This window comes from Apodemus sylvaticus, chromosome 15 (assembly GCF_947179515.1).
Source record: "Apodemus sylvaticus chromosome 15, mApoSyl1.1, whole genome shotgun sequence".
NCBI lineage: Eukaryota > Metazoa > Chordata > Mammalia > Rodentia > Muridae > Apodemus > Apodemus sylvaticus.
In genome coordinates this window covers 50,079,444-50,223,622 of record NC_067486.1, presented here as the reverse complement: position 1 = coordinate 50,223,622, position 144,179 = coordinate 50,079,444, and the positions used below count along the sequence as shown (strand labels likewise).

Genomic DNA, 144,179 nt, shown 5'->3' with positions numbered 1-144,179 from the left:
TCTCCCTGCCCGCAAAGACAAAAAAAAAAAAAAAAAAAAAAAAAAAAAAAAAAAAAAAAAAAAAAAAAAAAAGTACCTTTTCCCTCTTATTTTCAAAAAAAAAGCCAATGTCTCTGTGAACCAGAAACAGGGAATGACATTCTGACCAGCCGATTTTTCTCCCTGAAGCTTTTACAAAATGAAATTTTCTCTGCTTCCTATTTTTATGCTGTCTTCTAGTGTTGCTGGCACGGGTAACCATCATACTTGGCGCTTCTGTCTTGCTTGTCATCCAACGATTTCAAAGTGCTCGGCAGCAGGATTTCATCCTCACAGTGGGACTGGGAGAAAGGTCAGCTCTGTTGTGCCTGATGAGCAGGTAGGACGCAGAGAGGTGACTGGACTTCGATGCATGCTCGGCGGAGCGTCAGGGTCGGCTGCAGGTTAGAACCGACAGCTTCCTCGGTTCTACTCAGTCCTGCTGTTTAGTCATCCATCTATCGCTGTGACCTCGGCTTCCTGGGGCTGAACCCCGAGGCTCAGCACAACAGATTATAAACAGTTTGCTAAGTGTCTGACCCTATAGAGAAACTGAAAACCCAAATAAGAGAGGCTCGGTTTGTTTTTGAGATTTCACTTTCTGAGCGTTAAGTACTTGGACAAACAAGCCTCAAACGTTGATGCAGATCCACTGGGTGAAAATGGCAACCAGATTTCAGTACTTGAAAATATCAAAGTATTGGCAAGGAAGCTCAGCAATATGATCTTAAAGTCTGCAGTTGGGGAGGTAATTAGTACAACCACTGGAAAAAAACACGTAGCCTTGTCTTCTAAAACAGACCTTGCACATCTGACTCAATACAGTAATGTAACTCCTACGTGTAGCCTGGAGAGAGATTCCCCACCCATAGCTCCAAAGAATATGCACACAGATATGTATAAAATGAAATATTATCCACAGATGAAAATGAATGGGCTACGTCTTCCCATAAAATATGGATTAAACTCTGTATCCAAGGGGGCAAGTAAGCCAGAGGTAAAAGATGAATTTTTGTGAAGCTTTTTTTTTAAGCTCAAAAATAGAAAAAGAACATGATTAAAGAAACATACATATCATAAAACATACATATCAAAAAAAAGGGGGGGTGCAGGTGGCTAGAAGCAAAGGAAGCAAAACAACACAAGAGGCCTGATAACCCCACCTTGGAAATGTCAAGGCTCTAAGAGAGGAACAACACGGTTCAGCAGATTCGAGACATTTTTAAAAATCGTTGTATTTACATTCCAAATGTTGCCTGTTCACCCTTCTAGAGTCCTTCACCCCCTCTCCCCTCCCCTTTGCCACTAGGAGGGTGCTCCCTCACCCTACCCCTACCAACCCCTTCCCCCACCCACTCCCTACCTTATCCTCCCCAATCCTCCTTCCCTGGGGCATCAAGTCTCTACAGAATTAGGTGCATCCTCTTGAGACCTGATCAAGCAGTCTTTTGCTACATACGTGCCGTGGGGGGGGGGGGGTGTCTGAGGGGAAGCACAGACCAGCAACCATTGGACTGAGGTCAGGGACCCCTATGGAAGAGTTAGGAGAAGGATTGAAGGCACTGAAGGGCATGACAATCCCATAGGAAGACCAACAGGGTCAACTAACCTGGACCCTGGGAGCTCCCAGGCACTAAGTCACCAACCAAAGAGCATACATGGGTTGGCATGTGGTATCTTTTAAAGCATTATAAAATAATTTAAGCCAATGCTAATGAGCTAACAGTAGAGGAAAGAGTCTTCAACGAAGGTATGTGTGCAGGGTTTAACTTGTTCACAGACTATAATCAGTTAACTTTTTTGAAGGATAGCATTTTTTTAAAATGTCTGCCAAACTTAAGTCAAGAAAGTGTTCAAAATAGGATGTCATGGAAAGACTTATTATAGTAAGTTTGTAACTCGTTTACGTAAATGAGGAGCAAGATCTTAAAACTCAACCAAAGTTCTGGGGAAGTGTATGAACAAACAATTTTAGGAAAATTCAGTTAGGAAGGGATGAAATATGTCTGAACTGTGCTAGTAAACAAAGAAATAATGTGTGGGAACGTTTTTTTTTTCTTAACTCTAAAGCTGCTGAAGATGGAAAACCCAGGTATTAGCAGTAGTCAAGTGGGTGTTGACCTGTGAGGTACAACCTTCCAAGAGGCACTTTAGAGAGAAGAATACAGTGACTTTTAATTATGCCTCCAGGGCTTTGTTCAAGAAGGTTCCAGAAGCTTCTCTGAAAGAAATCATTAAGAGTCCTAAAAATATTCACAGTGACATTACCTTTAGTAACAAAAATTAGCCTAAACATTGAACAATTGGAAAGTGGTTAAAGTATTAAGCAGCCTCAGTAGAGGTGACACAACCATTAAAATGGGATGTGTGTGTGTGTGTGTGTGTGTGTGTGTGTGTGTGTGAGAGAGAGAGAGAGAGAGAGAGAGAGAGAGAGAGAGAACATTATGTGGAAGCCATGAAGGTTTAAGTTGAGCTGTATCATAAGCTCTGATACCGTTTTGTGTTTCTCCTGTTTCACTGTCACAGTTTCAATAGTCCATTTCCTATACTAACAACATCATATGAATGTCTTCTAAAAGGGTAGAAAGTATCTTCCATACAGGGGAAGACACTCTGTAGTTAACAGGGCTGAACCATAAAACGTCCCTTGTTGAATGACCAACTCTCCCGGCATGTCAGGGAGTCTCTCTGTTTCAGCAAAATCTTCCAGAAAGTGAGGCCGGGTGCCCATCATCCTGCCTTTGGATTGGGAACTTCGTTCTAATGAAAACATTTCCTCTCTGAACTTCAACCTTCATCTTAGTAATCCCTTCAGTCTTGGCACAGATATGGCTACTGTGAGCTTGCAGACTTCTGTGTAAGTTACATCTGAAGGCACGTGTTGATAATGATCAGAGTACATAGACACCATGCACCCGGAATGGATACATCACTCAGGCTTAGTGTGTACTGAAAAAAAAAACCCACTCTAGTGTGGAGGAAGAGGAGCCTGTGAGTATACACTTTCCTTTTGTAGAGGTAAGTGGCACTCGTATGGGGGTGTGGAGGTGGGGTGACTGAGCTGAGCCCTGAAAAATGCAGTTAAATGGGAAAAGCAAGTCCCTCCCATCCCCCTACCCCCCCCACCTCCCACCCCCCACCCTCCACCCCCAAGGCTCCACGAAGAGGGAAGAGTCAGGAAGACCCTCACACAGCTGCAGCAAATCCTCTCCCACAGCAGATCTTCGGGAAGCTCTCCTAGAGCTCTGTGTGATAGAACCAATGGGAATCTGCCTCACTGTGAAGCACAGTGAGTGGCCTGTGAAAGGCACAGGGAACCCAAATGGCAGCCTCTGTAGTGCCAGGGACATGTTAGTGACAACCCCCCCACCCCCAAAACACAGACAGGAGCCAGTCTGATGCAACTCACAGAGTCTATTCTAGCTAGCTCTGGGGAGGGAAGGGGGAGGGCAACGCACCGCCCTCATGCAGGACGGTTTTGTTGGTGGGGGAGGCCCGAATGTTTATCTGGACAAGGCTTTATAGTAAGCAGCAACTAGAAGGTAAGTGTGTTAGCATCTAATTGAAAAGCTACTGTGGCCTTTAACTGTGGCTGGTGCTAGGAGTCATATCATAAACTTAATTTCTACTCCCCTCTGCATTGGTGGTCATTAGGCGGGGTGTGGACTTGTCACCTGGGGGTTCAGGTTTGTTGGGGGAATAACATGGAGACAATGGTCTTGTTGAGGCTGTAACCTGGAGACAATGATCTTGTTGGGGATTAGCCTAGAGACTGGAGCTAGGCTCTGGGGCCAACTTGGAAACTAACGCTAGGTACCAGCCTGTTAGTTTACCTGAGTTTAAACTTAGGTCAGGTTCTCTAAAATGCAGAATTGGCCCCGCTCCTCCTCTTCCGCTGTCTAGGGGTGGGAGCACCTCAGAACCGGAACCGCTACTTAAGCTCTCTCTAGCCTGTTTCCTCAAAAATAAATTGGATGGAGGGTGCTGTTGGCGTGTACACCAGAAAGTTATAAAGACTGGATGTGCACCAAGAGTTCAGAGCAGTGCCTGAAGGTGGGTTCGCAGAAGGGTGCTCTGAAATGCAGGTGCACCAAAGCACCAAGGGCCCAGGAGACTAGAAGGCAGTTGGAGAAAAGTACCTCCAGGCCTGTCTCAAGTTGGGGTGGGGGGGTGGAGGGTGGAGGGTGGAGGGTGGGGACAGGGACTTTCATATCTCTTCAGGAAATAAGAAAACAGCCACCCAGAGAATAAAATGAGGGCTTGGTGTCATAGTTGAGAGAGTCACTGTTAAGATTCTGTCTAAGCTCCACCCCACGGCTACCTGGCAACAGCCAGTTATGCTCCGCCCCACCGCTACCTGGCAACAGTCAGGTAGGTCTGGCCCACTATAAAAGGGACTGCTTGCTCCTCCTCCTCCCTCTTTTGGCTCTCTTAGCCTCTCTCTTGCCCCCTCTGGGGCTCTTCCCTTCCACCCTCTCCTCCCCCTCTCTCCTCCCCCCCCCCTCTCCTCCCCCTTCTCTCCTCGTGGTCAAGGCTGGCCTCTACTTCTATACTGGAGAGAATAGACCTTTCTCTGCCTCTACTACCCCTTTAACTCCCCTCCCCATGCCCTGAATAAACTCTATTCTATGCTATACCGTCGTCGCCTGTGTCTGGTCCCTCAGGGGGAAGGGGTGCCTCAGCATGGGCTGAGGAGAAGCCCTTTATTGTTTTACTATCTCCTTAGCTTCCTCAGTGGCCTAGCTCCTTCCTTTCAGCCTTCTTTCCTTCTCTCAGAATCAGCCCTCTCCAGCCTCCTTCATGCTGAATGTGAAGAGTTAAGTATAACCCTTATCTCCCATCAGGAACAGTGCTTAGCTGTGGCTTTTGTGAATTATCTTTGATTTTACTTCTTGAATATACAAGATCTAAAAAAGAAAACTGAAAAAAAGTAAGCAAACAAATAAAATGAAGAAGTGTACTCTGAGAGCTCGAGCTCCTCCCCGTCTGGAGAGGAGGGGAGCAGTGGAGGAGTTGTTCTGTGAAAGGAGACTGAACAACAATCCATTGGGTCAGGAAAAAAAATAAACCTGGCAAATGGAAAAATGCACACAAGCATTAATCTGGGTTAAGAGTGCTCTGTAATGTCTGAGTTTTTCTGGTGATTCTTAAATTTCTTTAAAGACATATTTAGGGAAAAATTAAAAAGTACAGACTGGTCAACTTACTTGGTCCTTGGATTCTTATTATTTGGAAAAAGCATCAAGGAACAAGGAGAACCAGATGGCTCCTTGATAAAGATGCCTTCATGTTTATCAAGAGATGGCTTCATTGATAAAGTCTTTGCCTTGCAGCATAAATATCTTAGTTTGGTCACCAGAACCCAGGTAAAATCCAGGCATTGTGGTGAGTATGTGTAATCCAGCATGGAGGAGGCAGGGCTGGGCATGTCTCTAGGGCTTGCTGATTTGTTTGACAAGTTCAGACCTGTTAGAAACTCAGTCTTAAGGGAGACATGAGATGCCTGAGGAACAATAGCCAAGATTATCCTCTAGCCCAGTGGTTCTCCACCTGTGGGTCATAACCCCTTTGGGGACTGCATATCAGCTAGCCTGTATATCAGATTTTATATTACGATTTGTAATAGTAGCAAAATTACAGTTATGAAAGAATAACAAAATAATTTGTTATTGTAGTGGCTGGAGGTCACTACAACACGAGAGGGTCCTGGCATTAGGAAGGTTAAGAACTACTGCTCTAGCTTCTAGAAGCACAAGCACATACACACACACACACACACACACACACAATGACATACGCACTTGAGCTTGGAAAGACAGACAGACAGACAATGCCACCTAAGCCTACTCTAATTTTTTACAAGTGAAGCTGAAAATGGTGAAGGGAGACTCTGTGGTGTTAGTTAATACAAGACACTGCTTGATTCTCAGTGCAGGCAGATGAAGTAAGTACGTGATTCTTGAGCACTTGGAAAGGGATGTAGTGATCACTAAGAGACAACATATGTTCATTAAGCAAGGGTCATGCAAAACATCCCCTTTTATTTTTCTCCCAGTGGGGAACATCAAAGGTATCAATTCATCTAATTACCCAGAGTATTTGAAAAGGCTGCTCATATTGGCTTTGTAATTAAGCTGGAAAATATAGCTGAATTATGAATCGAGTGTCATTCCTCCTTCCGGTCCTTCCTTTGTTCACACCTTCATTCAGTCAGCATTCATTCTATATTCTACACAGAGCCAGGAAGCCCAAGCATCCTGCGAAAACTAAGCACGTTGTCAATTTCAACCTAAAGAAACTTTCTGAAGATGCTTCTAAAATGTGGCCTAAGACCAAAACCATCAGAATAGCATATGGTGCTTGTTAAAAATGCACATTCCTGGAGTCACGTCTCAGACTTGCTGAATCCAAATTTCAGGAAATGAGACGCGGGGACCAAGCACATTGAGCGCATGTCCTGAGTAATTCCTTAACACAAGTTTGAGAGCCACGGTGGAGTCGTTCTCCACCCTCCTAAAATCATCCACAGTTTAATCAGCTTTGAATTTTAATATACACCTGTGCTGGCCAGGTGTGCAACACACACCTTTAATCCCAGCACCCAGGAGTTAGAAACAGAGAATCTCTGTAAATTGAAGGGTAACCTGGTCTACACAGTGAGTCCCCAGGCAAGTCAGTGTGATATGGTGAAGTCCTGTCCCATAAAAACAAAAATAACAAAAGCAAAACAAAAGACTTGGACCATCAAATTTACACAGGACCGAAAGTTGATAAAAAGTAAAGCTGATAGAACAGATTAAAAAAAAAATAATCAAAAGTCAAAAGTCCTTGAAAAGAAGAGGGATGGAATAAAATTAACAATACACACTTAATAGGGTTAAATGTTAAGTTTTGCGTCTGAGTTCAAAGAATCAACTGCTTAAATACAAGGTAGGAAAGCTTCAGATTGACAGCAGTTCACTTGATAAAGATTTAGAGTTCAACGAGAGTCAAAAGGGGCTATTATTTTTAACAGGAAACTCTTACAGATTTTAGAAGGCATTAGTAGAAATTAAACTTAAGTGGAGGAGGGACAAAACTGTGCCGTCACTTCACGGACAGCTGCTTTGGAATGTTTAAAAATGTAAAGAGCTTAAAGTACTTTGCTATAGTTTGGATGTTGGCTGTCTTCCACAGGCCAGGTACATAGTGAAGGCTTGCTCCCCAGGGTGGTACTGACCGAAGTGGTAGAAGCATCAGGCGGTGGAGCCTCTGAGAGGTTAGTAGGTCATGGGATATGAGCCCTTGAAATGATAGGTCCATACTATGTCTGTTTCCTCCTGTTTACTGAAGCATGGGATGAAAGCTGTACTTTGCCCTGCATTCCTGACATGAAGGATGTCAGAAATGACCCCTAAGCTATAGCTGGGCACTTCATTTTGTGCTGGAATCACCAAAACCATGAGTAAATCTTTTCTTTGTATAAATTAGCTGCTTCAAGTACTGTTATGGTGATGAAGAACTAAGTAATACAACCTATTTATTATTATTATTATTATTATTATTATTTTATTATTGTTAATTACTTTTTATTGCTTTTAATTTTTGTACACTTTGAGTTAAAACAGAATTATATTACTTCTCTCTTTCCCTTCCCTTCCTCCAGCCCTACTCAGGTATCATCTCTTCAAACCCTTCCATACCCTCCAACTCTCAAATTAATCTTTTTTTCTTTATTATTATTTGTAATAATAACATATATGCAATATTATATATTATTATATGTAAGATATACAAATTATTTATACACACACACACATATATGCACATAAATACAACTTCCTGAGTTTGTTTTAGGTGTTTCTATACATATGGTTTCAGGGCTGATCATTTTTTATTGCTAACCACTAAGGGGACTCTACCCTGAAAGAAGCTAATTCTCCCTTCTTGAATAGCCAGGAGTTATCTAGCTTTTTGTCTAGGAGTAAGAGTCCATGAAACTTTCCTTCTTTCCCTTTAACATGTTTATTGATATTACCATTGTTCTGGTCTTGTTTATGCAAATATTTCTCAGAGAGACTGTTCTACGGCTAACCTCCCGATACTCAGGCTCTTAAAATTTCTCTGTCCCCTCTTCAGTGAACCCTGGGCCATAGAAGCAGGAGCTGTGATGTAGATTTATCTACTAGGGTTGGGATTCCCATGATCTGTTGATCTCCATATTGTGTGCAGTTAGTTGTGGTTTTCTATGATGATGATCTCCATTCACTGTAAAGAGATGCTTCTTTGTTGAGGAAGGGCAGCTACACTTCTCTGTGGGTATAGGATATAATTTGGAATGTAGTTAGAACATTTTTCTGGTCTAGGAGAGTGGTAGTCGAAGATTCTTTTCTGAAGTCCGTGACCTCACTAGCCCCAGGTTATTGGCCAGCTTTCCAGTGGCAGGCATGATTTCTCTCCCGTTGAGTGCTCTTAATTCCAATTTAATAGCTGTTGGTTCCCACCAATGTATGAGTGCCATTTATGGACCTTTGGGAATATATTACCACATTGGTCATTGTTGTGGTTCCCAGGTGTCACTGCTGTGTAGAATTATTAATTGCTTCCCTCCCTTGGTAGCTGGTATAGGATTTTACTATGGAAGCTAAGTTGTCAGGAAGGGGGCTTTCAGGATAGATCCAGCTCAAATGTGTCCTAATTGCGCAGTCTTGTCTTAGTTAGGGTTTCCATTGATATGAAGAGACACCTTGGCCAAGGCACTCTTAGAAAAGACATTTTTTATAGCACTAGAGTTATAAATGCCTGGCACTACGACTGACTTTGTTTCTTTAGGTTCTAGGGATTCAAATTTAGGTGCTCGAGGGTACACAGCAGGCACCTTATCTACTGAGCCTTGGCCCAGTATCCAGTGGTACTTCTTGGAGTATCCTTTTTCTTTCTTTAAAGATGCTGTAGATTCTATCATGTTTACATAGCAACACAAGCATGATCAAAACCTAAAAGACTAAATTTTAAACTGAAGAATGAGCTTATCTGTTATTTTCCAAGCATGTTCCCCTTCATTGTTCATGCAAGTGTGGCAAACCCTCAATTCTGGACATCTCTCAGGAAGAGTTGTAATGTAGGAGAATATGTTAAGACTTGGCCAGTGGAGCGTGAGACTCCTAAAGGCTATAAGAAATCCTGACGTAAATAAAGGTTTCCTTTCTCTTAAAAAAAAAAATACAACATTTAATTGTGGCTAACTGGTTCTGAGGTTCAGGCCATTATCATCAAGGCCGGAACATGGCAGCATCCAGGCAGATACAGTGCTGGAGGAGCTGAACCTTCTATAACTCCATCTAAAGGAAGCCAGGAATAGAATGACATCCAGAAAGCTAGGAAGACCATCCTCCCACACAGTGACACACTTATTCAAAGAAAGGCACACCTGCTCCAACAAAGCCACACCTCCTAATAGTGCCACTCCCTGGGACAAGCATATTCAAACCACTACAAGTCTCATCAGCATACTTGACCAACCATTGGAAAGGAAGTTTCTCCTGACTGGTAGTGGGGCTTTTGTTAGTCTGTTTTTTGGGGGGAGCATTATCAGCCCAAGTAGCATTACTTCCCAGAAGATACATATATAGTATAATTTCAGGTACATTTTAAAGAATTGATTTCTTGAGGTTTTATCAAACAATGCAGGTATTATTTGCCCCCTATCTCTCCTCCTCCTCCTGTGTTGACTGACTAATAAATCCTACAATTTAAGAATTTATGTTAGTGTGTGTGTAAGAGAAGATATCTTAATCAGGATTTTAATTACTGCAACAAAACACCATGACCCAAAAGCAAGTTGGGGAAGAAAGGGTTTATTCGGCTTACACTTTTAGATCCGTCCTTCCAGACAGTCCATCACTGGAGGAAGTCACAACAGGAACTCATCCTGGGGGTAGGAGCTGATGCAGAGGCCATGGAGGAATGCTGCTTACTGGCCTGCTTCCCCTGGCTGCCCAGGCTCCTTCCTTATGGAACCCAGGGCCACCAGCCTAGGGATGGCACTACCCATGATGACCTGGGCCCTCCTGCATTGACCACTAATTGAGAAAATGCTATAGCTGGATCCCATGGAGGCATTTCCTCAGTTGAGGCTCTCGTCTCTGTGATGATTCTAGCTTGTGTCAAGTTCACACACACACACACACACACACACACAACACACCAGTACAGAAAGCAACTGGGCAATGAGGTATATTAGTCCCACATTATACTAAGGATTAGTAAGGAAACAGACTGTTTCATGTGGGAAAGTGAAACCCAGGTTTCATAGTAGCCGAACTGATGGAGTTGAAATTCTATTTTTTTTTTTTTTTTGATTTGGTTTTTTTGAGACAGGGTTTCTCTGTATAGCTCTGGCTGTCCTGGAACTCACTATGCAGACCAGGCTGGCTTCAAACTCAGAAATCTGCCTGAGTCTGCTTCCCAGAGTGCTGGGATTACAGGCATGCACCACTACTGCCCTGCTCGAGATTTTGTTTTGAAAAGGGAAGAAAAAGACTTCTCCTAAATGGTTCCACAAGAAAGACCCAAGATCCGAAAAGATATTTTGGCTTGATGCTAGAAATAATTTTCTAAAAATTAGAGCGGTCTCTGTGTGAAGTAAGATAATGTCCTTATGAAATAGTGATTTGTAGGAGTCAGTTAAAATACCCGTGATGCATCTTGTGATCATTTTGTCAATCAATCCATCCATCAATCAAAGAAAATGCTATAGTTGGAATGTTTTTGTCCCTGTCCAAAATTCAGTTGAAGATTAACCTCTGTGTCAAGACAAAGATAACGGTCTGTTTTCCCTCTCTCACAGTCAATACGAAATTTCTGTGACCTCAAAACATGAATTTTTCCCAACCAGAAGGCAGTTCTGCAGCAGTGGACAGCATCTGCTCTGCTCTCATCCAGATCCTCCCCTCTAATCCAATTTAATTCTGACACCATCTTTCTTGAAATAACACCAGGGCTTACAGGTTGGGGCTCAGTTCCCAAAACTGCTTTGGATTCCGGTCACACAGCCAAGATCATTCCTGTACTTTGAGCAACAGGCAGAGGGCTCCCATGCCTCTTCCTGGAATTTGATTAATTCACCTGAGTCAGTCACAGAATTTGGGGAAGCATTGATATTTGAAGGTGTGTTATTCTAAAGGATACAAATGAATATACGCACAGTGAGAGTTTAGGAGATAGGGACCCTAGCTTCCAAGCCCTGTCCAGCCACTATCTTCGAAAGTCTATGTGTTCACATAACAGGAAGCTCTCCCAACTTTGTCTTTGGAGATTTTATGAAAGTTCCTTACACAGGCATGCTGGTTCACAGGCTGGGAAAGGAAGCCCAGTCTGGAGAATTAAAACAAACTCTTCTAGAATAAGAAGGGCATTATCTATTGCATTGAGACAGCTTGGAGATTTTCTTTATGGCTAACTGAAGGCAGGGGAAGATTAGAACTTTAAAGATCAGCCACTGTTAGGAATTTATAATCTGGGAAACTTTTCCTTGGGAAATATAATCTAGGAAAGCCGCTTCCCCAGTATAAACATTCTCTCTTGGAGACAGGAGGGAGGCACCTAAGATCCATGAAATAAAAAAATAAAAAATAAATAAAAATAAAAATATATATATAAGACTCAGCAAGTTTTAAAACTTACAAGATTTGAAAAACCACCAGTGTTGTAGTTTGCTTTCTTGTTATGTGATAAACAAGAGGACCTGGGAAGGAAACTTTATTTCTTGCTCAGACGACTTTCTTAAGTAGCCCAGGACCACCTGACAGGGTGGTATTACAGAGGGCTGGACCCTACCACATCTGTTAGCAATTAAGAAAATGCCCTACAGACATGTTCACAGGCCAATCTGATGGAGACAACTCATCAATGGAGGTTCTCTCTTAAGAATATTAAATTGACAACCAGGATTAGCTATCATAAATCTACTGCTTGTCAGCTTGGCACACAAACACATCACTGTTAAACTATAACCTTTACTTTTTTTTTTTAACCAAGATTGCATGTTAACATAACAATATAAAACACATCACAACAGCCTCTAAAGTCCCCCGGTCTTTACACATTTCAACACATAAAAGTTCAGTGTCTTGGGCTGGTGAGATGGCTCAGTGGTTAAGAGCACTGACTGTTCTTCTGAAGATCCTGAGTTCAAATCCCCGCAACCACATGGTGGCTCACAACCATCTGTAATGAGATCTGACACCTCTTCTGATGTCTGAAGACAGCTACAGTGTACTTACACGTATAAATAAATAAAATCTTTTAAAAAAAAAAGTTCAGTGTCTCTTTAAAAGTCCAAAGCTTCTTATTTGTGGGTATTTATAAAATCAAAACTGAATTCTGATTCCAAAAGGGAAGAACCAGGGAGAGTTCTAATCAGAATTAAGTAAAACAAAATTCCAACAGTATAGTTAGTTAGCTCAGTATCTGACATCTGGGGCTTTCTTGTGATCTGACTTTAAAGGGCTTAAGCGGCTCTATTTCTCTGGCTCTGCCTCCTGAAGCGCACACATGTAGGCTCAGGACGGCTCCATTCTGTATCGACCACGGATCATGACAGTTATTCCACAGTCCTGGCATCTATAGTATGTTGGGGTCTCTATCACATGAGACTTTGCTTTCACCAATGGGAAATCTCCTGGCTTCTCCCGGGACTCTAATCCTGCCACATGCCTCAGCCTCTTTCCCTGACCCCTTCAGCCTTGTAGTTTCTATGCAGAAGCCGTCATCACAGGAGGGACTCTCAGACATTGTCAAATTAGCTGCCAGTTTGAGATACATCCTTGCTTCTGTTGCACCACAGCTTCAGTGTGCTGACTCTGCAAAAATGCTTCCCCCCCTCCCCATCCCCCACCCTCCGCCCCAGCTCATCAAGAAGACGTTGACTCCATGATGCTGGTCTCTTATTAATCATAACTGGCTCTTCAGCCCCAGCTGACTGGCATCCATTATCCCAGGGGAGCACAGACCTCCCTCGCACCGTCTTACGATAAAATATCACACAGGCAAACAGCTGTGGTAGAGGTTTTGCTTCCATTAGAAATGTCACAACCCTACCTCCATTGTATTTTGCTCAGTGCTATGTTGTTCTTTTTTTTTTTTTAATTTTTCCTCTTCTTCTTCACCCCCCTTCTCCTGTAGCTCCTTCCTACCTTCTCTTCTGCCCAGATCCTCCCCTTTCTGAAAACAAACAGGCTTCCGAGGGATAAAAATAAAACAAAATGCAGAACAAAAGACAAAACAAAAACCAATACATGGGAATAAAACTAAATAAACCGTAGAAAAGGAGCTTACGAGAAAGCACAAGAAAGACATAGACACAGAAGTGTGCATTCGGAAACCCCATAAAAACATTAAACTAGAAGGTTATAATATGTATGCAAAGGACATTTAGGTTGAAAAGAGAAAAAAATTAAGAAATATTAAATGAAATAAAATATACAAATAAGATTAAAAAAACAAAAACAAAGCAAAAAACAAAAACAAAAACAAACAAACAAAAAAAAAAACCCATAAAATGACATTACAAGCATTACAAGACAAGGAACCTCCAAAGATGCAATTGAGTTCTTTTTGTGTTGGCCATCGACTGCTGGGCATGGCACCTGCCCTTAAGAATAGTTTGTTTCCTCAGTGAGACTGCCGTGTAGAAAACTAAAATTTTATTTGCAAGTGGTTATCAACTGGAGATTGCTTCTGGGCTACGGGTAGAGTATTGGCTCACTTCTTTCAGCTCTACGACCCCATTTGGTAAAGACCCTGCAGGCCCCGAGCATGCTGCCTCAGTCTTTGAGAGTTCATAGGTGTGTTCATGAGGTTGATTCTTCATGTTCCCTAGGCCCATTGACTCTTGCACATTTTCTGCCTCGTCTTCTGCAGAATCCCCTGAGCGCTGACTGATGGGAAGGCTGTGCTGGAGAGATCCCATTCAGGGCTAAATGTGGCTCTCTACACGTGTCACCTTTGCTTCAGGTGGAAGTGTCTCTGATGATGTCTGAGTAAGGCACAGATCTATGAGTGTAGTAGATTGTCATTAGGAGTCATTTTACTGCTAAATTCTTTTAGTAGAACAGTATTTGGTTTTATCCTAGGTCCTCTGGTTATATAGTCTTGACTCTTGGTCAACCAAAGTTTTGATTTGTGCTTAGGATCCCTGACAACAGTTGTTATTTGGGGGTGGGGGTGGAGGCTGGTAAATAAAGAGCCAGCAGCCAATGGCTGGGCAGGAGGACAGGGGCGGGACTTTGAAGATTCCCAGGAAGGAAATGCAGGACAGGGCAGAAGAAAGAGGACACAAACAGGAGAGCTGTGGAAGACAGAGAACCAGCCATGTAAGAATCAGGAAAAAGGGACCCAGGGACTACTCCCCTGATTGGATCTGGGGTAGTAGCGATACAATATAGATCTTCGAAAGTAATAACTCAAGAATATCGGAGAGGAGAGTGTGTTAGCCATGGGGAGGTTTGGAAGTAGCCCAGCCATTGAGCTAACTAAGGCATATTAAAATATAAAGGTTTTGTGTGTGTGTGTGTGTGTGTGTCTTTCATTCTTGAATCCAGAGCTCTTGGGAGGGTACAGAGACACATGTGCACCCACTGGGAGCATGGAGGGGACTTCAAATATTTACTGCTACAGTCAGATATGGCTTTCATCTCCTGGAGTGGGCCTTTAATTAAATTAGATATTCCTTGGTTATTCCACAGGCTTTGAGCCACCATTGCACTAGCATATCTTGCTGGCAGGACATCACTGTAGACAAAGGGTTTGTAGCTGAGTTGGTGTTTGTGTTTCTTCTTCCGTAGCATGCAAAGTGCCTCTTATACTAAAGACTCTCACCCTTAGGAGTGAAGACTGTATGGAGGGACCAACTTGACTTCTCCACATTCTAAGAGAATACCAGGAGTAGTCTTCACCAGTGGAGCCTTGCCATCAGTTCATAGAGAGCAACCTATAGTTTTTGCAACAGCCTGGGTTGTTTGTAGGCCCCTGAGATACCCCTTTGTCCAACAAATCAACTACATGTAGCCCATTAATAATATTGGAAGATTCATTTGGTCATAAGGGATGGCCAGTTGGGGGTCTTTATTTCCCATTATTTGGTGATTTAATTTAGATTGTCAACTTCTACTATATTCAATTTTCATGTTGCCCTTCAAGTGACCCTTTATTTCAGTCCTCTTTCCTTGAATTTTTTCCTCGTACTTGATGGAGTCCCCACCATCCATCCATAACTATTTATTCTATTTCTCTTTCTTAGGGAGATTTGTCTGTCCCCTAGTCTATATCTAACCTCTGTCATTCTATGAATTAAAGATTGGTTATCATTGACTTAACAGCTAATATGCACATGTGGTTGAATATAAAACATATTTGTCTTTCTGTTTGGACTACCTCACTCAGGATGAATATTTCCCCCTCTAGGTCCATCTATTTACCTGCAAATTTCATAATGTCTTCTTTTTTGATGGCTGAGCAATGGTACAATGTGTAAATAAACCTCATTTTCTTTAGCCATTCTTTTGTTGAGTGAAATCTATGTTCTTTCCAGTTTCTGGCTATCATGAATAAAGCCTCAATGAATATTACTGTGAATTGTCTCTGTGATAAGATGAAGCATCTTTTTGGTATATGCCCAAGAGTGGTATAGCTGGATCTTGAAATACATCTACTCCCACCTTCCTGAGGAGTCACCACACTGATTTCCATAATGGCTGCACAACTTTGCACTCCCAACAACAATGGATGAGAATTCCCCTTACTTTACAAACTTACAAGCATGAGCTATCTCTTGTTTCATTGATCTTAGCCATTCTGACAGGTGTAAGATGGAATTGCAAAGTAGTTTTGATTTGCATGTCCCTGATGGCTAAGGATGCTGAACATTTCTTTATGTGTTTCTAGCCATTTGGGGCTCCTTTTCTGGGAAGTCTCTGTTTAGATCCGTACCCTGTTTTAAAGTCAGGTTATTTGTATTCTTGATGTCCAGTTTTGCTGTTGTTGTTGCTTTGGTTTGTTTTTGTTTTTTTTTGTTCTTTGTGTATTTTGGATAGTAGCTCTTTCTTGGGTATAGTTGGTAAAAAAATCTCCCACTCTGAAGGTTTGTTTTAATGACAATGTCATTTGCAGTTCTGAAAATTCTAGGTGTCCTGAAGTCCCTTTATTAACTGTTGATCTTAGTTCTTGTACTAACAGTGTTCTGTTCAGGAAGCCTTCTCCTGAGCTGATAAGTTTACAGCTAGCTATTCCCCACTTTCTTTTCTATCAGATTCAGTGCATCTGGTTTTATGTCGAAATTCTTGATCCATTTGGAGTTGAGTTTTGTTAGGGTGTTAGGTGTGAATCTATTTGAATTCTTCTACATATTCCCATTCAGTTTACTATTTGTTGAAGAGTCTAGCTTTAAAAAATGAGGCGTCAATAGGTGTGTGACTTTATGTCCAGCTCTTCAATTCAATTTCATTGATCGACGTGTCTGGTTTTGTGCCAATACTACACTGTTTTTATTAATTTAGCTCTGTAGTACAACTTAAAATCAGGAATAATAGTACTTCCTGCAGTTCTTTTATTATTTGGGATTATTGTAACTATTCTGGTCTGTGTGTGTGTGTGTGTGTGTGTGTTTCCCTATGAACCTGAAAATTGTCTTTTCAAGATCTGTGAAGAATTGTGTTAGAATATTGATGTGGGTTGAATTGAATCTAGATTGCTTTGGTAGGACAGTCATTTTTACTATATTAATTCCAGCAGTTCATGAGCTTGAGAACTTTCTATCTTCTGATACCTTTTGTCAATTTCTTTCTTCAGTATCTTAAAGATTTTAGCATACAAGTCTTTAACTTGCTTCATTAGAGTTATCCCAACATATTTTTATATTATTTGAGACTACTGTGAAAGGTGATGTTCTTACCCTGATTTCTTTCTCAGTTTACTTATCAATTGTATATAGGAAGGGTATTGATTTTTTTGGCTAATTTTGTATTCAGCTATTTTGCTGAAAGTATTTCAGGAATCCCCCGTAGAATTTTAAAGGACACACACGCACACGCGTGCACACGGCACGTACACAGGTACGGACACACATGCAATCATATCATCTGCAAATAAAGGTAATTTTACTTCTTCTTTCCCAGTTTGTATCCCCTTAATTTCCTTCAGTTGTCTTATTTCTCTAGCTAAGATTTCAAGCATTATATTGAACATATATGGAGAGAGGAGACAACATTTTCTTGTTCCTGATTTTAGTGGAAATGTTTTTTTCTACATTTATGTTAATGTTGGCTATGAGCTTGCTGTATATGCCTATATTATATTGAGGCATGTCCCTTATTTCTCTAATCTCTCCAGAACTTTTATCAGGAAGGGGTATTGGATTTTGTCAAAAATAAAAACATTTTTGCATCTGATAAGGCAGTCATGTGGGTTTTTTCTTTCTTTCTGTATGCTTATCTAGTGGATTACATGTATTCATGTATGTATTGTGCGTCATCCCTGCATATTTGGAATCAAGCCTACTCGAACATGGTGGGTGATTTTTTCCATGTGCTCTTGCATTTGTTTTGCAAGTGTTTCATTGAGTATTTTCTTAAGGGAAACTGGTCTGTAATTCTCTTTGATCTTTGTGTAGTTTGGGAATCAGGATAACCTCGTAAAATGAATTGGGCACTGTTCCTTCCATTTCTATTTTGTAAAATAATTTGATGAGTATTGGAATTAACTATCCTTTGAAAGTATGGTAGAATTCTTCACTAAAAACAATTTGGCCCTGGGCTTTTTGATTTGCTTTGTTTTTTGTTTTTGTTTGTTTGAGAGACTTTTAATGACTGTTTCTATTTCCTTAGGAGTTATAGTCCATTTAAATTTTTTATCTGCTCTTGATTTAACTTTGGTAAATGAGAGAAAATTTTTTTGCCTATAGAGAAAATTATCCATTTATTTAGATTTTTTTTTCAATTTGGTAAAGTACAGGTTTTTAAAGTATGTCCTTTTGATTTTCTAGATTTTTTTCAGTATCTGTTCTTATGTCTCCCTTTTCATTTCTTTTGTTAATTTGGAAATTCTTTCTCTAGCTTTTAGTTAATTTAAATAAGGCCTTTTCAATCTTATTGATTTTCTCAGAGAACCAACTCTTCCTTTCATTAATTATTTGTGTTTCTATTTGGTTATTTATTTGTTTGTTTTGATTTTATTGATTTTAGCCCTAAGTTCCATGATTCTTTGATGTCTACTCCTTTTGAGTATGACTTCTTCCTTTTTGTATTAGAACTTTCAGGTGTGCTGTTAGTTAGTATATGAGATAATTCCAATTCTTTTTTTTTTCCTTCTTCTTGTTTAAATGTAGACTATATGAACTTGTCTTTTAGAATTGCCATTATTTTGTTTCCATATGTTTGGGTATGTTATGTATTCATTTTTATTCAGTTTAGGAAGTCTTATATCTTTTTCTTAATTTCTGTCTTGACATATTTTTCATTCAGTGAGTAGTTTCATTTCCCTGAGTTTGTAAATTTTCAGATAAATGTACAGTGTTATTCAAGGGTTTTTGTATCTGTTGAGACTTGTTTTGAGTTTGAGTGTGTGTTCAACTTTGGAGGAAGTTCCACGAGGTGCTAAGAGGAAGGTATATATATATTCTTTTGTGATTGGGTCAAATCTGTAAATATCGTTTAGGTCCATTTGACTTATAATGTTAATTTCCACATTTCTCTATTTAGTTTTTGTCTACATTATCTGTCCATTGGTGAGAGTGGGATATTAAAGGCACCCACTCAGTATGTGAGGGTCAATATGTGATTTAAGCTATAGTAGTGTTTCTTTTACACTTTGGGGTGCCCTTATGTTTGATGCACAGATATTAAGAATTGCAATGTCCTCTTGATGAGTTTTTCTTCTTCTGAGAAGTATGTAGCATCCTTCTATATCTCTTTGGATTAGATTTGGTTTGAAGCCTATTTTTTCAGATGGTAAAATAGCTACTCCAGCTTGCCTCTTAGGTCCATTAGCTTGGTATATCTTTTTCTATTCTTTTTAACCCAGAGATAATGTCTGTCCTTGATGTTGATGTTCTTGGATACAGCAAAAGCTTGGATCCTGTTTTCCCATCAATTCTGTCAGTCTCATCCAGCCCACAGAGCATTAAGCACTGAGCCCTCAATGGCTTTTCCAGCTCAAAATTTCAAACATTTCCACAATACCTCCATCTCAAACCAACATAGTTCAATTCATCAAAGCGACAACTCCATGTTGCAGGTACCAATGTCACTTCTTGCTGTGATAAACAGTATGACAAAAAGAAACTTGGGTGGGAAAGGGTTTATTTTAGATTACAAATTATAGTCCATTATTGAAGGAAGCCAGAGCAGGAGCTCAAGGCTGGAGACTAAAGCAGAAGCCACAGAGGAATGCTATGTAATGGCTTGCTCCCAGGTTCATGATCAGCTCTCTTCCTTGTACAACCTAGGCCCACTTGCTGGGGAATAGCACCTCCCACAGTGTGCTAGCTAGGCCTTGTCACATCCATCACCAATCAAGAAAATGCTCCAGGAGATGTGCTCATAGGCATATCTAACGGGAGGAAATTCTCTTAAGAGTTCCTCTTCCTCTATGTGTCAAGTTGACAATCAAAATAAGCCATCACTACTCAAGACTATAAAAGCAGTAAAGCTATTTATGGGGAGAAGAAACTCTCTGACATATAGACCTGTGTGCATGGGAGGCAAGGAGCTCCAGGGATATAGTGACCCTAAATTGTCACTCAAGCTGGGGTAGGGGTGTAGGTGACATAGCTACCTTTGAATCATCTATGTTTCTGTAAGTAACCCCTCACCTACAGTCCTATAACTCACTCTAATAAACCACTGCTCTACTAAAGCCATATTTTGGGGGGAGTCATTGCCTTGGTCTGTGACCTACCTGTAACTGGTTCCCTACCTGTAACTGGTTCCATTCCTCAAGGAAAAGTTGCACAACACATGGCTCAAAGTAAACCATGTATTTATGTCAGTCTCCAATGTGGTCCACAGGAGGAAACTTGAGAGCTCTAACCTTGATGACTAGAATTAGCTTTCTTATGATAAGTGAAAGAAAGAATCTCCTTTTTCTCTTCATACACTTGAAGTTACAATGCCTTCCCTTCCAGAGAATTTTACAAAGCAACATGATGGATGCATAGACTTGACTTTTAGCAGACACTAAAGCTGCCGGGTCTTGATTTTGAACTCATAGCACTCAGAACTCTGACAAGTACATTTTTTTCTTTTAAAATATTTTACTAGAAGGTATGTTATCCTAGCAGCACTAATATTCTGAAGCAGAGAATTCTATTAGCACATAGTGATGGTGGGCTAGGAACTAAGGACTGTATTTAACTTCACACTGTAACAGAAATTAAAAACAAAAAACAGAAAACTACACTTGATCTTAGCCAAAAGGCAGAGAAGCGATAGAAATTAAAAAAAAAAATCTTTAAAAGAAGACATATAAAAGAGGACATCCACAACATGCAGGAGTCTTCATTCAGCTAGAGAGTCCACTCTTCAAATGGGATATAATTTCGGTTTCAATGCTAAGCCTTTGGCTCTTTATCTTTCTCTGTCACTAATTCACTAGTATCTGACATCTTTCAGAGTGAGTCAGGATTCCCATAGCGTATTCCCAGTGCAGAGGAAACATGACGAAAGGGGATCCAAAAACTGCATGACCATCATCCTTAAACCGTGGCATCCCCGCCTGCACACCAACCCTTTCCAAAAGCAGACAGTTGGCTCAAGGGCAAACAGCATGTAGTGAACAAATGCCCTCTCTGCCAACATGGCACCAAATCTATATGAAAATGGGAATAATTGTGCTTAAATAAAGGGATCATTTTCTCTCTTTTGTGGCGTTAGACATTTGACATACAAATTTATTTAGACATTTGGGATATGAAATAGGAGCAAAAGACCCACAGAGAAAACTGGTTCCCAAAGTTACAGAAAGATATTAATAGAAAGGTGACTATATAGGAAAAGGAGAGGGACCAGTTGCAGGGAAAAGGGGACAAAGGACATGAATGGGATTGTGACTATGATTCAGTTACATTGTGTACATATGAGAAAAAATGTCCTACTGAAACCCATCTTGTACAATGAATGTATACTAACAAGAAGACCTTGTATATACTAAAATTAGAGGACAAAGCTATAAGAAGCCCAACCCAAAAGAAATGCAGTGTGGAAAGACAGTCAGCTGGTGGCCATAGGAACTGTTGATGCTGATCTAGAGAGCCTTATCAGAATTCCCTGAGGGTAAAGGCGTGAGGCTCTCTGCTGCTGATGGGGTGTCATGATAATTCTGTCACCAGAACCAGTCAGAGACTGAGCTAACTCAGTTCCTCCAGCAGGATGTCAGTGTCCACCTTGGCTTCTGTGGGGCGGTAGCTGCTGTGTTTGTTTCTGTGTGAATCCTGTGCAAGGGTGCCTGACTTTCCCTCTTAAACAAAGAAACAAACAGAACCTGTGTAACCGGCAGTCTGGGACAGAACCCTAGCAGCTTATCACAAGCTCAGTATTTCTTTGCAGTCTCAGGTTGCCACAATCTTTAAATTTTCATGGGAAATTTGCATTCTCCTCCTTCGAGAATCGGTACTAGTTTTTTTTTTATATATATATAAAAATGATGTTTAATTCATTGGCTAAAATAAACAATTTAGGGGATCAGCTACATTGTTTGCTCCAGTTGCTTCCTATGATTCTAAGCTTGAGATAAGGGCTACCCCGGTTTGAGAAACATGGTCTCATAATAGATTTTGTTCTCCTCAAGTTTTTCCTTATGAGCCAGACAAATGTGGTAGCTTTCCGGAAATGTGTGTGTGAATGCATGTGTGTGTGTGAGAGAGGACATGTGTGGGTGTGAGTGCTGTGTGCACATGAATGTCGTTACTGTATTACAGAACATCATTTGATTACAAAGTCGGAAGGCAGGTGCTTGACATATTTTAACCACTAATATTTGTCATTTTGTGATAAAATTTAACACTTGTTGCAAAAAGATGGAATCTAATATCCAAACCCAAATATGCTAATTTGTAGACATTTTAAATTTTCTCTTACAATAATAGGAGCTATGCTTTTCTTAAGCCAGTGGCAGGTCCCCTAGTTAATTGCAGGCCTGAAGGAAGCCCATTTCCTTCCACACAAACCTCACTAAGGAACTAATAGAGAGACAGAAAACAGAAGATACAGACAGGACAAAGACAAACAAGGACAGAAATTAGAATTAAAATTTAACTAAGGAGTAGGTTTTGTGTAAAGGACTTATTTTATTTAAAATTTAATTATGTGAAGAATTAAGTGTTTTATATTCTAATTTGTTCTTGATAGTTATTTAATGTTATTATTTATTAAAATCTGAAATAGAAATTAGATTTTTAAATTAAGTATTGACTCCCAATAAATCAAATCTAAATAATTAAGCATAATATTAATGGTGAGAGCATTCAGAGGGAGGAGGGAACCCAGCATGAAAGCCATTCTTGGTGAAAAAGTTGTATGTGTAAATGTTATGACTTTCTGAGCTAGCAATGATGGAAGAGACACACCCCTGCCCTTCAGGAGTCCACAGGGGTGGAAACAGCAAGCCCAGCTGACGGTGCTGTATGAACCAGGCAAGAGGTGGCTGTGAGCAGGGCAGGTAGGCAGGAGGTTGAGAAGAGTCTTCACAGGCAGGGCACCCCTAGAAGGGTTTTGAAAAAATGCTAGGTAATACTATGATGTGGACTTTTGTTCAGGACGATTCCAGACTGAAGCAGCTGTAGAGCTTCTATACAAGTTTCTGCCTGTAGAGCTATAAAGCAGCAGCAGCAGCAGCGTGTGTGTGTGTGTGTGTGTGTGTGTGCGCGCGCACGCGCATGCATGTGTAATATGTGTGTCTGTGTATAAGTGTGTGTCTGTATGTATGTGAGTGAATATGTCTATGTGTAGGTATATGTATGTATATGTGTGTCTGTCTGCGTGTGGTATGCATATGTGTGTATATGTGTGGTGTGTGTCTATATCTCTCTGTGCAGTGTATGTGTGTGCTTGTATGTCTGTGAGTGTGTATGCCTGTATGTGTTCATGTGTGTCTATGTGTGTGTGTGTGTCTGTAGGTATTTGTGTGTGGTATATGTGTATATATCTGTATGTGTATATATGTGTCTGTGGTGTATCTGTATGTGTATGTATATGTGGTGTGTATATCTGTATGTGTATATATGTGTCTGTGGTGTATCTGTATGTGTATGTATATGTGGTGTGTATATCTGTATGTGTGTGTGAGTGGTGTGTGTGTATGTATGCGTATGTATATATGTGTGTATGTGTGTGGGGTGTATTTATATCTGTATGTGTGTATATGTGTGTATCTGTATGTGTGTGTACTATATATGGTGTATGTGTAGGTGCATATGTGTATGTATATGTGTGTTTGTATATGTCTGTATGTGTTCTTGTGTGTATATGTGTATATATAAATCTATGTATTTGTGTATGGTATACATACATACAGATGCACACATAAAAAATAAAGGAAATGGGCAAGCAACATATTAAATAAAATTTCTGTATGTCCATCCTTGGGTACCTTTATAGTAAGACATAACATAGGCTAGATGTGATGGCACAGGCCTGTAATCCAAGCATTCTAAGGTAGAAGCAGGAGGATTGTGTAATCTAGTCCAGTCAAGGCTACAGAGCCAACTAGAGATGCATAAGGAGGCCCTATTTTAGCAAAACAAAACAGGACCACACACGCACAAAAAGGATGTAACAAAACAAAGTTAAGAACAAAATGTTTCCCTAGAAGCACTGAGGATTGCTGGCTACAAATGGAGATGGATTCAGAAGCACTATGTTGGGGAAATAGATTCTAAGAACCAACATGTTACACAGTTCTATGAATTTTCAAGATGGTGAACAATTCCTGGCAAGGCCCAGAGTATTCGTTTTATTCACAAAGAAATTATTTTCTTAGAACATGTGGTATTTTCTGAAGGTGTGTGGTGCATGCTCTGTGTTCACACATGACATGGGTTAGGTGTTAGGCTGTGAAAACTATAAGCAGCGATTCACCCACATGAATGTCTGGGGTATATTTACACATCATGCCGGGACACGGAACATATGTGATTAAACCAATCACAAGAACATACATCATCTCTGGCCTTTGCTGACTGCATGATAGACATGTACTCCTGCTAAATGATGATGAGAGGACACCCCCTAGAATGTCCAAACTGTCTAAAGGGCGCTAGTCCTGCCGAGAAGTGCTGCCCTGGCTGGTACCCTGCAGCTCCTTCAAAGCTTCAGCGGCATCCCGGCATCCCGTGGTCATCCCGGTGCCGCCCTGGTTCTTCCCCTCCCTCTTGCTCTCAGGGCCCCTCCCCGCCCAGCGCTCTGGTCCGGATCATTAGAAAGTATACGCACCTGCAGAGCTGAAAGTCTCCTAATCACCTTGTTATTCCCCCAGCTCTCACCTAATATGAATTCAATAAATGCTCAATAAAATTGTCAAAGAAATGCTAAAAAGCAAGCAAGCAAACAAACAAAATGCCAGAAATAAGACCAACCCTGAAAGTAGATGGTAGATGTTGTCATCCATCCAAATGGGAGCCTCTCTAACAGATCTATTGGAGATGAAGACACTATGATAAAAAGGGACATTTGATGATCTTTTTCCCTATTCATATCACCTTACATATTTCTCTACAGTCATTAGTCTTGGATTCAATGAATTCAGCACCAATTGTGTGCCAGGCACTAAGCTATACATTCTCTGACAGATTCACAATGCATCATGAGCACCAGCTAAGTACAAAATGTGGTATATTTAAATGTGACATTATACCTTCCTGGAGGTACCATGGGAGGGGGGGGTTAGTGATTAGTTCTGACCAGGGCATGGGGGAGAGCCTCTGCAGAGATGGGATCCGTACCTTCCATATATAATGATGCCAGGGGTCCTTGAGAATCTCATCAAAGGGCACTGGGAGGAAATACGTGTTTTCCCCACCTCACTTTTCAGTGCCTCTCAAAATGTAATGGAAGGCAGGTATCAGACAGAGGTTTACTGTTTTGCTCTCATCATCCTTTTTTGAGTGACTCCAAGCACTTCTGCAAACCTGAGATCAACTGTTAAAATTGACTTTGCCTAACGGAATGACACAATCTTAGCTCTTCTCTTAAACAGAAGTGTTAAAATTATCTTTTTCTCTCTTTTTACCATTAATGTATTGAGTCTGGTATTTGAGCCCCCGAGGTAGTAAGTTCACGGCCGAAACACAGTTCTTAGTTCAAATAGTCAATAAAGTAGACTTTGAATGTATTTATGCTTTCAGGGAGAGCAGTGAGGAAGACAGTAAAGAGAAATCAAAACTAAAATAACTGAACATATCTAATATTTAAGAGCCTCCATGTAGAGACCCGCCTAATTCCTTGTCTCAGACTGCTCTTGGGTAAAGCACACAACCAAAGGTTGTCGGAAGAGTCAAATGATTTCTGTTTCTATTTACTCTGAGCTTCTGAATTTTCTTAGATTGATTAGATTTTAAGAAAGTAAAATACATTAAGGGCCCCAGCGGAGAAGGTTTGCTCTTCCCCTCTCACAGTGAATACTGTCTTTCAGGCCCGGGGGACCCAAGGTCAGGGAATGCTGTGACCTTCCCAACTTAGCACAAAGGTGGCTTTTTTTCCACCGCGCTTTTTCTTCACTGGTTTTATGAGCCGGTGCCAGCTGAGTCTAGATGGTGTGAGCTTTACACTTGAATGAAACACTCCCTGCCCTCGGTTCTGGGAGCTCCACTCTGCTGCCTCCATCTGCTACCTCTGATAAATGCTCATATTTTAAATATGTTACAATCAGCATACGCCCAGTGCGGTTTTGCCTGCTCTATGCTGTAAACAGCTCCACGGGGTAGGGGGTGGGGGTGGGGGGAGGGGGACAGACTAACCCCACTGACTCAGCTGCTACCTGGGTGCAAAGAATCAAGGCAGAGGGAAGCCGGCTCTCAGTGAAAGTGCTAGAAGGAAGAGGAAGAAAATTGTCTGGTGGAGCCTCCAGCAAAATTCCTGCTGCATCTAGCTGGTGCAAAGATGCTATGAGAATCCTCCCACGGCTTGGGAGGTCCTGAAGACCGTGAACACATCTGAAGTTTGCTCATCTTGACCACAGGGTGGACCAAAGGGAAATTTACATTACTTCCCCTTTCAACCAACTGCTTTTGGGGAAGGTGGAGTAAGGCAGAGTGCAAGGTCTCTCAAAAGTGGAGAATCGCAGCAGAAGCTGTTGGGAATCATGTGATCAGAGGCTATTGGAGCCAGGCAGAGAGAGTCAGGAACTTCCTGTCCAATTCCTTTATCCTAGATGCATCTTAAATTCTCATGACTCAAGCTGATTCCTAGTGGCCTTTCTTCCACTTATCTTCCTTCCTTATTTCCCTCAGCCCAGCAGAGCTGATTCCTCCTCTATACAGAACCAAATACCGCAGAGTTACATTTCCTCCTGAATTTCTCTACTATCCCACATTTGGTCTGACAGCAAATGCTGTTGGTTCTCCTTTCTATATAAAGAACTTGGTTCCTGGTTATTATCCCCTCTTCTACAGCTGAAGTTTTATTTATTTTTTTAAGTCATACACAATATATACACAGGGTTTATAGGATATATATGTGTAAACACACACACACACACACACACACACACACATATATATATATATATATATATATATATATATATATATATATATATATACACATACAATATACATGTAATAATATATATCCCACTAAGCCCAGTTAGTGCTTCCTATATATACACAAGTTTAGGGCTCACCTAGGCTTGGGCAACTTGTCAGAGGTTTTATCCATAAGAGAACTGATTTCCCTCCCTCCACAGCCATTGAGTGCCTGCATTTCTTTCTGTAGTATATGGGCACAGGGGGTCTTGTGCTCAAACACATGCACTGGGGAACTTCAAAGGTTAAGAACAGGGGGTACCTTCCAGGGTAATGTAAAACCTGCTTTCTGTCTATACAGCTGAACCCGGTGTGCTTTCTAGCCTGGTGACCTTTGAATAATCTGTGTGTCTGGACACTTTCCAGCACCAGATTCTCTTCCAGACCTTTCCCATGGATTTGTTTTTCTCATTCAGTCTATGGGAGCCATCTTTATGGAGAGTGCTACAGGTACTTTAACAGAGAGTTTTCGATGCTGTCATGACTTATCTGTATTTAGCTTAGTTTGCTCTTCAAGGAGATTTATGCATGCTTTCTTGTGCACACAGGATTGAGTTAATTATCACAAGATTAGTTTCTACCAGATTGGGCTGTGTTTAAATATGTCTGAAATAAATCACTGGGGTCAGACTCCTGAAGTCTGAACCAACACTAGTTACTGAATTGTGTTACACTGAACTTGCCTCCTACAGCTCATCACTCTGATGCCCAGGAAAACACACACACACACACACACAAAAAATGTCAGAGTGGACACTTATGAACTTCCCCCAAATCCATGTTACTATGTCAACTGATGAAGTCTTGTTCAAGTGTTCTGTGGCAGCCATATTGTTGAGAGTTCATGGGTACAACATTCCTACCATGTCCAGAAACCCTACCCCACAGCCTTTGTCCTGGTCCTCTGGCTTCTACATTTTTCCCACCCTTTCTTATTTTCCCTGAGTAGATATATCAGTTGTGTTTGGGTACTCTTGGTTATTTTGACCAGTTGTAGATCACAGTAATAGTTCTCATCTGCTGCCAAAAGAAGATTTTTGATGAAGGGCAAGAGCTGAACTAATGTATATATAGAAGGATAAATATTTAGAAGGCAGCTGTAAAGTATATTAATTTAATGAGATGATTAGTTGTGGTTCTCCTCTAGGGTATATGGCCTCTTCAGCATCAAGTTCTTGGCTAGGCTTACAGTACCAAGCATGAGTTCCCTCTTACTGAGTTAGCCCTAAGCCCAATGAGAGAGCAGTTGGTTATCTCCAAGATGTAAGAGCCACTATTGCACTGTTGATGCTATGATGCTGGGCTTATAATTATTATGGTTCATAAGAACTACAGCTGCATAAGACTGTTAATAGCTTTTCTCCTCTGACAGCTGTCATAACAGCTTCCAACATTATGAGAGCTAGCCTTTAGGGAAGAGCCTTCCAGGTCAGTACTAGTTTAAATTCTCCAAGTCTATGACTGCGATGTCTTCGACAATGGGATCTTACCATCATGTTTTGGGAGACAGTCAAAAGCAATAGCAATAGCCTTCATATTTTGTAGGTATCTTGGCCCAATGACCAATAATTTGAAGGAAAATATCCCTTTTCTGGCACTGGGGCTTCTGTTCAATTATCTATGGCTTCTGTAGGGAGGAGGCACATTATCTCTTTGTGTAGGTAACTCCAATTAATCTATATGCATATATAGTATATGTATCTACACATAATATAATTGTCTTTCAAGTAAACTTCTAAAATAATACTTGCATTTAAACAACTTTCTAAAATCCTTCCCTTGCATCATTGCAATGGCATAAAGTTAAGTTTGTGCGAAATAAAATAGCTCCCTGTTTTAGTGACTGACATTTTAGTGGCCACATTTATTAGCTGACTTTGTCAGTACCACAACAGAAAATTCAGTACACTCAAGAAACCTCCTAATTGAAAATATTTACCATTTCTAGCTCTTTATTGAGTTTTCTAACATGTGTAATAGGCTTTTTTCTAAAGCAGTGTCCCATGTAATCCAGGATAGCCTCTAACTAGCTATGTATCTGAGGTTGCCCCTGATCCCCCTGCGACTACCTCTAGCATTACCAGTACTAGCATTACCAGCACGAGCCAGCATTCCAGGGTTTTCACTGACTTGTCAGCTGAGAGATACCACTCTTGGTCTCAAAACCTCTCATCAGGCTAAGAGTTAAAGTCTAGAGTCTCGGGAGGTCGTGAAGGAACTGGAGTGTCCATTATCCTTCTTCCTTTCCCTCTCTCTCTGATCTACCGTTTTCCCAAACCTAAGTTTCCTCAAATAACCCAGGCATGTCCCTGAGGCATGTCCCTTGCATTTTTCTGCCTCTTCTACCTGAATGGGCCTCTGGAAGCACCGCAAAGGTAGGGTTTTTTTTTTATAGTTTTTTTTTTAAATTAGTTTAATGTATTTTAACACCAAACTTATAGGAACAGCACAGAAGACAGACAACATTCAAAACATCTACTTGCATGTAGGACAACTCAGTTAGAAAAGTATAGTGAGTGGATGGAATCTACTGTGTGATAAAAATGCTACAAATACCATTTAGTTGCCATCAATAAGAAATTTACTTATTTTATAAAAAAAAAAATCCAAATGCTGGCACTGTCCAGAGAGTTTTAACAGGTTTATTTATAATTATTATAAAGTTGAACTGTGTTCACTGAAACATTTTGCTTGCATTGTTTTACATCTTGCATTTACATTAAACATTCACACACAAATGAACGTGGAGAAACTGCCAATACCTGATTCTGTCCCCAGTGTTTCCACTGGCAAAGGCACTTAGGTACCTTTGATCCCCCCAAGGAAAAAATATCTAACATTTAGAACTACTGGTAACCAGAAGAAGAGGAAAAAGAATATTTTTGAGAATGTAATGTTTCCCCTCTTAGTGGACTCTTAAGCACGTTCTCCAAGTATACGGAATGCTAACTGAATATCTTTTGGCATAATTGTTCCATGTTTGGCATGGATAGCACACAGGTTGGTGTCTTCACAAAGGCCAGCCAGAAAGGCCTCACTTGCCTCCTGCAAAGCACCAGTAGCCGCACTCTGGAAGCATAGATCTGTCTTGAAGTCCTGAACAATTTCTCACACCAGACGCTGAAAGGGGACCTTGAGAATCCGAAGTTCACTGGACTTCTGATAGCGTCTGATTTCACCGAGTGCCACAGTACGAGGCCTGTAACGATGAGGTTTCCTCACCCCTCCAGTAGGGGGCGTACTCTTGCGAGCAGCCTTTGTGGCCAGTTGTTTGCTGGGTGCTTTACCACCGGTGGATTTGCCGGCAGGCTTTGTACGAGCCATGGTACTGGACACCTCCTTACTTGTGCCCCTTTTCCTTCGGCTGGAGTTCAGCAAGGGAGAGGCTGCGCTGACGTCAGAGAGCAGCGGCTGTATGGTGAAGGCTGCGAGCACCTTTAATATAGTTTTCTTTCCCTGGCATACCCACAGTACCTGGGCACAACAGATGGGCAAGTCCTGGGAGGTAGAGATACCACATTCCAGGTGGCATTTATGTTCTGTAAATGGTCTTGCACTGAATGCTAGAAACTTGAGGCCCAAATAACCTACAGGTTTGTGAAGGCATTGTCTACCTTCACTCTTGTTTCCTACATTCTACTTCTAACCTTGTAACAGTCTCTCCGCCATGTCCTGAGTCTCTGGATTTCTACAGTGCTTTAGAACTTACTCCATACTCTCCTGCCTATCGTTATTAAAACATGATTCCCTGGTTTCTATTACCTAAAGACTCCAGCACGTGCTCTTCTAAGCTGATAAACTCATTAGAGCCCAAATATTAATGAATAATAATGTCTCGACCGCCTGGAAAATAATTTGCATTTAAACAACTTTTAGTGCCTGAATGCAAAGGGGTAAGCGATGGGGGAATTTCTTAGGAGGCTCTAGGCCTGGGCCAGCTAGGGCAGCTACAGAGAGATCCCTGAGGAAAACGTAAATCATAGCCCATACATAGCTGTCTACTGTGTCTCTGCAAGGCGAGTCTAGCCATGTAGATTCCTCATAGCATGCATGCCACAGCTAGGCAGGGTGCCAATTAGAGGTGCTGGGAACATCTTAACGTGCATAGAAATAAGCCTGTAGTTTATGATAGATGTACACATTTACATATAATACTATCGATTCCTTCAGTTAGTGTTTTCATAGATTTTCATCTAGCTTTCAGTCCTGCTGGCACAAAACATTTCTTGGGAGAGGAAAAAAACTGATTATGTATAGGCTCAGAGAGAGAGAGAGAGAGAGAGAGAGAGAGAGAGAGAGAGAGAGGCAGAGATGGGTAGTAGGTCAGATAAACATATATCCAGTATTCTCAAACAAGAAAGTCACCTGAACAAATGAAGGATTTATCCACTAGCAAGCATCGTGCCTTATACCATCTTTACTTGACCAGTGCTCACACTTAACCTGTCTAGAACGCTCCAAACTTTCCCGGACAGAGCAGGTTGAGCCAAGCATTTCGTCTGGCTTCTCGGCATGACCTCCAGGTGGTCTGGCCCCCATGCTTGTCGAGAATGACCAAGTTTTCTTTCCAATTATAGTAGAGGATAAATTCTTTCTGTTCTCATCCACACAATGCCACACAGCTTTGGAGTTTGCCACCGGGTAGAATGGAGATTGATCTGCCATTCCTCCGGGGGACCCTGGGTCTTGTTTATTTCATTCCCAGGAAAAAGGTGTCGCTTATGGAAGCTTTCCAAGTTTTTATGAAAATGTCATCATCTAAGTGGAAACTTGGGAGACATTAGTGAAGATTTCGGTTAACTGTTTGTTGGTGGAAACACACACATACACACACACAGAGAGAGAGAGAGAGAGAGAGAGAGAGAGAGAGAGAGAGAGAGAGAGAGAGAGAGAGAGAAACTACAGAGAACCCTGCTTTGTAAACTGAGTCTAAACTGATTATGGAGAAAGCACAAGGATTCTTCATGCCATTTGGAAGCACATGTCGCTTTCTGTGAGAAGAGACTTGGAATCTACTCCTTCAGCATTAGATGCTAGAGACCCCGATGTTCATAGAGAGGCCTCTCTCATGGTTGAAAGCCCAAGGGACACTTGCAGATGGTACAAAATGCTCACAAGACAGGAGAACTAAGGTTCTGCCCCCCTCTATAGGACTCTCCCGCTGACACAAAGAGCAGGGAGGGGGGGGACATTTGCATACCATGTGTCCCTCTGAAGGCAAACTACCTGCCTTCGTAGGCTCTACTCCAGGCCAAAGGGGGTCCAGTCGCTTGGAAGACTCACCAAAACCAAAACTACCGGGCACTCCCAGAGTGTCTGACTTAGAAGGTTGGGTGCAGGGCACAAGAATGTCATTTTATAGCAACTCCTTGGGGGCTGTGACTGCTCCTTGACCAGGTGCCACCCCTGGTGACCGTGCTTTCAGGTCACACACTAACCACAGTGATATACCAAGATGTGGTGGGTGAAGAGAGGGGAACTGTTCAGCATCTGCAGCTGCAGCTGCGATTGGTGGGGGAGGGGTGGGGTGGAGGTGGGGGAGGGGTGGGGGTGGTGGTGGGGGAGGGGTGGGGTGGGGCATCAGCCATGTTGCCATTCAATGCAGATAAGAAAGTTTAAAGAGACACAGAGCCATCAAGTTTTCTCCTAATTCCAGATACGCAGGGTTCTCATCTGGACGTGTGGTTTAGTTCATCCAGTTTACTTTCACAGCGATTGTCTGATGATGTGTGCCTTGGTCATGGTGTCCCTTCATAGGAATAGAAAATGGACCTAAGAGCATCCACGCTGCTCGCCCTGGGGAGCTTGGCCCTCAGCCGTCTTTAAAGTCAGGTTCTTTCTATGACTCAGCCGTAGAAAAGGAGCTTTAGTGACCTAAAAAGTCCCCTTGGAATGGGACGTAGAGGAACCTTGACCATGCAGAGTGGTTTGAAACCATTTGAGGATATTCTTGTGTAAAAAGAAAGAAGCTGGGGATTTTATTCAACTGGGGATATCTCTGAAGAGCAGGACTGTGGTTGAACTGCATGCGACATCTGTCAGGAAAGAGGACATGTTTATTTATATTCCTGTGCTTTCCGGCAGGTCAGCTGGGGCTCCATCTTCTGTGTCATCCTCACTCCAGGACCCCGCCTCAGGGAGTAGCAATAGTCACGGTGGTCTTACACGATTGCCACAACAGTGGGGGTGGGGGAGGGGCAGGAAACAGAGAGAGACAGAGAAAGAGATTACACGCTAGGAACTGAAGCTTTTGTTCAGAAATAACACATTTCACTAGCTATCATTAGTTAGGCGGCAAATTCATTTCCACCTAGAACCTTAGAATATGGTTTGAATTTAGGACCTGGTCCCCTGCAGTTGTATATGGTTAAGGATTTTAACGTAAGACTGATCCTAAAACCAGTGACTGGTACCTTGGTGTGAGGAAGAGAGGACGTGGAGACAAAGGGCATGTGCAGATAGGACAGAGACTGGAGGGCTACAGCTCACGTCAGACAAGACCAAGTCTGCCAGGACCACAAGGAGCTAGGGAGAAGCAAGGGGGGAGGGGGGGGAGAGAGAGTGTTGGGAGTGTCTTCTCCAGACCTCAGGAGAAATCAGGGCCCAGTCAACACTCTGACTCCGGACCTGTGGCCTCCAGAATTTCACACAATAATCGGCTCTAACTTTACACCTCTCTTTTGTGGTAATTTGTTTTTCCAGCCACAGAAATGAACAACCTTGGTACAGCTTTGGGGGTGGTCCTGAAGGGACGACGGCCTCCTTCAAGCCTTTTATTCCGCTACCCCTACGTCCTGTACCAACAAAGGTAAACGTAATGAATTTCACCTACATCAGCAGCCCCTTTCCCTCTGGTTGGTGTGAGACTTGATAGTAGTAAGAGCTGGGGACAGAGAAAGAAGTCGGTCTTTCTTGCCACCCTTCTGCAAAGCCAGCCTGGCTGTTGGCTGAGCCGGTCACAGCTCCTGTCATTCAGCCTTGCCTATGGTTTCTACTTTTTCTCTCAGGTGTCTGCAGACTATTTCTTCCCTGTGTTCCTTCACAGCTAGGATGCAATAGCTGGTGGCTACAAAGGTGGCTTGCCTGTCTTTCTTGGCGTTCCATAACTCCACCCACAGCCTTGTCAACAGTCCTGTTATTCATCTCTCCTAGGTAACTTCATTGGAGCAGGATGTTTTCTGCCGGGGGGCCCAGAAATGCATGTCCCTCAGAGGTGAGCTGCCACATCTTGAGTGGACAGTGACAACCTTCCTAGGAACAGGCAACTCTGAAAGAGCAGTTGGGGTCAGGGTACAGAGGGCTGTACCACTGACTAGCTGTGGAATAAAACTCCCAGAACCTCACTTTCTGTTCCTGAACAGAAGGTATAACTATATTCCTCTTTGGGGAATGCTGTGAGAATTAATATGAGACATATGAAAAAGCACCTATCTCTTAGTAGAATCATGTCCCTCAAAGCCTTCTAAGCCCAAATCCCCAGGAGTCAATGAATGTTTTAGCCTACAAAGCGAAAAGAGACAGTGAGGATGGGACAATGGTTACAGACAGTGAGGATGGGACAATGGTTACCAATCTTACAAACGGGAGAGTATCCTAGGTTACAGAGTGGGCGCCATCCCATTGCTTGAGGTCTTAAACAGAAAAGGCAGAAAGGAGGCCAGGCAATGAAAGACATGGGGAGAAGAGGGGAGGCTGGGGTGATAGAATACTCTAAGGAATCAGTGTGCCAATGGCGTTCTAGGGCGTTTAGAGATGGAAGAACTCCAGGCTGTAGTCAACAAGGAAGCGGGGACCCTGGTCCTACGCGTTGAAGTTTGCCTGTTGTCTGGATGAAGCTTGAAATAGATTCTTCCCTTCGTGCTTCCCTTGCATAAAGGATAACAGTCCAGCCAATGCCTTGATTTCAGCCTCTGGCTGCTTGAGCAGTGAAACTAACCGAGCCCCTTGGATTTCCCGTTCCACGGACTTAGAGATAACATGTGATTTTAAACCCCTATGTTTACTGCTCTTTGTGAGAGCAGTGATGGAGAAGTAAACACTCTTGTACACACGAACTTCATATGTGTTGTCTATCCTCAAAATGTAGAGTTAGATACCAAAGGCCTTCTAGACCCCAGACACTACCAAAGACCTGTACTCGTTTGATTTTTAAAATCTACCTAGATGCTGGCTCTGTCTCCAGTGATTTTGTACTTCTGTGACTACGGCCCCCCCCACATGGATAGTATCAGTGGCAGGAAAGACAGAGGCAGGAGCAAGAATCACTACCTTGCCAAGACCAAGGAAAAATTAGGCATCTGATAGCATCTGCTCTGTAGAGGGAAATGCAAAGAAGATCATCAGATCACCACCTCTGTGTCCTACGACCGTGGGCTGAAGTAGTTTCTGTTCCCAATATTTTATGTCGCTGACTTACAAGGTCTCCAGGGGATATGTATGAGGACATTTTGAGAAGCGACTACCACGTGAACTGGTAGGAAGAGTGGGTACCAGCTGGAGACCATGATCCGACAAAATGATGGAGAAGAGGTTTTGGTGTCTTTGGAACTGGGACACTTCACTTCTCCTGCACTTGGATATCAGAACTCTGTATCTGCTGGCCTTCAGACTTCATCAGTGTCACCAGAAGTGCACCACGCTCTCATATCTTCCGCCCTGTTACTACTATGCTACTGATAGTTACCTCATTGACATCTGGGGAGCTGAGATTTGGGACCAGCTTCTTGATTCTCTAGCTTGCACAAGGCCTATCATGGGGCTTTCTATCATCTATGGTTATACAAACCTATTCCTTTAGTGAGTTCCCCCCCTCCATCTATCTGACCATCTATCCATCCATCATTCTATACAGCTATTTTTCTCTCTCCTTGTCTATGCACCCACCTACACATAATACACACTCAGAGTAGGCTCTATGTATCCATGGTTCTGCATTCACACATTCTATGAGCACTGTGGGGAAAACATTCAGAAAAAGATACTGTGATTTTACAAATAGGTAGAGTTTTTTCCTTTCATTGCTTTTTAAAAGAATACAGGATACCATAAATATAAATTATATATCATATTATATATACACATTACATAAATTATATATATGTTATAATAATTATTATGTTGTATTTTTATTAGATATATTATTTACATTTAAATTGTTATCCCCTTTCCTGGTTTGCCCTCTGAAAACCCCTTATCCCATCTGTCCTCCCCCTACTCACCAACCCACCCACTCCCACTTCCCTGTCTTGGCATTCCTCTACACTGTGACATCAAGCCTTCACAGGGCCAAGGGCCTCTCCTCACATTGATGTATGACCTGATGTCCCTCCATGTGTACTCTTTGGTTGGTATTTTAGTTCCTGGGAGCTCTGGGGATACTGGTTGGTTCATATTGTTGTTCTTCCTATGGGCTGCAAACCCCTTCAGCTCTTTGGGTTCTTTCTCTAGCTCCTCCATTGGGGACCCTGTGCTCAGTTCAATGGTTGGCTGCGAGCATCCACTTCTGTATTTGTCAGGCACTGGCAGAGCCTCTCAAGATACAGCTATATCAGACTCCTGTCAGCAAGCACTAGTTGGCATCCACAATAGGGTCTGGGTTTGGTGACTGTACATGAGATGGATCCCCAGGTAGAACAGTCTCTACATGGCCTTTCCTTCAGTCTCCGCTCCACACTTTGTCTCTGTATCTCCTCCCATGGGTATTTTGTTCCCCCTTCTAAGAAGGACGAAAGTATCTACATTTTGGTCTTCCTTCTTCTTGAACTTCATGTGATATGTGAATTGTATCTTGGGTATTCTGAAATTTGGGGCTAATATTCACTTATCAGTGAGTGCATAGCATATGTGTTCTTTTGTGATTGGGTTACCTCACTCAGGATGATATTTTCTAGTTCCATCCATTTGCCTAAGAATCTCATGGAGTCACTGTTTTTAATAGCTGAATAGTACTCCATTGTGTAAGTGTACCACATTTTCTGTATCCATTCCTCTGTTGAGGGACATCTTGGTTCTTTCCAGCTTCTGGCTATTATAAATAAGGCTACTATGAACATAGTGGAGCATGTGTCATTATTACATGTTGGAGCATCTTCTGGTATAGCTGAAATGGTATAGTTGGGTCCTCATGTAGTACTATGTCCATTTTTCTGAGGAACCACCAGACTTATTTCCAGAGTAGTTGTACCACCTTGCAATCCCACAGACAATGGAGGAGTATTCCTCTTTCTCTACATCCTCACCAGCATCTGCTGTCAGCCATTCTGACTGGTGTGAGGTAGAATCTCAGGTTTGTTTTGATTTGCATTTCCCAGATGACTAAGGATGCTGAACATTTCTTTAGATGTTTCTCAGCCATTCAGTATTCCTCAGTTCAGAATTCTCTGTTTAGCTCTATACCCCATTTTTAATAGGGTTATTTGGTTCTCTGGAGTCTAACTTCTTGAGTTCTTTGTATACATTGGATATTAGCCCTCTATCAGATATAGGGTTGGTAAAGGTCTGTTCTCAATCTGTTGGTTGACATTTTGTCCTATTGACAGTGCCCTTTGCCTTACAGAAGGTTTGCAATTTTATGAGGTCCCATTTGTCAATTTTTTGATCTTAAAAATATAAGCCATTGGTGTTTTGTTCAGGAAATTTCCCCATGTCCATGTGCTCAAGGCTCTTCCCCACTTTCTTTTCTATTAGTTTCAATGTGTCTGGTTTTATGTGGAGGTCTTTGATTCACTTGGACTTGAGCTTTGTACGAGGAGATAAGAATGGAGTGATTTGCATTCTTCTACGTGCTGACCGACAGTTGAACCAGCACCATTGGTCGAGAATGATGTCTTTTTTCCTCTGGATGGTTTTAGTTCCTTTGTAAAAGATCAAGTGATCATAGGTGTGTGGGTTCAATTCTGTTCCATTGATCTACGAGCCCGACTCTGTACCAATGCATGCAGTGTTTTTTGTTTGTTCTTTTGTCTTGTTTTTTTTTGTTGTTGTTGTTGTTTTTTAATCACTACTGCTCTGTAATAGAGCTTGAGAGCTTGAGGTCAGGGATGGTGCTTCCCCCAGAAGTTCTTTTATTGTTGAGAGTAGCTTTCGATATTATAACCAATCTAGAGATGATCAAGTAAGTTATATGCAAATACATTATTTTTGTTTAGAAACCTGTCCCTGACCAATCTACAAAGCTGGATGTCTCAGTAGCATCAATCTAGAACTGAAATCCTGGAGGATTCCTGGAGAACTCCTTATCTTTAGCATGTTGGAAGGCCAAAAAGTGGGGTTCTGGTGCAGTGAAGGATAGAAGCAATAGCTGCAATAGAAGTAACAGAGCAGATGAATTCACCAGCAAACCAACAGCAAAAGCCAGCAAGCAAACTACCACTGTTTGTTCCTATGACCTGCTTATAACTGGGCTGTAGCCCAAAGGTGCTACCCACTCTGCAGGAGAGTCTTATCTCCCTTGTTAATTCTTTTCTTCCTAGAAATGCCCTCACAAATTTTCCCAGAGGAATGTCTTTTAGTTGATTCCAGATCCAGTTAAGGTGAATCCTTATAAATGGTGTGTTTTTATATAATCTATACAGTTTCCATTTTAGGCTATGATGTTCCTATCATGTGAACATTCCAATAAATTCCTTTTCAGAATATTTTTATTCTCTTGGTTCTTTTAGAGAAACTTGGACTAATACACAATTTTATATAAAGGACTTGGGGACCCACAGGTTTTGAAGTGCTGTAACCAATCTTTCATAAATACCAAGAGATAAGTATATGATAGCCACCTCTCCGTATAACCCTTACTAATACAGAGATGCAAATGTCCCTAGGACAAATTCCTCTGAGCTAATGTGCTGGAGGAAGAGACACATATATTGAAATAAATATCTATTGACAAGGTGAACAAAGAGTCAGGGGACAGGTAATTAGATCTGTGAAGTCACAGTGAGTTATGGGACAGACGACAAATGGGGTTAAGAATGACCTCTTGAAGGTAATGCTCAGTGTCAGCTTTGAAGGATGGTGCGGAATGCATTGGGTGGGGAGAGAAGAGAACTCAGGAAGAACACACAAGTAGAGGGAGCAACAGAGGCTAGAATCTTCCAGGTGTGGAGTAATCCAGTGTTGCTGCTGTAAATTGCCTGATCATAAACTAGAAACCAGTGGGATGATAATGGCGAGTCCTCCTTTGGAAAAAATTAAAAATCATATGGGTTGTGGAGAAAGCTCAGTAATGAAAGTGTTTGCAAACACAAGGACAGAAATTCAATCTCCAGAATTGTCATGTGACGTATAATGTTGATTGCCAACTTGACTATATCTGGAATCAGCTAAAACCCAAGCATCTGGGCATGCCCCGGGGGATTTTCTTAATTTCACTATTTGAGATGTGAAATCCCACTGTAAGTCTTGTCAACAACTTCTTGTGGCAGCCCCCATGAAACGTTGTAGAAGAATGCTTTTGCTATTTTGCATGTTTGCCCTCATTCTCAATGGCAAAGTTCAGGTATCCTGCTGCTGAGGCACTCCTTCATTGGTTTTGGAAGCTACTTCTTCAGGATTCCAATACAGACAGAAGTCCAACATCTCTTTAGGATCTCCCTGGGACTCCAGCATCAGATTGAGAGTGTTGCAATAGCCAGTCTCCTGGACTAAACAACTCCTAGAGTTTGGCCTTTCTATTGGGAGACTGCCATTGTTGGAATACCTGGCTCACAGCCTATAAGCCACCCTAATAAGTCTCATATATAGTCTTTGTAAACATCAGGGCTAGCAGAGTAACCATCTCCGTGAAGCAAGGAGGAAATTGGATTCAGATTGACTCAGTAGCTAGTGATTGCTCACACTTAAAGAGCCTGACACTGGGCAGTTTATTTTAGGCATATTTAAGTACAGGAAAATGTGAGAACATGTGTACATGGAACATAATCACATTAAAACTCTTCTCAAAGCACTGTCACTTCTTCCATGAAGATGGCTTCTCCAGATGTGATACCTGTGTCATTTTAAGGGCCCAGCGAAGGATCTGGTATGGTTTTGGTCAGACAAATAGTGCAGAGGTCATCTAGACTACTCACTTCCTCAGGCCCTGCTTGTGGGAACTTGGGGGAACCAGGAATGACCTGGCTACAGCAGCAGCTAACCACCTTCATCCCCAGTCTCCTGGCTGGGGAACAACTGTCCTTTGAAGAGAGAACCCTGGATGTTTAGCGTTCCTGGTTTTTGGTTTTTCTAGTGATTATCTGTGAACGCAAACCTTTTGATGGTGTCTTGGAATCCTAACATTGAGGAAGAGGAGACAGGTAGATCCACGGAATTCACAGACTAGCCAGCCTAGCCTATATGGCAAATTCTGGGCCAGAAGTGTTTATAAAATATGATCTTCATTTGAAAGCTAACCAGAATGTCTAGGAAGATGTTTCATCTTTCAACTTTTTTTTAAAAGGTATAGACACTTTCTGAGAAATGGTACACAAAGGAGTTCTTTAGTCTCTACATGCAAGCACAAACATGTGCCCTTGTACCTGTACATCCATGAACATGCAACGCTCACATATACCAGGGACATATACGTTATCGGAAGCATCAAGATTAAATATATTGCTGTATCTATGTAAGATTTTAAACTCAGTCTGAAGCAGATTAATATTGGGAGGAAAAGGAAAGTTGATTAGGCTAACCAGGAGGGAAGAGGAACTAGTCATGAACTTAGAAGGAAAGCTGAGAACTCGGCCGGCCTTGGGGCAGCTAGATGTCTTATCGTAGACCGCGACTTCTCTGAGCTTATAACCGAGCTCCACATTCCTCATCTATAAGGTCAGAAGTGACTCAGGGGAAACCACATGTCTGATAAAAACCCAAGGAAAGGGCTCAGGGGAGAGTTCCAGAGAGCACCAGAATATGTACCTCCAGGACACCGACCCATTGCACCTCTTCTCCTGTCTCCGTATCTGAACTGGGCATGACAGCTCCTACTCACAGCTTGTGTGGAGACTCTTAGTTAACAAAGTTAATGTGTGCTACTTGTGTTCAAAATGCCTGTTGTGCGACCACCCCCTCCTCTCTGGTGCCAAGCTCAAAGCCTACATAAAAATGTTTGGATCTGGAAAATATCGTCCTAAGTGAGGTAACCTAATCACAAAAGAACACTATGGTATGCACTCACTGATAAGTGGTTATTAGCCCAGAATAGCTTGGAATACCCAAGACACAATGCACTTATCAAATGATGCCCAAGAAGAAGGAAGGAGTGGCCCCTGGTCCTGGAAAGGCTCGATGTAGCAGTATAGGAGAATACCAGGACAGGGAAGTGGGAGGGGGTTGAGTGGGACAGGGAAGTGGAAGGGAACAGAGGGAGGGGAGAGGGCTTATGTGACTTTTGGGGAGGGGTGAACCAGGAAAGGGGAAATAATTTGAAATGTAAATAAAGAATATATCTAATTAAAAAAGGAAAAAATGCTTGGATCAATTAATAGAGAACTTCTAAGGACTTTAGGTTCTGGTCTTGGTGTTTAAGGCTATCTCAGAGAGACGCTATCACATCTGAGGAAGTTGCCATGGAACTTTTCTGGGATAGCCCCACCCCAACCCCATGCCCCATCTCAAAAACCTGAGAGAACAGTGGCTACCACTCGGCTTCTCATCCACCCAACTTAAGCCCATTCCATTTTCTGCACAAAAAGACAATCATATACCCCGCCCCCAGCTCCCGGCATAACCCAGAGCATCACTGGGTCTCCACCTCTGCAGGTTGGGCACAGTCTTTTCCAGTCACTAGTCAGCTTTACAGGGTTAGTTGCATCCAGGGACAGCTGACAGCCTTTTTTAGACAAGCAGCTGCTCTCTGATACATAGTGTCCCTAATGCTCAAGGTCTGGTGAGCGATGATTGCTTTGTATCCACATCAGCAGTGGGTAGACTAGAATTAACTGGTTCCTTTGATAGCCTGAGGGTATCTAGGCTGCCATTGAAAACCTTAAGCAGCACAACTCTAACCCTTAAGTCACATCAACATATTTACTATAGACTTATTGTATAATTTCCATCACCTAGATCAATGGAAAGGAGGGAACTTTCTGGGCTTAGGGAATTGATAATGTTGTGGAGGAAATCTCTCTCTCTTTCACTCTCTGACACACAGACACACACATGTGTACACACACACACACACGTACACACACACACACACACATATTATATACTAAGGGATGTTTGTTGAGTGCTATTCTCTAAGTGTAACAGCAATCACGTTCCTCAGAAAACTTGTCACTACTTGTGACTCTCCAGAGAGGGTCGGCTGACTGGGTGTCCCCTCATGGCAGGAGAGTGTCAGCAGGAGGAGGGTCATTGAACCCTTACTTGAGATTCCAGCTACTTCCTCCTGCACCTCTCAGTCAGTCCTAAGTAGGTGCTAGAGGATGCCTAGGATGGAAGGGTATCAAAAGAATGGGGAATTCACGCTGCTGTGAAATTTTTAGGTGTGGTTGCTTTCAGATCTTCCACACTGCTGGGTGGGAAGTAACCTCTTACAGCAAGCTCAATAAAACCTTTGGTTCGAGACTGACTTCAGTGGAATCCTACTTTAGTTCGTTGTTGGTACCCTATCTGGGAGGAAGAGGTAATCGTCATAGGACAATAATCATGAAATAAGGGCACTGTCACAGCATCGCAGACAGTGGCAATTTCTATCCTGAATTGGAATTACTGTTACACTGGTTATTTAGAAGGAAATGGCTGGGGTAGAAGATTTTAAGAAGTGTAATAGTGTGATAGCCATTCCCGCCTTTTCTCTCAGCTCAGAGAATCTCACTCAGGGGGTGGGCAGAATGTGCACCCCTTATTACTGAGATCAAATCCTTTTAGTCAAAGGACTTTCGCTTCAGGATGGAGGGTGTCGCTTAGAGTTACACTTTTAAACCTATTCAAGAACTGAACTCAAACCGGGCAGGGGTCTACAGAGGGAGGTAGACCTAGCCAGTTTCCTAACATTACAGCGTCAAGGATCTGCCTGCCACAATCCTTGTGTCTCTCTCTCTTTCTCCATCGTGGTTTTAAACTGCTCATCTTGCATGGAACTTGACTGCCCAACCCTGCTTGGGGGATGAAAACATTAGGCAACAAAGTAAGCAGAACAGGTGAGGAGGTCCACTTCTGGAACAAATCAGGTCAGGGAGAGATCAGGGCCAAGGGGGAGGCAGAGGGAAGGCGTTCCTTGGGGGCCAGGACCTGGTCACAGCGCCCTCTCTCCGCCCTGCCCTGGGGCTCCAGGGCTGCACGCCTAGGGAGGGGAGACTGAAAGCAGAAAGCAGCGCCCACACCAGGAGAGGAGGGAGGAGGACTTGGGCTGAGGTCTGGCGGCTCCGAGGTCAGGACAAGCTTGGCCGGCCAGGGGAAGTGGAGAGGAGCCCGGCTGCGCAGGGGCGCGTGCCGTGAGTTCCGGTGAGCGTGTGTGCTCCACGCTCCGTCTTTCCAGGCTGGCCCAGGACACGAAGCCGGAAGAGAGCTGGAGAGACGGGACCGAGAGCGGAGAGAGAGAGAAAACGAGAGAGAGAAAGAGAGAGAGAGAGTGCAGCTCGCTCGCACAGCCCGGGTGCAGGCTGGATCTTGGCGCTCTCCGCCCGGAGCCTGCCCAGAGCTGGGTGTGAGGCTGGCATCACGTCAACGAGCCGAGGCGGCCAGGCGGGGCGGAGTGCGCGTGCGCGGCTAGCGGGGCGTGGGAGCGGGGCGCCGGGCGCGGGGCGGCGAGCACGCGCGCGCGCACACCCCGGGCAGCCTGGGCGGCCGCTCCTGCCTGCCTGCTTGCCTGCCTGCCTGTCACGGCTGCGGCGCTGCTGGTCGTTCCCTTGAAGGCAGCGGAGGCGGCGGCTGCTCCAGACACCTGCGGCGGCGGCGACCCCCCGGCGGCGCGGAGATGTGGCCCTTGGCGGCGGCGCTGTTGCTGGGCTCCTGCTGCTGCGGTGAGTGGCTCGGGGATCCCGGCTCTCGGGCTGGTGCGCAGCACCCAGGCACCCCCGCAGGAGTGTGGGCTGCACCCCCGCCGGCCAGGCGGCGCCGGGAGGAGAGCAGAGAGAAGAGGAGAGGGTGGCGGGATGCGCGGGCCCTGCGCACCCGGAGCGCCACTGTGGGAGGGCCCGGCGGGGCATCGGCGCCCCTGCCTCCTCCCTCTGCTCTCCTTCCTTAGTCCCTTTCCCCCCCCGGGGAGAGCGGGCTGAAGCTCCTCACTCTCCAGTGCGCACATATAGGAAGACTGGAAACAACCGCAACTGTGCAAACCCGAACTGCAAAGAAAGCGAGGGGGCAGCTGCCGGGGACCCCCCCCCAACCTCCACCTCTCCTCCTCTCGCACCCCTCTCCTTTCTCAGAGCTTTCACGCAGCATTTGGGGTTGAAGGACTAGAGTGGGAGGACCGGGCCTCTTGTGATGAAGTGCGCATTTTGGTGAAGTCGACCAGAAAAGGCTTTTGCCCTACCGCGTAAGCACTGGAGCAGAGAGAACACCATGGACCCAAGTTTTATTTCCCACCTAGCTTTTATCAAAGCTTTTTTTTCCTTCTTCTTCTCTTCTGGCCGCATATTTTGGTGGTGGTTGTTTTGAATCCTAAAAACAAGCTTCCTGGAAACACTTTCTCGTGACACCCCCGCTACTTACCCCCCCCCCCCGCGCTCGCCAGCACTTTAATATATTCCTTATTGTATATTAAAGTTGTTTTTTTCTCTCCTTTGGAGGAAACGTATTTTAAGATTTTGCCCAGATATTGCCAGTGGTCTAAAGACAGTAATTTCCAAGGATGCACCCCCCCTCTTTTGTAAAGTATTTTGCTGTTTATAAACGCGTACCTCCTTTGTAAAAGCCAAGAAAGAATCGGAATTTTTGTGACCATATTCCGCCCGTCAAGCTTCATATCTGCAGATTCCTCTGCGAACTTTTGGTAAGAATCGGAACAGACTTGCAGCAGGATAACAGCAAGTGTGAAATTTGTCTTAGGATGCTAGATTAATTGAACGTTAAACTGATGGTTAACCTCACTATGCCGCTTGCAAAGGCCAGTGTTTGGGATCTATTTCCAAGATGCCCTTAATCCCCTCCCCTCCCCCTCCCCCTCCCAAGCATCCTGGGTGTTGTAGCTGATAATAATAAAGACATATGTTATCTAAATGGTTGGTATTATATGTTTTCTCATCTCAGTCGTCTTTACTATGCTTGTCACCACCGTTTTTCATTATAACACTGTTTTCAAATACCTGTTGTATAATCAGAGAGCTTTTTTATTGAGCCAGATACAAATCTGTAATAGAATGCTACTAATTCAGACCATGGATAGTGAAGCTGGTTTGTCTGAAGAGTAAAAAGTATAAACCATATATTATGTTTTTTTTTTTAAAGCTTAATTCTCAAGTAGATTATTAAGCAAAATTATTATAATGTTTTGGTGATAGGGATTGTGTTAGGCCTTTGTTAGCAATAATTATGATGGCATTCATTAATGCTTATTTTGTACAATGTTAGCACATTTGGTTCTATAAGGAGTTGCAAAATTCAAAACTTGAACTATTTTTTATTGTGTTTGCTATTATCTAGGAAAGAAAAACAAGCCCCAAATACAGGCACTATGGTTTTGGGGCGGTTAGATGTTTGTACATCAGGAAGTGATAATGTTTGTCAAAGATAAAATGGACTTTTGTATGTATATCATATGCAGGTTCGAAAGAACACATATGAAAACATGCTAACAGTCTCAGAACACAAGCAGTATCAAGGGAGCCCGGAGACAGGATTTAGAATCTAGAATGAGATGAAAGTCACGGATTTTTAAGGTTCATTTGTGCTGAAGTTCGATTCTGTTTTCAGTTACATTTTAATGAGATGGTTAGCCAGGGGCCATGCCCTTGTACTCTTTACATTTCAGTGACCTCTGTGGTTAAAGGGGAGTGGGGTGGGGTTCTAACACCCTCTTCAGCCAATTAAAACGGAGTGCACCCCCCTGTATCCGTTTAAAAGATGTGGAATGAATGTCTGTATTCCTCCTCCGCATGTCCAGTTATACTTCCTTTAAAGGCGTAGCACTTTCCAGGGTAGTCACCAACTAGTAAATATATCCTTAAATAAATAATTATCAGTTGTGTAGATGAACCAATAAATTTTGTTTTGATGGTTGAGCTATTTTTCTTTGTTCAGAGTGACTTTTAAAAGTCAGGCATGCACTTGATTAAATTAAAAAAATGTTTTTATTTCTAAATATAGCGGTAATTTAGCTGCTCAGATAAGGTTTTCTTTCCTCCTGAAGGATAGATTGTTTTAAAGCCCGAGTTGCCAGTTGAAAGGAATGGCTGCCTCTGTATGTGTCCTTGTTTGTGGGGCTGCACCAGCAGTCTGGAGCAGCATGTTCATGCACTGCATTAATGTCTACCTTGGGACACTTCTGCTGTCCTCTGGGTTTGGCAGATGGCTTATCTTCATCACTGAGGTGCTAGTGAAAGTGTGGCAGGCCATGTCTAAAGGCAGAAGGAGAGTTGCCCACCCCTCCCATTGACATATGTTCTGACTACAAAGTCATCAGAATTTGTGGTTTTTACTTCAGCAGCCTTCTTTCTGGGCTCTCATTTAAGGGGTGGGGGTGGCTTTTACCTGTCTTCGGGGCCTTTGCTGTTATAGCTTTTTATATAAAACACAAAATTCTACATTTTTATAGCTTGTGCCTCAGTTTTGTAAAATCTGTCCCTGATTATAAAGTTACTTTCACTTTGCATACAAGTGCAGCAACTCTTTGGAAAAAGAATAAGCTTGGAGATTTAGTTTTGCTAAACTCGGTGTAGTTCAAAAGTAGGAAACAGAGCACTCAGCAAAAGTGGTTCTTATTTCCCTAGACCAATGGTTCCCGATCTTCCCAATGCTGCGAGCGACCCTTTAATACAGTTCCTCATGTGGTGGTGAACCCCAGCCATAAAATTATTTTCATTGCTACTTCATAACTGTAATCTTGCTACGGTTATGAGTCCTAATATAAATATCTGATATGCAGGGAAAGGATTCTTCAAAAAGAATCGTTCAACCCCGCCCCTCAAAAAGGGGTTGCCACCCACAGGTTGAGAACTACAACCCTAGAAAAGACTCCAGACCTGGAGTTTCCCTCTTTGTGGTTGGTTGCATGGAACTGAAACAGAAATGAGAGGCTCCGCCCTTGTCTGAATATTTCATTCCACACCTTTGGAGCATGGCACAAGATCTGGAATCTCTTCAGCTTCCATGTTGGAGGTTTAGGTCAAGAGAGTCCATGTGTAAAAAGAAAACTTGCACCCTGGTCTTGAGCACTGTATAATACTCTTAAAGGCATAGAGACACATTTCAAACTTGTGTGTCTCTTAGAAACTGACTGTGTGGTTTATGGAAGGGAAACATGTTTATCTTTCAGTGGCACTTGGCATGTTTCAGTTCTTGATAAGGTCATGCTTCGGGATATAACAAACTCGCCTAACTGCTGTTATTCTACATTGACTAGTTCTATTCTTATAAGGACTCTTTAGAGTCAACAAATGTGGCAGGATTGCTTTGAGTCACACTGAATTAAGCTGTGGACTCCCCACTGTGCCCCTGACCTTTATTTTACCATCTCCCAGGGGGGTAGCTTGGACTCTTCCTTCTTCCGGCATAACTTAATTTTAGTCCCAAACCCAAGTTCTTTGTGCCAGAGGCCATCCTGAGGGAAGAACTGGCTATGGGGCACCTCCCTGCCAGCAGGTGTCTGCGTCGGTCTCTCCAACAGCTCTGTGAGGTTTCTCAACCTATTCATGAACATCACCCCAAGCTGACAAGTCGCTTCTTCTCTGTGAAAAATGGTGAGGAGGTGTTTGGCTTCCCAGCTGCCCTCCCAACACTTGTAAACCTAAGTTCATAGAGAGCCCTTCCCACTCTCCTCCTGAAGAACCTGCTCCAAAAGACCCCATTCACTTGTCTGAGGGAAAGACAGCCATCGACTCCTCTTTCCTATCTATCAGCCGGAAACCTGCTCCCAGACTCGGCCTCGTGTCCACGATCTTGCCCATGCCGCTGACTCTGGCCCCCTGAGCTGACCGCTGGCATCAAGTTTTACCTCATAATAGTAAAAGAAAAGAAGCCACAGAAGGTTGCAACAGTCCTTGCCCGTGGCCTCGCCCCAACACTCGCTTGTTGGACTCCGACGGTGTGAGGTCTGTTTAAAGAATCACTACTGCAGCCCTCCGTCATCTCCCTCCCGAGGGCATGTGTTCCACATGCTCCCACCTGGCCGATGGCATCATCATGGAGAAAGAAGCTACTTTTCAGTCCGTGGCTGGATTTTAACATAGGGTTTGGCATCTCCATGTACGTGAACCCTAACCCTTCCTTGGAGTCAGCCATTATCACTTTGGTGGTTTGTTTTGGTTGCTTCTCTTGCTCCTCTCACTTTATTTTCTTCCCTGACTTACTCTTTGAGAATCATTTCCATGAATATCGATGCGTCCAAGCTTTTGTTCTCCACTGTTTGCTTTACAAGGACCCTGTGTGCAATCTTCTTTATACTGACGATTTCAACTACCAGCGATGTTCCTGTTGACTCCCGAGTCTTTATAGCTCTGACCTTTCCTCTGAGATAAAGTCATATATCTGGGGATCTACTGGACATGGCCACTTCATTGTCCTGTTGGCGATTCTTAATGCTCAGGCTGAAACATTGGAAGGCTCAGTCTTCAGCCTCCTTTCCATATAATTAATCTACAACCAGCTAGTTCCACAGACTATTTTAGTTTCCAATTTTCGTTCTTCCTTTTTTTATCTCCCTCACCTCCCACATGTGACTTCTGTTGATTTTGCTGCTTTGATTTTTAATGCCATTTTTAGGTTTTCTTTCTGCTTGTGGTTTACCTGGACTGTTGCAGGTTCTTAATGGGTCTTTCTTCTCCACTTCCTGCCCTCAAGCCCCCCCTTTGTAGCTGCTGTGGAATACTGTCTTTTCATAAGGTTAAAGTCAACCTGAGTTGAACCTTCTCTTGTCAAGTCTAAACTGCTCAGCGTGACATTCAAGGTACACTTTGCAGGTTGTCTCAGCCATCTTTCCAATCTCCTTTCCTAGAGCTTACCTGAGGAGATTTCTGCTTTCGGTTATTTCTTTCCTTCTCTACATACTGCATAGGTAGTTTAAGTAATGTCTGCTTTCTTTCCTGCTCCTTCTTCAGACCCAGTTGTGATGTCTTCATCTAAGGCCATTCCTAAGCACATTTATGTTGACTCTCTCTCTCTCTCTCTCTCTCTCTCTCTCTCTCTCTCTCTCTCTCTCTCTCTCTCTCTCTCTCTCTCTCTCTCTCTTTCTCTGGGAATTTTTTTTTATCTGCATACACAGTTGACTTGAGATTTTTCTGTTATAACATGCAGCTTTGTAAGTCCAAAGCAGGTTGGTAAAAGGACTAGGGACTCCCCTGATATATAAAGAGTGATTCCTCTCCCTTATGACTTGTAAACTTTCCTCCCCCCAACCCCCCTCTCTGTTTGGTTTGGGGATTTTTTTTTAAATGCTTCCTTTAACGTTTACATTCACAAGAAATGTCTGGAATCCTTTCTGAATGCTTGCAATGACTCTTGGGATACTAGTGAAGTCATCTTCCCACCCTTCTGAGAGTAACGGAAAGAGATGTAAACAGTACAGTGTGAGCATTTACATGGTAAGCAAAGGTTAGGGAAAAAGGACAGCAATAGAGAGATGGTTGACAGTGGGCAGGGGGACCAGAATAGCATCTCCATGATGCTATGACAAGAGAGCAGGCACACTATATCAGCACCTTTAGTAAGTAGTTGTTAAGTATATGAAACGTGCTACAGTGAGAGCTCCGTGTTCATCTTCCCATTAAATCGTCACAATAAAGTAAAGTAGATACCATTACTAACGCATCACAGACAAGGAATCTGAAGTACAGAGGTTAAGCAACTTGCTTAAGGGTCTACATCTATGATGTGGGATCTGACTCCCAGATGTGTGTGCTCTTAACCACGCCCATAGAAGGGCGTGGCTCTCCGTAAGCTGGGGATCAGTTAGTGCTAAGCCCTGTTAGCCCGAGGAGCCATCTGCCTATCCATGGCAGGTTGCAGGAAAGTCATTGTGATTGGTTTGGAAATGACAGTACAAGATAAGAGGCAGGAAAGGATCTCAGAGGACCTTGTTTGTTTCCTGTGACAATGGCTGCGAAGTTGGCCTTTTGAGAATGGGGGTGAGGGCGTATCGCTGGACAGTGGAGTACACGTTTGTATTTAGACAGTTATTTTGAAGACTATGGAAAATGCATTGATATAGAACAGTATGGAAGACTGAGGCAGGGATCCAGTCTGGAGGTCTGGCAATGGTTCAAGGGATAAGGGTGAGGGCGTAATTCATTCATTCAACAGGCTTTGGATTTAGAAACTGCTGACTAGGTTAACCTAACAAGATTGTTTTTGTGACTTGAGAAAGAGGACGGAATCTAGAATAATTTATGGGTCCAAGTTCTGATTACTGGTACATAATTGTAAATATTTTTAGGAAGGTGAAGATTGAGAAATATAGTGATATATAATGTGGGGAACATCATTAATTTTTAAATGATTGTAGTAACTCTCCCTGGAATGCATAACAGACCACTGATTAAAGTCTCCAGTTTAGACAAAAGGTGGGGCCTGGTTCAGAAAGAAAGTGTTCTGATTGTTAAAACTATGGGAATAAGGAGGGATGCTTGGTAAGAGGTTGTTGACCATGAAACCCTTGTCTTCGTTATTGATTTTTGCTGTGAAGAGATACTATGAGTGTTAAGTTGGAAGCTTGCTTAACAGTTAAAGAGGAGGGCTCCATCATGATGGAGGAGAGCATAATAGCAGAATTCAGGCATTGCACTGGATCGGTATCTGAGAACTTACATGTTGGCATCAGGAGACAGAGAGTGTCAACTGGGATGGTTTAGGTCTTTGAAATCTCAGAGCCCGTCCCAGTGACATACCTCTAATAAGGCCGCACCTTCTAATCCTTCCCAAACAGTTCCAGCAGCTAGGGACCAAGCATTCAAACATAGGAGACTATGGATCCATTCTCATTAAAACCACCACACCTTAGAAACACGAATACTATAGTATGAACCGAGGACTAAGTTCTAAAATCTAGGACAAGGGGGAGAAAATAAACAGGTATGTTAGAGGTAGAGGAACAAAGTAAGAAAAAACAAGGAACTGCTCCCTTGCTCAAGAACTATAGAGAAGTCAAGACAAAATGAACCGTGTGAATTGGGTTATTTATAAGACATAGTGATTTGCACAAGAGCTGGAGCAAGCAGCGGTGCAGTAATAGTGAGCAGAGTGGAGTCCTGTTGTCATAGTCTGGGAGTGCACAGAGGTCAGAAGATGCACATAGACCGTTGTCTTAGGATGCTGGATAAGAGAGATGAGTTGAGGGCTTTTTAAAGTTTGGTGCATATACAGTTTTATATGTATATACTCACATATATACATTAAGATGATTTAAAACACATCATAAATGGACCCCATGAGACCTCTAGATGATGGACATGAGTCAGCAATGGAAACAAGTTGTGCATAAAGAACTCGTTTCTGGAAGGGAGAGAAAAAAAAAACCTATGGATAGTCAAGACTGTGGGTAAGTTTATGTGGGAAGTGTTATAAGCCTCAGGCTTCCTGGAAGGACGCAATTTGAGTTAAGCAGGGAGAGAGGGCTGCTGGGGAGCCCAGGCTGAGAAGCAGACGGTGAATTGTCTCAGAGTCATTAAAAGGGGAGACATTTTACATGGCATGTCTGAAGACATTAGGAGCCCTGATGAGCAGCGACGATGTGACAACCTCCTGCTCTTCTGGAGCAATGCAAATTTCCTCAGAAACCTGCTAGACAGGTTGAATTTCTGCCCTCCACAGCACGGTTGGTGCAGGAAGAGCTACACGTGTGACCTTGTGTTGTATAACCTGCTTACATTACCCCCATGAGAATTCTAAATGCCTAAAGATAAGTCCCACTCTTTTTTTTTTCATTATCATATCCATCCCTCCATCCTGCTAGTGTTTCATCCAGGCTATTCTTAACTGCTGATTGCACGTCTACTTTTCTGAGCTGAACACATGAGCAATGTACAGATCAGACCGCTCTGCCCCTGCACAGCTGTGCTCAGGACGGACTTGAGGAGGTTTGTGCTGTTGGTGGAACCAACTATGTTCATGGAAGCTGTGAGATCTAATATTTTTGGCCTCTGATATAAGTTAATATTTTTTGCTTGTTTGTTTTTTGTTTGTTTGTTTTCGAGACAGGGTTTCTCTATATAGCTCTGGCTGTCCTGGAACTCACTCTGTAGACCAGGCTGGCCTTAAACTCAGAAATCTACCTGCCTCTGCCTCCCGAGTGCTGGGATTAAAGGCGTGCGCCACCACTGCCCGGCTGATATAAGTTAATCTTAATTGTTTTATGTTTAATTTGTAATTATGTGGCATCATAGGTTAAGTTTCCATCCTCTGGAATAAGACTGCTCCAGCATGTCTTACCTGGATGAATTTTCTCATGTTCATTATTTACTGCCATTTACTTTCTGTGTTGGCCAGAATTTCCTCAAAAGAGAAAAGCCCATATCAGCCGATGTTACTGTTTCTAACAACATGTTTAGGGATACCTGGGGCTAATCTTACTTACTCATCATTATGAAGGTTGCCTTGGTTTAGCCAGGTAAGATTTACTTTTCTTTACTGACAGCATTTATTCTGCTTAAACTGCTTCAGCTATGAAATTTTTTTTTTTTTTACTGCAAGAAGTAACACAGTATAATTAATAGCTAGTGGCGTCCCCTGAAAGAGCTATATTCCAAGCGAGTTAGCAAATTGTGGAGTGTCACCAGCTACCTCATTCCTACCTGGGGTCTTCTTGGGGAAGACCTCATAAAGCGGCTGATCCCTGCACTGGAATCTTCTGGAAAAGCATAACTTTGAACTGACTCATGCGAATATAATTTTTAAATCTTGAAATGACTCATGCTGCTATAAAATGGACATAGCATCAACATTTTTATTTTACTTCTTAAGGAACAAATCAGCAGGCGGACAAAACCACTTTTGAAGGCAAATCGGCAGAGCAGACACAGCAGAGACAAGCAAGACTACTTTTTATTAACAGATTTATTAATAATAACGGATTTATTAACGGATTTAATAACGGATGCAAAACTGGTCAGGATCTTCAGGTTTTTAAAATTAATATTGTTGCGACCCTCTTCTGTGAGCTACAGATGAGTGACAAAGAACATTTTCTGTCTCTATAGAAGAACCTTGTGAATGACCTTCCCCCATTCCAACAACGTACACAGTTGTAGATGGTCAAACTGAAGTCAGTGGAAGCAGAAACTGTCTAGAATCTTAAAATTGCAGATTTGCTAGATAGTGCCCAGCACCCACTAACAAGGCACTCTGGGGAACTTTCTGTCCATTTCCAGGTATTTTCTGATACTTCCTTTGTGATGTCACTTCTCCCCCATCTCCCTTTGTACAACGTGATTCCTTGCCGTCAGTGTGTCTCTTTCGCCAGGGAAATAACACAAAACTCCGTGGGTATAGAGACTGTAATTGAACATGAAGCCTGGGGCTTCCTAATATTTAGGTGGCTAAAAATCTAGAGACCTGGGAAAGGTGAACCGTGGATGCCCCCAAGGCTGCTTCAGATGGTGCATTCCTGGGAGTGTCCAGAGGGCTCAGCGCATTTCAGGGGAAGCCACAGCATCCGGTTTGATGCAGTTGCCCTGTGTTTGTGCAGCATGGTGCGTGCTGCTTAAGGAGCATTTCTTAGTTGTTTTCTCCTGGGTGGCTCCTTAGTGTTCTAGGAAGTCACCCGCTGTTCACTCTGACCCTTCTTATGGAACCGTGCTATAGAAACCTGAATTGGTCAGCACTGCGCGCCAGTGTGCCAGGCAGAGGACTTGTGCTGGAGTTTTCTTGAACACAGTCCAGAGTGTATTCTGGTGAAGGTCTTTATTTACATTCAGCCGGACGAGTATTTATTAATAATTACATTCTTTTTTTCTTTCATTTTTCAGTTTTTTATATACATCTCAGTATTGACATTTTTAAGTCATCAAAATAATTTATAATCGTTAAATGCCTCTTAAGTGTATATAATATCTTCTGAAGCTAAAAGTAATATGCACTCGGCCAGTTTTTAAAAACTATTTGGAACATTAAACATGATAGAAGTAGAAAAAAACTCTTATGAAGTCCTCTATGAAAGGAAATTGTGACAAGTTCCTGATTAGATAGAAACTATTCCATCTCCAAGGGAGAATATCCAGTGTAACTGTGGTTTCATAGAATGAATTGGGTTGTGTTCCTTCTCTTTCTATTTTGTGGAATAGTTTGAAGAGTATTGGTGTTGGGTCTTCTTTGAAGGTCTGATAGAAATCTACACTAAAACCATCTGGTCCTGGGCTTTTGTTGGTTGGGAGATTTTAATGACTGCTTTTATTTCTTTAGGAGTTATGGGACTGTTTAAATGGCTTATCTGACCCTGATTTAACTTTGTTATTTGGTATCTGTCTAGAAATTTGTCCATTTCATCCAGATTTTCCAGTTTTGCTGAATACACTCCTAAGAGGGAAACTCATAGCTCTGAGTGCCTCTAAAAAGAAATTGGAGAGAGCTTACACTAGCAGCTTAACAGCACACCTGAAAGCTCTAGAACAAAAAGAAGCAAATACACCCAAGAGGAGTAGACTGCAGGAAATAATCAAACTCAGGGCTGAAATCAACCAAGTAGAAACAAAACGAGCTATGCAAAGAGTCAACAAAACCAGGAGCTGGTTCTTTGAGAAAATCAGCAAGATAGATTAAACCCTTAGCCAGGCTAACAGACAGTATCCAAATTACCAAAACCAGAAATGAAAAGGGAGGGATAACACCAGAAACTGAGGAATTTAAAAAAAAAAAAAAAACACATCCTACTACAAAAGCTTATAGTAATAAGTTCATTATTAGAGTAACATTTTATGCCCTCAATTTTATGTCTAGTTTACATAGAAGGAGGAAATATTAAAGATTAATGGCGTTAATGTTTTCTATTCATTGGTACTTTGGGTTTTGATGTCAACAAGCTACCCAGCTAAGAGCTGTTGATGGATGGCCACGCCATATAACACAACTGGAGTGTCTCCACGCCTTTGCCATTTGAGTCCAGTGGCAAGTAGGGCACTCGGGTACCCTTAGCCATCGAGAGGAGCCAGTGGGTATTCCCTCCCCATCAGCAGCATCTGCTCTTGCTTTTGACGTGTTTCTTGGCTTTTAGGGTAGTTTATGGTTTATTGGAGGCAGAAATACCTGTAATCTACATTTCAAAATTGTTCTGTAGATTCAATGAAATGTCGGGGTAGGAAAAATGCCATTCAATTGTGTGTAATCCTTTGTGAGACCTGCATACAAAGTGTCTATCGCTGTCTCTTTTGAAGTGGGAAATAGCCACAGAGAACATTTTTTTCCCTCGTTAGTATTCCAAGACTTCCCATCCTCTTGGAAAGATAAGATTTGATTCATTCCAGTTGCTTTGTATATTAAAGTAAAATAGAACTGGCCACTTTTTGGGGGGGTTATGCAGCCTGAGTGAAGAGATAAATTTCATATCACTTTAGCACATTCCATCTAGAAGACGTGAATAGAAGTTGAGCCCGAACAGAATATTTGGTTTTCTATTCAGGATGTTCCCATAGTAAGGATAGTACCTTTCTACATATATCAGTAAGCAGACATGATTACTTCAGAGCTTTCAAAGCTAGATACTGTACCTTGCATATTCCATCACAATTGGTAAATTTATCCCCAAGATGCATGGTATGTATACTTTGTATCATTAAGACTGAAAAATGAAAAGTTATAGTCTACCAGTTGGTGTGCAAATAATTTGTTGCTATTTTCCTCTTTGTTCCTGCACTACAAGTGCAAATGAACAACTGAAGTAGTTTTGTTTACGTGAAGGGTTTGTAACACACCTAAGATAATGCATCATATATGCAGATTGTAATGAAATATTTCTGTCTGTATTCCAGGTTCAGCTCAGCTCCTGTTTAGTAACATCAAATCCGTAGAGTTCACTTCATGCAATGAAACTGTGGTCATACCTTGCATCGTCCGTAACGTGGAGGCACAGAGCACTGAGGAAATGTTTGTGAAGTGGAAGTTCAACAAGACGTATATTTTCATCTATGATGGAAATAAAAATAGCACAACCATAGAACAAAACTTTACCAGTGCAAAAATCTCAGTCTCAGACTTGCTCAAAGGCGACGCCTCTTTGAAAATGGATATCCGTGAGGCGGTGGTGGGAAACTACACTTGCGAAGTGACGGAGTTATCCAGAGAAGGCAAAACAGTTATAGAGCTGAAAAACCGCACCGGTAAGTGGCACAGTTTGCCTGTTGTGAAGCGCGTGTTGAAATGCGGTTGCCACTGTGGGAGTCCTGTGAGGTGGGACCTTGAAGAAGTCACTAGGAGGAATGAAGGGTCTTCTCAGGCAGGTGGGATAGCCACCTGGAGAGAAAGCGAGCCTGGCACTCGTGTTTCTTTCTCTTCTACACACACACTCTTCATCTACCTCCTCCACAGTGTGGTGAGGTAGCACACAGATCCTTTTCAGAAGCTGAACAGGTGTCAACACCATGCAGTGCAACTCCTAGACCTGAGAACCAGAAACCAAGTTCAGCTGCATATAAGTCACCTCCTCCAGGTACTCTATTTCAGCAGGAGAAAACAGACTTAAAGCAAGGAAAGGTAAGACTGTAAAATTTGCCTAAAGGCCTCCTGTGTCCTAATGAAACTGACCCTCTTAGACAGAGCACAAGAGTAGCCAGACTATTGTCTCCCATCTATAGCTCGGGAGCAAGGCCCAGCCTCAGCTATATAACACATTTGAGGCTAGTCTGGGCAACAGGAAACCTACTGTTAAAAACAACTCTTCTGTGGAGGTAATGAGTGTTTCTGTTCATTATCATCAAATGTAATATCTGAATGTGGTGGCCCATGAGTGATCTCAGCAATTATGGGAGGCTGAGACAGGAGGATTGCTGCAAATTGGAGGCAACCCTGGACTCCATAGTGACAGAGTGACAGAAGAGCTTCAGGGCAAGACCTCACCTTACCAAACCAAAATAAACTTTTGAGAACAAAATGTACTTTTTAATATTCTATTAATTTGTGAAGTTCCTCCTGGTTATTTCGTCTTTTTGTGGTCTTATAGCCTTCAACACTGACCAAGGATCAGCCTGTTCTTACCCCACTACCCCGGCAGGGGACGAGAAGGAGAAAGGAGGTTGCAAATTAGGTAATCAAGCTGATTCCTGGAGGGTCTGTGGCCAGCTCGCCACAGTTGCCAGCCACTGGGGGAAGCAGGGATTGAACCTTACCGAACTGAATTCAGTCTTGGTGCTAGCATCCAGACTTTCCATGAGTGGGTTGGTGAGTTGTGGACAGCAGTGTTGTTATCTGAAATAGTCTCTTTTTTTTCTATTTTTCTGCTATGCTGGCTGATTTTTTAGAACCACACACAAGGAATCCTAACAGTTTTAAAGAGTATATCTTAAGCCCTACTTAAACCAGAAGGTGTATTTGCAGACCTCAGGGTTGATGACACTTTGAGACCCAGCTCTGGGTGGGCTCAGGACTGCTCAACTAGGTCAGCTCCTTCCCATCTGTTCTTGCTTTTAAAATTACAACATGTCTGTTAGCAGATTCAGGGGAGGGAGAGGGTGTCCTGATTAAATATTCTGACCCAGGATTAGAGATCATGCGGTCTGAGTTACACACCCTATCAGGACTGCTGTTCACCCCACTCATCAAGGAAGACTTCACTGAGTCCAACCTGCCTATCTCAAAAAATGAGGATGGAAATCTCATTTTCTCGGGGTGTTTATTTGACGTGGTGTCCATGTGCTGCCCGGAAGTCTGCTGAGAAGGGAGGAGTGGCTTCGGGGACAAGGAGAATCTAGAAGGCCTCTGCACAGAAGCTCGCATAGATTTTACTTTAGGACTGATGTTAATTTGGGTTAAAACTTTTTTTTTTTAAAGAAATATCTACCTTTCAGATCAATCCAGTCAGTCAGGCATGTATACAGCAAGAGATCGATCATCATCTACATAGTTGGAGGTTTTCTGAGAGAGTGGATAGGTTCATGGGCCAGACATTAGGAACAGTGGTTCAAGTCACTGAGGGGAAAACTGATTAAAAATCAACCAATCAACCAACAACAAACAAACAAAACAAAACCATTAGTTTGAGACAGAAAGAGACAGAAATGGAGCAGAGATGAATGGGAAGAGAATCCCAGTGTCTGAGATGAAGACAGAGCTTATTCGGTGTATAACTCTTATCCTTGTTTGCAAAATACCTGCTCCACCACCACCATAGAACTAAGAGCCAGTGAGATGGGACAATGATTCGTTGTATACAATGTAAAAATTCTACCAGAAGCTTGAAGTTTGTGACTTTTTATACCCTTTTACTTTAAAAAAAAAGTATCCGGTGTTGCTTGGGAGGAAGCAGAGGTAGACAGAGAGGTGCTCTGTAGTCTTCATTCAGTCACCCTGAGTGGTTGCATCTTATGTAGCTGTGCCATGGTATCAGAACCTAAGGAGGTTCTCTGCTATCTCATCCCGCTTGGCTAACCTCCATTGTGATTGCAATATGGAGCAGATACATGCCCAAGCATCTCCATGGTAACCCTTTGGGCACTCACCACACCTTGAGTTATCCTGACTGGCAGACTCTAAATTATCATCCATATCTGTGACTCTGTCAACTCAATAATAATTCATCAATGAATTATTGAGTTATTGTGAATATATATGAATTATAATGAGTATATGTGAATTATAATCAAGGAATAACAAACGATCTTCTGAGGTGTGTCCCCCTCAGCATGATGCCCTTGAGATGGTGGGTTTCTTATGTTTGACTAAGTTTATTTGTTTGCTTGTCGACATTGTAACACATGTTCAGAACAAATACTAACCCCGTGGGTTTTTTTTAAATAAGGTGTATTCCATTGATTTTTTTTATTAGCTTGTTTAATCATTCACCTCTGCAAGACATTTTGATCAATTTCAATTTTGGGTTATCCATTAAGTCTATGCTGATTTTTTTTTAAAGGAGACTGCTAACAGGATTCCAGAGTGGCTGTTCTTTTTTTTTTTTTTTTTTTTTTTTTTTTTGTTATTGTCAGCAATATGAATGACCTAATTTCTCTGCATCTGTGTTGTGATATGGTGCTGCTGTTTTGTAACGTCGTCTCTCTTTAAAAGTTGTAGGTCTTTTAGTTTTAAAATTAGCATTCATGGGGTTAAAATGGTATCATGGCATTTTCAGAGTGGATTTTAGCCGATTCTCTTGCCCACTCATCTCCCTGCTCCTGTTATGTTATTCCTGGTCCTCCTTGTAGCCCCTCCCCCAGTCTCTGCTTCATTCATGTGCCCTGTGTCCTTTGCCTACTCTCCATCTTTTTTAATCATCCATTTCATCGTTTCTTGGTCTCTTTTATAGATCTTTTTTAGACTTTACCTATATTTACATTCTTTCTCTCCCTCTCTCCCTCCTCCTCTTCATCGTCATCATTCTCCCCCTCCTCCTCCTCCTTCTCTGTCTCTGTCTCTCTCTGTCTCTTTGTCTCTCTCTCTCTTTTGTCTCTCTGTCTGTTCTCTCTCTCTCTCTCTCTCTCTCTCTCTCTCTCTCTCTCTCTCTCTCTCTCTCTCTCTCTCTCCAGGCTAGGATCTGCATGTGAAAGAGAACATGTGTCTTTTGTCTTTCCAGAACCATCGATTTTCCTGCAAGCCTCCTTGTCTTGTTTTCTTGCAGCCTGAATAAAATCCTGTGTGCATGGATACCACTTTTCATTATCCATCCATCATTCACTTAGGCTGTAGCCACATGCCCTTGCTGTTGTGTGGAATGCAGTGGTAACATGGTTGTGCTCCTGTCTCTTTGGTAGGCTAGACAATCATTTGGGTGTGTGGCTAAGAGTTGTAGTTGGGTTATACAATATAGGTTTCTAATTCAAATTTTTTGAGAAACTTCCATAATTATTTTCATAATGGCTGTACTTGCTTGAACTGCCACCAGCAATAAATAAATAAAATGTTTCTTCTTTCCTGGAATCCTTGTGAGCTCTGTTGTCAGATTTCTTGATGATAGCCATTCTCACTGGGATGAGATGGCATCTCAAAGTAGCTTTAATTTGCAATTTCCTGATGACTAAGGATACTGAACACTTTTAAAAATACGTCTTGGCCATTTGTGTTTCTTCTTTTGAGAATTGTTCATGTAATAGCCTACTTATTGATTGACAGGTTTTTTTTTTTTTTGTTTCTCTTTAGTTTTCACTCTGTAAGTTCTGATATTTGTCCATTTGAGTATAGCTGTTAAAGATACTGTTGCTGTCTGTTGCCTTGGCTAATAGTGTTTTTGCTGTGCAGAACCTTCAATTTTATGTAGTTCCATCTGTTGATACTTGAAGCTGGTTCTTGCACTATTACAGATCTATTCCGAAAGTTCTTACCTAAACATTTATCTTGAAATTATACTGTGTATTTTGCTCTAATAATTTCAGTGTTTTCGGTTTTAAATTAAGGTGTTTGATCCATTTCTAGCTGATTTTCATACTGGGTAAACAAAATGGATCTGAAAATTCTACAGGAAGATGTCCAATTTGGCCATCGCCGTTCTTTTGAATATGCTGTCTTTTTTCAACTGCATATTTTTGACATCTTTGTTGGTTTCTGTGTTCTGTTCCATTGGCCTCGTTGCCTAGCTTGTTATCTGCAATTTATCACTGTAGTTCTGTAGTGCAATTTGAAGTCATAAACATAATACCTCCAGCCAAGCTTTCCTCCTTAGGATACCTTTGGCCTTTTGTGGTCTCCTGTAGTTCCATGTGGACGCTTGGATTAGTTTTCCTTTTATTTCTAGTTCTTTAAATAATAGCATTGGAATTCTGATATGAATTACAATGAGTCTGTAAATGACTTTTGGTAATATAGACATTTTCTTGATATTAATTTCATCATACCAGGCGTATGGATTAATTTCATCAAACCAGGTGTATGGCATGGCCTTTCCATTGTCTAGTATTTCCTTTGATGTCCTGTGGAATGACCTTTCCATTGTCTAGTATTTCCTTTGATGTCCTTTGTCGATGTTTTGAAGTTCTCATTGCTGATGTTTTTCACTCCCTTGGTTGGTTCTATTCCTAACTGGGTTGGAAATGACAGATAATTTCTTTTTCTGTAAGTTCATTGTTAGTATTTATGAGGGCTACTGATTTTTATATATTTATTTTGTATCTTGCAACTTTATTAAAAGTTGTATGTTAGAGTCTATAGGATCTTTCAAATATATATTCATGCCATCTGCAAATAGGGATAGTTTGACCTCTTCCTTTCTTGTTTCTGTTCCTTTCATGTCTTTCTTCTGTTTTACGGCTAAAACTTCAAGCACTACATTGACTTAGAGCAGTGAAGTGGGTATTGTCTCATTCCTGATTTCTGAGAAAAATGCTCTCAGTTGTTCCCTGTTTATTACAATGTTGGCTCTAGTGTATTTGTCTTTATTATTTTGCCATATACATATATAGGCAATATGGCACACGCACATAATATATATGCATATATATTACACTTATATATAATACATATAACACTATATCTATATCATATCTCTTTCTCTCTCTCTCTCTCTCTATATATATATATATATATATATATATATATATATATATATATATATATATATATATATATATATATATATATATATATATATATAGTATATATATATACTCTCCATCCATCCAGGAGTTTTATCATGAAGGCACTTTGAAGTTTGTCAGATGTCTTTTCTCTATTATTGAGATAATGTTATAATTCTTGAGTACTTTATATGGTATGTGCTTACTGATTTGTGTATGTTGAACCAATGGATGAAACTCACTTGTTCAGGATGGAGGATCTTTTAAATATGTTCTTGAATTTAAGAAATTTGAAACTTTGCACCTATGTTCTTAAGGGAAATTGCTATGTAGTTTTCTTTTTTCTATTATTTTAAATGTCTTTGATACTAGCATAATAATCGCTTTGTAGAATGTATTTGGTGGTGTTCCTTCCCTTTCTATTCTGTGGAACAAATTGAGGACTGTTGGAATCAGATCTTTCTTGAAATTGTGGTACAATTCAGCAGTAATTCCATGCTATCCTGGGCTTTTCTTTGTGTGGAGACTGTTGATTAAAGCTTCAATCTTGTTGCTTGTAATGGGTCAATTTAAATTACTCATATCTTCTGTCTTTAATTTTGATAAATGATATGCATTTAGAAATTCATCCACTTCTTCTTAGGTTTTTGTAGCTTTGTGGAGTGTGTATTCTCAAAGTGTCCCTAATGGTGCTCTGGGACATCTCCCGCTTAGTTTTGGCCAGGTTGGCCAAGGGCTCATCAATCTCATTAACCAAGCCTTTGATCTTCAGTATTGCTCTTTAGTCCCTAAGTCATCAATTTCTCTCACTAACTTTATTATTCTCTGCCATTGTTGGGATTGGAGTTGTCCTCTTGCTGTTCTAGAACCTTGAAGTGTGTTGTGTTGTTTCTATGAGACGTTTCTCACTTCCCGGTGCTCATCATCCTGTACAAGATAGTTCAGGACTACCTCAGCTGTATCCCAGAGGTTGTTTCCCTCTGGTTTCAAAATACATTGTCTTATCTCTCACCATTTTCATAGTTTCTCTTCCTGTTGATTACTACTTGTATTTCCCGGTGTTCTAATAAAAGACAAGGGATTATCTAAGCTTTTTTTTTTTTAAAAGATTGATTTGTGACCTATTATGTAATGAGTTTGGAATCAGTGAAAGGTTGCATGGGTTGTGTTGGGCAGTTGTATAACATTATGTTTCCTTGTCATGCTTTGTTCATTGTTAGGATGGATTAGTCTTAAAGCTTTAGTTCTGTTTCTTCCAGTTCTATGTGGATGTTGGTTTGTTTGTGATTTTTCCTAGAAAGGATTGCTGCGTGGAGATCTCCCATGGAGACTGATCAAGTTTGATGTTGATCTTAGTAAAGTGATCTGAGGTTGCTGAGATGTCTAGGCTTATCAGGGTGATAGATAGCAAGGTCACTAATGGGCCACACACCGGTATCATGTGTTAAACTTGCTAGTCTCACTCTGAACTCCATCAGCTTCTGAGAGCTGGAGTTAGAATCCCAGTTGCTCACTACTGGAGCCAAAGGCATGGCTCCATGTTAAACACTAAAGCCAAAGACCCAGTCCCATGGTGCACTCTGGGAATGTTGGAGTCAAAATATCAGCTGTGCTGTGAACCTTGAGGCTGTTGGCATCAAAGTCCAGGTCCTAGCAACTTTCATAGCTAGTTTACAGAAGGTTGCATTTTTAAATTTAGCATTTTCATGCATGTATACCCTTAGACTTGGTTCTCATCTGCCCCCTGACTGCCCTCCCCCAACCTTAACCCTGCTTTCTGGTCCCTTTCTCCCTACACCTCATCTTCAGCTTTCATGTCCCATGTAACCTGTCATCCTGTTCCTGCCTCTGTTTCCTTTAAACCTACTTCTCCCTTCTCCAGGTCTTCTATTTACATGTTTTACATATACATAATTATTTACATATATGTAAATGCATGTAAAACAAGAGGGATATGTGAGGATGGCTTATTTTACTAAAAGCAATGATCCCCAGTTCTACCTAATTTCCCACAGATGTTATAATTTTATTCTTATAGCTAAATAAAACTCCACTGTTTGTATATACCACTTTTTTCTCTATCTGTTGATGGACATGTGGGCTATTGGGAGTAATGCTATAATATAAGAATATTACAGGCTTACTTAGGACTCATATAGATAGAACTTATAGTAGTTATACTTTTAGTTTTTGGATGGACATCTTCACTGATTTCCATTGCTCCTGTGACAGTGTTATATTCTTTCCAGTGGTGTATAAAGGTTCCACCTTTCCTAAATCCTTAGCAGTATTTATCATTTATTTTCCTAATGCTAAGCATTCTAGCTAGAATGAGATGGACTCTCAAAGCTAAGGATGTTTAGCATTTCTTCAAGGGTTCTTTTATTTCTTTGTCTTCCTCCCTCTGAAAACTGTTCAAGTCTCAAGCTTGCTTGTTAAGTGGATGGTTTGGGATGACTTGCTAATTGGATGATTTCTTTTTCTGAGGACTCTGTTCAGTCCTGTAGCCCAGTTGTTGACCAGATAGATAAATTGGTATTTAATTTTTGGAGTTCTTGGTAGGATTTAGGTGATAATCCCTTGTCCAGCACATTGTACAAAAGGTATTCTCTCATCCTGTAGGTCGGCTCTGTGTTCTTGGAGCCATTTTGAGTGGGGAAGGAGTCAGTAAAATAAACCTTGGCATGCAACGTTATTCTGGGAAGAATATATATTTGTTACGATAATCATGCTTATTTTGTGGACTTAGAGATTTAGGTATTAGAAATCATTTTTACTGTGTTGCACTTTTTTTTTTTTTTGCAAATGTAAGCATAAATGAGAAAGAGAAATTGTCCAGGACGTAATTGAATTCAGTAGAACACAGGTAATGGTGACCATTTGTGGCTTTGGAGCACAAGAGCTGACAGTGTGCAGACACCGTCTGACATTCAAGCGTTTCTAGGCCGGTGCTCCAGGTCTTGAGTCTAGAGAAAGCTTTCCCCCCCTTTTTGTTTTGTACTTCATCATTTCCTAATATAGGAAGACTTAAAAGGCTCAACTTACCCCGTGTTGAGGTTCTTTAAAAGTGGTTATTAGTATTTATTAAATATAGTAGTGGTTTTCATTCATGTGTATAATGTATTGCATTCACCCCATTATCCTCTGTCCTCTTGTTCCCACTGATCTCCACTCTTCTTTCCAGCTAGTTCCCCATCTATTTTCACATCCTTTTTGAGTATGAGTGTGTGATCCATAATTTTATAACTTATAAATGGATATTTTAAAATTTTATAATTTATAAATGAATAATTTATAAATCCAAAATTTAACAATTTTATAAGGATTGCTTTTAGAAACATTAGGGGAGTGTTTACATGCAAGAGCAGGACCGACTTACGAATGTCTAGACTGTGAGGAGTGGCGAAGTCTTGAATGACTATGGGCTGTTGACATGCCCATGTCCATATCAAGGTCCATAGGAAAATCACAAAGCCTGCTACCACCCCTTGGGGGTGAGGCTCAGAGTAATGGCAACGCCATTGCCTGGCCCATGAGGATGCTGCTAGTGTGTGCAGAAAATGTCCGCCATAGCTTTATCTCCTGCCTCTGATATTTTATAGCCTGAAAGCTGCTCCCCTAATGGAGACTGTTGCTTTCCGGGTTAGCTAAATGTCCGTGTAAGTCATATCCTTGCCTCCTTATTCAACTGTACAAAATAAGCATGCTGAGCTTCCAGAGTGCTGCACTTTCCCCATCAGAGCCCATTCCACCCAGCCCCAGCATTTCTGACCCCCTCTCTCTTTCTCTCTCTCCCCCCCACCGTGTGTGTGTGTGTGTGTGTGTGTGTGTGTGTGTGTGTGTGTGTATGTGTGTGTATGTTTGTCTTTTCTTCATTCTCTTGTTATCTCTGGCAGGTCAAGTCCTTGAGGCTGGGCAAAGATGTAACATAATACCACAAAACAAACAAACAACCCTCCCCCCCCAAGAACAAACCCCTAAAATCATGTCTCCTTAAACTCAGAGAAGGCTGAGACCTTGTTGAGTCCCTCTCCCCTCCATAACAGGACACTGAAAGCTCCAATCTTATGCAGATCTTGTGTATGTAATCATAGTTGTTGTGAGTTCAGTAGAACAATGGCTTTGTCACATTGGCTTAGAAGACAGTATTCCACAATACTAAGCCCTGTCCTCAGGCTTTTACATTATTTTTCTAACCTCTTCTGAGCTTTGCAGATGGTGGTACAGTGCCCCATTTATGGCTGTGCATTCAGTAGTCACATACTCTCAGTCTTTGGTCCTTAATCAGCAAAATGAGGATGCCATCTCCATCACAGCATTCTGAATTAGAAATAAGCTATCTCCTTGACAAAGATTCATTAGGTACTAACAGTGGGTCGGGTGCTGAGGTGGGGCAGCATGGATATGGTGTTGGTTCTAGGTAGTGAGTACAGTAGAGATGACAAGGGGAATGGCCTCACATTTGTCTGAGTGCATCCCAGATACATTATTTATGTCACATGCTCAAAACTCTGGGACACAGACGTAGGTAGGTGTTACCTCTTCTCAGTACAGAGAGCAAATGAGATTCAAGTAATGTGCTCAAGGTCAAACACACATCCAGGACTTTAACCTGGATTTCCCTGGCTTGAAAAAATAGTGCAAGATATAATGACTATAAAAACATTTATAAATATGTAAATAATAAAAATGAAAATTAGTCATTAATGTTTCTATTATCAATTACTTAGGATAGGTACTCTAGGGACCTAAGCTTTCCGGATTTTGCATTAAGAGATCAGCTTAACACTGTTGTAAGTTCTGTTGTCATCAACATGCAACAAACTGTGTTTCTCGTGATGACACGAAGCTACCACAGAGTTTTTCTGTTAAGTGTCACAAGTGCTAAGGCTTGAAGCAGTGCACATTTGTTAGCTAATGGTGTTACAGTTCTGATCATGATGTGACTATGCCCTATTTTCAATTCTGTGACAAAAATCAAGATACTGACCACAGCCTGTTCTCACTGGGATTTTATGAACCTGTTAAAAGCTCACATAATTGCCACAGAACTCAATTCCATGACATAGCAAGGCTGAGGGCCCTACTTTGCAGGGTGTTTGCCTGAGTCTTACCTCCATTACTGCAGGTTCAGGCTGCCTTTGCCGTGTTGTCCTGCTCATGTGCATAGCCAGGGCAAGGGACTTTTATCTCACTGAGCCCAGGGCCCTTTAAAAGAATCATTTGTTTAGACCAACATTTGTCCTTCAAGGATAACCTCCCATTGTTAATGTCAACTGATTGTCATCTTAATTGTGTCAGCAAACTTCCTTTTCTACTTGTAATAGTTACAGGAACTCAATAACATACTCAGTCTTATATACAGAAAAAGAGAGTTGCACAGGTAATTGTGTCGGGGATTTGGGAGGTCACCTTAGAATTCTGACTCGCAAATGTAAACTAGCTGTGTTGACACCCCAGAGGAGCCATCATAATCCTGAAGCATCAAGTCAAGACTTCTCTTGAATTCTAATGTTATAAATTTTATTGTGATCTTTTGCCAAAGCTCATTTTGCTATGTTTTGGAGATTTATATATGTATATTTCAGAGTATTTTTTATTTCTTGAAATTAAATCATTTTCCTTCCCTTTTATTTCTTCCAGCCCTTACACTGTAGGCATCCCTTATTCTCTCAAACTCAAGGTGTCTTTGTATTTAATTGTTTTTTTGAAACACACACACACACACACACACACACACACACACTCACACATTTCTAAATATTCAAATACAAATTGCTAGGTCCATATAATGTTACTTGTATGTGTTATGCTTGCATGGTTGACTACTGGGTATTGGATGACCAATTAAGGAATTCTTCCCTCAAGAAAACTATCTCCCACTCTCAGCATTCCCCAGTTGCCAGTAGTTCTTTCTCTGGAGTTGAGGCTTCATGAGTGTTCCCAGTCTGAGGTTAGCATGACCAATGGTGTTGTCCTTGTTTAGGTAGCCATGTGGATAAGACTTCATGGGAATTGTCTCTGTAGTTTCTAGGAGACACATTCTCACAGAAAATTTCCAGTTCCTCTAGCTCTTAACAGTCTTTCTGCCACAACCTCAGCAAAAAATCCCCCAAGGCTTACATGCGGGAATTATGTCACAGATGTATCTGTTGGGATTGGGCCTGGCACAATCTCTTGTTTTCTGCATTTTGATCTGCTGTGATTTTTTTTTTATAATGGACTCTGTTGCAAAGAAACATTTCTTTATTAAAGTGTGAGAAATACACTTACTTGTGGGCACACATATAGAGTATTTTCAGGAATTATGCCAGTTTAGTGACCCGGTTGTTGTGGGTTCACCTCCGAGATCCGTGACTTTACACTAGTCCTGTGTAGTTGTCTAGGTTTACTTAGGTCCAACTAAAGAGCTTTCTGTTACCACCAAGGTCGCACCTCTGTTCAGCCCTAGGATGACTGGACCGTGCTGGCTGCTGTGGTTGCTCATTCGCATCGTGGTTGCTCATTCGCATCAACCGTTGACTGCTATCTTCCTTTGCAAGCTTGCATACATAGTACATTCTGATTCCACAGAAGTTAGGCCTCAGGAAGGAGGCTGCTGAGCCGGATTCAGCTCAGGTCCTCCAGGTTCTATGTCTGAAGTTCATGCTGTGTTCAGCAATAGCCTGTAGTGTTTGGGAGTCTCTTGGACAGACTTTACCAGTAACTCAAAAGGGGATCCTCATGCCCGGTGTTGGTGTGTTTGATGGATAGTCATTGGCATTTGTGGAGAGCATTGTCAGGCCAGAAGAGAAAATGTCATTTAAATGGTCTGTGTAGACATGTATTTGAAGAAGAGGAATTGTCCCCTCACCTTTTGACGCATGGCCATTTGCAGAAGGGGCGGCCTGCGTGTCACTTAACAGTCACACTGGAGGCAAGGGTTAAACACTTATGCACAGACCACGCCCTCCTTAGTATCACATCTGTCTTTTTGATATAAGATTTTCCTGGGGGGCATCTTTCTGATGTGGAATGGGCACTCGGGAGCACGTAGGGGAGAGTCATCAGCAGTAGCTTGGGTAGAATCAGAGTGAATGTCCTTGGAGTATCTTTCCTAGTTCTGAGATACTGTTCTTAGATCATTTTATGCTTAATTAATTTTCTTAATGCCATAGAAAGTCAGAGCTGAAATGGATCTCAGAGACGCGCCTTGTCTCTCACTCCCCTTGGGGAGGAGGAGTTAATGGCACCTGACAACACTTCTATAAATCAGTGGCTTAATGGACATCTAAATGGGTTTGTATAAAACCTTGGGGGTTTTCCCCTAGAGGGTTTTTTTTGTTTTTGTTTTTAATTTTTTCTTTATTTTTCTTTCTTTATTTTTTTGAAAGGGTCTAGCTATATAGGCTGGCCTTGAACTCATGATACTTCTGCCTCAGCCTTCAGGAGAATTGACATTATAGAAGTAAACCCACCATGTCTAGCTCAATTGATTCTCCAGTCAGCTCAATTGATTTTTAAATGTCCAGTTCAGTGATTCAGCATTTCCTCCCCAGCATAACAGATTAGAGAGAGGTAACACATTTGTGGCTGTGGCAGAAGCTAGACTCCAGCAGAATTCCATGGCAGTCATTTTATTTTATTTTATTTACTTGATTTTTTATTAGATATTTTCTTTATTTACATTTCAGATGTTATTCTCTTTCCTCATTTTCCTTCCAACCCCCCATCCCATTGCCCTCCCTCTGCTCACTAACCTACCCACGCCTGCTTTCCTGTCCTAGCATTCTCCCTCACTGGGGCATCGATCATTCTCAGGACCAAGGGCCTCTCCTCCCTTTGATGTCCAACAAGGCCATCCCCTGCTACATATGCAGCTGGAGCCACGGGTCTCTCCATGTGTACTCTTTTGTTGGTAGTTTAGTCCCTGGGAGTTCTAGGGGTACTGGTTGGTTCATATTGTTGTTCCTCCAATGGGGCTGCAAGCTCCTTCAGCTCCTTGGGTCCTTTCTTAACTCCTCCACTGGGGACCTTGTTCTCAGTCCAGTGGTTGGCTGAGAGCATCCCCTTCTGTGTTTGTCAGGCACTAGCAGAGTCTCTCAGGAGACAGCATATCAGGCTGCTGTCAGCAAGCACTTGTTGGCATCCACAAGAGTGTCTGGGTTTGGTGACTGTATAGGGGATGGACCCCTAGGTGGGGTAGTCTCTGGATGGTCTTTTCTTCAGTCTCTGCTCCACACTTTGTCTCTGTATCTCCTCCCATGGGTATTTTGTTCTCCCTTCTAAGAAGGACTGAAGTATCCATACTTCCCCCCACCACTCTCCCCACCAAACACTTGCCACCAGGAAACATACAAACATCTCGGTGTGGTAATAAGAGCAGAGTATGTGAAGTTTGCATCAGTCTCTAGCAGATTCTTCTGTGTTCCTGATAAGAATCTTAGACCATAATATTTCTTGCTGTGTATCGTTTTCTTCCAGTCCTTGAGCTGTCCTCTTCCATGTCCCATTACTTCTTCCTAGACTCTCTCAGGTCTTGAGTAGTCATCGACTCTGTTGTAGCCACTCATTCCCGATTTCTCTAGTGCCACGTCGCTTGCCTGTGACCATTCCAACTTGCCACTTACTACTTGGTGTGCATAGACACCAGGCACCATTATCTCCCAGGGACCTGCCTGGCATGATCCTGGGACCCATTCTGCAGTACTGACAAACATTTTACTTTAGTGTGGGATAGCAAGATGACCCAGAAGGTAAAGACATTCACAGCCAGGTCTGACTACATGAGTCTTGACCTGGCAGGCTCCTTCCCACACAGGACTCAGATCAGTTCCTTTCCCTAGAGGACCTTCCCAAACCACTGCCCCAAGGAATCTGTTCTCTACTTTCATTCCTTCTTAGGGTCAGCGTCCCCTAGAGTTAGCTGCATCAACGAGAGCATGATCTATGATGGGCTGTCTTTAAATGTTGGCAGGATAACTGAAAATGAAGAGACAACTGTTGTTGAAAATACCTGATTTTGCTAATGGCTTCCTGCTACTGTGTCCTAAGATTGTTTGGTGTTTAGGAGGAAAGGTCAGTGAAGGGAGATGATTGTCAACTCAAGTTAAACATGAGATTACATACCCACTGTATTTTAGTGTAAGAGCTCGCAGGCTTTATGTCTACACAGATGTAGGATGTAAGAGAGACACAAGTCAAGTAACATTAAAAACATGGAGTAGCCACGGCTGGACTGAGGAAGCCTGGTGAGAAGGTTGAGGGTGGCGGGAATAGCGGGAGAAGCAGAGGTTGGAAAACAGGAGGTACTTGGGTCCCTAATTCACTGTGCCCCCTTTTCCTTGAGTTAATAATTCCATATATCATACAGAAATGAATAGCTAACCTATATGACTCAAAGCAGAATAATGGAAGGTCTTGATTGAGCAGACTTATTAAGCCATAAGGTTTTGCTCACATCTTTGCAGAAGACTAGTACCTTATTTCTTGGCTGCTAGGATTTTACACTGTATAAAGTGGTATAAGAGGTTACTGAGTCACACAGTTGAACATCCAGGATACCCACGAGCATGTTTCTCAGAGATCTGCAACCAATGAGCATCGAAGACTGACATTCTGTTAGGGTTTCTATGGCTGTGATACAACCTCAAAAGCAGCATGGGGTTCATTTCCTTCATTGAGGGAGGCTAGAGCAGGAGTTCTGGGTAGGAACGTGGGGCAGGAACTGAGCAGAAGCCGTGGGTGCGTGATGCTGACTGACTTATTCCTCACACCGTGTTCTCCATGCTTTCTTATGGTACCCAGGACCGCCAGCCTCAGCATGACACTGGCCACAGTTATCTGCGCCCCCAGTTGTCAACCAAGAAAAGCACCACAGGCTCACCCGTAGGCCAATATAGTGGAAACATTTTCTTAACTGAGGTTCCCTCTTCCAAAATGACTCTAGCTCGTGTCAAAGTGGCATAATACCAGCCAGCACACGGTTACATCACTAACTTGGAATATTTGTTATCTTCAACAGCAAGTATATGTGTCTACTGTGAATAGGGCAGAACATTAGATGCTGAAGCACTGGTGTTTCCAGGATAGAGCTTACAATTTGGTTATAGGGATTAATCAGAACCTCTCACCAGTATTTAGTATGTAAATTTAATAAAAGAAACACATGGCTGTCATTGTGAATGAAAGCTCATGGGCTTCTGCATTGACACCGAGGGCAGAAGGGATGGATGGTGTTGATCTCAGGAGAGCCAGTGCTCTCTTCAGACAGGAACCAGGAGCAAAGAGGCCCTTCATCTAGCACACACCCCTGGACAGGCAACTTTGAAATACTTCAGTGAGTTTGCTTGATTTCATTGTTAGACAAAAACAGAATTCACACATAAATTTTCAGTCCAATGGGGATTGATTATCAGTTGAAGTAAAACGTAACATTTTAAAAGCTCTGAACACATCTTATTTGTAATCTTAGTACCTGACTCCATGTACATAGAATGCGGGGGTTGGATAGATTTTCACTTTGTGACCTATAATACACTTAAACAGCTTCCTTAATAACCTCAAGTGCCTTGTATTTACATTAAACTATCTTTTTGAAGTCAGCAGGTTATAAGTCTTCTCTTCCAGAGTCAGATTGAGAAAAGGCTAGGGGAACCTGTGTTGGTCTAAGTCACAGTAATCAAAGGACCTAGTGGTCCTGAGAGTCCCTTTACCTAGTTCCCCAAGTCAGGCTTTGGAGGAGCGCTTACTGTTCCTTCATGACTATCAGGCACACACAGGTATTCAAGAAACAAACACACAATAACTGCAGTTTACAATCACTGAGCAAGTGGTAAGCAGCCTCTGCCTCATGCTCTTTGCACATATAATCTTCATTAGTAGTGGAAATTCTTCAACAAACAGAATCTATGTCACTCAAGGGAACAAGAACAGAGGTGGTCAGACGGTCACACAGATCATGAGTCAGAGTTAATTTTTACACGTGTAGCCAGAGCCTGTTGTACACTGCTTCCTGCCCTTCCCCAGAACACAGGATACAGGAGTGGGATGAGGCATACCCAGTAACCAGAGCGTAGGATTCCTGAGGAAAATATGTTGTTCTATGGGCCTGGGCCTAGGTCAGTGGATAAAGTGGTTGCAGTAAAAAATTAAGGGTCTGAGTTGAGATCCCCAACAACTGCACAGAGGCTGAGGCACAGCACTGGAGACTCAGAGACAGCTAGACCCCTGCAGTTCAGTGGCCACCACCTAGTCTAATCAGTGATCTTCAGGGGTGAGAGAGACCCTATAAAACAAGTTAGAAAGCTATTGAGAAAGACACCAGACCTTAACCTCTGGGCTCCGTATGGATGCACACATCCTACACACAGTCAAAGAAGTGGTTATTGAGTAAGTTATACATGGAACATGTTTTACCTCTGTGTGTGTGTGTGTGTGTGTGTGTGTGTGTGTGTGTGTGTGAACCATGGCCCACAGCTCTAGTTATTTCTGTCTTCTACTAGAGAGTCATAAGGATATATTTGAGACTAACAGCAGTGAGTATGGTAAACACTAATTATAATTTTTGTTTTGTTTCTTCACAGTTTCGTGGTTTTCTCCAAATGAAAAGATCCTCATTGTTATTTTCCCAATTTTGGCTATACTCCTGTTCTGGGGAAAGTTTGGTATTTTAAGTAAGTATTTCAATGCATTATTTTCATTTATGCATTACTGAATATACAATGTGTATTTCTAGGGCAGTGGTTCTCAACCTATAGCTCGTGACCCTTTTGGGGGTTGTGTATCAAATATTCTACATATCAGATATTTGCATTAGGGTCTTCAACCATCACTATACTTACGAATCGATGAAATATTTTTATGTTGGGGGTCACCACAAATGTTGCAGTCTTAGGAAGGTTTGAGAACTACTGTTGTAGAGTATTATCAGTGCATGTCTAACTAGCTCCATCTATCTAACTAGCCTGTAGAAAAAGGGCCCCTATGCTCTCGGGACCCAGGATATCATTTCCCCAGGGGAAGCTTGTCTGAAGACAGAGCCCTGTTTGTTTCTGATATACACTTCTACAGCCCCTGATGGGGGCTGTTCTCTGTGCTCTTGCTTTGACAGCCATATAACCAAAGTTCTGAAAGCCAAACCTGACGCGGTGACTGGTTTGCATCAATAGTACAGAATTGTCATCACAGGGTAGCCAATCACATGCATTCTAGTTCAGGCTTATATTATACTCAGAAGGACCCACATGCCAGCCTGTGACCATTCCTCAAGGAATATGCCTCATTTCCTCGGTGTTTCCATACAGTGCAGTAAGAGAAATTGACTACATTGGTGAAGTTCTGAGGTGACGTGCTAAACTTTCAAGCTTTAAAAATGGAAGATCTATTTGCCCTGTAAGCCCCCTATGTAGTCACTGAGGACCACTAAACTCAGGTAAGAAGAAAATGGTGCTAATTAAGTTTGCTCCACGGCCTCTGGAGAGGTGAATGCTAGTGAATCACCACAGAGGGTGTCTGCTGGAGAGATAGTTCATGAAGTTCCTTCCTCGGAATGTGAGGCCACGTGTCCTCCTGGGTGAGACATAAAAACAGATGTGAGATGACTGGCGGGTTGTTTGAAGAGGTTTGCACAATGCACAGGGCTGTGGAAATGCTTAGTGGTTTCAGAAATGTCTCCAGGTTATGTCTAAATGGAAAAAGAGGGGAACAAGGCCCGAATGTGGCAACTGTCAAGACACCATAGCCCTTACCTCCGAAACAGCAGACACTGTTAGAAATCATCTTAGAATTTCAGGAAGCCTCTTATTTTAAGGAAAGGGCTGAATATGGCCTCAGGCCCTGCTCCATAATCACTAGTGTTAAGGGAAGCTTTCAGCCACATTGGCAGACCCAGGCTTTCAGGGTTCTCTTGTGATTTAGGCAGGAAACAGCCTTTTAAGGATCATACAGTGATTTCACAGCAGGGCTGTTGAATTTGGGTTGACAGAAGTTTTCTGCTTGTGACATTATCATTAGCAACACCGTCCTCAGTGGAATGGACCAGAAATGAATCTCTTTGTGACCATCCATATTTATAAAGAAGAAGACTAATGATTATTTTCTGACTATGGAATACATTATATAAGAAGTTACCAAATCATCTGATGGCCACATATCTAGAAATAAGGGTTTTTTTTTTTCCTTCCATTTTCCATTGCTGCCTGTCTTTGTTTCTTTGTTGGGCGTTTTTCTTCTATAAAAGGAAATGGTAAATTGCCTCATACGGCTTACAGGTTTGTTCATCCCCGTGTCCCGGTGTCTTCAGAGTGTTGCCATGACTGCTCGTTCTCTCCCGCCATGGCTGTGTAATGTTTTATTGAACTTTCATCTTAATGGGTATTAAGGAAGTTTCCAAATTTTGATACCGTAAAACTCTGATAAAAGCGCATGAGCTTTTAGACAGCAGGGATATTTTAAGCCTGCAGATAAACTCTGCCAGCATGTGTTCCAGATCCACCCTGTCAGTTACAGCTACCTCTGCCGACGGCTGCTGTCCATCATTCATCTCAGGGTCCTGACTCTGTTATGCTTCTAAAAAACCTCCTGCTAATTTGATGTGTAGGTTAAAAAAATAAATAAATAAATAATAAAAATCTCAGTGTTGTATTAGTTATATTGAACATTCTTTTTAGTGTTTTTATTATACCAGTTGTGTTTTAAAGAGTATGTATATGAACCTAAAGAAATATTTGTAGGAAATGTTTGATATCAGTTCATCTTAACCAAGGGAGGAGCCTGAGGGAGAGTTAGAGTGTTGTGTGGAAGACAAACCTCTGTACTTGACTCACCCGGCCTGGCCTCACATTAAAAGTTAAGTAGTTATAATAGCAGCTGAATATTTGAGGAGCTCTTGCTCTGAGGAGCTGTCACTCACAGTGCCAAGTTCTCTCCACCGAAACCGTTTATTTCCCACAGGGACTGCCAGGGCTGTGGCTATTGTTCCTGTTTTGTAGATAGGAGACAGGAAGTTTATCCGCAGTCGCCCAGCAGTCATCCTGGATTTGGACAGTGCTGTTAATCACTAGATTGTCTGCTTGTCTTGAATGTCTGCAGGAAGGATGGATGGATATCTAGGGTATAACTCTGAGCCTATGAAACTGTTTGTAATAGAGTAGAACGCTGGTCTCCCATGCTGATTTATTCTACCCATACCAACAGGGACTGCTGGGTATTGAGCTAAAGGTTTGAGGTGTGGACGTGTGTGCCCATGCCTGTTGGCTTGCAGGCCACCACACGTCAGTCAGTGCTGTCAAGATGGTACATCTGCCTTTCTTGTATTTGGCCCTAATCAAGCAAGCGATTAATCAGTTGATTGATCAGCCAGTCACCATTCCCCTTCACCCTGTAAAAGGCCCCTTGGTTCTGATGTGCTGCCCCACCTGTGTGGTCACGCATGTATGTTAACGCAGAACCAAGATTCTTCCTTTCTGGATTTCTAGTTATTTTTCACCTTTCATTCTGGACGGTAGTGGTCTATGGGCCATTTCCCTCAGTGATCTCTCTGACTCTGCATGTGAATCTGATGACCCTGCAAGAAGAAGCCTTTGAGGGCAGTTGTCTGCAGAAAGCTGTCTTGAAGCACAGCTTAGGGCCCCTGTAGACTTTCCTCAGGGATGGAATGTGACCTGAGAGCTCTAAGCTGAAATGAACCCTTTCCTCCATGAGCTGCTTTTGGTCATGGTGTTTATCCCAGTAATAGAAACCTTAAGGTAGACCCATTGTCTTGGAACAACTCAACAGTTAGTCATGCTGTTGACTGGCTCCTGCCTAATGTTCAAGGTTCTTCATCTATACTGTGATAATATAAGTCCTTTCCTACATTTTGATGGCTGATAGGTGCTTTCAAATACTGCAGATATTGTAGTTCTTTCAGACTTAAGGCCCAGCTATACATAAAATCCTGTCTATCTGGCCGGTCTTTGTTTTCTTTTCCTTTTAACCCTTGTCCTATATAGATAGATGATCTTTAGTTTGCACTCAGCTGCATGACCATGAACCTGACTGTGGAAGCGGAGTTCCGCAAACGGTCTTGATAATAGATAGGAAAATTACCGTCATAGAGTGGCCTTCAAAACATGCTGTCAAAACAAGCTGCGTTGGTGGTGTGGTCCTGTGATCCTAGCATTATAGAACAAACACCAGAGCGACATAGCAAGAGCCTGTACAAAAATTAAAAATACAGGAAAAAAACCCCTTTGAAAATATTAAAACTTCCCTACTCTAGGTGCATTAGAAAACGGAAATAATAGGAATGTTGATATCAATGCATGACAAATCAGACTGCTAAAAAGTCAGGATTTAAAATGTCGCGTTAAGCACAGCTTGACGCTTTTAGTTTTGCTCGGTGACTCTTGGGAACAGCAAACACCCCCTGGTAAACCATCCTGGTTCCCTTCCTAGTTCACATCAGCCTGCAGTGTGGCACCTTTGCACTTTCGGTTTCAGGTTTCAGAATTCTGTGGTGTGTGTGTGTGTGTGTGTGTGTGTGTGGTTTTTTTCCATTTGAGGTTTTGGTTGTTTGAGTTTGCTTTTGTTTTTTCGTTGTTTGTTTTGTGTTTGTTTTCCAGAGTCACATCCTCAGGGACATTCCCACTGTCACATGGTCCTCACTTCATTCATGTTAGTGAGTTCACCTTCCCTTAGCTGCCCGGGCTGTCTCTGGAGTGGCCTCCGTGGTGGAAGTGCCCTCATCTCCACAGTTGCTCTCCTGTAACTCTGCTTATGGCCTATTTGAATGTCACACGCAGTGTTCACATTTGTCATTTCCTGGCTCGTTCACCCCTTTTGCCCAGTTTCCTTTTTTGATGAAACATGGAGTGCCCGTGGGTTTATCACTGGGAGACGAGGGGATATCATAACCAGGCGCTTGGCTGTCTGCCCGGACTGCACATAACCATGCAGTAGCTGGTCTTCAGTAGTTGTGACACGATGACACTGCTGCTATTTATATCATATTGTGAGTTGTGTATTAAAGACGTCTCATGGAGCATACTTCATGGACACGCTGCTCTGGTCACACTTGGGTGATGAAACTTCAAAGTGTTATTTGGAAGACTGGAGTTACACAAGTAGACCATGGGACCCACGCATGCCAGGACTGTGTAACATGAAAGCTTCTGGGACTTATTTCTGTGTGTTCTAGACACCCTTCATCTACTTTCCTTCTCATCCCCACTCAAAATTGCCCCTCGAGGAATTTGGTTATCACTTGGTGCTATTTGGGAAACTGTTGCTATGATCGTTGTTGGGAAATTGGAGGAAATCAATTCCCCATCACAAGAGTCTTGAGGTCTCACTTAAGTCTTCAAAGCCTAGATTAACGAGTAACAAGGCCTTTGAAAGCACTTGTAGAAGTGATGTAATGAGGGGGTGGTTTTTTATTGAACAGGAAAAATGACTGGGGAAATGAGGACAAACATGGCACTGCAGTGGAGAGTTCTATCCAAACAAGAGGACAAAAATATCATTCTGACAAATATTATTACAGAAAGTCAGTCTGTGACCTGGTTGGTGACCCCAATCATAATGTGAACTTATGCTAAGTTTAATGTGAATTTTATTCAACAGTGTTAAGCTCGGTCCTTCCCTGGAGTGCTCATACGGTCACTAAGTCATGTAGTTACTCACTGACTTTCCTGTAGGAAGAACTGGGCCAATGTATAGCGCAGCATCCTATTCTTACAGAAATGTAGTCACCGATTCCTTTACACTTCCAAAACCTGGACAACACAACCCCTGAATATCCTCAGAAATTTTGGATCCTTCCATTAGACCAGAATGATCTGTCATCGGGAGATGTCTGCTGGACATTCCTTTGTGTTGTGCTCATATATTTGCCATTAAAATAAAAATAAAAAATAAATCTGGGGTTTCTTTTTCTAGGCCCGTGGACAAGGAGTGTGGTCTTTTGTAGTGTTCATCCTGATAAACTTCTTTCATCAGAGAAGTTGGCTAGGGTGTGGAATTTATTACCGCTATCTCACTCACAGCAAATAAACGCTTATACGTGGCAGTTCATTCTTCTCCAGCACCGTTTCCACAGGCCTTCATCTATATGTGCGCGTTTAAATAATGCAATTGTACTTTGATTTTAAAAGTTATCTATGTACTTTATCAAATTATATTGAAAATAATATTGGTTTCTTCCCAATGGATGCCAAAGGATTCTAAATTACTTTGCTAGAGTTATCTGAAAAGAACAGTATAATAATTAAATCGATGGCTTGTCTCCCTTTATGATTTACTCTTAATCTGATCTAAATTTTATCTCGATAGTATACCTTCTGTCTCTTCTTAATAGTCATGTGGCTAGGGACTATTTGAGTGTCATGTCTTTTGAACAAGTGTTAGATTTTTCTAGGTAGTCTATAGTCTGTGTGGGGCTTTTGTGGCTGTTCAGTATCTCATTTTTAGAGGATCATAAAAATTTTAACATGATAGATTTGATTTAACCCCAAATTGGCTTAGTTATTTTACTAGATTTCTTTAGCCACAACTCATGCGCCATCTTAATATGTGCTCTGTGTCAGTGGAAGAGACCAGAAAAATCAGGTTTGTTCATTACATTAAGCCCTCATTCCGGCTGCTAGAAGAGCACACAGCTTCTGTGTTCACTGGGATGTCAGAGGTTTAGTACGCAAGGAACAAAGACTAGACTAGACCTAGGCCTTCTGTGCATTGGTAGTCCTTTACTTTTGTTGAGTAAAGTGATTTGTTCCTTGATTCAGACTAATGAAAGAGTATGTTACAGCATCCACAGCAAAAATTTGTGAATGGTCCCATCTATCCTATATTACAAATGACATGGAATTATAAAGCATATATTTGAGTTAGAAGAATATCTAATGGTATGGTTAATACTATCACATTGTGCCAGGCATGGTGGTACATTCCTGGGATCCCAGCACTTGAGAGGCAGACACAGGAGGGAGGCAGATTCGAGGTCAGCATGGGCTATACAGGGAGACTGCATCACAAAACAAAGAAAAGGTCACGTCATAAGGTTTCCCCTCATAGTTGCTTTTCCTGTATCTGGTAGCAGTAATTTTAGAAACACACACACACATAAACACACACATACACAAATACATACATACACATATATGTACACACATATATACATACATATGTACATATGTATATGTACACATGCATATATACATATATATACACACATATATATACATATATATGTATACACACACACTCACACACACATACCACACACACACACATACATATTCTGGGAGAGGCATGGCACATACTTTAATCCCAGGCTGGTGTACAAATCGAGTTCCAAGCCATCCTGGGTTGCATAGTGAAAGGCCGTACATGCTATTATATCTTATGTATTTTAAGTGTTGATTTTGGGAGTTTTGACTGAAGGGAAATCTTTAAAAGCACACACATTGTTGAAATCACATGGAATATTCTACTGCACTGCAAAATTATACTACAAAGTTTGGTCAGAGCCTGATATTAAGAAAACATTAAATTAAGATGGATGTGTTGTATATGCCTTTAATCCCAGAACATGGGTGGCAGAGATTGGTGGAGTTTGAGGCCAGCTTGGTCTACATAGTGAGTTCTAAGACAGCCAGGGCAACATAGAGAAACCATGTCTTGAAAAAAGAAGAAAGAGAGAGGAGGAAGAATACACTAAAATTATTTTTATCTGAAATGTTTGGTAATTTTTTTTAACCCATGTAGCCTCTGTTGTATTTAAATAAATTGATAAATTGCATAAGTAGGGATGAATCTACTGGTTAAGGAACAAAAAGATATCTCCAGCAGAAACCCTGGAGACTGTTGGGTTCTATGGAGCCTCACGGTAGCTGAGAACACTGGTAACTAGGCTAAGTAGATAGCTACCCTTCCCTGCTGAGTGTGGCCATTGTGAGCAAACACTATGTGCCAGAAGAGACTCCCTCTGAATGTTTGCTCAAGAAACACAGATGTTCTCCCATTGCCTGGGACTACTTAAGACCCAGCAATACCATAGCTAATTTAAGAAACTACTTAATTTAAGAAAACACCCAATTTAAGAAAATTAGGTAACCTGGAAAATAGTTGAACCAGTAACCAAGAACTAACACTACCTTCAGCACGTAGATTACCTGACTTTCTGATGTAATATTTTACAGTGTTTTATTTATTTATTTTTTGCTATCGTTGGCATTATTTACTCTGCCTGCTAAGCCTGAAGGGGATGAAGTTTATGTGTTGTTCGCACTTTTATTTTTACTGAAGATGATACCAGCCATTGTGTCTGCATGAAATTAGACTGCATTCTAAATTCTTATTGCTTTATTTTGGTTGCTCATATTTTTTGTATTAAATCTGGTAGAGTCACTAATGAATGCTTGATTGATTGTGGTATATACATTTGAAACAGCTTTTATGTTGCAGCTTTTGCAGAGTTTTCATACTATATTTAGATGGCAGCACCTATGGAATTAGACAGAAAGGGAAACAAACACCTAGAGAAACACATGTTTCTGACCCAAACACCCAGTTTCTTTCTAGCTGGTGTTTGAGCTTTGAAAGTAAGGAAGCTATGAAAAATTCTGCGGAGACAGAGGTGGGACTGAACAGTCATCTCGTGAGCTTCAGGGCTGGAGAGAGGTAATCAGCCAAACCAAAGCCCTGGGATCTCGCCACATGATGTGCTCTGGTTCCTAAGACTGTCAGTCACTCAGATTTGTGCCCCACTGTCTGCTCTGAAAGGGACTAGAACTGAGATTGGAATCAAAAGAATGAGTGAGAGAAGTCTCTCCTCGTGAGCTTTAGCTGTCAGCTTGGCACAACCTAAAGTTGCCTATGAAGGGTCAGTTGAGGGACTGCCCAGATCAGATTGGCCTGCGGTGAATTGTCTTGATTGATCATTCATGTAGGAGGGCTGAGCCCACTGTGGGCAGCGCTGTTCCCTGTGCAGATGCAGTCCTTGGCTTTAGAAGACATCTCGCTAAGCATGAGGTGTCAGTGTTCCTCCCTGGTTTCTGCTTCAAGTTCCTGGTTGAGTTCCTTCCCTCATGCTCCTCTATGGCAGACTGCAATCAGTAAGCTGAAATAAGCCCCTTTCCCCTCCCGAGGTTTTCTTGGTATGAGTGTTTTTTATCATGGCAACAGGAAAGGAACTAGAACAGTAGAGTAATAAAAGTCTTCAGGTGTCTTCATGATAGATTTTTATTATGGTCATTAAGTACTTCCCCGATTTTGTTGTATTTAATCTGTTCATCATTTCAGTAAAAGAAAATTAAAACCAAATACAGCATTTAAAACAATTCCCCCGCTGTATTAGTTACTTTTTGTTGCTGTGATAAAATATCATGAGCGAAAACAATTTAAAGAAGAAAGAGATATTTATCGTGGCTTATGGTTCTAAAGGGAAAGTTCATAACGGCAGAAATATAAGGCAGCCATGAAGCAGAGAGCTCACATCTTCAGCTTTAAACAAAGCAAAGGGAGGGAGAGGGAGAGAGAGGGAGAAAGGGGAGATTGAACACTGGAAGGGGGGATGTATAAAATCTTAAAGCCTGCTTTTAGTGACCTGTTTCCTCCAGCAAGGCTCCGTGACCTCCTCCCCCAAACAGCGCCACCTAGTGCTCAAATGTCTGAGCCTGTGAAGGACTTTCCTGATGCAAACTCCCACATCCCCTTGGTTGCCAGCAAGCAGGACACCAGTTTGCAGGTGGCACCAGAAATGTATGTGTCAGTCTCTGCTCCTGCAGCTCTCTGTTTGTCAGTCTTATTTCTGGTGGCCTTTAATGGGTTTCCTTCCTTCCTTCTTTCTTTTATGAAAAAAAAAAAAACATCATCAACGAAGCAAAAAGATCAATAAAGAACAAAAGGAAACGTTGTATGACACCCGTCATTTGGAATGCATTGTGTCAGCTGAGCCTGCCTCAGGATCAGTGATGCCCACCTCTTGATCCCTGGCAGGGTTTTTATCTCAGTGTTAGTTGACAGTTTTCGGGATTTTATCTCCATTTGGGATTTTACAAGGAGATGATTTGTTTATTGCTTATTTTATTCTCATTTTCAAATTGCATTACCTAGATTTCTAGGTATCTTACTGAGTTGTTTTTAAAAGGACATTTGTTTTCTCAGTGTTTGTATCTCTTACCAGCATCATGTATAGGTCTGCTGTGTTATTTGGGGTGATTTTGCTCCTTGGGTGGGTGGGTGGGGAATTGAAAGTGTCCGGAACACATTGATTGATAGATAGGGAAGGGGAGGGACTCTTCTGACATCTAGTATGTAGGGTCCAGGGATTCTGCCATATTCAATGCATAGATTCACTGCTGGGGAAACAATGTGAAAAAAGCTCCAATTTAGAAGGCCTTTTGTATGTAGTTTGATTGCGTAAAGTGCAGGGGATAAAGTATCCTCTACCCCTTCAGCATCCACATTCACATGGCCTTGACTCATAAAAATGTATGGCAGTACGGGTAAGGGGCTAAGGAGCGTTGCTTCAGGGGTTTCCCACGTACAGTTTCTCTCTTCACATTGTATGTTACAGAAATGTCATCTTTTGCGACTGGGTTACATAATTCTTGTTTTTCTCTCAAGCACTCAAATATAAATCCAGCCGTACGAATAAGAGAATCATTCTGCTGCTCGTCACTGGGCTGGTGCTCACCGTCGTCGTGGTTGTTGGAGCCATTCTTCTCATCCCGGGTAAGAGGCATGGGTACCAGGATCGGGGCTGCAGGCTGAGGTGAGCCAGCATCCCAAGGGGGCGTGCATTGGATTTTAGGGCTGCTGTGACAGATTGTGGCAAGTGATGTGCTCTGAACTCTCTCTCTAGGGCTGTATCTCCCTCTAGGGAGCCTGGGGAGGAATCTTTGTCCTTGTTCTTCTAGCTTCTGGTGTTGACAGGCAGTGCTTAGCTAGTAGAGTAGCCCCCTCCTGACCTCTGTGACCTCTGTGTCTGTATGAGGACCGCCTCCCTGACCCCTCTACAAGGACACTAGCTAGGGACTCAGGCACTCACTCGACCCAGGTCAGATCTTCTTTCTCCATCCTTAACTTAGTAACATTATCTTTTCGCATTCAGTATTTTATTCTGACACATGAGGACATATTCCTGGTTCCTAGGGACAGGATATATATCGGGAATATAACCAGAGCCTCCATTCAATCCACTGCGGAGGCAAAGCTCTCTGGCTAAGATGTGGAAGTGGGCACGAACCCAGAGCTAGGTCTGTCTGAAGTGCTCCTTGTAGCTGAGAGGGGAAGTGAGAGTGGGAAACAGAGGCAGGGAGAAGATGGGAAGGAAAGCCAAGCCGGGCTCGCCACGGCAGACAGCGCACCACTGCCGTCTCCCGGGGACACTGTGGCACAGGAGGATCTTTGGAACAGATTTAGTAACTGTGTTCGCATCCAGGCCTGGGGAGGTGACGAAATTTGGTTTGGGGGGCAGACTGAATACTAAGAATGAGTGGTGCAAGGAGAGACCAGATTTATCATCTGGAATTGTGTAAGGCAGTTAGAGAGTTAAAGCCAAATAAAAGAATCAACATGTTGAGATATGGATCTTGTAGTTTGGCCCTAAATGATAAAATAAGAATTATTTACTTCGTATGGACTTAGGCCTTTCACAGTTTATAAGGCAGCACTGAGATGAAAACTTTTAGTAGAATAAGTATATAGCTTCACAAAGATGTACATAAGAAAATGCCCTTAATATATATATTGATTAACAGGAGAAAAGCCCGTGAAGAATGCTTTTGGACTTTGCCTCATTGTAATCTCGACAGGAATGTTAATACTACTTCAGTACAATGTGTTTATGACAGGTGAGTCTCTGTTCTTACAATCTGAATTTTGCCTTTTTTCTTAAAAAAAAAAACTTGGTGAAAATATTCTTGTATGGTTTTAATAGTTCAGTAAAGGGTGCTTTATTCCATTGTCCATTGTATTCATAGTGACATTTCCCATACTGATTGATTTTTAGGATGCTAAGTCTTCTCAGAAATAATTCTGTAGAAAGCAGTTTTCCTGCATATATGATAGCATCCGAGCGATGTTAAAGGGTGGTGTGTAATTCTTAATGGCTATCACACGTTCTAATTCTGGGGGTTTTGTAGCTGTGAGTCAGTATTAGAAGCACTCTTTTTCCTCTTTTAGTAAACCTTTGCAGTGGAAAGACTGGTTCTGTGAGGTGGGATTATAAGTCATGAATTTCAGAAGCATTGGGAACACTGAATTGTGTAGCCATTCTAGCTGTAATTAATACCATTTTTTGTGCTTTTAAAAATACATCAAGGTCAAATTTTTGTTACTGTTAAAGAGTACGATTTAGCCCTGAATCCCTAGGCTGCATTTAAAGGTTCATTAGAAAGGCACAGCTCTTGTCTACCCAGAGTATAGAGGTTATGTTTGTGGGCTAGGTTTTTCTCCCCCTCAGAACAGTTGTGTACATGTGGAAGCCATGCGTAACAAGCCATTCATACCACACAACTTGTAAACGCAACAACACCATTGCTTCAGGATTTTAGTAAAAACCCTCCAGTCCCTCTCAGACGCCTGACAGTAAAAGCTTGCAGTATGTGTGGGTCTAGAACTGACATCTCTATGCGAAGGTTAGCTGGGAAACATGTCACGTGACTAGGGACTGCAGTCCGTCTTTGAGCATGCCCAATGTCCACAGGGCCGATTGCTCCATCAGAGTTCTCAGCACGTTTCTGTTTTGTCCTTTTCCTTCCCAGCTTTTGGGATGACCTCTTTCACCGTCGCCATATTGATCACTCAAGTGCTGGGCTACGTCCTTGCCTTGGTCGGACTGAGTCTCTGCATCATGGGTGAGTCACACTTGTGTGTGTTTCTGTGCTGTGTTTCAGTTAGGTTACCTCTCTTACTTCCTCCTCCTCCTCCTCCTCCTCCTCCTCCTCCTCCTCCTCTTCCTCCTCCTTCTTCTCTTAACTAGATTTTTCTTTTAGAATATCTGTGGACGAACCAACAAGGACACACTCATTCCACCCCACATTAATAGCTTAGATCATGCTTGGTAACTGGTGTTGTACAGTGCAGTCTATGGCTGTGACAGTTCTGCAGTGACGCGTATGCCAGTGCAACGTCGCGTGGAATAATCTCCCCTATGTGCTTCTTGTTCATCTGTCTGCCCCACCCCCCCACCCCTGGCATCACTGACCTTTTAAACTTTGCACATAGTTTGCCTTTTTCCACATGCCTTAGAGCTGGATGTATACTGTGAGGAAAGCCAAGATGTTGGCTACTCACAATGCGGAAGTCACGTATGGGCCTTTCCATGTGGGTTTCCTTCATTTTAAAACACGAACCTCAAGCTTCATCCATGGCTTTTTATAGCTTAATAGCTCATTAGTGCTGGAAAATAATCTTGCCATAATGTGTTTGGTATTTTGCGGTCACCTACGGAGGGGCCATCCTAGTCGCTTTCTTCTTTTTATGACAGATGAATAAAGCTACTGTAAACATCAAGGAGCATGTGTTTTTGTGTTTATAAATTTTCAGCTCTAGTTGGCTAAATGCCAAGGGCTGTAATTTTTGCATTGTGTGGTAAGGTACAATTAATTTTTGTAGTAAACTGGCAAACTCTGTTTGGCAATGCCATCAGGGGGAATATTTTTGCTTCTCCGAGTGTTTTTCAGCATTTGGAACTTTCAGCCTTTCTTTTTCAATACCCCTCCCTACACACAGACACTCACAGACATACAGACAGACATGAGCACACATACGCAAGCACGCATGCGCTCTCATAGTCAATTATGGTGCCTATTTGTGGGAGAACTTGTCAGATAACCAGGCACTCCTTGAAAGGCACTTTGACTTTACCTTGACTTTATTTTTCACTAATCTTGGTACAGTAGGAATACACTATTAGAATTGTTTTTTCTCCTGTTAATAATTAAGCTATTTTTAGTGAGCTAGTAATAAAGATATCTGTATACTATGTACAGGTAGATAAAAGTTTTACTGGTCATTATAATAAAGCATAACATCCTACAAGCAGGCATACGCTGGGGTGTAGCTCAGTGGTAGTACTATTTGCCTAGTATGTAAATCTAGAGTTGGGACTCTCCAACCACACCTAAAGAAAAAACATACTTGATATTACTAGTTATTGCTGATTCCTATAAATTAAGATTTCTTTACTTTAAATGCATTTCTAACAGTATTTCATTCGTTTCTACAGCTTGTGAGCCAGTGCACGGCCCCCTTTTGATTTCAGGTTTGGGTATCATAGCTCTAGCAGAACTACTTGGACTAGTTTATATGAAGTTTGTTGGTAAGTTAATCTTACTTTTTAAGCCTCTGCAAAGAATTTTAGATATTTAGAAAATGGATTTAGTGCATCCCTCCAGCTGAGGGTAGAAACCTATTGATGTTTCCAAAAATGAGAAAATATAATTGGAGAGATGCCAATTAAAGAGGGAGAAGGCATGCAGATTTATGCAGTTTGAGTTACAAACTAAAAGAGAAAATGTCTCAGTGTATTAGGAGGAATGAAATTTATTTTTATAAGCAATAGGGGATACCTTTGGAGCCTCCATTTTCATTAGTATGAAAGGTCCGTCCTGGTCCAAGTTCCTGTCGCCCAGCTCTTTCTGTCCTTCTGGGCTCTGTCTACACTGCTTACGTACACAGACACCCCTCCGGAGAAAGCACCTGAAAATCAAAGCCTCTCACGTCTATATTTAATATGAGTTGACTTCCAGTGCACCACTTTAAAATGCTTCTGGTGGAAAACCAGGATATTAAAGGAGATCTTTAAATTCAATATTTTACTGCCTCTAAAATCAGCTTCTAGTAAGTGCACACTTGGGTTCACCATTTGATGCTTAATTTGTCAATCTCAAATACGGGGTTTCTGCATTCTTATTATAAACATGTATAGGCATAGATGAATGCTTTTAGTGGTGCCTCAACTAGAGTGTGCCTTGCGTAAGCCACAGCTGACCCCAGCCATAGGTTTTATAGAGTCTCTCTTAAAAAAAACTAGTTTGTTACTTTTATGAAAATAGCATACTCTTCACCATGGAACAGGAAACTCATAAGTTATGTCATTGAAACAAATCAGTATTTCCGATGTGCTCTTAGATCAACTCCTAAAAATGAATACAAAATGTTGAATAGTATAGTCAGTACATTTTTCCTAGTATTTACATACGATTTTCAAAAAGGTTTTCACCTTTATTTCTGAACTTTATTTCTTAATCTCTGATCATGAAATTTGATCTGATATATATACATGTACGTACATATATATTCTTTTCTCTTTAATGTTTTATGTAAACCGCTAAAATACTCCAAAGTCTACCTGACTTTAGTTTGTGTATTCCTAACTATGAGTTGTTCCTTTCCGAATCTTCCCAACTTTATGCCACCTCGAGCACAGCTAAGACATCTGTAGCCGTCTGGCGTTCCAGAGCTGACTCTGGTGCCTTGAATTCGGATGCATATTCTATTTTTGTTAGTCTTCCAATCAGCCTGTGTCTGGACTTGAGAGCTGACACCGCTGATTTGGTTGCTCCCATGAATGCTAAGGACAATATGTGACCTGCAGTATTCACACAGCTCCAATGCTGTGCGCTTAGGTGTCTCTGCCAGTGGTCAGCTCTCCGCCCTTATTTTTTTTCATCTCTAGCTGGAATGCCTCCTTTTGTTCCCAGGTCATAGCTGATGAGGAGTTCTGTTCAGTGTAGCTGCCTTGAGCATTGTCATTGTCCAGTGACTGCCTGCTGCCTCTGATCTCGAACTTTCTTTCTCCATGGCTTACATCTCTGTGAAGCTCATAAAGCCACAATGATTATTCATAGTATTGTGTTAGATTAAAGCAAAATGAAAGCGAAATCAAAGTACCCACAGTGTTTTCCTTATGACGATTTGCTAGATAAATGTGCTATATGTAATATAAGAATTTAGTACAGTTTTATTGACATTTCGAGCCTATCCTAAATTAACTTTTCAAATCAACTTGTCTGACACCAGAGTGGAGAGAGACACCTTCGGTCAGTTGAAAGGCAAGAAGAAAAGGTACAGGATGACCGTTCCTTAGATGCCGTGGTAGACTAGGACAGTGGATGTGTTTTGCTTATGTGTTCTGATTGCTTCAATCTAAACATGCGTAGCATTAAGGTTGCAAATTTGAGCGTTCTTATCAGAAAGTGAAAGGCAAGTTTCCAAAACAATTCCTGCTCATTGCAGACATCACTCTAGAAATGGGTGACTTTTGATTTGAATGCAATAAAATCTCCAAATACTTTTTTTAAAGAAGTTCTCTTTCTAAAGTTAGTATCCCTGTGATAATCATAACTTTCATATTTTTTTTATGATTCCTGAGTTTAAATTTGTAGCCTTAATTGCATTTTAAGGGCTATGATTTTGAAGTTTGCTTTCCATAGCAAAATATAATTTTTAAATTGTAATGTACTTTTTTCTTATGAGAAGGATTTTAATTGTATGAAGTCAGAGAATTATAACTTAATATGAGCACATACGAAAGATTAACAGAAACTAACTGTACTCACGGTGGCAGAGCTGGTGTTTATATAGAGCAGCTGTGTATTTGTATGGCACAAGGGTTGTTTGTGTTTAAAGCCTTTACCATTCGGCAGTATGAGGGCAGGTACAGCTGTTCTGATTCAAATCCACTTGCTGGGAGGCAGAACTGCGTCCGCCGCAACGTCTCAGGTATTATGAAATGATACAGAGCCACGCATATATTGTGTGTGTGATTATTCATATATCTTTTCTCGTCTGTGTTTACACGCTGTATATAAATCACTAGAAAAACTGTTCCCGAGGAACTGAAAGCCTGAAAACGTATTTATGGAGTGTAGTTCAGGTAGTTTAGAGTGAGTGTAACATACCAAGAATCATTACAAACCTGCCATTAAGCGCATGCAGAATGCTTCAAGCTTTTAAGCCTTGAGTTTAAAAATTAAAAAGGTGGCTATCAGTGCCCAGGCTCATGACGCATGACGGCACCAGACCCATCATCCCCTTTATTTATCACATGACTTATGTCACCATTGGAGACAATTAACCCCCAGGTAAAATTAACTCCCATACAGTTTGTTCTGTAACATCCGAGGATCTTGACTGATTAGCTTCCCTTATCGCTGCAATTCCTGTAGTCAGTTTCAGAATGAGCTAGCCATATTAGCTTGAAAGGGAGAACGTAGCAGCCATCTAGTACTCATGGGCTGGAGGCTAGCACAACAGGGCGCACCTTAGAATGACTTACGATGAACACATGTATGAGTGTGAATATAACTCTAAAATGTTATCACTGACCCGTGTTGTAGGCGGTATTCCTGAGGAGGGAAAAAGATTTCCCGCATAGGAAAAGAGTGGCAGGTCAAAGAACGATAACCCCAAAATCCATTTCAGGGATCCTGTGAACTCTATTGGGGTTACTTGCAGGAGCAGGAATGTCTCAGAAAACACCGGCATTACCAAAAAAGCCCGCTCTAGCATGGGTGTGCAGGCCAGAACCCTGCACAGCCTTCGGGAAGCTCAGGAGGTTGGGGTGTCCTGGGCAGGCGGCTCAGCTGCTCTGAGCTTCTTCCAGGCTGCTAGGATGATCTGTTTTCCTAGGCAGTTTGCCTGGTCTGAGTCTCTCCTCAGCAGCACAGCTCGTCTGAGAGTGACCAGAAGCAGTCTTTATTGCTCTTAGAAACTGGGAGAGGGAGGAGTTTCACGGACTTCTAGATGCAACTTTTTAATTTTTTTTTAAACTCCTTGAATCTAGGGAGCTTCCTAATAGGATGGAAGAGGTTTTTTATCTCAGAGGAAGCTGCTACCCAAGTGCGCTTTGTATTACCAATCAAAAGTGCAGATCGCTCCTTTGCTTTATAAAACTTACACTTAGGGCAGAGTGCTTGAGGTCAGTTGTAGAGACAGTGTCTTCATGGTCACAGTGTTCTAACTCAGCTTAGTTCGCTGGGGAGCCTGTTGGGTGTGGTATATCTCTGCCACTCTCTGCCACTTGGAATAGAGGTTGCCGAACCCTCCCCGAGTGCCACTACAATGAAGGTCACTCATTAAATCCATCCATGGCTCTAGGAAGCACACCGAGCTCGTGAGGCCCGGTGTCTAACTGGCTTCACAGGATGGGACATCATGTGGCCTAGATGTTGGTCGGACACAGCACAGTGGAACCATCCCATTGCTCTCAGTAACCAGCATTCGTTGCTACTCTGCTGTCCTTCATGGTGGCTGGCGGCTGGCCCTGTAGCCTTCCTTGTTAGCAGCTGTCTCATTCTCACTGTTAGGTCGCTATTTTATTTTTCAAAATTTCATTTATATTTCACTTTTAGTAGTTAGGCATATATACATTATACAGAAGTTAGGACTCAGCAGTAATATACAGTATGTTTGTCCTGGGATACACCTATCACTAGTGGTGAAAGAATTAAGTTATTCAGCTTGGGAAGAATCTCTATTGTAATATTTATATATTTATCAGAGTCAAACACTATTGTCTTTGGGGGAGGGTGGGTTACTTCCTCATTTTTTTCTAAATAGTGAGCTTTAATTCAAAGGTATATTAAACAAATTTCTTGAGGAAAATTGATGCTCTGAAATCTTGCAGTTAGCAGTGATTTTTTTTTTTAAAGAAAAAGAAGTTTCAATTGATTTAATTCTCAAAGACGCCAGTAGGAAAGATTAATTGCTTTTTAGTCATCCTCAGATCAGAACATTTTAGTGGTATAATTTTAACAGTACAGACCACCAAAAGCCAAGGACTTATCTTTAGGATGCATTTCTCTCTCTATTTAAGTAATACTCTTTATTTTATATGAATACTGTATTTATATCATTTCTGCCCTGCCTCTCCTTCCTACTACTTCTCTGGTGCCCTGCCTCAAATTCATGGCCTCATATTCTTTAATTATTTTATATATAGGTAATGTAATATACATTATGTATATCATATATAATATAAATTTGTAAGCACAACCTGCTGAGTTCATTTAGGGTCGTCCATATGTATGTGCCTGTGGCTGAGCCCTTGGGATTCAGTCATGTACAGGAGGCTCATCCCCAGAGAAGACTGGCTGATCCTCCTCTCAGTAGTCATGAGTTGCCCGTAGCTCTTCACTGAGGGGCAGGACCTTGTGAGAGTCCCCCATCCACGTTGTCATGCCAACTGGTGCAGTCATGATTCGGGTCTTGTTTAAGTAACCATATTGTTGAGATTTCACGGGTGCAGCTTCCCTAGCTTATAAAAGGCACTCTAGAGGAGTCACGTATTTACACAAATGCTGCCGCAAACATCCCGGTCCTCTGGTTTTAACAGGCTTTCCGCCTCCCTCTTCTGTAGTGTTGCTAGCCTGTATGCTAAACCGTAGGTATAGGGATTACTTTGTAGTTTAATCAGTTATGGCTAGGTATCCGTGACAGTCAGTTGTCCTCTGCATATTGACCAGCTGTTTCTGTGATCATCTCCATTTGCTTCAGAAACAAAGTAGGAACTACACTTATCTGTGAGTATAAGGATAAGTTTTTAGACCACGGGTCTGCCCTAGGTAAAGTAGCAAGAGTAGGTTCTCTTCTGGACCCTTGGCCTCACCAGCCACAGGTAGTTGGCTAGGATTAGCCATGTCAAGTGTGAATTCGCTCCTATTGATGAGGCCTTATATCTAACTAGGCAGCTGCTAGCTACCCTCCGTATAGAAGTGCCACTACTGTACCTTTGGGTCTCTGTCTCTCTTGCTGTTAAGGTCATTGTCATGGTTCATGACTGTTACCACTGGGCAGGATTGGTGTTTTTTTTTTTTTTGCTTTGGCATAGCTCCATGGCATAGCTCCATGCTGTACCCTGAGATCTACTAGTCTTTACAATGGGGTCTTACCTGCCATTTTGAGGGGGTCACCAAGGACAATAGCCTATATTGTTTGGGAAGTCCTTGAACTCCGCTGACCAACAACTTGAAAGATTTCTAATGCCTTGTACTGAGTTTGTTTTGTATATGGTCTATTGCTTTTGGGGGGAGTATTGTCACCTCAAGTAGCATGACTTCATTTAAATTACATGTGTATGTGTACACACACATACACACACACAATTGTAATAAACATAACATGATGACTCCTAATTTTCTAAAAATCTGTGTGGTTATTGATCCTTATTTATCCTTTGAAATGTTCATATATGTATATAATATGTGTTGATCATATAGTCCCCCAACTGTTGCAGTCTATCCCTGGGACCCTTAACCCATTTTCCTTCTGACTCCATGTATTTTTTTTTAATCACTCTATCATCATCATCGATAGTCTCCTGAGTCCAGTTAATGCTGACCACATGTGCAAGGTAGTACTTTTGCCAATAATCACAATGATGATAATGATAGTCTCCTGAGTCCAATTAATGGAGCCACATCTCCAGAGAAATCTGATTTCCTTCTCCCTCAGCAGCCATCACCTGACAATAGCTCTTTATCTAGAGATAGAGGTGCTATGAGCCTCCAACTCCATGCAGGGACTTTGGTTGGCGGGCTCTTGTGCAGTGCTTGTGTAAGCAGCGGCATCTGCTGTGAGTTGGGTGTGTCTGTGAGGGACTTCCGTGTCCTGAAGGCAGCCTTTCTCAGCTGTCCTCTCCACCCTCCAGCTCCTTCAGTTCAGTCTTCAGTCTTCCGAGATGTTCACTGGGCCGGGGTGGCAACAGAGGGCCCATCTGTGACTGAGCCCCGGTCACTGGCTCTCAGCACTTTGGCTCCCGATGAGTCTGCATTCACCCTAACAAACAGCTGCAGACAGAAACTCCTCTGAGCAAGGTAGAGAGCGGCTCGACGCCGGCTCCCCCACGTGACTCTCAGCCAAACACCGGTTGTTCTATTTTTGATTTTGTGCACACACTACGGTGCTTTCTCAGTCTTCTCTCACTGAATGTGTCCTTCAACATTCTCATACATGTATCCGTACAATATGTTCTGATTACTGTCGCCCCCACAGGCTCTTTTCTCAGCCCCCCATCAACCCACTCTCCTCCCTGCAAATCACTTTGCTGTATTCATGAACTATTCATGACCCAGTTGGTTTAACCAGGGCCATCTATGTGACTATGAGTTTGGGACTGTCTACTGGAGCCTGACGGGCTCATGAGTTTTTATTCAGCTGAGGGAATACCTTTCCAGTGCTCAGAATCTATCATTGGCCATTCCTTTGATGATGGGGACCCAGGCCCCTCGGGTCCCTCCCCATCGGCACCTGGCTTCTGTCAGGGCCATTCTTGTGGAGGTGCATTATAGGCAAGTGTAGATGCTTTGGGTTCATGGTTAGAATGTGTGTAGCATGTCCCAAAGAGAGCAGTCATGTAGCCGCAGCCATGTAGCTCTGCATTCTGTCTTCTTCCCCAGTGTTCTGGGCTTCAGTGGGGGATGGTGTGAATTCCTCATTTATAGCTGGGCGCTTCTCTCCCTGTTACTTGAGTTCAGGTTACATAATTTAAGAATGACTGTGGTTTGCTCCCAATCTCCTGCTTAACTGTGTGGTACATTCCATAGCTGCTTCCTTCTTTCCTACCTGTAGCTCTCCAAATTCTTCCCTGCCTCCTTTCTGTTTTCTTTTTTAAACCTGCCCCTCTTACCCCCTACGTTTCTAGTTGTTTTTATTTAACCTCTTCTAATTCGAGAGGTAACGTGATATTTCCGGCCTGTTGGCTGCAGTTTTCCTGTTTGAGAAAGCCTGATCTTCATTAGCTTTAGAAGCTTGCCGAGTCTGTGTGGGCAGGGTGGGGGAACTTGGCTGTCTTGGGCATGCCTTTGTATGCGAGCCAGTTGGGTTTCTGTGGAATCCTATCAGCCCTAACACTGTTTCTCAGCAGTCCAAAATGACTTGGAAATTACTCTGCTTTGCTCCTCTCTTAAAAAACGACATTGTGCATTCTGTTGTGGCTCTCGGAATGCTTACACTGTTTAAAAAACCGAGACGCTTGGATTTCTTAAACTGAGATGGGTGGGGTAGGGAATTGTGCCGAGGAAAGGAATCCATCACTTGTTGAGAGACTGTTTCTGGTCACGTTTCCCCGTTTTGGGGACACTGGCTGTGTGCTCAGACCTGCTTTGCCTGCTCTGAGGCCTCCTGAACTGGTTTTACAAGGAAGTTTTTCTTTCTTGTTTTTCTTTTTTAACCAATCTAATGTTGTTCTTTTCCCTCTTGTCATTTAGTTTCTGCCCTCTCTTCTTGCATCTTCATTAGCTAATCTGTGAAGAAGCAGTCAAGGGAGCAACTCAAAATGCCAAGGAGGAATACACAGAGGAGGAGGCCCTGGTTTCCTCTGAAACTACCAAACTGGGGGAGCTCTGTGCTCAGGGGAGGGGGTGTCGAGGGATCATGCTGTGTTGTAGCTTGAGAGCTGCCTAGAGCTTTGAGGACTGGAAATTTAAGAGAAAGGAAGAAAAGACTGCTCAGTTAGGAGCAAGGAGAGTGTTGAGAGGGATGCTCACAAGGGGAAGTCACCGTTTTGTTCCATTCCGGCCTTCCCAGCTGAGAAGGAGAAGGAGATGGCATCCTGGTGGGACTTAGTAGTTGACAGCATCTTTTCAACATGAGCTAGAACAGGTATTCGGCTTGGGAGAGACGGCCCATGAGTGAGTCTATGTTTATTATTTACTGTAGGCATGTTTTTGCTTCCTTTTCTCCTGTCAATGCATTTAATCAAGAGTCCTCCGTAGTTTTCGAGTAGACCATCAGTTTTCGAGTAGACCATCAAAGCTAGAACTCCTGTAACTGGAGTCTCTAGTACCTTCTGGGTTTAGTCTTGAACATGTTATTTTAAATTAAGTACTATATGGCTTCATGTACTTCATTGGTTGCATTTATGTTTTTATTTATAACAGCTTCCAACCAGAGGACTATACAACCTCCTAGGGTAAGTTCAAGTTTATTATATAAATTAAGAGCAATTGTTTGGTGGATTAAAATGAGGGGTTGGTGATCGGAACATTGGACTGTTTTGTTCTCTGCTTAACTTAACATCAAATTAAGGCAATGCTGAAGTCATTTCAGGGCCTGTGTATGAGTAGATCTGTTTGTGTTGTACACTTACCGTGAGGCATTTAAGTACTGATGAGATAGGAGAAGTGTCCCTGTAAGATTGTACTCCCTTTATATATTCAGAATCTATGAGGGGGAATATAGTTATTTCTTCCATCAGAAGGAAGCTGATTCCACTATGTCTCGCCATCTGTTGGATTTGTGTGATGTGAGTTCAGTGACAGTTTCAAGCATGACATTAAGGAAGAGAAGTTTATGTTAAATTGATTTCACTAAAAAAGTATATAGTCTGTAAGGTATATGTTGTTGAAAAGATTTATTCCGAATAATGACCTACCATTTTATTGGCAATTTTCCTTCCTAAAGGTTTTTTATTGTATTTGAATACCTTCACAAGGTCTTTGGGAAAGTTCTAAGAAAAAGATCAAATTTTGGAGGAAATGTATGAGAAAAAAAATACCATATAAAGTCACCATGGTGACAGGCCTGAGAGTTCTTACATGGAACTATATTGTACTCAGCTTCTTGTCCATAGTGACTGACAGATAAACCTGGCAGCCCCTAAGGACACACCCAAAAGGCGGGCTTGGGCAGTGTGTTAATTCACCTCTGCCTCTTATTCCGAGGAGACTGGCGTCATAGTTGCGTTGGCCACAAGCTGCTAGCAGTTTTCCTAGTGCCTCTTGGAGATAACCTAAGCGATGGACCATTAAATCCTACCAATTTTCGTGCTGTTACTGAGTTCAATTTGCATGATGTGAAAATGATTCCGCTTCGCTACCGTCTCTTATTTAACTGTATTTTCTATCTGTTACTGCAATTTGCATGTTTGTACATTAATACTTTTATAAGGATTTCTTGAACTGAGAATGGTGGGTGGAGTGGGGAGTTATTCACAGAGAAAAATACCAAGAATAATACGGTTATTATTAAACTATTAACTAGCCTTGGGAAGCTTTGTTTCATTAGCTTCTGCTGTCTTTATTTTGCTTTTAGACCTTAGGATTCTCCACTTATAATACAGGCTCAATGATAGTGTAAGTTTTAGCATAAAGGACATAAAGTAACATACATTTTATATAAATGTATTTTAAATATTTTCCAGAAAGCTGTAGAGGAACCCCTTAACGGTATGTGATTATTATAAGCTTAGTAGTTTGGGGTCTATTAGCAGCAGAATGTAATTTGAACTGATCTTAAAAGACATTAGAATGCCCATCAATCTCTTGGGGAGGATCTAGCTTGGGAGTTTGGTTTGTTTGCTTGCTTTTTTGGTTCATATGTTCTCTTGCCTTGATCTCTTGATTCTTTCTTGACTCTTCATCAGAAGTTGGCAGTGTAGCTTTTGTAATGTTGCTCACTGTCCTGTGCTATATATACCAAGTGACATTTGGGCAAGGGGATTGTTGGGCCTTTTTGTACTGGACAAGATGAAATGTCACACCCTCAGTAAAGAAATTTCTCTGTGGCTTCTGATTTCTAATTTGTCAATTTTAGAAAAATGCAGGCTGCCACTATGGAGTGATACCAAAATTACATCACTTACTTTCTATGTAAATCTAGATCTGTATTTCCCAGCAAGTCTGTTTGCTTTTGTGGGTGCAGTGGGTGTGAGCCATAGAAATTGCTTTGCAATGAATGATAGCCTCAAATGAGTCTAGCTGTCTAGTTAAGGGACACTTGGTGATGTGTTGTTGCATATCTGTTTATGTTGAGATTATTTCTAACTGTGAAATCTTACTAACTTGCCTTCTGACTAATTGCCTGCTTGTTACTAATCCTCAGCCTTTAAAGAATCAAAAGGAATGATGAACGACGGTGAGTATAAAGTTTGCATGTGATTGTGCACTGGTCAATGCATGGACAGTTAAACTTTAAAGCTCGCCCGTGGTTGTGCACTGGTTGACATGCGAATGTTTACCAAGAAAGCAAAGAGGTTCTAGAAATTACAGCTTTAAAAAAATAATAGAGACACTGTCAATCATGAATGTCCAAGTTTCTTGATGTTTGCACCTTAGTTCTAGTTCGGTATTGTGTTCTTTCTTTTCCCTGTGGCAGTCTCATTTTTCTGTAGGTAGATAAAGAACAGAACTCACAGGGTCCCATTACCCCGAACCTCCTGGTTCCTCAGCAGAGCAGTGGCTGAGTTTGGTACACACATTTCAGGCGGTGCGCCTGTTGATTGGATGTTTAAAATGCCTTGCATAAGATGTGCACATACTCTGTCACACATTGGTCTCACCTTGACAGTTTTATACTTGTGGAGAGATTTTGCTGCGTGTCACACTGGGGGTGATATACCTGCTTTTCTGCGCAGGGACTTAATCCCAACCATGTGGGAAAGGGTTAAAGAGAAAGAGATTTCTTTACTCACACCAGCTTTCCCCGCTTTTCTGTTGAACTCCAGATCAACAGCAACACCTTCCCTGATTATGACCTATACATGAACTCGTTAATTCTTCCCAAGGAAGTCGGTGATCTCTCTCCTTAATATATGCATTCTTTAGCCTTAATATGCTATGAGTTGCCAGCCCCATTGGCATTTAGTAACTCCGTCTGTATTTATGTTCTTTTTTTTCCCAAAAAATGTCTTCATGCCCTCAGTACTTGCAACCAATCCTTTCTCATGTAGGCTGTGCTTTATATTTTACTGCTATAAAGCCTGTGACCTGCCTGTTCACCTCCATAACAAAGAATTGCAGGTAACAGGGGAGGCCATCTTCCCTAGAGCACAATTAACTTCTGCATAAGATTAAAAACACTTCGATCATGTGTCGGCTGAGCTAAATTTAAAACGGGCTCTGGCTTAACGGGAAGTCCAGAATGGTCCCATGGTTACAGGCTTTTGTCATAGCTTTTTAGATGTGTGTTTTGCTACACAAGCTGCTGCTACCTAAAAATATTGTTATAGTGGGAACAAATGTAAATCATGCCAGGATGCCTGGCATGGTTTTATCATGTTTACCCCCTGTGTCTTGTTTCTCAACTACTGTGTTCTTTCTTCTACTAACCATGGTGTCAGCTTTCTGTAAGTGGATTAAAAAATAAAATAAAAAATAAACTTTTCTCCGTTTTCAGAAACCCAATGGGAAAAGCTTCAGTGCCTCTTTGTTAATTTTCTTTAAAATTTGAACATTTTTTAGGTCGATCTTTCAAAAGATGCTATAAAGAACTATTTATTACTTTGTTTTTTTTTTTTTTTACTTGTTTGTGTAGCACATGAGGTGGTCTGTGAGGACCTTCCTTGAGAGCGCCCCTAATTTTGTTCATGCTTAGCAGATCACAGTTTAGTTTTTAAATGTTTGTTATGGGCTGTGTCTTCTGATGTCACGCTGGGCTCATGGCATGCAGGTCGCCTTCCCAAGGACTTTCTCTTCCCCTACGCTGATCACCAGTCTGCTTCACTTATATTAACCGAATGCTGTAAATCTAAAGTGAACATGATAGAATATTATTCTTGGATCAATAATTTCTGCTTTGAAAAATCAACATCTCTTGCCTTTTGTCAAGCTTACCCAGCAAATCAAGGTTATCAGTCTGTGTTGACTTTATTTCCCCATGTCATTGGCATTTTACCTACCAAACTGAAAAGGCTAATGATTTGCCTGATTTCTGTCTGTGACCTTTACAGATACATTTTCATTATTTTTGATATAATATATCTCAAACTGTTTCAAGCTTCAGACACAGATCATGTCTTAATGCCTAGAAAGTGGGCGTGCGTAGTGACGAAATGCCGTTGTTTCTGTTTTCCAGAATAAGTGAAGGGAGGGGACGGACTGTAACTTGGAAGTCAGAAGGGAAGACTACAGTTGTCTAGACACCATGGCCTTCATGACTCACAGCTGGAAGGAGCAGGCAACAGTAACTGACTTTCATCCGTGAAAAATGTCATTGAACCATAAATGATTACTACAGTTAAGTTTATATTCAAAGCAGCTGTAATTTACATAATAAAAGAAAACATGATGTGCTGTGTAACCAATTGAAATCCATTTTTCTATTGTTTCTACTCAACTAGGGGCAAATGTTTCAGGGGCAACTTCCAAGAATGATGCTTATTAGATCCTTGAGTCTCTGAACACTGAGTTTGAACCCGAGTAAGACTCGCCAAGCACTAACCTGAGGGTTAGTTACCCAGAGATACCTACGACAAAACAGTGGTATCCAGCAAGCCTTAGTAAACTCAGGTTCCCAGCAGCTCTGCCACTTCCGCTGCTAGCTGAATGACAGGACTGTCACTTCTAGGTCATAGTAATAGAGACTGAAGTAGAGAGATGAATGCGGGTGGGCAAATCCCGCGTGGCCCCTCTGGGTACTATGTTGGTGAGCACTGGTGTCTTCATTCTTGGGGGGCACTGTGTCTTCATTCTTGGGGGTTGCCATTACTCACACACACACCCTTTGACATACAGGGCACCCAGGTTTTGGATACTTTTTTTGCACCCCGTCCCGTCCTGCTATTTTGATTTGTGTTAAAAACGATATAATACCTTTTCTCCTCTTTAAACATGGCCCTGTGACACAACAGTGTCGGTTACAGAAAGGAGCCAGACTCTCAAAAGCACTGTGCTCAAACTCCTCAGAAAAAAAAACGAAAGAAAGAAAAAAGAAAAAAAAAAAAAGCTATGGTTGTAACATATGTATTCCAGACCTCTGGTTTAAAGGCAAAAAAAAAAAAAAATCTGCAGTGTTTCTTCTCATGTTTTCTGATCAGAGGCATGACAAAGCAAGACTGAAATCTGAAAACTATTCGTCTCCTGCATGGCAACATGTGTCTCCGTCAGGCCCTCGTGAGGCCGGGGGAGGGGGTTTTACGCTTGTTGTCTCTTTGTTGCATGCTAAACATTCATCACCTTCCTCCTGTATCCCGCCTCCTCCTCCTCCTCCTCCTCACCTAAGTTTGAAAAGTAAAACAAAACTACCACATTCCCTCCCCTGTTAGAAGAAAACCAACGTCCTGACAGTTGTGACCGCATGGAGTACTTTTAGATTATTAGCACTTGTTTTTACCGCGTTTGTGGGCGTGTTTGTATATGCACATGTATAAAGTAGGCACGCGCCTCTTCTGTACGGGCAGAAGTGAGGCGGCTACAGAAGAGCAGATGCTGACTTTGTGCTTTTAGTGACTACATTTAAAAACAAAGGTCCTTATTGGGTGGAATTACATTTGATGCAAATATTTGAGCTCTTTAAAACTTTAAAACTAGGTAACTTGCCAAGCTTTTATGACTGCTCACCAGTGCCCTCTGGGAAAAAAAAAAAAAAACACCAGTACTTTTTCCTGTTTGTGTAATAAAGGCATCCGTGTTTGTGTTTGCATTACTAATGGTCATTTCTTCTTAGTCCACTGAATGTTTCCATGTGCCTCTCGTATGCCAAAATTTTTGTCATCTTTCATGTGGGGACCAAATGGTTTGTCTGTGGCAGACCTAAACCTATGACCTGCTGAGGCCTCTCAGAAAACTGACCACAGTATCAAGTTAGTGCTTCTCAAAGAAAAGTAGGTTTTCTCCCTGGTTTTGTAGCAGTCGAGAATATTAGCATAATGCGGAGGAGCTAAACGCCTTTATACAAATCCTATGGCTCCAGATGCTTTTAGTTCTTTTAGTTCTTCTGAAAAAAATTTACCCTCTGCTTGTACTGCTGAGCACTTAGCTTGGATGGAGAGAGCAAAAGGCGGATGGACTCAGAACAGTTTTAGTTTTCTCTGTTCTCTACTAGGAAAGTTGGGTGTGAACATCTTTATAGTCGAATTTTTTGATGAAATAAAGTTGTACCTTTTAATACATATTCGACGCCCCTCTGCTCGGGGTTCAGTCTTGGGTCTTAACCAGCTGCCATGTTCTCTATGCTGCCTGCCACTTGAGTGTCCCGTCGGTGGTAGCCAGGGAAACACAAGGCGAACTCAACTCTTGCTCCTAACGATCAGCTTCTGTGTTTGAAGGACGGCAGCATTAACAGTCCTCCTGCCTGGGCATTATTGGGCCAGTCCACCCTTTAAATCAACCCCGCAGCGGCTCCCCGTTCTCGTCCCATCAGGTTTAAATTGCTAACAGTATGGTGGGCACCACACATCTGTTTTGTCCCACAATGTGCTTTTCTCTCCCTGATCCCGATTTCTGCTGTCATATCCTCTATTCAATTTTTATTTATTGTCTGCTCTCCATTTATACAATACTAGAGAGCAGTGACATTTGTCACTGTCTGCAACCGTTTTTTTCCAGCCTTTGTGGCTGAATTCCATTTTTCTTCTCTTTCAAACTGTTTGCTGCAGCCCTCCTCCCTCACGGCTGTCCTTACAGTCACCCCCAGCCATCTGGGGACCTCTTCATCTCTCACTTACCCTTCCTGGTGCTTCATGGTCCTCTGCTTGCCTCTGTGGGGTTTTTTTCTTTATTCTTCTTGCTGGACTTTACGATTCCCTCCACAGCGAAAGCGCTGCCTCCATTTCTGCCCACGGTATTCTATGTACTTTAGATACTACTCAGTGCTCAAGTTTGATGGCAAAAGTTGCCTGTGCTTACATTTCTCTTTTCAATAGGGTGAGCTAGATCTCTCTCTCTCTCTCTCTCTCTCTCTCTCTCTCTCTCTCTCTCTCTCTCTCTTTTGACAAATCTCACATACTTTGAAAATTATAAAAGGTGAGAATTCACCTGAAAATTGCAGGTCTGATCTGTTTAAATAATTGAGAAATAATCTGATTAAAAGTCACGGGGCTGTATCATAATAGGCTTTCTTTCAGGATGTTGTAGTCAATAAAGTGACCGAATCGGACTTGAGTTTATGAAGTTCAAGAAGTGATGCTTTCACTCTGCTGTTATCGCATTAGTAAGAGTTCAGCTGTGTATCATGTAGGTTTAACAGTGGGTATTCAAATATGGCCACCTGAGGATATGTGTAAATATAAGCGCCTGTATTTGCCTGTTGCTGAGAACTGGAGGGAAAAAAAAATGTCTGGCAACCCTTAGCCTTTTTACTGTAATTAATTGACAGTTTATTTAGAGACAAGAATTTTCAAAAAATCTCTTAACTGCCACAAGCCACTGAGGGTCTTGTCTCACCATCTTCAGTGGCTAACAGAGATGATCCACGTTAACTTTAAACACAGGAGCAGTACCCAGGAAATTGTTCTGCCTTTAACTTTGACTGCCCTTAATTATGACTATTTAATGCTGAATTTTCCATAAATCTAGTGTTTGAGGGGAAAGGAAAGGCATTTGTAACAAGAATTTCTGTAAGATGGCATTGGTGGGGTCTTCAGTGTTGTTACCGCGGATGAAAGAGGGAAACATTTCTTATTTTTATTAAACAGGAACATTATTTACAGAAAGCCATTGTTGAGAATTAGTTCCCACATCATATAAATATCCATTAACCATTCTAAATTGTAAGAGAACTCTAGTGTTGCTATGCACAAGGAACTCTCCCGGGGGCCTTTTTACATAGCAATTAAAGGTATGCTATTTGTCAGTAGCCATTTTTTGCAGTGATTTAAAGACCAAAGTTGTTTTACAGCTGTGTTACCCTTTAAGGTTTTTTTTTTTATGTATTAAATCAACTTATCACTGTTTGAAGCTTTGAATACCTGCAATCTTTGCCAAGATACTTTTTTATTTAAAAAATAACTGTGTAAATATTACCCTGTAATATTATATATACTTAATAAAACATTTTAAGCTATTTTGTTGGGCTATTTCTGTTGCTGCGACGGCCAACCACAAGCACATTTCTTAGAAATTTTATTTTTTAATATATTTTTCTAGTCTTCAAAAATTCTATGTAATAGAGAGGGTGATTTTCAAAAAAGAACTTTTACTTAATAGTTTAAGTAATATTCAATATATGACTCTTAGAATTTTAATTAGGAGTTTGAAACATAGGCAGTGTCTGTTATAGGTAACTTTTCATAATTTTTCCCCACAGTAGAGAATAAACATCACGAGAAAACAGGGGTCCTGGGTCCTAGTCCTGACAGTTCTGCTGCCCAGCAAAAGACCCTGGCAAAGCACTTAACCTGTGGCTCTGAAGGGTGAGGTTAGCCTCTGCCCAAACTGAAACATCCATTTTAATTTGTCCTCGATTAGGCCACTTTGAATTCGGTTAAAGTCAGATCTAAGGTGGGGGACATGTAGATCTTTTGGTCAACGTAATCTGAAAATTCAGCTGGTAACAGCTGGAGTCTGACCTCTGAGTGAGTCAAGGAGTTGGGGTCCTGTCCTGCCTTCCCTGTTTTATTTGCCACTAAAGGACCTAACACAGAGAGCTGAAGAGAATATACTTGTCCGTTGTATGTCTCACTGCTGTCTGTGATGTATAGTTTGACAGAAGCAATTTAAGGAAGAAAGGGCTGATTCTGGCTCTCGGTTTGAGGTTTACAGTCCATCAGGGTGGAGACGTCATGGCACCATGGTCTTGAGGCAGCTGACATATTGTGTCCACAGTCAGGAAGCAGAGATATAAATAGATGCATGCTATAGCTTAGCTTCTCCTTAAACTCCATCCAGCACTTAGGGTGGGTCTTCCCATCTCAACCTAATCTGGATGGTCTCTCAGAGGCTTGTCTACTGTATGGTGTTAGAGCCTGCCAAACTGGTGTTATTACCGATAGCAGTATACATGTCTTCAAGTATCTGAGGCCAAGCATTTCTTGATCTGACTTCTCCCTCATCCCACCCCTACATCCAGCCCAGAAGAGAGCTTGTGGGCTGTATCCATGGTGCATTGACCCAGCTGGGAGTTGGAGAAGAGAGCAAATCTCTTGAAGCAGAACCGGGTAGTTACCAGACGATTAAAGACTTTAGATTTGAGAAACAGGTTCCCAGCCAGTGCCTCATCCCTTCAGGTACTTCTTCCAAGGCTACATTACAACGTGTGACTCTTGACAGTTTCAATGGAAAACAATATTTGGCAGCAGAGTACCATCTTGTTCCTTACATTATAGGCAATTTAATTTTTATGCACTTAGGAGGACTTTCACTCACAGCAGGAGTAACTAATGGAATTCAGAGAGCATTTAATGGCCTGCCTCCTGCACTGAAAGCAACTTGGTGTAGCAGCGAACTGTACTCAACCTGATTAGAACTCCCACTGAGGTATAGGCTTCAAGTGCAACCGGCCTCCACTTTCGCATGGCATCTTTCCACCCAAGGTCTCGGGTTTGACAACTTTACAAAGCGATGGATTAGGGTAATATCTGAAGTTGCACCTTTGCCAGTGGTTGCCGTATGGGAACTCACACAGCAGGCTGTTTGTAAACTTTATGTTCAGGTACTCAAGCACCAGAGCAGAGGCGAGTGAAGTATTTAACACTGAGGTACAGATAATCGGGCTGCTCGTTCAATGTTGAAGACAGCCCTATACACCACATGGAAGTGATCAGAACTCCAGTTATGAATCGGATATGATGAGAAGGCAGCCTCCTTTCTGCTTTGTCAGATGCAGGGTACCAAATATCTTTATCCAATTTGGGTATGCATTTCTCAAATTTGGAGATCAATGTTCTGCAAATCTGAAAACTACAGTGTGGTGTCAGTCTTGGTGACAGCATGCTAATTTTGCAGTTTTTTGTGCTTCTACGTGTACTTGCTCTCTATGGACAGATGGTGAACACTGTAGCATGGTAGTAAGCCTCTAAGAGCCTTTACTTAAAGAAAACATATTGGCTCACAGGCCCTTCTTCCAAACACCATACATGTGTGCACAAGTGTGCTCTCTCTCTCTCTCTCTCTCTCTCTCTCTCTCTCTCTCTCTCTCTCTCACACACACACACACACACACCTTGTTATTTGATATAGAATCTCACCATCATGCCATGTATACAGGCTGACCTCTACCCTCAAGATCTTCCTGCCTCAGCCCCCCCATGTGCTGGAGTTGAGTACCCTCACCCAGCAAATTACTATAGATTTCTTTCAAATTGTCATAGGTATCTGAGAAATCTCTGCAGGTTAACATGTCAGCCTAGACACTACCAGGCTTTCTAAATAAAGGGTAAAAGAACTCAAATATTCCTAAGAGCAGCTGGTTAGTCCACAAACCTTTGGCCTCCCAACACCTCTCTATGGGAATGGCTACACCATCACCTTAGGCTGGCCTTGAACCTCCTAGACAGCTCTTTCTGGGACAGCTTCTTATGCTCTCCAGGGAGTTCCACCCCCAGCTCAACTGGGGCTTTTTAGAAGGTGTTGTTCATAAGCCTCCCATTTGCAAGTTAGCAGAAGCATATTTTTGGTTAGCTGAGGAAACCTTTTTGCACTCCAGGGTTATCAGGTGTTCCTCTCATGGATGGGCTGGATATGTATGTATGTATGTATGTATGTATACATGTATTTGATAACCATGGACTTAGTAGTGCCATGTATTTTTATTATATGTGTATTGATGGAAGTGGTTCTACTAGCAAATGTCACAGAACAGATTACCCTGGCCCAGCCTTCAGACACTGACCCAGCATCCTTCTTCTCACCTATGATATGCACAGTCCTGGGGTTTAATTCAAGAGCCTCCTAGTTCCTAAGTGTGAATATTTTGAAGCATCCAAAACTAATAATTTTTGTGCATCTTCACATTTCTGTTCAAAGAAAACTACCAAACTATAGTTTTATGCTTTAAGCCCATAGATACTGCAGCATTTAGTTGCCTAAAAGAATTGTGCGTTGAAATTTTACAGTTTTTTTTCCCACTTACAAGTTTTTTTAAAACCACAGATTTAGGAAAATTGAATATCATTGTAATGGTGAGTCCTGGGAAAGTGTTAAATATGTATTTACATTCTCTGAAAGAAACGTCCAACTGAAGGATTTGACTGGAATCGTTGACCACATTCTATCCTTAGGTTTCTAGATACAATTAATTTTGTTTCTTGTGTGAGTAGACTAGTTAGGGTGACGATTACTGTGATGAATACGATGACCAAAGCAGCTTGGGGGCCGAAAAAGGTTTATTTAGCTTTGCCTTTATATCACAGTTCACCATCAAAGGAAGTCAGAATAAGAACTCAAACAGGGCAGGAACTAATGCAGAGGCCATGGAGAGCTGCCGCTTGCCTGCTTGCTTCTCAAGGCTTACCCAGCTTGCTTTCTTATAAAATCCAGGCCCACCATGTTGGGATGACCCCCAAATATCCTACTTACTGGCTGGCTATGAAAAGTTTGTTCTCAATTGTTAACGGCTGAGCCAGCGGGCCCTGGCTAGTAGGATATGTAAATACTTTCTGCTTCTTCATCTGCCCAAAAAGGAAGGCATGCTGCCCTGGGGAAGGTCCTGGAGCTCCCCCAGTGCCAACTGGAAGAATAAGGAGTGTGGCTTTTGCATAATAAAAAGCTGGCAGCTGAGCTGGGGCAGAAGCAGCAGCAGAAAGACCAACCAGGCAAAGAGACAAATGCAGGAAGACAGAAGGAAGACCAGAATGGAGCAGGGAGGTGGAGCTAGAAGGAGGCGGAGCTAGAGGGAGGCAGAGCTAGAGGGAGGTGGAGCTAGAGGGGCGGAGCTAGAGGGAGGCGGAGGTAGAGGGAGGCGGGGTTAGAGGGAGGCGGAGCTAGAGGGAGGCGGAGTTAGAGGGAGGCGGAGCTAGAAGGATCACATGGAGGGACACAATGAAGTCTGGGTTGAATTAGAAGCCAGCTGAGAGACTGACCCCCACCCCTGCAAACAGGCCCACAGCTTTATATTATACAGATGTCTCCATGGAAAATGCCCACAGGGGTGGGCCCACCCACAGTGAGCTAGGCCCTCCCCATCTATCTCCATCTTGTAGCTGGATCTTCTGGAGGCATTTTCTTAACTGAGATTTCCTCCTTTCCAGTGACTTAAGCTTGTGTCAAGTTAACATAAACTAGCCAGCATAAGCAGACTCAGTAGAGAACGCAGAAAGGCCAGCTGGGGTTCTCATAAGCATTCAATCCTGGTAATAAGGCCTGAGAACATAGTCTTCCTGGGCTGGTGAGTCCCCAGGGAGGCAACTCTGCCTTCATGTGTCTTCATGAGGCCCAGGTTGCCACTCATGATTTCTTTGTGTGAGTCCCCCTTGTTTCTCAAAGAGCAGGAAAGTGACTTCCGGAGATGATAACCACACTGGAGATGGGTAGATGGGCAGGGAGAGGGCAGAGCACTGCCCGGTGACACCCTCATGCCATGCCTTTTCCAGTTCTGATCTGTGCAACTGAGACATAGAGGTTGGGAGATTAATTTGTAAGGAACATTTGTTTTTCCATGTTTCCCCCGGAGAAACAAAGCCTCCACGATTCCGCTCTCTATAGAAAACAAATTTGTTTTGTAATGAAATGAAGACAAGATTCCTGATTTCACACTTTCTAGGGCCATAGATGCTGTCTAGATCAATCCACCCTGGTCCTCCTGAGCATTTTAAGTCTTGCAGCTGGAGATTAAAAAGAAGGGAATGGCCTCTCTAGACCAAAAGGGAGAGAGCAGCATGAGCACTTTCAGAGAATGCAATAGGGAACATGATTTTTTTAAAGCTATTGCTGAGTATAACTTACTTATCACTTCAAAGGATCTTTTAAAAAATGAAACCTTTGTAAGCAGTAGTAAGGGAATGTAGAACTCCCTGTGGTGATGTTTAGAGTCCTGTCAGCTATTTAAATCTAATTATTAGCCTGAAAGTGAAGAAGAAAAAGACCTGGCCAAGTGTCAGATGGAAAACAGTAATAGTCATGGTGGCGCTCAGAAACCCAATCATTAGTGATCGTTAGTGCCGTAAAGGATGCTTTGTCACATTTATTGTCGCCCTTGGAAGCAGTGTCCCCTGAGACTCGGTTTCTTTGTCTCCGGAAGAGGGATGTTTCCTAAGCTCCTACCTTCTGAGCATCTCATGGGAGACCTTGCTGTGTGGGTGGGACGGCGCACACGGTGAGGGTTCCCATGCTCCATTCCTCACCAGCCCTGTCTCCTTGCATGGTTAGTGTCTCCGAGTCTTTTCACTGTACAGATGAAGATTGAATATGAGATTCTGTGAGAAGCAATGTGGTTGTCACACTGCCAGGCTCAGTGTAAACACCCACTAAGTGGAAGGGATTCTCTTTTTCCTCTGCTCATCAGCATGGCAGAATCTAGGAATGGGTGTGCATACACTGAAGTCTCTATTGTCCCATGCTGTTATGGCCAAAGAGCCAAACGACTCTGCTATGGCCAAAGACTGAAGCATAAACAACCTGTGTGGCTAAACCTGTGGCTAACACCAGACTCAGCCACAATATTCTGGTCAGCGAAAGCAGAGAACAGGAAGTGACATTGGGAGCAGATTTTTCTCATACTCGATGCAAAGACCTGAGGAGAAGAAGAGTGTCTGTAGCACGTGGAGGGCACTTCGGGTTCCATTCCTGCCAGTAGTACTCCGTCTAATTTATTCCTTCACGCCAGTGACTGATTCTCAAGACTTCTAAAAACTATGTTAAGAGCAGACCCTCCAATCATGCTAGACAGAATGTGATTAAGAACACGGAGCCGTCGTAGCCTAATAACCAGCAGAAACCAAATCAGAGGATATGGGAGTGGGACTACATATTGAAGAAATTGAAGCCTCATTAATACTACTTCACAAATGGAAGCATTTCTGGCTGGAAGTTTTGCTGAGGCGTAGGTTCTACCGTAATCGCCTGCCCCCTTCACCAAGAATGACTGAGGTCCATGAGCGGCAGCTGGTAAGGTGCTGTGAATTGAAAGCAGCGTCTACTATCTTTTCCTCTGTCTACTGCTATGACCAGGGATAGTGTCCAGTTCAAGTACGACACAAGCATTGCATAGGCAAAGTGGCCAAATCCTTCAAACGCAGCATAGAAACTTGTGTGAGAAGATACCTGACACGACCAGAGTACACGTGAGGCTTGGTTTTCTGTTAAACTCTCATAGCTTATGTGCTGTCCTTTGAGAGCAGGCCGGAGTGTTTTGTGTTAGCATTTAGCTCCTGACTCCCAGTTCGGACAGGGTTTCATGGTACACTAAAAGATGCTTTGTGGGTTTTTGTTTGCTTGTGTTTCTATGGTTTGTCTTGATTTGTTTGTTTGGTGGTGGGGAAGTGTGGTTGAGTTGTGTGTGTGTGTGTGTGTTGTATTGTTTGTTTGGTTTTGCTTGATGTTTGCTAATACAGTCACTCTTATAGGGTCCTCCTTTAGGATGTCATCTGTGCCTGAGGAACAGAAAGGATTGCAGAGAGCCAATCACAGTCATATATACCATAATCATATCAAAGGGCGGCCAATCATGTACTCCACGGGGAACATTGCAGTCCTAATGCACCAAATGAAGGAAGTGGTAGACCCAGTCCCCTCTCAGGCCCCCCTCCAAATCCATCACTCATTCCTTTCCTCAGACACGAAAGTGCACTATGAGTCATGGCTTTATCAGGGAATTCACAGGGAGAGGGATGTACCCATTGGCGACAACTATAAAATCAACAATAAATGACTAACTGTTTCCAAGCAATATTAACAAGAATGTTACACAGGAAAGTAGAAGTCAATGACATTAATGAAAATTAAGCAATATCTCACTGGCATTAGTAAATAAATGTCTATCTATAGCATAATTAAAAGTGAGTGAATCATGTTATACTTCTTACTGAGCTGCTTAAATCAAGACAATCTAATGTTGAATGAGAGAAATCAACCCAGGACATCTTGTCATCTGCATTTAATCAAGACTTCTGCATCTCAGGCTCTTTAAGATGTGAGGCTATGCGGCTAGACTCTCCTACAAACTTCCTCTGCCTTTCAATGTTCAGGTTTGTAGATCTCCCTTCTGGATACACACATCCAGAACTGTGACTGTGGAGCTATTTGTGGAATGAGGAGGTGGCTCAGTTGGGGAAATGCTGGCTATGCAACCCAAAGGGCCCAAGCTTTATCCCTAGCAGCCACATTAAAACTGGGTGTGTTAGGAGGCGCCTGCAACCCTAGCACTATGAGTGGAGGGGGCTCAGACACACAAGGATCTCCATGACAAGTCAGACTTGCCAACTGGTGGATCCTAGGTCTCAGTGAGAGATTCCTTCAAAACCAATAATGTGGGGTGCTACAGAGTAAGACACACTTTGGCTTCCAGCATATACATATTCACCATATATATCATATATATATACTGTACACACATAGACATCCATGCACATATGCACACAAATAGACCAAAAGAAGAAAAAAAGGCTATTTCCCCTGTATCTTTCAATTTGTGGCTCTGATGAAAAACAACACAACAACGAAACAAAAAACAAAAATGAAAACAAGAAAAACAATTTTGAGTTAAGAAAAACAAAACTGCAACCCAAATCATTAGCATGTTATTATTATTATCATTATTTACCAATCAGCACACTACAGGAATGCCAGCCCCCCCCCCCAAAAATTCCTCTTTTGTCTTTCTTTTTGTCTAGTTTTCTCAGCATTACTCTACACCTTGGAGGTCATGCATGGGTTTTTATCGCAAATGCTTTGTCAAATCACCTTACCATAGTTCACTTTCTAGGTTGTTTTCTTCCCGTGTCTCTCATGAACTTAAGCACCCAGGGTGATGATACCTGAGTTGATCTGTGCTAACTATAGTGGAGAGAAGGGAGGCAGGAAGAGGTGGGAGGAACCATCTTTAGAAGACTCAGGGGCATGAGAAGAGCAAGACAGGGAGGTAGAGGTGCCTCCATTTAGCCTTAGAGAGCCTCGCCAAACCATTCCATGTTCTTTGTCTCCTCTCACTTTTCAAGAATATTTCCTGGATCCCTAAATAGACAGGCGAGACACTATGTCAAATGCCGTAAAATCCCAGGGAGAAAGATGGGACGATACATAAATCAGCGTCATTTCTTATGTCACTGCTAATTGCACCGGCTTCACTCCTGTCTCCCTCATCCCACACATCCCTCTCCTCCACTGCTGGAAAGGTACCACTTAGTGGCTTCTTCTCCCTGGAAATGACATTATCAGCAGTCGTGCCCTGTGTCAGAGACAACGCAACAGACTGAAAATACAGGCAGAGGCAGAGTTCTTCTGAGACGGAATGTAAAAATTTAGTGGATTTCATACTTTCTACCTACACTGAACCCCTCTTTTTTTTTTTTTTACATATGAAGAGAAAAGGAAATAAAGTTCTTTATGCTTTTGTAGCTGTTTGAGTTTTTAAATAAGACTTGGCTATAGCAAAACGAAAATATAAACAAGGCCTAGAAATTTCTTGAGCAAACACACTTAGGCCTCAAAAATAACTTTACTCTTGGTTAAACTGCACAGAGAAGAAGCATTTCATTTGTGTAACTGTTAGTCATCACTTGGCAATGTCAGATGGATACAAAACTCAGCCTCACCCAGTCAATAGCAGCTGACATAGGACGATGTGGTTAGGGAATTTCCAACAGGCAAAGCAGGAAAGGGATTATTGGATACAGCCAATCAAAGGAGTTCTTTGTTCTGCTTCTGTTTTTCCTGGTAAGTTCTTGCCGCTGATAATTTATCAGAACGCTAAACCCCTTTCAGTCTGGCATTCCCCAGTTCATAAACTGCTTCCTAGTCAAATGAACTCTACGGTTTTATTGCACCTCAGGTAATTCGTTTACGTATAAAAAAGTAGCTAATGAAATAGAAGGAGGAACTCAATGAATTTTACTCATTTCCCCTACCTCTCAAAAAGAGGAAAAGAAGAAGAAGAAAAAAGCTATATACATTCTTCCATGTCTTCAACTTTTTATATTTCCCTTTGTTTTATGTGCATGAGTGTTTCCACCTGCACGAATGTCTTCGCACCAGGTGCAGGTCTGATGCCCTCAGAAGTCAAGCCAGGGTGTCTGCTCCTCTGGAACTGAAGAGTCCAGGATGCTCGTGAGCCCACCCCCCACGTGGGTGTTGAGAAGCAAGGCCAAGTCCTCTGTAAGAGCAATAGAAAGCTCCTAAATGCTGAGCCATCTCTCCAGCCCCTCCCATTTCTTAATTATGTTAAAGGTGGTGTTGGATAGAAGTTGAACTTTTTTTTTTTTTTTTGATTTGTTTTTTCCTGAGACAGCGTTTCTCTGTATAGCCTTGGCTGTCCTGGAACTCACTCTGTAGACCAGGCTGACCTCGAACTCAGAAATCCACCTGCCTCTGCCTCCCAGAGTGCTGGAATTACAGGCATGCGCCACCACCGCCCGGCTGAAATTGAACTTTTTAATATTAAAAAAAAAACGAGAGATGAGCTATTTAGTGCTGAACAGCTGCTCACAGTCAAGAAATCACAGAACTAACATGAGTTCAAGGGCAGCTTTGGTGGGTGGAGCCTTCGCCATCAGCGAGCCACTGGCTTGTCTGAACCCAGGAACCCAAAGGCCTCCCGGCTTCAAGAAGGCTGAAGAAGGATACCCGACGCTGGCTTCCCTTGGGGTAAATGCTGGCCACTTTGTGCAGACTGGTAGACACACACACAATCATGCCAGGCCAAGCCCTCAGGTCCCGTAGGCATCATGGGCACATATTGCTTACAAAAGAAAATCAGGAACAGATTTTTTTTTAGATGGATGGAAAAGGAAACAATTCTCTCAAAATCTGTTTAACAGCGCTTCCCACCACACACGCCACTCCCCATTCCTTCACCTCAGACCTTCCCGTGGTCTTAATGCAATTCCCCCGAGTGAGTTCAGCTCGAAAGTTCAGTCATTTACTCTCCTCGAATCCTGGTTAAACTCCAAGGGAGGCTGGGAGACCCCGAATGCCCACGGTACAGGCAGGGGGGCACGTGACATAGCATTCGGCGTGTGTGGTGGGAAGCGCTGTTAAACAGATTTTGAGAGAATTGTTTCCTGATTTCCGTCAGTCACTGTAGCTGGTGAGCCGCCAGCCGGCAACAGGCACAGGGCTCCCTACATTCCAGCTTACTTCTGAGGGGCTGGCCCAGGTGAGGCTTTGCCATCTTATGCAACCCTGCTCCCCAGTCACCTCTGCCCTGTGCTCGGACTGAATATCTTACTTTTCCTGACCCCAGGGAGAGGTCAGGGGTGGCTTACAGAAGAAACCGGGGTCCCAGCTCCCACCCCAGGTATTACAGAGACGCTGAAAAGGAACGCTAGGTAAGAAAAACTGATATCCCCTCCACCCAGCCTGCTTTAGCCCAGAGGCACCCCTAAGGAAACCAGGCCTAAGTAGAATTCAAAGGCTTGCCATCCTGATTATGTAGGAGTAGCTTACCGAGGCCCAAAGTACCTTCGGAAAAATGTTAGCAAAGGCCCTTCAACCTTCAGAGAGCTGTGTACAAGATGCAAGATGACAAGCAAATGGGCCGCAAGCAGGAATGGTGTGATTGTCATTTTTTTTTAAATACTGAATTAAAAGAAGTGAAATTAAAAAAAAAAAAAAAACACCCAGCAAAGATCCTACATTTAAAAAGAAATCCTAATTTCTAGCTTCTATGCAAAAATAACAAATAAACAAATGAACAGGAGGGGAAGGGAAGGGGAGGGGGGAAGGGAGGGGAGGAGAAGGAGGTGGAGGAAAGGGGGGAGGAGGAGGGAGGGGAGGAGGAAGAGAAGGAGGAGGAGGAGGGAGGAGGAGGAGACAGCTGTACAGGGAACAGAGGAGCTGGGCTTGCACAACCTCGGCCCTCCCTAGGCCTGAGGATCTCCAGTTCTCCCAGCTCCTTCCCCGTTGCTATTTGAGCATGTGTTTCAGTGTTGTGCTTAATGTGCACAGAAGTATTTCTCTGTGCCTCTAAATCTACAAAATTTGAGGAAACAAAACACATGCCCACAAGGGCTTTCCCAGCAAGTGGAAACAGTATCTTTTTGGAAGCAAGGAATAATGTTACTGCTTTCAGCACAAACCCCTAGCACCCCAGGCTCATTTGCATTACCTACTCCGATCTTACCGGTTTTGTTGCCTCTCTCTGGGAAAGTTGTAGAGTGGAAATGAGCAGACAGTCTGCAACTGTTCTTCCAAACTCTTCCTAGTCATAGTCATCCATAGTCATCGTCCTCCACCTCTTCCTCCTCCTGTCCCACCCCCTGCTCCTCCAGCCATGGTGGGATTACTTTAGTCCTAGTGCGGCAGGAGTTCTACAGTCTTCAGCCCTTGCTTACTTCCTTGCCCGTAGCAAACTTAGCAAATCTCACCCATCAGTCTTCAAAGGGGGTAGGATTTGGGAAGCTAACCTTTAGCTTGTTTGCTTCAAATGTTAAGGGCATGAATTTCTATTTCTGTCTCTTCCACCGTTCATAGGCATTAGGAGATACAGGCTCAGACAGGCAAACAACTTGCCCAAAGGATGGGAATGGAATATCTTGTCCTTGCTTCATTTCCTGGGAAGGACAAGGAGATCCTCCCTTGGTTCCCTTCCCTCTTCTACCAGGATGCCTGCGATATGTGTGCATGCTAACCCTCCGGTTCTAAAGCTAGCCCTCCAGTTCTAAGCCCACTAGCTCTTCCTTGTCACCCCATCTAGCAGGTGGATCACAGCAGAGAGAAAATCCAGATGCCTGCAGCCTGAGGAGGTGTCCTCTGCCAACACAGCCTGACCATGAAAGCCAGGTCCTGAAGTCCTGAGGAGATCACCAGCTGCTTAGGACCAAGGACAGCTAGAAGCTGCCTCTGCTTCTGGCTCCACGGTGCCACCTGGATCCCAGCAGAAAGGTCTGGGGAAGGATTGAATATGAGTTCTAGAGCTGCAGTGTCATGTAGACCCCTTTACTAAGGTATGAATAGCATGACACTTGAGCTGTGTACAGCAGTGTGTGTCCACTGGCATCTGAGGCCTCACCTTCTGTGATGTTCAGTCACCTGTGTGCAACTCTAGTTTGACAATGCTACATGGAAAACTCCAGAAATAACCAAAAATCAAAGGCTTGAAATTCTACACCATTCTGAGTAGCCCAATGAAATCTTGCAACATCCTGCCGGTGATGTGAACTACCTCTCTGTCCAGCGTTTCAAAGGGTTGTCCCATTAACGGCTATGCTACTGCAGTGTTTTGCTCAGTTAACCTTGATGTGGGTGGTCTCATTTATGTATTATATTCGCCCCTCCTCATTCTCTCATGTAAGCATTGTATCACAGCATCACAAAAGGCATTACTACTTTATAAGGTATTCAAAGAGGATAATTGCATGACTTTTATTGTATGTCATAGTTGGTCTATTATTATTTATTAGCCTCTTACTATGCTTAGTTTATAAACTTTATCATAGGTATGTTTCAATAAAAAGGATACCCATATATGAATTTGTACTATCTGTGATTTAGAGCATTGTAAGGGAATAAAGAAGGTAATAGTGTGTAAATATCCTGAGAAAAGAGAAAACGTATACACAATTGCTATCAGTAGGAATAAAGCACAGGCCGAACCTTGGACTCTGAGAGTCTTTTTATTAGTCACTGAAACTGGGTCTACTCCGAATGCCTACAGTGTGTCAGGTTCTTAGACAAATGCAACACCCCTACCATCTATGACAATGCAGACAGCAGAGATGATTCTTTGCTGTGTGTGAATCCCATCTCCAGAAAATCCCCAGGAGGTCCCAAGGCTTCTGTACCTAAAGCTGTAAGTTAGGATGGAAACAGCCTATTATCAACTGAATGTTTGTGGTCCTCCTCCAAATTCAGATTGAAAGTATAGCCACCACTGCGGTAATGCTGGGCACGTGATCTTTGGTCTATATAATTAGATTGGGTTCATAAGGGTAAAGCCTTTCTGACAGCTGTCAGGAAGAGGGAGCAGCCAGTCACAAGAGCTGCTGGACCTGTCTTCCCATCATCCAACTGTGAGAAATAGCTGATCTAGCTACCTCGTCTACAGGACCCTGAAGCAGCAGACCAAGGTAAGCTACCACTCACGGATGTGTGCAGATTATAGACTGATGGATGCTCCCTTCTGGTTCCGGGAACTAGTCAGTAATAACAATCTAAGCTTCCCAGAACTCCTAGCCCTTTATTAAGCACTTTGGAATTGTTATCATTTCTTTAAATCCCACAACACTGTGTGGAAGGTTCTTTCAACATGTTTTATCCATGAGCTACACGAGGTTTGGAGACAAATAAATGTTATCCAAGGTCACCCTGAGGATAACAGACACTGGCAGGTTTCACAGCCCCTCTCTGTCCCCCACAATGTCCTGGAAAGTTGCTTGAATTTCAGACCATTGAATCTGTTGGCTTCTGGGTAGCAGTTTATACCAGCTGCAAACATGGTTTCTACAGCTGTCTTCCTGAAGAACATACCAGAGTGATTTCCTGCAGCCATATCTTCCGGATGACTGACAGGCCTGGTGGCAGTAAGACCAGATTGACCTATTTCAATTTGACAGCTACATGTATGACGCATTTAAAAGTGAATAAAAAAAACTGAATTTTACTATAGAACCAAACAGAGGAAAACAGAATCACCATTCTTTCTTGATTCTAAGGTTCCTAGTACGGATATTCTAAACCCAAGATGTATCTTAAAAGTCAGTGCATAGGTTTTATAGGGTAGGTTTTGTTTTCTGTTTTTTGTTTCTTCCTCTCTCTCTCCCTATCTTTTTTTTTTCTTCAAGAAAAGCTATGGATCTTTCAAGTCATGAGATTAAAAAGCTGCAATTAAAATAATTGTATATCCTAAAGATCAATGACATCTTACAAAGAGAAGTTGAGGCAGCGTCTGACCAGAACATCAATACCTAGTATGCAATATGATTTCAAAATATGCTTGCTAAAGAACAAATACCTCTGTTAAATAGATACTGAAGTTTTTCATTAGGAAACCTGTCAAGCAGATTCTGAAGAATTGAATGGATGCTTTCTACAGCTCCAGGATCTTCATCGCACGGGCTGTCTTGTCTCCTCCGTCCCCTCCCCACACCTTCTCTGCCCCAGGGAAATTGTGAGGCAAATCTCCTCTGTCATGGCTTCTCATCAGTAAATGTTTGGCGCTATATCTGTTAAAAGACAAGAAACGCTTTTAAAAAACATTACAATATTAACACAGCACCCTACAGTCATCACAGTTCCCTAAAATCAATATTAATAAATTCATCAATTGCATCATTGATGTATTCCCATTTCTGTTATTCTTTTATTAATAACCTTTACTCTATTTTTCCCTTTTGAAGTTATTTTTCTCAAGGTCCAAATAAATCCCATATCCTTTTCTGTTTGTTGTTGCTAAAGAAACCAAGTCTCAGGGTGAGAGTCCCACACCTCAGCTTCACTCCAGGGAATCTGTAGAACATGGTTTGATTTGCGTCCTTTTCTCCCACCGTTCCTTTGCATGGGTATCAGCCGCCGTAAGGACACGGGTTCCTAATTTAGTTTTTGATATATCTGTAAGGAGGTATGTGATGCCTGGTTGTCTCTAGTTATTAGATGATTAGTAATAGTATATTAGTAATAGTAAATTAGTAATAGTATATTAGTAATAGTAAATTAGCTATTGATGATGGCTTAGCTTTCAGCATAAGTAACATTTTTATATCATTGTCCCACATTCTAAAATCATGCCCCCCCAAAAAATCCTTAAAAATGGTGAGTCCAAGACGCTAACTGTGCCTTCTGTTCAGCATTCGAAGCCTTTAATTACAAGAATGATGCTTTTTGTTCACCCCTCAGTGTGTCCTGCAGTGACTTAAGCATAGTGGGCACACAGAACCACACCTAAACTAAACAGCACTGCACACACCTTTGTTTGAGTTAACCTGAAATGAACGGGTGATAGAGACTACAAGGATTTCTATTGCAAAACCTGTACTCTCAGTTCTGAGTGTGTAAGACAAACACACTAAACCTGTAAAACAAATCAGCAGCACAGGGCTGCAAGGAGCTCCCATTCAGCCGTGGTCCACGAGGCTGATTTACATAGCACATCATTTCCCAGGCTTCCGTTATGTTTAGCGTAATGAAGGAGCTCTGGAACTGAAGCACTAGGCTCTTCCTGTCTCTGCTTCCTGTCTCCACAATCTACTTCTGCGTGCACTTTAACAGACTCCACGCCTATCCCCTAATTCATAAAATACGTCCCATTTGGTGTATGAAAACCCAAACATGCTATGAACATGTTTAGCAAACAATGGAAAGGGCTTGTTTTAGACATTCTGGGAGAGAGGCACGTCTGTAGGCCGATACAGAAACCTCGGCAGGGTCAGAGGCAGCTATAGAGGCCAGCTTCTACGAGTGTGTTTCTGAATGCCTTCATCTTTTTGTCTGTACTCATTATTTTCCTCCTAGTTTTAGACTAATTTCACATTCAGTTCGTATAGTTCTGCAGGAGATACAGCAGGGCTATGCACACATATGGAAGGGGCGTTCTGATGTCTGCCGCACCGCTAGTTAGGTTTCATTATGTAGATGCAACCTGTAAGTGTGTACTTGAATGTATACAAGGGAGCACAGTCAGGTAGGAGCACACCTATTTTCTTTACAACTTAGGTCTTAAACACTATCATTACTGATAGGTGTGACAAATTCTGCCATTTTCGTTTCTGTTCTACTTCTTTGTACAAAAAAAAATACTAAAATAAAAATGCTGGTTGTGACCCACTAAATGTATTTTAAAACGTACAGGTGGGTCATAACTTTCATCTTGAAAGGCACAGCCGACGGTGAAGACAGAGACTGAAGACATAAAAGCAATGTTCTTGGGTACCAGACGGTTTCCAGCTGCAAGTTATTCAGCCAGAAAGAAATGAGTGTCGTGCACTGTGGGTGGGGTCGGAAACTGGAACAGCACGGTATTTCCCAGATGCCAGGACACCCCTGTATGACCCGGCTGATCAGAGAAGCCCTTTGTGTATAATTTGTGGTCAAGTGAATCTGGGAAGTAAATTAAGACCCCACAGACATCCATCAAGGAGAGAGGAGCCCACTGGTCCACCGCAATCTGTCTGAATCCCGTCTTTCCTATGTGGCCTTGATGGATCTGCACTTTCAAACAATAACTGTTCATCACACCAGCCCAGTCCTATTTGTCCAGCTTGGCAGAGCACACTGTGCTCTCTGAAGTCACAAAGGGGAGGAAATATTCCCTCCCTCACTCCTGTATGAAGAATTTTCCACCTGTACATAAAACTCCCGGTATAGGGCATGGCTTTTGGCTTTTTCACTCCCTAGTCTGAGAAGAGAACTGGGTTGAAGACCAATAATAATATTGCTGCCAACTCCGAATACCAAATATTTTTTTCACCTTTTCCTTTATAAAGAGTTTCCAGTTTTAGGGAAGGGGGAAAAAAAGATAAGGGGAAAGGAAAATCCACACAATATCAGTAAGTTTACCCTTGGGATCAAGTCACTTTCTCAGATGATGTTTTCACAGCATAAATTTTTTATGCATTGTGCTCAGATTTTAAGTTGTTTGGGCAGAAATAAAACCTTCCCTCCAGCTTTTATTCAGCAACCATAGCAAACTTTCCTCCCAGCACACACACACACACACAAACACACACGAGTATCAATACAACTAAAACGTTATTTCTCTTACAGTTAGGTTCCCATACCAAGAACAAACAACCTCAAGAGGTTCATGCATGAATTTGCTAATATTCTGGGTAGCTATTAGGAAGTAATAACCCACGAGCCATGAAAAAAATCGAAAAGATTATTCCGATGTTTGTTTATTGTGAGTTAGATTTGCAGGGAGATAAGATCACTCTGGCAGCTAAAACTGCACACACTCACATTCTCTGGTATGAATTAATTATACTTAACTACTTTGTAATGTCCTGATTAATTATTTCCTGTTCCAGTCAGTTGATTGTGCATTTTGATATGAAACCTGCATCATGATGAGAGCCTTGGACCTATTTCTCATCTTGCTTCAGGCCCCCCCATAGAGCTGCTCTGAGCAAGTAACTTCAAAAGAAGCCCATATCTTCACCAGCATGCCAGGAGGGCTATATCAGACACAGGTGGCAACACTGTATTTTTGGTCCAGGGCATGGAGTCACCACTTACACACAGGCAACACTGAGCTGAGGGTTTAATGCTTTTGTACTATTTGTGAGAAATAAGACTCTGTCCTGTACAAACACTGAGGACTTAGCGCCCGCCAACATGACTGGCCTTCGAAGAATACAGCGATCAATCCTAGAAGTTAGCGTGGACAAAGCCATGCAGGTCTTGGAAGCTAACCGAGAGAAGCTAGCAGCAGCTATTTTCCTTCAGTTCAGCCGTAACATCCCCAAACATGCTATGAAACAATACAAACACATTACCTGACAGTTTTATGTTTGGTGTTCTAAAATCATGATGTCAACTGAGTTGTGTTTCTTTCATAGGCTCCAGTACAGAATCTGTTTTCTTCTCCTGACTTCTAAAGACTATTCTATACATCTTCCAGTGGATTAGCATCTTAAAATCTTTAACTCATGATCCATACCCTCATCTCTTCCTATTATTGCCTACTTTCCTTATATGGACCATTGTGATTATACTAGTTCCAGATAATCCACTCCTCTTCTCAAGATCTCTTAACTCAATCACATTTGCAAGGTGTCTTTGCAACATAAGATCACATTTTCAGGTTGTAGAGATTAGGATATATATGTTTTGGGGTGGTGTGATGGCTTGAATGTTTCCTCCAAACTCACCATCTTGGAATGTGATGGCCATTGTGATGGCCATTGTGATGGTGTGTTCTTTGGAGGAACTAGTTGATTATTCAAGGGTAGGTTGGTACCCATGAATAAAAGATGTAGGGATGCATTAGTTACTTTTCTTGTTGCTAGTAAGAAATCATATAATGGCTGGAGAGATGGCTCAGCGTTTAAGAACACTGACTGCTCTTCCAGAGGTCCTGAGTTTGATTCTCAGCAACCTCATGATGGCTCACAGCCATCTGTAATGGGGTATGATGACCTTTCTGGTGTGTCTGAAGATAGTGGCAATGTACTCACATACATAAAATCAAAAAGTAATTATTTAAAAATAAGAAATCAGACAAAAGCAACTAAAGCAAAGAAGGGTTGACTTGGGCTTGTAGTTTGAGAATAGAGTCCACTGCAGAAAAGACATGGCGACAGGAACATGGAGACAGCTAGCCACATCACATCTACAGACAGGAAGCAGAGAATGGTGGATCCCAATGTCCATATCACTTCATGTTTTTGTTGTTGTTGTTGTTTATCTGGGACTCCAACCCATGGAATGGTTGTGGTTACACACAGGATGAGTCTTCCTTCCTCAATTAACCTAATATAGAAACTTTCTCACAGACATCCCCAAGGTTGTCTCCTAGTTGACTCTACATGTTCTAAATGTTCTAAATCAAGTTGGGACTCAATATCAATTATCAAAGGAACTGGGTACTGTTCACCGTGTGTTTTCTGTCACTGTGAGATGCCTTTTGTCCCATTAGGATACAGCAAGAAAAATGACAGCACTGGATAGGGCCTCTAGCTCCTGGACTTCTCAGCCTCCAGAAGAGCAGCTCTCAACCTGTGGGTTGTGACTCTTTGGAGGGGGCGAAAGTCAAACAACTCTCTCCTGGGGGTCGCATATCATAATCCTGCTTATCAGATATTTACATTATGATTCAGAACAGGAGCAAAATTACATTCATAAAGTAGTAACAAGAATAGTATTATGGTTGGAGGTCACCACAACATGAGGCACTGTATTTAAGGGTCGCAGCATTAGGAAGGCTGGGAACCACTGCTCTAGAACCATAAAACGAAGAAAGTGTTTATAATTTTCAAGTCTGTGATTTTTGTTATAGCTACACCAAATGGACTAAGGCAAAGGTCCTCATGCTACCCACACACTAAGTTTGAGATCAGGCAGGATGGAGTATACAGAAGGCCAGAGCCTATGGGCTGTGTAGTCAGGTCTGCACAGACCCCACCAGAGAGGAGCAGGAAGTCTGAAGGTGTGAATTCCTATCATGACAAGATGACTTAATGATACCCCAGGGTGACTCTTACCTTTTCCCTGGCTGCTGTGGATTTACATTCAGCTTCTCTTACAATCTCTACAACCATTGACAATCCAGTATCTTAGCCGGTTTTGCATTGCTGCAACAAAATGGTCAAGAATGGGTAATTTATGAAAAGAGATTTACTTCTTTTTTTCTGACTTTTTTAATTAGATATTTTCTTTATTTACATTTCAAATGTTATGCCCTTTCCTCATTTCCCATCCAAATCCCCCTATCCCATTGCTCCTCCTCCTGCTCACCAACCCACCCACTCCCACTTCCCTATCCTGGCATTTTCCTACACTGGGTCAACAAGTCTGCAGAGAACCAAGGGCCTCTCCTCCCACTGATGTCCAACAAGGCCATCCTCTGCTATATATGTGGCTGGAGCCATGGGTCACACCATGTGTACTCTTTGGTTGGTGGTTTAATCCCTGGGAGCTCTGGGGGTACTGGTTGGTTCATATTGTTGTTCCTCCTATGGGGCTGCAAACCCCTTCAGCTCCTTGGGTCCTTTCTCTAGCTCCTCCATTGGGGACCCTGTGCTCAGTCCAATGGATGGCTGTGAGCAGAGAGATTTACTTCTTATAGCTCTAAAGACTAGAAGCCCTAAGTAGAGGAACCACACCTATTGAGGATCATCTTGCTGTGACATATGCCGATAGAACACAGAAGGATGAGATATCCTCTATGCATGAAGAGGGAAAGAACCTAGAGAATCCACTCTGGCCACAGTTACCCTACTCCTGCTAGGAGAGCATTCTTTCATTCCTGGAGGCCAACCCATCATGACTTTGCCGATTCCATTTAAGTCTTAACTCCCAACATTGTGCTGGAGACTAAAAGGATGTGAGCTCTGGGGAACCCCAGAGCTAAGGTTTGCAATTAGCTAGTAAGTATGAGGAAACCTAGAGACAGCAGGAAAGCCACAGGAGAGAGTGGGCAGTAGGACTAAACTACTAAATTAACACGCTGTTGATTTTATCAAATCATGTAGTAAACACATTACACTTAGGAAAAGGAGTGAAGTATCAGGCCAGTTAATGAGTTCTAGAGCATAGAAGTGTGTGTGTGTGTGGGTCACTGTGTGCTCCAATGTTGCTCCTTTTCTTGACAAGCCCACTGAGCCTGTCCCCACAAGAGGTAAGTGCATCTGACACAGAGGCTGAAGTCCGTAAATCTGCGGGTCATGTAACTATTTGTTCTTGACTCTGATTCCAGGCTCACTATGAAGCAATGGGATAATTAAGCTTCCCAGGAAGCCCTCTATGCAGAGAGAGGGCAGGCTGTCAATCTCAGGGCTGCTTGACAGACAGACTCTGCTCCTCATAGAAAAAAAATTAGCAAATCGGCATGCTGGCTTGCATATATTTATGCCTTGGGAATTTACTTAGCATGAGTCAGCACCTCTAAGCTGTCAATCTTTGATCTTCGTGACAGATACTCTAATTTTGCATGAAAATTAACAAACAGATAAGTGGGTTTATATTTATTAATGTCTTATGAGCTCAGTTAGAACAAGGCAGAATCAATTCTGACCAGCTCACAAGTTTCGGCAAGACCTGACTTCAATGCATATTATACCTTTGGGTTCTCAAGGCTACGAGTCGTGCAGCTAAATATCCTGCCCCTCCTTCTCACGCATGTCACCCTTATTTGTCAGTTAGCTGCTCTACCACATACAGTGATCACGCTTGCTGTGTTCATTCTTGCACACCGAGCCCTAACACAGTGCCTGGCACAACAACGCTGCTTGATAAACGTCGGATGAACAGATAAATGTGTTCCTGACCTTCCTCCAGCTACAAGAGAGTATAAAATGGATACCACCATAATGAAAGATTCCAGAGGAGATATGATAAATTAAGGGAAAGGTCACATTCAAGATAAGACCGCAGAAGCTTTGGTGGAGTTAGCAGGGAGCTGTCTCCCCCAGAGACAGCCTGTTAAACCAGCCTGTGACAGGACGAACCTGCCGCCGCTGCTGTGACAGCGCAGACACGAGGCATCTCTAACAAACAGCTGGGCATTTCTATTTGAATTTCGCGACATTATGGCAGGTCAGCATGTCCCAAAGCAAGCTCATCTTGGGAAAAAAAAAATCCGTACTCTTAAATGTCTCCCAGGCTCTTCAGTTTGGCATGATTTCAGATTTCTCTCCCTTTAAAGTTCACCCCAGTTAATAACTCAACAGCCCACATAGGTTTCTGTCCTTACTGGCACCCCAGTTCTAAGACCGGGCCTGGAAAACACCTGGGTATCCCACAGTTGCAGCTTCTTCTCAAGCTGGCTTCCTTGTTCTCTTCTTTTACTCTCTCTCTCTCTCTCTCTCTCTCTCTCTCTCTCTCTCTCTCCCCTTCCTTCTTTCCTTGTTTGTGGATTGGTTTTGTTTGTTTTCCAAGACAACAGACTTTATCTTGTGGCCCTGGGCTGTCCTAGGTCTTTCTCAACAAGACTGGCTGGCCTCAAACTCATAGATCCACTTTCCTCTGCCTCCCAAATGCTGGGATTAAAGGCGCCAGCATCTCCCGGGTTTCCTCTTTCCCCTTTTCTTAGCATTTTGAGCAATTTCCATAAGAGCAAATCAGCTTTTGTTTTGTTTTCCTATGTTTTGTTTACATTTCCTATGTTTTCCTATGGACTTCCCCAACTTGGGGAAGTCAGGGAAATGTACTACCAAAAGACACACTCCTCCCAATCCTTAAATATAAAAAATAATGAGAATTTAAACGTCCAGCTCCTCCCTCTCTGAGCCCTCTTTTGGAAGTCTTTCTGTGCTCTGCCTTATACTGAGTGCAGAGCAGCCTCTGTAGAGCTGAGGGTTGAGTCACCCATCCATGCACACCCTGTTGTTTTACACTAGAGACGCTGCTCTCTTCCATCCCCAAAGATAATCCCTTCGCTTCTATGTAGGAAAGCCCATTATCTCTTCTTGTGGACGCCCAGTCTCTTCTGCTCCCTAGTTTGTCAGGCTAGCGAACTGCCTCTCCTTTCCCTGTCTCTGCTGAAGGTCCTTCTCACTCTGTAGCCCCATGGGGGTCCAATGTAGGCATGGCATTTTTCTTTGTGGGGGGAACCTACGCACAGAGGCTTGCAGAGAGGAAGCTGGTGTTGGAAACTTTCAGACACCCAAGGACAGTCTGACGTCAAAGCTCTGCAAACTGAGCCCGAGAGACAGCCTGACCTTGCGCCTGTTCTAAAGCCCTTACTTTAGCGCTCATCACGATAAGTAATCATGGCTTTTCTATCCTGAAGGTTGGCCCAGGAGTAGCAGGACGCCTATTAGATGCCTCCTCTAGCAACTTCAGCCTCTCAGGTGAGAGACTTAAAGGATCTTAGAAAATTTACACGGAGGAAAACTCCAAGAAAATGAGTCATGGGAGCATAAGGAAGAGAAACTAAAAAGAGAATGCAGGTGGCCATGGGTATTCCCAGTCACTTCCCAGAGACAGGGTGACTAACTCTCAGTGACTCATCCTAATAGCCCCCAGGTGGCCCACACTAATGTGAAATTTCTGTAGAACTGATAACTGTGGTATCCCTGCACCTGGGAAATATATTGACATCCCAAGTATTCTTTGTCAGAAACGCAGACACATTTGTATCTTTACATAAATATCAGAGTTTCTTGAATAGCAATAAATTCACAAATTATGCTGGCTTCACCGATTTTCCAATTTACCAGGTAATCACCCTATCCCTCAACAGTGTGGCTAACCACAATTACACTTTCTTCTTTTCCAATCTTAATTCCTAAGATCAATGCTAAGATCACGTATTATACTTTGCATACACTATTGAATGGCTATAATAAATTTTTTTTTTAAAAAATCCAGGGATTTTTAAAGACTATTTACAGCTGGAGGCCGGGGGCTAGTTGATGCAGATGCAGAGGAAGTCACTGCAAGTGGTTAGATATTAACGAACCCATTTGGAATTCTGCTAGGAGTAATTAAACCAAATCTGCAGAGACCAAAGGCTGAGGTCTGTGATGGAGGTAAAGAATCATTAGGGTAGGCAGATGTCCAGGTCTGAGGAGGATTTATGGATAGACATTAGAGTGAGCTAAGTCAGGCAGTAGAAACAGCTAAACTCAAGCCTCAAAGGCAGGAATTCTCTGCCTGTCAGTCCTTTGACCATACACACCATACAGGGTGGTCCCATAACAGGCTGTTAGGCCATCTTTATTGCAGTTATATTGATTTGCTATCTATTGCTGTGACAAACAGCATGACCAAAACCAGTTCAGGAAGGAAAGGGTTTCTTTCAGCTTGCAGTTGATAGTCAATAACTGACAGACACATGGCAGGAACTCAAGGCAGGAGCCTGGAGGTGGGGGCCACAGAGGAACAATTCTGTATTAGTTACTTTTCTATTGTTGTGATAAAATATCCTGGCCAGACAATTTATAAAAGAAAGCGTTCAGATGAACTTACAGTTCTAGGGGATTAGGGTTCATGATGGTAGGGGCAACATAGGGCAGTAGGATCAGTGGAGAGGCAGACCTGCAAGCCCTTCCCCATGACACACCTCCTCCAACAAAGCCACACCTCCTAATCCTTCCCAAACAGTGCCACCAAATGGAGAGCAAGCATTCAAACCTATAAGCCTGTCGAGGCCATTCTCATTCAGACCATCACAACTCTTTACTGGCTTGATCCTCATGGCTTGTTCAGCTTGCTTTCTTATATAACCCAGTACCATCTTCCCTGGGTGGCACTGCTCACAGTGCCTTCCTACACAAATCATTAAGACAATATTCCATAGACTTTCCTACAGCCCAACTTTATAGAAATGTTTTCATAATTAAGATCCTTTTCCCAGATATGTGTTGGTGTGTATGCAAATGACAAACCCAAACAGCCCAGCTGTGTGCATTTGCTGTCTTTCCGTTCATGGACTCTGCTTAAGGATGTTGACCTCTTTGTTGGTCTGGTGTGGTTGGTAAGTGCAGAAGCCTAGATTATCTCATGTGGTTTTAATATGTCCATGTACCCATATGTTTCTGATCTACTTTGTTAAGTTTAGAGGCAGTATCCTTTTATTTGCAGGAAATAGTGATCAGTTATTAGTTCCATTTGGTTGCGGCTGGACAGATGGTGTCCGCATACACAAATGAGATGCACAGTCATTCTCCCTCAGCAAGAAGCCAAACTCTGCTTGGTAAAATGGAGTCACTCAAGGCAAGGCACAGTGTCATAGTCATGGTCTGAAACAACTTAGAGAAAGGCAGTAACTCAGAGCAGGGCACAGCCTGGTCTGCACAATTGGGTAGTGACCCTCTCAAAATATACCCTCTTCTAATAGTTGGGACTTGAGACTGTGATAGGTTTTTTTTTTTTGTTTTGTTTTTGTTTGTTTGTTGCTGTTGTTTTAATTTGTTTTTTTAAAAGGATGGTTGAAGATGTAATTAAGCTAAAATGCTTTGAGGCAAGCATAGGTAATGGCATAGTACACACTTCTCTTATAACAATACATATAACAACCTGCTGGCACCCTGGTACCTGTACCTGTACCAAGCTGCACATACCCACTTTTAAAAATGGATGTAAGCTATTTCACTCACTGATCCCTGGATAATGCCCATTAGTACCCAAACACATCTGGAAACACATCTGGAACCTATAAGTGAGAGGTCAATTCAGACCACTTTTGGATGAATACCAATAAGGCAAACTGTGTCCTCTGAGTGAACCTTTAGAAAGAAACCTCCTTATAATTAGGCATGCATATGATTAAAGCCAGATGCATTATTGTTAGCTAATGAGAGAGGTAGAGATAGTTCTCTCTAAGGATGTAGCCCCTAGTAAGTTGACCACTCTCTAGCTGAAAGCCACACATCTAAGAATATTTGAGCAGCATCAATTGTTCTTGAAGGCTTAAAAATATGGCATCAGTTTAGGTGGGTAAGGAAGAAGGAACCCATCTGGAAAGAGTTTGGAGAGAGAAGTGAATATGAGCAAAACACATTGCATGAGACTCTCAAAGAAGAAAAAAAAGACCTGTTTCCAATGTGTGTGTGTGTGTGTGTGTGTGTGTTGTGGGTGTGTGGGTGGAGGACAAGCAGGTCCATACACAGTAAGCCAAAGCGTAAATAATCCAAAAATGTCAATCAAAACAAAGAACCATTTGTGCTAGTATGATAGCCTTTAAAAAACAAAAACAAAACAAAAAAAAAAAACAAGCTCTCACACCCTGTGGTGGTTTGAATAAGAATGGCTCTTGTAGACTTTTATATTTGAATACTTGGTCCCCAAATAGGTGTATCTGTTTGGGAAGAATTAGGAGCTGTGATCTTGTTGGACAAGGTGTGCCACTGGGAGCCACTTTGAAGTCAAAACCCATGTGCCTTGCCCATTGCACTTTCTGCCTCCTATTTATAGTTTGAGATGTAAACTCTCAGCTGCCTGCTGCCTGCTGCCTGAACTCTACTATCCTGCATGGACTATTTATCCCTGTGGAATTGAAGGTTCAGAATGAACCTTTCGTTTTATAAGTTGCTGTGGTCCTGATTTGAGTAGTTTCTTTGGTACTTTGCAATCTTTAAGAGTCTTTAAGTCAACTCTTTAGGTATAAACTCAGCAATACCCAACTCAGATTCTGACCAAGGGTAATATCTTGAGATGAGATTATCCTCAATTGACCAGAGGTCCCTAAATCCAATGACAAAGGCACTTGTAAGGACAGGAGAGATATAAAAGAAGCAAAGATTAGTATCATGCAACCACTAGCTAAGGAACCTCTGGAGTCATCAGAAGCGGAAAGACACAAAGAAGGATTTTCCCATAGCAGGAGAATAGCCCTGTTTCTCAGCAGGAGAATAGCCCTGTTGAAACCCTGATTTTGGACTTCAGATCTCCATAACAGTTCTGAAATTCACTTCAGTTTTTATACCTTGTTATATCAGCTATAGAAAACTAATATAGACACCAAAGTATCCCTTGAAATAAGGTCTACAATATATATCTGCCCCAGAAATACTGGTAGAGCTACCAGGCAAAAGCAGGTCACCCAGTGGGCTTAGCATTGTGAGTGTTGCTGTGTTGTTGAATGTGCCCAGAGAAACACTTGACCAATCATTACTGGATCAGAAAAGAAGAAGGAAGACACTCAGAGAAAGAAAATAGAAGAATAAAATGAAGGAAGGCTGTTGGAAGATGACCCTCAAAGATCCTTGAAGAATGAGGAGTCATTTGGGTGAGAAAGATGGAGGTGATGTCTGGAGCAGTGACCGAATGGGAGCTATCGGTGTTGAGGGATGGGTGTCCTGGAAGCGGTCAGGTGTGAAAGTTGTTGGAGTCTGATAGAAGGACCGATTTCTCTCTTAGAGCAAACTCTTAAGTGCGTAGTGATAGAGGTAAGACCTTTTAAGTAAGACAGGTGAAAAGGGCCCCTGGCTAGTCCTAGTAACTTGTCTTCTCTGATCAGAATCCCAATGTGTTAGGCAGAATCATGCCATTTTATAGACCTCCATTTTGGTTGAAATGTGAGTTTCTAGATTCTTACTCTCTCTGCTCTCATAGCTGATTATAGACGACTGTATTCCCTATTGTGAGCATGTACTAAGAACCGTGTGTCAACCGTGTTCCATAGAATGCCCCTTCTACTGCTACCTGTATCAGGAAGGAACCCACACTGTTCATAGAGCCCTCACAATGTTACTGTCTGCCTGTCTGTCTATGGCACTGAGAACTCTTCTAACAAATCTCCAATCTAAATGGACAGTCTACCTCAGTATCTCCCTTGAGCCCCTAAGGCAAAACTTTTCCATGGCATTTCCATTTCTTCTGTTAGGATCATGAGATATTTCTATCATTTTTTGGTATGGCCAGAGACATCCCATCACAGTTACACTTCAATTTAGAGGTGGGGGAGGGGGAAATCCCCCCGTTCTATTTTTATTTTTTAAGAGGAACCAGCAGCTCACGAAAGACCCCATAAATTCAAAGAGCTCATGCTCAATTTTCAGTTACATAGCTTTATATAGAATTCATGAAGACAGGGAACAAATCGCTTGGGTGACCATTGAATCATTAGCAGTCAGCACACTACCATACTACGTACAGTAGGCACTCAGGAAACATTTGATCTTTAAACAGTAGCAGCTTTCACTCCAGTGAAGGAGGGAGATGGGCGTTAGATACCTCACTGCAGCAGGTACTCCCCGGCGCTCTCTGGAGAAGTCTGCCAATGAGGAGAACAGGTAGAGGTAGGCTGAGAGGCTGGCTGGTGAGATTAGTCTGTTCTGGGGAGCAAAAGAAAAGTTGAAAGATTCTTTTGATCTGAGAGCCGAACACCAAGTAGCTTTTAGAGCAGGACGCAGGAAAAGTAGAGGCAATGGTGATTATGTGTCATGGTATGAGGTAAGAAGAATGAGGTAAGTAGGTGCTTGGAAAAGAAGCATTAGACGTTTGGCTCAACCAACACCAGTTTCTAGGACAGGAGGGTTTGCACTCTGAGGTCTGATGTCTTTAGTACTCAACACTGCCTTCCTAGTCCGCGGGAGAAATACTGTGAGTGAAATTAAAAGAGCTAAGAAGGAGCCTGGTTCTTCTAGATAGAGAGAGAACAGATAATCTGTTTAACAGAGGCTTGCTGCGATAGACTATGGGGATTTTTGAGGCACAGCACCCATAGAATCGTGTGTTTGAGTGCTTGGCTCATAGGAAGCAGCACTACTAGGAGGCAGACCCTTGTTGGAGAAAGTTTGTCACTGTGGGGGTGGGCTCAAGCTACACCCAGTGTGTCACCTAATCCCCTTCTGTCACCTTCAGATCAAGATGTAGATTTCTCAGCTCCTTCTCTAGCACCATGTCTGCCTGGGTGCTGCCAGGCTTCCCACTATGATGATAATGGACTAACCCTCTGAAATTTTAAGACAGCCCCAATTAAAATTTTTTTATAAGAGTTGCTGTGGTTATGGTGTCTCTTCACAGCAATAAAACCCCAACTAAGACACTTGGAAATTCAGGAAGAAAGGAGGCAGACAGTTTATGGCAGAAAACATTAAGTCAAATCTCTTACTGAGTCAGGAATAGATGACCTCCCATTTTATCTTATAAAACTCGGTGACATTGGAACTTCATAACTATTGTACAAATTTTATAAATGAAACGGTTGAGACCCCAAGAGATGAAGAAACATGCCGAAGACATGTAGCAGGTGATAGACCAGGAGACAATTTGTGCAAGGCAACTTCCTATCCTGTACCAGGAGAAGAGATGGACATGAGAATATTTTCTTCTTTTGAAAGATTTATTTAACGACAGGCGGTGGTGGTGCATGCCTTTAATCCCAGCACTTGGGAGGCAGAGGTAGGTGGATTTCTGAGTTCGATGCCAGCCTGGTCTATAGAGTGAGTTACAGGACAGCTAGGGCTACACAGAGAAACCCTGTTTCGAAAAAAACAAATCCAAAAAACCAAAAAAAAAATTTTATTTTCTAATTTTTTGTATATGATGCTTGTGCCTAAGCATATGCCATGCATACTATCTTCCTGCTTGGTGTCAGAAGTTGGGAAAGGGTCCCAGGTTCCCTGAGACTGGAATTATGATAGCTGTGATCTACCCACTGAGTAAGTACTAGGAATTAAGCCTAATTCTGCCCAAACAGCAAGAAGCACTCACTTCTGAGCTACCTCCTGAGCCCCCTCTATTCTGCTTCTTATTCATTTTAGGTCTAGAGCCCAGACAAGGGCTCATCTCCATTCTGTTTTATTAAGAGTGCAGTCTATTACACAATTATGCCTGCCCTTCAGTCTCCCCGACCCCCATATTCCACATGCACCGACAGCTTGGCCATCAGTGGATGGATATGTCGAGGTCAGCCTATGACTTTGAGATTAATTACTGCTCATATTCATTTAACAAAAATCAGTCCCTGTTGGATGCTATCTACTTGAGTTTTTCAGACTCTCTCTTGTGTCGGGGCTGAGCATGAATTATTGAGACACACTCACCAGTAAGGCAGTGACATTCAGAAACGTAGTAAAGAGACACCGAGGCAGCAAGAACACAGTGAAGTCAGCAAGTACAGAATGGTGTGGAAACAGGAAATGGCTGGACTACTGCAGTAAATTCTGGAAGCGGAAAGATATGACAGGCTTTGTGAGCTCTGGGCTCAAACAAACTGCAACCTGCCTAATTTTTATCTTTGAATTATTGGGAGACTGGATTATCGTTTTGTCCCAGGCTCTCTGAATCAGAAAGACAAAATTGACCACTGTGACAATGATTATGACTAAAAAGAGAAATACCAAAACTTGACCCTAGGGGTTTGACAGGTTTTAATATGGCCGACCCTCAGGGCTGTAGACTCTCCAGCCACATCCAGCAAAGGACCCTGTTTACCACAGTCTCTGTGAAAGACAAACCACATTACTTCCATTTAAACCTTCCAGCTGTTCCCACTGTCCTTAGGTCAAGGCCCCATGTGGCCAAGAACTGACCTTTTCAATATATCTCTCCTTGTCTCAGAGATGAGCCACAGGTTTACATCAATTCCAGTGAAGAATCTTCCAGAGCAGTGGTTGCCAACCTTCCTAAGGCCTTTAAGATAGTTCCTCACGTTGTAGTGATCCTCCAACCATAAAATTATTTCCATTGCTACCTCATAACTATAATTTTGCTACTGTTATGAATGGTAATATAATAAATTATATGCAGGATATATGACATGTGACCCCCCTCAAGGGTCATGACCCACAGGCTAAGAATCATTGTTCTAGAAGCACCATCTAAATGAAGTTTGGTGACAAATGGTTATGGAGAAGCAACTCTTCTCTGAGATTACCACATACATTTGGAAAGCTTACGGAACTTGGAAGTGGGTGAAAGACTATCCCCTCAGGGGTTGTGGTGACAGAAAGTTAGGAATGAGGAAGCCAGTGGAGGAAGGAACAGGGAAGCTGATCTTTACCATAGACCCTTGGCCTTGATGAGTCAACATGGTGCTTGAGACCAGAGTTAAAGCAGGGCTGTGGGGCACAAGGACAGGGCCTCCTTCCTTCTGCCCTTTTATGAGGTGGATCTCAGACACCCACTTAAACAAATGCTGAATAAATATTTAAAGGATAATATTCTAAAGGTCACTGAACTGTAGGGCTAGGCAGCATTCAAGTCTAGACTTATTTACGTGGTTTTTTTCTTTTTTTCTTTTTCTTTTTCTTTTTTTTGAGGTGTTATAACAACAGGCATCTGAAAAGTGATTTCCTTTGCCTAGAAGGTATTTTCTTTCCCTCAGTATTTGTGGTCCAGTCAGCTGTATCCACAATAGGATCAGAGGGACAAGAGAGGATTATAGGAACAGCAGGCACAATGCACAAGAGACTTCTCTCTAGTTCCAAATAAGGAGTTCCTATGATTTGAGGAAGGATGAGGGAGAGAATGTGAGTTCTTCCCACCTTGCACTCCTATGAAGCAGGCTTCTCCAAGATCAGGAGCGTCTTCACACTCCACTCTCCCTCCGTTCCCACCAAGAGGGGCCTGACCCGCACTGCCCAAGCCTGGAGACACAGCTGTCTGTTGAATTTACCAGTTAAGGACTATGAGTACTTCCTGTGTGATGATTTGTACATACTTTAAGAATTATTTATTTTAGGCATATGAATACACTGCTACTGTCTTCAGACCCACCAGAAGAGGACATTGGATCCCATTACAGACACGTGTGAGCCACCATGTGGTTGCTGGGAATCGGACCCAGTGCTCTTTCGTGCTGAGCCATCTCTCTAGCCCCTTGCACACACTTTAAGATGATTTCTGTGTTTGGTAAAACTAGTACGGTATCAACTGCAGAGGTGACAGGATCGAGGGAGATGATTTCGTACCTGACAACACACTTGCGTAACACGTTTTAATTATTAACATGATAGATATGTGACACTCGCCATTATTTTGAGCTGCTCAGCCCACTTAAATGCTTCATAGAGATTTCTTAAACTGAGCTCTAAATCACCTGCTGACATGCCCTACCTCTGTCTAGCCTCATCCCCTCCTGCCCAGGACTTCCAATGTGCAGCCAGGATAAAAAAAACGAGGAGAGCCTTTCAAATTCCCCATCCCAAGCACCATCGAATGTTTTGCCTTGCAAACAGACACAGAGTACCTCATGATAGAATATTCTATTGTATTTTTCTGAAAGGCTATTTTAAAATATTCATCTACCCTACTTAGTAAAAGGCGACCAGTTTGTAAAGTAGGTGAACGAGGCTATGAAGCGCTCTCTTGAGCCACAGAGGAGTGGCAGTCTGTAGAAATTTATTGTGTGACGTTCATGAGGCCCCAGGATCTTGGTGATGGTGGTTAAACATTAGTAAGGACTGAGCTGAAAGCAAAGCTGACGCATGCAGGAATGAGGGCGCCCCTGTGCTATCTTTCTGTTCTTTTCAGAAAAGATCATAGCATATTAACAGAAGGTACCTCTGATTCTTCCAAGGTGGCTGCCAACTGAGTTTGCATACACTAACCTTCACTCCCCCACACTGGTCTATTTGGCTGGTGTGCAGTGGATTTTAACAGGATCTTCCCCTCCATCCTTCCCCCCTCTCTCCCCCTTACTTTGCCTGTTAATTTCTTAATTCACTCAAGAATGTCTGTGCTCCTCCACAACAGGTCAGGCTGGTACTTACTCTGTGAATTTTCTAAACAGTGAGGATACTGAATGATGGTAAATCAGAAGTCACCACACCAGTGAGAAGAGACTTAGCCCTGGCCTTATCTGTGTAGGACAAAGTCTCCTGGAGGAAGATGTCTTCCCCTAAGAGCAACGTGACTACTCCAGCCTGCAAGAACTGGACAAGGACAATGATGTGTGTTTGTCAGGGGCTGTGGAAAGAGTGTGTGTGAGCAGGCAGGAGGACCCCATAACTTACACTCCAGCTGCCTTGTACCCTTCTGGCAAACCGTGTCTACCACATCTGTTCTGAGAATGACCTCCTCACAGGTAATATCACACTGGCTACTCCTGTCCTGATCAGAAGAGACTTTGTGATGTCATCTGGCCTTGATTCTAACCGGTCACTCCCAGTTTGCACAAATAGAGGTCTGACTCACCTAGAGTCAGTGATCTGAAGGCTGTAGTTGGAAGCAAAACCTGGGACTTTCCTTTTCTAAAACACATACTCTTTGTGTAATATACAAAAGGTGGCCTTTGGTACATCATCAGGTCTGAAAATGTGACCATCAAGCAGGTACCAGAAATTCCTCTAGGGGATAAATTTTGCACCTTAGAAAATAACGTGATTCTTTTCCTTTGTTTCCACTATAAAAGCAGACATTGAGCGAGGTCTGGAATACTGAAAATGCAAGGGAGGAGGGAGACCAATAGCTTCATAAAGTTGTTTTTACTATTTATATTATGAATTCTCCCATATCTTAAATTCTTCAATTTCTTAAGCAAATATACAGTAAAGAAATACTCTTTTTTTTTTTAAAGTAAAGCTAAGATTCATTAGAAGGGACAACCTTACTTTGTCAATAACACAATAATATTTTATTAAAATATTTACTTTTCTTTTAAATTATTTGTATATGTACATTTCTGTTTGAGAGTATGTGCATGTAATGCAGGTGTTTATGGAGGCCAGAAGTGCTGGTTATCACAAATCTGGAGTTATAAAGGGCTGTGAGTTGCCAGCTGTGGGTGCTGGAAATTGAACCCAGGTCTGCTGGAAATCAATTGTCGATCTTCTGGAATAGCCCTCTGAGCCATCTCTCTAGCCTTTAGTGGGATGACTCTGCTCTGCCAAGAGAAACAAAGGCATTGGACCAAGTCAATAAAATTAAAGATGGAGAGGCAGGCACTGAAAGCTCAAAGTCAATGGATTTCTTCAGGCTCTCAGAAGGTACTGAGCCCACTCTAAAGAACTACAAGTTTACATTGTCTGGGCCTGAGTTGTGGGGTTTTCCACCCTCTATGGCAAATCTTCATACCCACTGAAGTGGGTTTCACCTCCTTCAAGAAACATTTGAAATTCCCGCCAGCAGAAAGCACCTATTCTCTCCTTCTCAGGCCTCGTGGTGAGATCTCTGTAAGTAATTACTCATGTCAATCTTGTTCTTTGGTTAATTAAGCTTCATCTTTTCCCCCTTCAAATTCCCCCCCAAACCACAGCTTCTCAAGAATTCTAGATCAGTATGTCATCCTTCCTGTGGGACCCAGTCTAGTGCTGTGTACATACTAGGAATTAATAAATAATTAAATGACTAGTATGAAAATGTGTTTTTCCTGACTTAAGAAAATCTTTAGTGGGATTTCATCATAAATAACCACCATAAGGAATATTTTTTTTTATTTCAAACTGAGCCTTTGAAGGACTGCTGTGGGCTTGATGAATTTTCTTTGATAGGAAAAGAAATATAACCCAAATACTCTCTCCTGCGCTGAGAGGCATCATTTCAAGAGACTGAGTCGTTCACAGACAGACATTTGAAATTCTGTACTATGTGCTAAGCCAATTAGAGGCAATTGGATTTATGAATTTTTTATTTTTCTGATTGATTTTCTATTTAGTTTTCCTGAATAAGTACTTAAACATCTCCCTATAACATTCACCCTTTTTCTTGATTTCTAGTCCTAGGGAACCAACCTTTTCAGCAATTTATGAGCCCTTCATGCATCTTTTCCCCCTTCTACTTCTTTTAAAGTAGTTTATTGAAATACTCTTCAGATAAAAACCTTGAAATCATTAAGCAGATCACTGTTCAGAATCACATTAATTCTTCTATTTTCCTCCTTAAAAAGAGATGACTGGTGGACAGCTTAGAATAGCAATGAGGTATGGTATTTATCTATAATACCTCTCTCGTGATGAATAGCTAATTTATTCAAAAATCCCATTACTTGGAACATTTCAATCATGGTAGAATGAGGCCTGATCCGGTCCTCCTTCCCTAGGGACATCCAGTACTGAGGTGTCCAGCTGGTGATGTTTCCTGAGTGTAAGCCCCACAAAGCTAAAAGTGTGGGTAATCACTTTTTAATTCCTAGACTAAAATAGCCTGCAGGAGCTCAGGCCTCAGCCATCATCTATTTTCCAGGGAGTTTAGCACCTGTCCCATCTCCCTCTTCCTGCTTAAATACTGCCGGGACTCTTCTGGTTGGCTTCCCCTTGGCATTGGTTTATGGCTTTGTGCCACACCATCCTTGCTAGAATCATGTCAGAGATGCAGACTTTTACTCCACTCCAGAACTACTGTTCTGGGTTTGCATTTTCATAATACTATGTGTATGGTCTGACTGTGGTTTGAGTGTGTTCAACATGGGTTCCTGTGTTCTGATTTTAGCCCAGATGCCATCATGTTGGTAGATAATGGAGCCTAATGAGAGGAAATTAGGTGTCCAAGATTGATGGGTATAAAAGGAATAGGAGTAAATAACACTGTTCCGAGAACACTGAGTCAGTTTTTGGAAGAAGTTGATGTAGCAAAACAATACTGGTTCCTCCCTGCCCTCTGGCTTTCTGTCTTGCTGTGCCATCTCTCCCTCTCATATAGGAGATCGCTGCTGATACTGACACTATGATACAGTGTAGCCAGGGCCGTGCTCACCAGAACTAGTGCAATATTATTTGAACTCCCAGCTCCCCACACTGTGACTTAGACCAACCTCTCTTCTTTACAAATTACCAAGACTCAGGTGTTTTGTTATCAGAACAGGACTAAGTATAGCAGATTCATATACACATTACAGTTGTGAAACACTGCCACGGGATTTAGAGATGGAGAAACTGTCTCAGATCCCTCTGAGTTCACAAGTAGATGAGGCAAGAAAGAGAAAAAAAAAAGAAATCCTTCTTAGGAAACTTGGATAGAGATCAAGAGAAAAGTGATTAAGAGTGATGCTGAGAATGTTAGAAGGGAAGAAAAACTTCATACATTGCACTTTTGCCAAAAAATCGCTCTGGGCACCAGCCTTTCTTCTTGGAGCCAAGAGAAACATCATCCAACTGTGTAATTTGAAATAGGAACTGCTGTGTTTTATCCAACTCTACTGGGGTGGAGGGGTAAGATCAGGAAGGCCAACCCAGCAAGGCAGCACCTCCACTTCCCTCTTCCTGACATATTGCAGTCCCACAAACTGTTTTCTATTTAAGAGTTGGCTTGAGGAAGAATAGCCATTTTCACTGTTGTTTTTCTCTTGATAAAATCAGAGAGTGCCTGAATGGCAGCAATCAATACATGGTGTGTGTGGGGGAGGCGGGGGGTGGTATTCTAGCTTTTGTAGGTCAATGAGTTGGTTTCTGTTGTTGGTTGTTGGTTGGTTGGTTGGTTTGTTGTTGTTATTTTCTGTTTAATCCTCCTGACCTATCACTAGAGGCATCTGGACATCTGCAGAAGGGGAGTTGGTAAGTACAGGGCTTAACAAAAGGCTACTATTCCATTATCAGAAGATGTGTCATCAGTAACCACAAGATCTGAAAATGAAACTGGTTTCTGGCTTGACATAGCTCTCAACATTTTACAGCATGTGGTGCTACTGATGGATTGCTCATTGCAAAAGCTCCAGACAATGGCATTGCAGTCGCAGGGACGAAACATACGTAGGCGTGACTCCGCTGTGCCTCCTCTGACCCACACTTTGTCCTGAGATGCAATCAGTCAAGTGCGGACTTGCAGTTGCACACACATCCTGAGCTCAAACTCTGCTCTGGATAAATGCCAGTGCCCAGAGAATATATCTTTGTGATCCAGGAAATCCAAGGACTACATCCAGACACTGTGCTGAGGTGGCGGGGCTTCCGCTTGGCCAAACAAGTAAAAAAGACAGTGTAGAATTAAAAGGGGAGTCAGGGCACAGCACGCCACTTGCCACTCCCATAGCTCTAGAGACAGGCTGCTATTAATCACTCTGACCACATCTATCAGGATTCTCTCATTTGGTCACAGCTCATAGTCACAGCGGCATAGCCAGCATCTCCTGAGAAATCAGATACAGCACTTCTATGGGAGGATGACGCTGGTGAGCGCGGGACGAGTGTGTACCATCTTAACTATGAATCCCTGCTGTTAAAAAAGGAGCAAAGAAATACCTGCTGGTTGCCAACCAGGTTACAGAGCTTTATTTGTGCACATTTGGTCTTCCTAAGTTCTCTTTTTCCCCATCTCTCTTCACGTTTTCTTCTAACACATATCATAGTCCTACATGGAACTCAGAGATGCTAGAAAATGTAAAAACTATATAGGTAATGGTGAAGCCAGCATATTTTGGTCCAGAGAGGATAGAGGAAGATAGATGGTGGAGAATTGAGTTAAGGTAGAAACAAAGATGAAAAAAAGAAAAACAAAACCTCTACTACCATCATCGCCACCATAAAAACAGGGGGTGGGGATGTATTGATTAGCTTTTTGTCAGCTTGACATAAACTGGATCACCTGGGAAACCGGAACATAGATTGAAGAATTATTCCCATCAAAGATATGTCTATAGGTGTTTTCTTAATTGCTAATTCACACAGAACGACCCAGCCTATTATGGGTGGTGCCATACAAAGGAAGATTGATGTGAACAGTTTATGAAAAGTAGCTGTGTAAGCCATGGATAGCAAGCCAGTAAACAGTATTTCTCCAGGGTTCCTGCATCAGTTGGAATTCCTCAATGACAGGCTGTAACCTGTAAGCTGAAATAAACCTTTCCTTCCCCAAATTTATTTTGGTTAGTGCTTGTTATCCCGATGGAGAAGAAACCAGGATTACGAGGAATTGTCCAAGCACGGGAAGCAAACCACCTTCACAGCTGAGATCCCTAGGTTACAGCTGATTCAGGCTAGGTTCAGGCTGGTGACCCCACTCCAATCTTCTATCCATGGATTCTCAACATGCAAAGTGAAGGTAGTGGTCTCCAGCCAACTGCTTCATGCTGTTCAGTATGAAATGGCAAGAGATGCAAACAATCTCCAAAGCTGGAGATGACAAAAAGAAGCTATTCCTAGGAGTTTAGGGCAGCTGTGGCCAGAGTGGCCAGTGGACGGACAAAGTCACAAAGTCCCTAGGTGTGTCCCCAAGTGAGGTAGAAGGCTGAACAGTGAAAGCCTGTGAGTCTTGTGGAAGTAACCATTGAAATAAAGGTAAACAAGTATTTCTTGGTGTGGAGACATGAAGCCATCTTTGCACTGAGATTCCAGAAGGCAGAAATCACTTCTTCCCCATCCTGTATAAAATAGCAACCAGTGATTTTTCTCCCCCTTATGGAGAGGATATTATCAACTTCAGCGCTGAACCTTAACTTCATGTTAATGACAGTTTGGGAAGGAGTGAAGAATGCAAATGTGCTGAATGGGCCCAGGTTGGGTGAGAGGAAACAGGAGTTTGGCCCTGAGGATTCACCGGAGAGGTTAACCAGAAACAAGGCAATCTGGAGAAATGCTGTTGTGAAATCAACTCCGGGAAGAAGAAGCCAGAATGGAATGTGGTGTATTTGTGACAAAAGGAACTGGAGTTCATCCAGGTGGTTTCTGTAAGGGGTGGGGCCTGAGAAGGAATGTTGACAGATTGAGTGGCTAGAAAGGAGCTTGTACTGAGCTAAATTTTGTATAGCTGAACAGGAAAACAACACTGCTGTTGTAAACACCATACTTCCTAGTGTGTGCCTAAAGAGAGCTGATTTTCTTTCCCCAGTGATTATCCAGGAATAACTCTACAAAATTGAGAAAAGAAATAGACAAGCCCATATCCAAAGACCATCACTCTGGTGAGAAGGAAGCAGCCAGCCTTCTTCCCAGGTTCCAGGGGATGGAAGAGTGGGCTAAAAGGCATCCCAGAAGCCATATCCACATGGGAATCTCAGGAGTTTGTGAAAGGGGTCTTTGCAAGTGGGATTAAGTTAAAGATCTTGAGAAAAGATTATCCTGGATCAGGCAGAGAAGGCTAGAAACCACCAGACGTTGCTTTAACAGACAAACAGGAAATTAGATGCATAGAAGATGACACCAGGTGGAGAGGAAACCTCCCAGCAGTGCCTAGAGCCACCAGAAGACAGAAGATCACCCTCATGTACAGCTGCTGACAGCTAGAATATAGACTCCTATTCTCTAGAATCAGAAGAGCAGATAGTTCTGTTTGCGACGCTACCAAACTGAGGCCTCTTCATGACAGCAGAAATGGTAAACAGATACAGGTGATAACAATAAAGTCTCTTGGTAGAAGAAATCATGAGAAGTCTCCCGATTTCTCTCTTTGTATCCAGGAAGTGTATTCCTAAGAACCAAGGAGGCAGAACTTTTGACCTGCATCTACTCTGTAGAGGAAGGTAGAGTTTCAGAACCAGAGAAGACTATGTTGGACTTGTTCTTAACAAAGGGGCCCAGTGAAAATAAGAAATACTACTGTAGGCTTCAGAGAAGAGACAGCCACAGGTTTCAGGTTCCCGCTGTTGACCTTGCCAAGTTTCAGTGGATACTCTAAACTGTTCCATGGTCACATAGATGACCTTGGTCAGACTCAGTCCAGGGAGGTACCATTCACAATGGGCTAGGCCCTTCTACATCAATCACTAAATAAGAAAATGTTCTAGGGCTCGCTTACAGCCTGATCTTTTAGAGATGGTACCTCCCTGGACTGAAGGTCCTTGGTTCTATCAAAGCAAGCCCTGAGGAGCAAGCAAGTAGGCAGTACTCCTCCATGGCCTCTGACTCAGTTCCTGCCTCCAGGTTCACTCCTAGTTTGAGTTCCAGCCTTGGCTTCTCTCACTGGACTGTGACACAGGACATGGAAGCCAAATAAACCCTTTCCTCCCCAAGGTTTTTTTTTTTTTGGTCAAGGTTTTTCATCACAATAGTAACTATAACTCAGCAAGTCTTGACTATGTCATTTTACTGAGTTTTTCAAATAGTAGTAAAAGACACTTAGAGTGAAATGTAAGTTGTCAACATCGGGTGCCGTGCTTCAGGTACTATTCAGCATGCTCACTGACGTAGTCTCTCGATCATCTGAAAGTCTTGGACTCGGCTAGGCTGGCTAGCCAGGAAGCCACTGTATCTCCATCTGCCTCTGAAGCACCGGAACTGCAGGTGTCCACAGCCATCCTTGCCTTTTTTACAAGAAATCAAACTCAAGTCCTCATACATGTATGTATGTCAACTGAACTATCTCCCACCGTTCTGTGCCCCCCCATCGTAACCATTTCTAAACAGATGGTCCAAGGGCACTAGGTATATTCCCACTGATGTACAGCCATATCCATCATCACAATCTACTTTCAGACTTTTTATTTTCTTAATTTTTACCTAAGTTCTCACTATGCAGCTCTGGGCATAGTCTTCTAGCCTTAACTCTCCTGGTGCTAGGATCACTGCGCCCAACCTCAGAACTTTTTACATTTTTCCAAACTGAAACTTTATTTTTGAACAATTATATGATAACTAATTGCTCATGTCCTCCTATTCCTAGACCCCCACCACCTCCATCCTGCTTCCTGTCTCTATGAATGTGACCAGTCTAAGAACCTAGTATATAGAACTATACAGTGATTATCCTTTTGGGTCAAGAATAGTTTCTTCAGGAATGATGTTTATTGACATTGAAACATATGTCAGAATTCACTAAGTTGAGTTTCTGAAATGGATGTATCACATTTTATTGATCATTCACCTCTCAGTGGGCTCTGGGTGGCTTCCACGTCGCACTACCATGAACAGCGCTGCTGCAGCACTAGTGTAAAAAGAGCCACTGGGACCTGCTCTTCCATTCCTACTAAGAATTGCTGATTCTCAAGGTAACTCTAGGCTTAATTTACGGGGAGCTACCCTACTGTTTTCTACAGCAACAGGGTTCTTTCATTTTCCAGCCAGCGATATACAAGAGCTCTGATTTCTCCACATCGTCTCTGAACTTACCGCTGCCTGGGGTTTCTGTGAGAGCTGTCCTAATGAGTGGGGATTGATACCTCATTGTGAGTTTGATTTGCATTTCCCTACTAACCAATGAAGCTGAACATCCCTTTCAAATGCTCACAGGCTATGTATGTATTTTCTCCAGAGAATGGAGCTCAACTTTGAAGATGAATGAAAAGGAAAACAAAGACACTCAAGTAACTAAGGAGGAAAAAAAAGTGACTTCTTCCCCTAAAATGAGTTTGAGAAGAAGGAAAGTCTTTTTTCACAGAGAAGGTGTGAGACCGCATGCCCCATTCATACTGAGTGCAAATGAATGAAGAATGATCTCCCACCCAGACATTCTGGGTGCAAATGAATGAATGATACTGGTGCTCTCCCAGTCAACTAAACTCCATCCAGACACACACACACCAATACAAATTCAAATAAGTTGCCAAATAAAATGCATATAGCTCTCAATGTCTATTGAATGGATGCACAAAACCCTGAGAATAAAATTTCACTTATCCTTCAAGTTGTGCCCGAATGATGTGTGCATTTAGGTTCACAGGGCAGGAAGGAGAGAGCATGAGAAAGGGAGAGAAAATCAATGAACTGAATAGAGAGAGCTGCTTACTGTTTCTCTCCTACATCACACAGATGCCCACACAGGGAAACTCAGCAGTGTGCAGAAGAAAGGACTACTGCAGACAGGAGGGAGGCAGATCACCCACTCATGGGTACAAACGGCACCTGTCTAAGATGGGCGCTCTAGAAGGAGTCTATCATGAAATCCAGACACAAAAGTGATCTCAGCTTTCATAGTTCTTTCCCCCTCGTTTCTCCTGTTTGTCATCTCGAGTGTGTGCAAATTATCTGAGCATCTGACTCATCATCGTCACTCTCTGCAGCCTCTATTGAGTTGTGTGCCATTCACAAAAGAATAGCGATGAAGCTTATGAATGGCCAAGTTATCTAAAATCTATATTGAATACCATTGCTAGCTAACAGAAGGGTAAAA

The 144,179-nt window shown here is 42.4% G+C and overlaps 1 protein-coding gene, 3 long non-coding RNA genes and 2 pseudogenes across 10 annotated transcripts; 2 read left to right on the top strand and 4 right to left on the bottom strand.

The window, feature by feature from the left end:
- Positions 1 to 20,323: 20,323 nt before the first annotated feature.
- On the bottom strand, positions 20,324 to 20,481 carry LOC127666417 (uncharacterized; annotated as a pseudogene).
- A 9,010-nt stretch (positions 20,482 to 29,491) lies between these two features.
- LOC127666109 (histone H3.3A-like) lies at positions 29,492 to 31,609 on the bottom strand (annotated as a pseudogene).
- Positions 31,610 to 43,125: 11,516 nt separating this feature from the next.
- On the top strand, positions 43,126 to 99,492 carry Cd47 (CD47 molecule). Of its 7 annotated transcripts, none has more exons than XR_007973527.1 (12): positions 43,126 to 43,731; positions 55,819 to 56,166; positions 57,006 to 57,089; positions 73,068 to 73,157; positions 83,092 to 83,199; positions 84,228 to 84,320; positions 85,233 to 85,325; positions 86,699 to 86,791; positions 88,495 to 88,539; positions 95,355 to 95,386; positions 96,617 to 96,641; positions 99,268 to 99,492. XR_007973527.1 is itself a non-coding variant. In XM_052158610.1 (12 exons), the coding sequence occupies exons 1-12, from the start codon at positions 43,686 to 43,688 to the stop codon at positions 99,270 to 99,272; spliced, it is 1,050 nt and encodes a 349-aa protein (XP_052014570.1). In that variant the 5' UTR covers positions 43,126 to 43,685; the 3' UTR covers positions 99,273 to 99,492. The 7 variants fall into 7 exon arrangements, 6 of the variants coding, with proteins under 6 accessions (XP_052014570.1, XP_052014573.1, XP_052014571.1 ...); XM_052158610.1 differs by lacking the exon at positions 88,495 to 88,539 and adding an exon at positions 97,297 to 97,329; XM_052158613.1 differs by lacking the exon at positions 96,617 to 96,641.
- Positions 99,493 to 112,181: 12,689 nt separating this feature from the next.
- LOC127666208 (uncharacterized) lies at positions 112,182 to 113,748 on the bottom strand. The gene is made up of 2 exons (XR_007973568.1): positions 113,667 to 113,748; positions 112,182 to 112,374 (listed from the first exon to the last, which is right to left on the bottom strand). It is a non-coding gene; the product is annotated as an uncharacterized LOC127666208 (long non-coding RNA).
- Positions 113,749 to 115,853: 2,105 nt separating this feature from the next.
- LOC127665836 (uncharacterized) lies at positions 115,854 to 143,653 on the top strand. The gene is made up of 3 exons (XR_007973511.1): positions 115,854 to 116,287; positions 143,131 to 143,235; positions 143,322 to 143,653. It is a non-coding gene; the product is annotated as an uncharacterized LOC127665836 (long non-coding RNA).
- LOC127665835 (uncharacterized) lies at positions 130,369 to 133,000 on the bottom strand. Its single transcript, XR_007973510.1, has 3 exons — positions 132,797 to 133,000; positions 132,308 to 132,427; positions 130,369 to 130,594 (listed from the first exon to the last, which is right to left on the bottom strand). It is a non-coding gene; the product is annotated as an uncharacterized LOC127665835 (long non-coding RNA).
- Positions 143,654 to 144,179: the final 526 nt, after the last annotated feature.

Coding starts and splice junctions, on each gene's coding strand:
- Cd47 (XM_052158610.1), top strand. CDS start 43,686: ATGTGGCCCTTGGCGGCGGCGCTGTTGCTGGGCTCCTGCTGCTGCG. Junction 83,200..84,227: donor AGCCATTCTTCTCATCCCGG/GTAAGAGGCATG, acceptor ATTGATTAACAG/GAGAAAAGCCCGTGAAGAAT. Junction 86,792..95,354: donor AGTTTATATGAAGTTTGTTG/GTAAGTTAATCT, acceptor TATTTATAACAG/CTTCCAACCAGAGGACTATA.